This window comes from Ochlerotatus camptorhynchus, unplaced genomic scaffold (assembly GCF_037179485.1).
Source record: "Ochlerotatus camptorhynchus isolate MF236.1 unplaced genomic scaffold, CSIRO-AGI_Acam_v1.1 ptg000197l, whole genome shotgun sequence".
NCBI classification, from domain to species: Eukaryota; Metazoa; Arthropoda; class Insecta; order Diptera; family Culicidae; genus Ochlerotatus; species Ochlerotatus camptorhynchus.
This window is the reverse complement of record NW_027040687.1, coordinates 1,414,757-1,535,432: the sequence shown is the minus strand read 5'-3', so window position 1 is coordinate 1,535,432 and position 120,676 is coordinate 1,414,757. Positions and strand designations below refer to the sequence as shown.

At 41.5% G+C, this 120,676-nt stretch overlaps 1 protein-coding gene across 1 annotated transcript; it reads left to right on the top strand.

Annotated features, from left to right (window-relative positions):
- The first annotated feature begins 25,967 nt into the window (after positions 1 to 25,967).
- On the top strand, positions 25,968 to 119,023 carry LOC135702775 (metabotropic glutamate receptor 1-like). Its single transcript, XM_065223820.1, has 12 exons — positions 25,968 to 26,332; positions 59,719 to 59,991; positions 60,054 to 60,170; positions 60,243 to 60,432; positions 60,643 to 60,722; positions 60,797 to 61,132; positions 81,790 to 81,874; positions 83,584 to 83,753; positions 83,842 to 83,918; positions 100,577 to 100,730; positions 116,997 to 117,129; positions 117,185 to 119,023. Exons 1-12 carry the CDS (start codon positions 26,096 to 26,098, stop codon positions 118,819 to 118,821), a joined length of 3,489 nt encoding a protein of 1,162 aa, XP_065079892.1. The 5' UTR covers positions 25,968 to 26,095; the 3' UTR covers positions 118,822 to 119,023.
- The last annotated feature ends 1,653 nt before the right edge of the window (positions 119,024 to 120,676 follow it).

The window sequence follows — 120,676 nt, the reverse complement described above, 5'->3', positions numbered from 1 at the left end:
TCATAAAGTAAATGAACATTTCAACGGCTGGAAAAAAATAAATGACGCAGTAGTGAAACTTTTATGTGCTAATGTGATATCCAGATCTGCTCTACTAGAATGATTCATCTAATGGAACTAGAGGCTTTAAAGAAACATTTCCATTTTATTCTATCGTGGGCACAACTCACCCGGACACTCGCGTAATTCTCCACATAAAATATGCATCGAACAAATGTTGCAAAACCGTAAGTTCTACCCATAATGCACAGGAAAAAAATAGCGACTGTAGCTATCACTGCCTACTAAACACTGTGGCTAGCCCAACCAGAACAGAACATGCACTTTATGTTCATTGGCGGCTGCTATTGTGCATACATGCAGGATGCAAACAATACATAAACACACACACACACACGCACACACACACATCCACAGCTCGTAAAACTTTACCAACCGTTAACATTAATAACTGCCCTTTACCCAGTGCTCCTGGGGGATTCATTCATATTCACCACAGCCCCACTGTACGTAGATAAAACAGCATTCCGTGCAATGCATATGGTGACGGAGTGCTGCGAGCAGCCAAAAAGCTACAGTCGGTCTTGTGCCGGGGGTGGGCGACAATCGAACACATCATTATAATTTCATGCGTTTGTGAACAATGTATAGTAAACAGATGATTTTTCCCCTTCTGTTGACGGCAAGGTTGCTTCTACTCAGTTCACACATTTGTCTTCTTCTAAGATTTTTACGCTTCTTTTACGAGTGTTTTTCCAGCTCTCAACTCTCGATCAACAATAGAAAAGGGCCCATCAACATTTGTAAACAAACCGTTCCGAAGCCCATTCATCACAAATCGAAGGCCGCCCACACAAACCAACACCATCATCGTGTAGGTGGAAGTTTATCCTATCCGATGATGGTGTTGGTTTGCGTGGGGTGGCCTTCGCTTTGTGAGTAATGGCTTTGGAACGGTTTGTTTGCAAATGCTGATGGGCCCTTTTCTATTGTTGATCCAGAACTGAGTTTTCTAGATGCACTCCCACAGTCGACCGAACTGGGAATCAAACCCGCCGCCTTCGGCTTTGTAATATCGTACGTTAATACTGACTACCCGTGCAAAGCTGGAGATCAAATTGAAAGCAAAATTTTCCTGTTATGATGTATCTTTTATTTTTATTACTCCAGTTGACATAGCAAACATGAGAGCATGACTTTACACGGAAAACTAATCCTGCTTTCAATAAAATAAATTTGATTCCTGATTTTGCATTCTTGATGTTTAACTGCATACTATCTATGCTTGTCACGTCGAAAGACTTGAGTTCAAATCTCAACCGGACAAGTTACGAATGACCTACAATGTGTAAAATAAAACAAATTTTCGATTTACTCAGAGTGAGTGCTCAGGAATCGTAAAACAGCTGACTATGACTCTAAAAGTACAAAATATTAACATATGATTTCACTATTCCGAAAAAATTTTTTTTAGGAAAGTGAGCCGAAGCAACCTTGGTTGACGGTTTGTACGCCAGTGTCACGTCGTTATTTACAACACTCCGATAAGAGAGTTGTGCTTTGTGAGGCGCCCTATGGTTTTTGGGAATGCAAATAACTGTTATTACTGATACTTCTATACAAGAAACACACGCATGGTACATTTTGTACAGAGAGCAGCTGTTTAAAATACGCCTATCCAATTATAACAAGGAGACGTTTGCTTTGATCTTAGAATACACCCAAAACAACACAATCTATTATTTACCCAAGATTATTTGATCTAAAATTTCCAAACCATCAAGCAGATGTGAATGTTTGAATAAAATTGTCCTCTGAAGATATTGCGGATTTTGCACCTGATTAGACTTCTGCGTTACATACAACCATTGTTTTGCTCATGGCTCACTTATAGCTAATTCGTTTATTATCGGTGCGAAACCGAACTTTTTGTCAGTGCGAACCTCAACCTGAGCTAGGTTTTAAAAACAAACGAATAAACTGACGTTTGTCAGAAAACAAGCAGACCCAATTTTGATACCCGATCCAGGTTGGAACTGAATAATAAACGAATTCGCTATTAGTAATGGAACAACACGTGTTTAAAAATGACTAGAGAAAATTAAGCATCGGGAATGCGCTCCCGGATATATTGATTTGGTGAGTACGTTCCAGTTGAAGATTGTTCGCTCTAAATAACCCTTTTTTGAATACATTTAATTAATCAAACATTATTATATGCTGGGTTTAAAGGTTTTGTGGATTTGCCAGTCACGTGTTGATAGACGTACATCTTGTCGTTTGTCTTCCAAAGGTCTTCAATGAAGTTGATTCACCCTGCTGCAACAAACCATCAGGCAGAACTCTACAACCAGTGAAGTATCTGCAGTCATAGGTAATCCTTGCACTGATAGTGGGTTCTATTCACATCACATCACATCAAGTGCATACTATTCCTTATATTTTAAGAAAAAAAAAAATACGAAACGAATTATTTGTCGCGGTTTCGAAGGAATTGTCGAACTTTTTCCTTAATACGACCCATCAAGCGGCGCACAATTGTCTCATCCACTGATTTGGCGATTTTATCCCATCAATTTTTCATCTGAGCTGCCGTTTTGATGACTGTACCTTTTACCTTCAGTTTCCTGAACTGGGCGGATTGAGGGTTTTCGGAACAAACTGGCCTCCGTTGTCCTTGTACCATTGTTGTATTTACCGGCTGTAGTGACAACTTGCAAGAACTGACCAAACTGTCACCGGACCATCATGTGACCTAAGAGGAATACTGGTTTCTTACTCTTTTATCAAAATCTCTATCTCTATCTATATCTATCTCTAGCTCTATCTTACGCACTTCAAATCGGCCAATCACGAGCTGGTTCGCGTTTGACAGAAAAGTGGTTCGTTTTCGCCCCCGTATTGTCTCCTCTTCTCTTGGCTGTAGGGCAGAATCGGCAGAATATGCTTCTGGAGACATTCGGTTTTGTAAACCTCAAAGTTCATCATTTTCTCAGTGACTAAAAAATTTGTCTTCTGGCCGCAACTGCAATTTCCCTGCCAAATCATATATTTGCGTGATAAATTTACTTCCATGGTACGCAGCTGAAAAGTAATGACGTTTTTACGTGCTACGGGATAGGACACGGAATGCTAAAGAAATTTCTTTCAATTAGCATTTCTTGACCCAGTACGCAGTTCAAAAGAAATCGGTAAAAGAAAGATCGATTACATTAGTATCGTGATCGACATGAAGGTGGTGCATTCTGAATGAAATTTCACTTTCCTTGCGGAATAACGGTCTGATCAATTATTCCGTTACGTAATTTTAACGTTTTTTTTTTTTGCAAAACTGATCTTTTGGATGCATTTTGACAACATAAAAACTGATTTATATAATTGATGATTTTAAAATTTGAAGACGCCTCGCTATGATCTCTGAAACTTAGCAAAAGACACATCCCTGTCAAATTTTCTTTTGGGAATAATCCACAATCGTTTCCTCTTCAGCTTAGAACCAGGCTTTATCCACAAAAACAAATTTGGTTATGTTGGTCCTGGAAGCTGTCTGTTTTTGGATGTAAAAAACGTTAGAACAAAACGTTGTTCGGATGTTTTCAATTGTACTTCATGTTTATTGTTCTCTGATGTTTTCAGATGTACAAAACGTTTAAGGTAAACGTTGTTTGAATGTTTTCAAATGTAGATGCTTACTAAGGTTTTTAGATATACAAAACACTAGAATCTTACTTTTCAAATGCTTTCAATTATATTTTCAACATATTAGAATTAGAAACATAATCGTGTAAACACTGCACACCATTGTTGTTAGATAACATCATAAAAATGCGTGCATAATAGTCAATGCTGAAGCTTCCGTTTCCCACCAGTCAGTTAACTGACCTTAGCTTACCTAATATCATTGCAGCAACTCTCTATGCGGCAGGGGAACTATGCCATTGGCGAGCTAAGAGTTATTAGACCACTGACATAGGCGCCAATTTGTAGGTGATGAGGCACTTGGTGACATTACAGCGATCCGTATTCGGTTTCTCCATCGGGATACGTATTCGGTTTCACCATCGGGATCCGTATTCGGTTTCCCCATCAGGATACGTATTCGGTTTCCCCATCGTTATCGGTATTCGGTTTCCCCATCGGGACCCGTATTCGGTTTCCCCATTGGGACCCGTATTCGGTTTCCCCATCGGGATCCGTATTCGGTTTCCCTATCGGGATTCGTATTCGGTTTCCCCATCGAGATCCGTTTACGGAATTCCCATCAAGCCCCGTATTCGGTTTCCCCATCGGGATCCGTAAGCGGTTTCCCTATCGAGATTCGTCTACGGAATCCCCATGGGGATCCGTATTCGGTTTCCTCATCGGGATCCGTATTCGGTTTCCCCATCGGGATCCTTTTACGGAATCCGTCTACGGAACCCGTCATCGGGATCCGTCTACGGAAATCGTCATCGGGATCCGTCTACGGAACCCGTCATCGGGCTCCGTTTACGGAACCCGTAATCGGGACCCGTTTACGGAACCCGTCTATGGAATCCATCATCGGATTTCCATCGGGATCCACTTCCACTTTATTTTAGTAAACACATTCACTAGCCTACAAAGAGATCCGGCTTCAAACTCCCCGCCAGGATCCAGCTTCTGACTCCCTACCGGGATTCGTCTTCGGACCTAAAAAACATAATTACATTACATAACATTAATTCACATTTACTTACCTGAAAAACATCGAATCGCCACCAAAACTCGCGACGGACACATTATCGGCACTTTCCCGGGCTAATTCGTAATAAAACCAAACTTTTCCCACTGCGAAAAAAAAACTGTACACGGCCAATGACATCAACGCAAATTTGAGTACAGTGTACTCAATATCGAAAAAAGTGCAGGATAAGTAAATTTTCCGCATGTTTTCCTGTGGAAAACCTGTGGAGTGAACTAAACTCAAATTTGGATTGTTCTTATTTGCCGTGTAGTGCTGACTCAGGACAAAACAAACCTGGATCAACAATAGAGAAGGGCCCATCAGCATTTGTAAACAAACCGTTCCAAAGCCTATTACTCACAAATCGAAGGCCGCCCACACAAACCAACACCATCATCGTATAGGTAGAAGTTTCCCCTATCCGATGATGGCGTTGGTTTACGTAGGTGGCCTTCGCTTTGTGAGTAAAGGGCTTTCGAACGGTTTGTTTACAAATGCTGATGGACCCTTTTCTATTGTTGATCCAGAAATTTTGCATGCGGCGAGGTTATCATTGGATGTATTGTGATGTTTTATGCGTGCAACAAATTACATCGTGATGACGTTAGCTTCTTATGTAACGTTTGGTTGTTTTGTCATTGGATGTATTCTAATGTTTTATGCGTCCAACAAATTACATCGTGATGAAGTTTGATTCTAATGTAACGTTAGGTTCTGTTGTCATTGGATGTATTCTGATGTCAAATTTTACATCGTCAAGACGTTTGATTCTGATATAACGTTTGAGGCTAATGTATTTTTATGTACTTGGACGTCACACTAAAGTTTGAATACATTAAGGGTACAGCAATACACGTTAAAATTTAATGTATTGAAGATGTCTGCTCATGTTTCCTACATTACAATTTCTATTCGGATACTGGCGCGGTATTCCCCTTAAGCCTTCGCGGTAGCGAATTCACTGCACTGTACTACGGGCAGCATCATACATTTTACTCAAATTGTGATCTGACATACCTGGGTTGCTTCTGATGAACCTGTCCATGGAGCTGACGGCAGTTCCACCATAGAGGTAACTCTAAGACTAGAAGGTCCCGAAATAACGTGCTCAACTTTTTGGCTCAGCTCTGGTACTCTCTTCGGTCCCAAGCTAATCGATTCACCCCTCGAAAATAAGAAAAACCAATAACCCCTATATTTTATCTGTCAAACTTTCATAGCGAATCAAAACAAACATTGCGTAGTACTAGAATTTCGACTAGAATTGGGTACGTTAATCGTTTGCTTGGGACCAATAGGCTAGTCAAGTAGTGAGCCAATTTAAAATCGTTAGTTTCGTATTGATTGTTGGTTCCACTCCGGCGTTTACTTTGAGGCTTCCGATTCGTCGTCAAGGTTTCCCTGTACGTTTTGAGCATGCGCCATACGATGTTTCTAGGAAAATTTAACACTTTAGCCAGCTTGGACGCGGACCACGATGGATTTTCCAGGTGACCGAGCACAATTTTTTTTCAACGCTCCAAAACAAGAGCGCTGTAATGAGCAAAAGAGGTTGTTCAATTACTAAGTGGGCCATGGTTTACGTTGCACTTCTAGGGGACAATTTTGGCAAAATTAAACATCGATTATTTGTTTTCCTGCGTCATCCAATCCCTCTCCAGTAGCTCCTGGATGGTGATCCGAGCTTTTGGATTCTTGTCCAAAAGCGAAAGCAACACGTACTCCAATTCTTCGTTGATTTCAGTTGAATGATCAGTTCGGATTGCAGCATTTCCTAAACGTCCACGAATGGGTTCCCGAAGAACAACAACACGTACAATGTCACACCGACAGTCCGCATTTCTAGTTTCGGGCCGGATTAGCGGTTGCCTGCCAAAACTTCCAGACTGCAGTACTCTGTCGTGCCGTAGAAGGTAAAAAAAAAGTTGCCCTTTCTGTACGAACGCCGCCGATCCGAAGTCAATCAGCTTGATATGTAAATTGTGACCGATGATAACGTTCTCGACTTTGAAGTACCGGTGCAGAATGTTCAATGAGTGCAGGAAAGCAACCACATTAGCAATCTGTCGAAGTTCCAACAACCCAACTCCAGAACAGATCCATCCCGGAGCCTTGGATTTCCATCACAACCTGGAAGAACTTATCGTTCTCGAACCAATTGAATATTTTGAAAATGTTCGGATGCTTCACGTGCGTCAACAGGTACACTTCTATCGGAATCTCTCGCTTCTCCTCGGTCTGAATCATAAACTGCGGCACGGCAGTATGAACTTCGATATTACCAGTAACCTATCCTAGTTCCGGCAGCTCAGTTTTACATACCCGTACGCGCCCTTCCCGATGTTCCTCATGTTTGCTGTACTCTCGGTGGATCAAATCTTCATCGCACAGACGACGGACGGAACTGCGATCCGAGTGCTGCATTCTTGATGCCCTGCCCAAGCGAATTGTCCACCGTACTGGTCACGCTGTTGAACGTCAAATTCAGATTCTGATGGTTATCCTCATCCTTACCCAGGTGCAGTAGGTTTTCTCCCGCAGCGAAGCGTCTGGTTCGAAATGGTGAACAGTATGTCAATCACGTTGCCATCGTAGTGAATCTCTTCCCCGACGTACTTCCCATCCGAATAGATCGACCTGCGTGGTCCACACGGAATCGGAAGCGTTCCAACGGCCGAATGTCGTTTCTGTTGATCTGACTATAGTCGCTATATTCATAGTCTGACGGATAGAATTTCGATCTATCAAAAAGCGGAACCAATTCAATATATTGTAGACCAACAATTGAAAAGGTCCTATCAACTTTCATAAACAAAACATTGATTATTCTTTCCTCGACAATCGAACGCAAATTACCGGCATCATCGGATAGGGGAATCTTTCCCCAACCCAAAGATAACGTTAGTTTGCGTAGGCGAGCCTTGAATCACGAGAAAATGGTTTCCGAAGTTTTGTTCCCAATAGCTGATAAGCTCTTTTCTATTTGTTGGTCGTGATTTGCTCGATTGGTTCTGCTATTTGAGATTCTATCCGCCAGGCTATGAATATAGCGACTATAGATCTGACGTAGACGTGACCACTGTCTTCGACACGGATTGTCAAACATACAATTATTCACAAACAAAGTCAGTCCGATGACTGGCACTCTCGGTACAGCGCGCGGCACACTTGAGGCACACTGAGAAAAATGTTTGCGCAGAATAAGTGTGTAGAGTGTTTGCAAGTTGAAAAATATATTTTTGCACAATATTGTGACTCGCTATCTCTTGAAATAAAAAAGTTATTCTAAACTAATCGATGTTTTTAAGGGTATATTCCAATATGTACGTTATAAACTATGAGCATAAGCCTTATTAGTTTAATAAAACTCATGCTCATCCATGGTCACACTTGTATAGTTTGTGTACAGTTTTTGTATAGTGCTCATAATTATTATACAAATAATGCTCTTGCCGATAGTTTGTCATATAAGTTTATCCGCGACGGGGTGACATTGGGCCAACATTGAATTTTTTTATTGATGCAAATATCTTGAATATACAGAAATGACTAGATTGTGTTCCTTGAATTCCTGGAATAAAGTGTAGATAACATTAACCAGTTGTTTAATTTAAATAGTGGTGTAAAGTTAAGTGTCATAAATAGTAGCAAAAACACGTTTTTAAAAAATTTCACAGGTAAACACAAGTTTGAACTTACTTTTATGTGGTTAGACGAGGGTTACACGCAATCTTAAGCCAAACATACGAAGTGCAGTGTGGCCATTAACAAGTTCCACAGTAGCACATTTTCGTCACAATAAGTTACAGCAACTTGTTTATGACTGATATAAGTTGTATAGAAGTTTCCACAACCAATTTATGACAAGCGTGCTACTAGGGTGTACCAACAATCAATACGAAACTAACGATTTTAAATTGGCTCACTACTTGACTAGCCTATTGGTCCCAAGCAAATCGATTAACGTACCCCATTCTAGTATAAATTCCAGTACTACACTATGTTTGTTTTGATTCGCTATGAAAGTTTGACAGATAAAATGAGGGGTTCGTGGATTTTCCGATGTTTCGAGGAGTGCATTGATTAGCTTGGGACCGAAGAGAGTACCAGAGCTGAGCCAAAAAGTTGAGCTCGTTTCTTCGGGACCTTCTGGTCTTAGAGTTACCTCTATGGGTGTACTACGTTACATTTACATATTTTAAGATGTTTTAACCAAATTTATATATTGGTTCAATGTCACCCTACATAAGGTTTTACATTGTTATTTTTTTTTAATTTAATTAAGTAAAATGAGACGTCACTTTTAATCAACTATTTCCCTGTTATTCGAACATAAATCATTGATGAATATATTCACATGCTTAAAATTGTTGTCCTTGCTAAAATGTGAATGACATTTTTTGAATGAATTGTCTTATATAATAAATGTTATTTGTTAACTGCAGCAGGAGCTTGTGTTTTGTGTAGGAATAGGAATTTGAGCGGGGTTCTCTCTGTTTATACTCATCAGTATTACGTGCTTGGCATAGATGGCCCAAGCGACTCATGAAGAGCTACTGATTCCGATCAATAGTTGTGCGGCTTCCTCCTCCTTCTATGGATGGTCATGTGGGCTGCAGCTTGCTGCTTGCAGGCAGCCTTGCTTTGTGTACTGTAGAACACCACCACTCACCACGCGGTGATTGAATAAACACCGTTTGGTGAGAGCGGAAGGAATTCAACTTTGAAATCTGTGTTAGGGTAATCGCTTTTCGCAGGCAATCGGTGATTATTTCAATTAACATAGCAACAGTTGCACATTCGTGCAATTTTCAATAGTGGCATTTTTAAAAATTACAAAATCTTAACTTTAGCAGATGCGTAGGAATATTTCTGATCGATTGGTGATAACATTATTGAAATTGGTCCAAGGGCAGCTGAGTTATTAACGTTCAAAATCTTTCATAATTTTGTTACATGTTCCATTTTTGGTTTTCACAAAGTGTACCCCCATATAGAAATCACAGACGTAGTCCTACGTCAAAAGTTAAGGGAATATTATTGGATTTCCTAGTGAAAAGCTTCTTAAAATTATTTAAAAGGAACGTTGTAGGATTTAAAAGAACATTTAAAGAAACATCGTAGAATTTTCGAAAACTTTGGAGACATTAATTGATTGATTGAAATTCTGGAAACTTTTTAGAATTACAATAAATTTTATAGCAGTTCATCTTAATCTTTTTGACGTAGAACTACGTCTTTGTCGACTATACTGGGGTGCAAATCAAAAAATATGTATGGTGAAAAAGTGTTAGGTTTTGAACGCTTGTAACTTTGTCATTTATAATTGAAATTAAAATTCAAATACGCCAATCGATAGAATATTACTTTACAAATCTGCTGATGTATAATAATATATATTTCCAATTTTTTATAAACAAAAACTTTTGAAAAAAAGTACAAATGAAATTTTGTTCAATGTTTTCATGAAATAAACGTTTTCCCCAAACCCAGGCTTCATTATCGAGTACCACTTGGTTCGACATCGTTCTGCTTGAACCTGGAATGATATAAACAACGCTGCTGTCGGGTCTCTGCTCATCAATCCCACCAAGGTGGCCATTCTCTTAAACAGGCCTGATAGGACTAGGAACCTTAACTAATAATAATTGAAATTCAAAAGAACTAAAGTTGAAAAGACGCATCTGTGTCACCTGATAAGTAATACTTGTAAACCACACAAATATAAGAAATAAAAATCATTTAAAGTAAGTGTCTCTGCTCATTACTGCTTCAGACGGCATGGCGCTAGCAAATCCGCACTGATGGGTGGTTGGTTGTACTGGTTGGAACGCTGGAGAAATTCAAATTAATGTGTAACAACTTTTGGGAGTTATGAATCTTGGTTTGACCTATCTAAAAATGAATCATGTTGGACCTATTTTTACCAGCGCTAATTTATTCCAAAAAAATCTAAGAAACTTCTTCTAAAAGCTCATTACTATAAAGAAAAATATTTGTTTTAATGATTAACACAAATTTGGTTTTATTATGTTTTCAAAAATAGCTCACTTTTAACTGATTTTCCCATCAACATGGCTTACTTTAGAACGTCCACAAGAGGAATGTTTACATATAATTCAAAGTTTTTGTGCAGTAAAATACTGCTAAAAGATGTAAACTTCATGCTAGCCGAGTATTATTGCATTAATTTTCTTTAAAAAGATTAAATATTTGGCAAAATGCATAATGTATATTTGTATCATGGTTGGACCTAGTTATTTCCTGCATTGGCTGTCAGGTGTGCTTCGGTTTGTTTTAAGTTTCCTTTGCGCGCAGCAACATAACTTTCTGTTTACTTTCCTAGTAACAACTTTCATGGGTTTAATGGGTTTAATGGGTTCCTGTCTTAGAGCTTTTAATGCTGTTTGTGATGACTTCGATTTTAATTTAACTAAATAAATAAATAAATAAATAAAATAAACAGAGCATAGAGAAAGTAGATGAATTCTCATGTGATTTGAAGCATCGCATAATGGATATTGATCTAAGTCTTAAACTGGCTACTTTCCTAGGGGTTTCTGGAAATTTACTGGATCCTGGCCATTCCTAATAACTGTCATTGAACTGGTTGTTCACATTAAAATGATTCAATGGTTTTAGACCATATTCAGAAACTGGTCACTTTTCTGAGGGTATCGAAACTTTGCCAGGTGTGGCCAATCTGGCACAGGACCCTCCCCCAAATGACTACAATTGAACTTTGAGGTGTCACATGATAAGTTTTATTCGTTTGAGGTCGCAATTTGCCTCATGCCTCATACGAGCTTTTGCTCTGACTTTGAAATTCAATAATTGAATCCCCCTACTTTTCAATTAATGTTAATAATGATGATGACTAAGCACCTACTTATTGGAAGCCACAGTATTCTATTTTGCATCATTCTACGAACACGCTGTAAGCTACATAATGATGATACATGATAATTTTATGTTAGGGTTGTCGTCCAAATTGGAGAACAAAGAGGTGCTTAAACCCCGTAGGATCGTTATACCCCTTCCTCTCCTACTTCGCTGACATATGAACCAACATTTTGTTCAATATTGAAAGTACCGTCTTCTGATGAGGAAAACAACTGCCTGTTGCGTTATAATAAAATGCAACCTTCACTCTCGTCTCTGCTTCAGAGACCTAATTTAAAACTAATGCTACTGAAAAAAATTAACGTTTATGTTGGCAATTGTTTTATCCCACAACATGCATGGCGGCTTTGTGGACTATACTGGGGTGCTACTCCAAAATATATAACGGCTTGTTTAGGATTCCACATTTGAATTTTCATAATTTATTACGTTTCAGGAAAAATGCATGAACCAAACAAAATTGAACCATAACCGAAACAATGAAATACTTAAAAAAAATTAAAACAAAGTATAGTAGTCAAAAATGCATGACATACATCAATTTTGCGCTGTTCTACGTCATACTGCGGTCGTGTCTAGGACACAATCCTTTAATTTTTTTTTTAAATTCAGCAAGCTTTGTAGGTTAATGTCTTCACTCTTCAGCAAAGTTTTCTTCATTTTCAGATGCCCAAGTCTTTTCGAATGGCGGTCATAATATATCAGAGCTCTCTCACTTTGCAGCGCTATTGTGCACTACCCCAGTAACCAACAAACCCGCTTATTCGCCTTTTTGAAATATAAGGCTAATATGCAGCTAATTTAAAGCCTAGCATGCCCTATGTTAGCCGTGCATCAGCCTTATATTGCAAAAAGGCGAATTAGTGGGCTTGTTGGTTACTTGGCTATACAGTTATACTTCCTGTATAAACTATATCTCGAAATCCTGGCCCTATAGAAGGTTACTGTCTTGAGCTAAGTTGTTAAGGTGACCAAGTCTTTTCGGATGGTGAACATAATACATCAAAACTCTCTCACTACGTGACGCTAGTGAGCATGCGACCTTGCGAAAATGCTATATCGCGAAGCTTACCCCGTATTGTATGTTGCTGTGCAAAGGGAGTATATTCGGAACAGGGGTGACGTGTAGAGGCTGAAAATCGATGTTGTCGCCATTTTGGCATCCAAGTTGGTTTAAAAAATACTATCAAATACCCAATAATATGTGTATTTTGGGAACGAGATGTCGACGTGTAGATGTCAAAACTCGATGTTCAACGCCATTTAAAAATATAAGATCGTGGCCATCGGTTATTGAAAAAAAAAAACTGCCAAATCCTACAATATGGATATGTTTAGAACGTTGACGACGTGTAGAGGTAAGTTCAAGAAACATCGTAGAAGTTCAGCCAAAATGATAGAAGCTCAATTTTGAACTTGAGTGTTTGATTTGGGATTTTACTGGTAGTTTTGGGATTTTTGTTTCACCCAGATGTTTAGACAATATTGTAGGGAAGGTTGAAGGTCTTTTCTGAAGTTTAGAGAAGGTCATGAATGTTCTGAAATGTTGTTCGAAATGAGATAACTTGGATGTAACTTCGTAGAAGTTGAGACAATTTTCAAGAAATAAAGAAAAGGGACCACGCTGTCTTTTATTAATAACTTTAAAAGAAACAAAAACCGCATTCGCCAGACATTCTCTATTCGAAAGAGGAGGGTTTTTTCGTCATTTTGACATTATTACTTAATACCATCAATAGAATCTAGGAAGAGTTTATGACCAGCCCTTCAGAATATTTTAAAACCATGAGATATAGAAAACATTTGAAATCTTAAAGTTGGAACAATTTAATGGAATTAGGGATTTCCTATATTAGTAACAGTCTACAGGAGTTTACAAAATTACAAAATTTTAAAATTTGTTAAGTTACCAACAGATTTGAAAATTATGAAAATTTGATTTGTTACATAATTTTTGCATTTCAATACCCCGATGAGGAAGCATGAAAGAAGATCCCATACTAATATACTTTTACGTTTTGGATTACCTAAAGGGGTGGTCACTCTACACACTTATTTTGCCCCAACTTTTTTCTCAATGTGCTCCCAAACAAGTTGCAAAAAGAAGATTTTTTCAACACGAGTCGTAGTTATTATAACGAGGCTTTCCGAGTTGGATAATTACGACGAGTGTTGAAAAAATCTAATTTAGCAGCTTGTTGCATAAATAGCTTTCGAACAATGCGAAACAAGCATCCGATACATTTAGAATGCCTGGTACAACTTATAGGAACAAGGAGGAAACCATCTACGTAATTTGGGCAACGGCCATTGTGATGATCCAAAATCTATCATAAATTACTAATTTCCTACCATAAAGCCGAATTAATGCTTTGGCGGTTCATTAGTTACGAACAAAGAGGAAGCCCGTGCTTTGCGTGTTGACTACCTCGTAGGGGCATACCAGTATAGGGGAGAAGTTGTAATCTTTCATTGCTTTATTGCCGTTTGTTTTTATGAGCGTTTTAGTTGAGTTCATCGGTCGGATGTACGTACATAATAGCAGGTGAAAGTGAGGTATGCATGCATGTTATTGATAACTCCGGCTATCTGGAAGCTATCACTTAATGGTTGTTCAATGATGAGGTGATGGATGCTATTAATACTCTTTGTCGAATTGTGGGTGAGTGGGAAAATTGGTATCGTTAATCATATGGAAAAGATCAATGTAGATAAGAGCGATTTAAACGCAATCAGTTCAGTTGCTATGATTGCAGCAAACTCACCGGAAGAATGTATATCAATTGAAGTACCGATGTATTTGCTTGAAAAATGTTATCCGTTCTGACATGTATTAAATTCACCAACTGATATCAAAAGTTGTGATTCATTTTTTATTCAAGACCTGACCTCACTATTCCTAAAAGAAATGAAGGAACGATAATGCACAACATCAACATGAGGCAGAGATAACCACAAAATGACGGAATAGTAAAATAAAACAAAAATTCTTGCTATGCCCCACACTAAAGCATACTCAGGATTGCGTGAGCAAAATTAATGCACCGCAATGGAAGCTGACGGACGGCACACCTTCAGCGAAAATGATACAGAGAATTTAGGGAATACAAAAATGAGTTATTATTTCGTCACAACTTTACGACCGGGTCATGCCTGCCTGCCTTCTACGTTTAGAAGGAGGGCGCATAAAAATCAGTGTAATTTAGAGTGCGGAACACAACACAGGCCAAACGCAGAAGTCAAAGTTTTGCCTTTGAAAGAGCCACACCCGTTTATCCTCAGCGTTGTTTCCAAATAAGGGAATTTCGAGGAAAATAACGTGCTTGCATTGATGTATCTAGAAGATAAGATTTATAACATCCTTCATTTTCACTTCCATGGCTGCTTGAAATCGAAAACTAATGTAATTTGTAATCCTACTCAATAACAATACATACAAGCTGACATTTGTACACACTTTAAAACAAAAATGCTTGAACATATATTTCCTGAAATTCACGAGTTGTTTCAGAATTGTTTGAGGCTATTCTGTATGAACTTCAGCCCATTTGGTTGAGGCACTTTTATGAAGCATCTTTTAGCAAAGACCCGTCATCTTGAATACTCCATTTAATAAATCATCCACCATATTCAATCACAATATTTTGAAGATCAGCCACCATTTTGAAATTAAAATTTTCATTTGAAAATTTCAAAAGCATATAATCATCCCAGTACAACATTTACCTGTCGAATTTACCTTTTTTTTAAAAAGACCCGCTATCTTGAATCCTCCATTTTAAAATTCATCCACCATCTTGAATCCACCGTTTAGAAAATCAATCATAATCTTGGAGTTGAAATTTTCACTGCAATTGCAATATCAAAAGGATCGAACATTTTATCTTGAATCCATCCTTTTTTTCTACTGCCATTTTGAATCATCCATTTTGATAATGATCTGCCATCGTGAAATAGAAATTGTCATGGCGATTACAACAATATTGCATTCACGAAGATCTACCATTTTATAAATGCACGGCCATCTTCTGTGATCAATCACCGTCTTGGAATTGAAATTATCATTGCATTAGTAGATTATCATCACTATACAACAAAATCGCATTGACCTTTTTAACAAAGACCTGCCATCTCGAATCCTCCATTTTGAAATTCATCAACCATCTTGAATCCACCATTTTAAATACATGGAGATCGGACTCTAGTTACCACCAAAACTAATCTTGATCTACTGCGAAGCTACGGATAATCTTGGTCTAGTCACCTGAATCGTGTACCCAAAAACATCTTATTCTGACACCTGCAATTAACACTGACCACGATTCCTGTTCTTACACTGCAACCAATTACAGAATACCCGTTGACCGAACCACTGCAATGAAACAAGACTACGCCCTAGGCAAATAGGAGGGCTGCCCTACTGGAACCCCCAACGTCGAAACTAAGAGGCTCCCTTCTGGAACCTGCACCTTTCAAAATTCTGTAACTACACTGTACCAAACCACCGTCGCGTCCTCTGTTCGAATGAAACCTCAGATCATTCATATCGAAACATCGAAATCGCCTTTCCGAATAATAGCTGCAACCGGATGACGGTTGTTTTGAAATCAGATGATTTTCCTCTCGAATACAGGATGAAAATTGTTATGAAAAGGGATAGGGCCTTCAGTTGGAATGCGTAATGCTCTCTGCAGAATGATAGTCATCTTAAATTGAAATGCATTTGGTATTGGTTGGAGTCATCATATCTTTAAATTTGTATCCTCTCTTACAAGCCCTGCAAGTTTTACAGCCTATTTTCAAATAAATATCATCCTTTATTTGGAGGACAGTCATCAGTTGATGACGAATTCAACCATAAGGAAATCATCCGAAATTCGACAGCATAGCATGTTTTGCGGATGTTTTCGCTCAGTGTAGAGTGCTCCCTTCATGAGCTTCCATCCTCTTTTCCCAAAGAGACAAACCAGCCAGGTGCTGAAAGTATCTAAAATAAAGCAAAACTAACTTACTAAAAATGTCAATGCTATTGCAACAAGGGGTGGTCACTCTACACACGCATTTTGCGCCAACTTTTTTCTCAGTGTGCCTCACGTGTGCCGGCAGTACCGAAAGTGTCATCAGCCTGATTTTTTTGTTTGTATAATGGTATGTTTGGCAACCCAGTTAATTTGACAGTTCACATGTTTTGTTTTGAAGAAACAAAACAACAAGCAGTGGAATCCTATCCCAGATCCTAACTGTCGTGAATTTCGGTTCGTTGCTCCCAAATTCTATCGGAAAAGGACTACACTGAACCTAATAAGCAAAGGCCTTAGCCACCGAATCGAAGCTTGGAGCGATAATGTTCTCCGGGGAAGGAACTTCCAATTTCCGACAGAACAATAACTTCTACTGGATTCGAGTATGATGAGGACTCGGATTAACCACAGGTGACGCTGGTAAGTAGACATAGCGAGCGTGCATCATCCGAGGAAACTGGTCCAGATGCTCTTCAGATTCTGATGAACGCTTCCGGGAGGAGTTTCTCCCGAAAGCCATCGACTCATTCAAAGATGCATCGTCAGCGTTCTAGTGGGAGTTTCAACCGGAATCAGACTTCCCTGATGGAGGTGGGGTTTAATATTTCCATACGGTAAGTCTCTGGTGACAAGCAGTGCCGACAATAGAACACCTGTAAAAGCTGAGGTGCTGGTAGAAAAGCAAACACCGGTGATCATCGAAGGCGAATACATCTACATACCTATGTCAGTTACGATGAGGAACGAATGATGAAACTGAATGTTGGTTGGCTGATCCTCAGGCTGATCAACGAAGTGGTGAACCGTTACGGAATCAAACATGCTAAACAACCACTGATAAAACTACTAAAGCCAGATGATGGCCTTTGTATGGACACCGATACCCTTACGACCTTCTATGATGCTCGGATTCCATAATCAATTCGTACCTCATAGTGTTCGAAAAGCTGCGTTCGGATCAGTTCTACGAGGATGATTGCAAACACCGCTCCAATCGCTGGCACCATGGAAAACACCGGTCTCTTTACACTTCACCGGGACTTCTTCTCGGCCAAGCCAGAGTCGTGTCTAAGAGCTATACCTATTCTTCAACCAACTCACCGATGTCAACTTTCAGGAGCTCACCTTCAAGCCCAACAACTGACCAATCAACATTTTACAATTCCACTTAACCTCTTTCGGCTGTGATTTCAGCTCCGTTACGAATCTCCCCGCCACAAATCGATCTACCACCATCTTCAACGTTCTTTTCACTTCCTCCTTCAGGGTTTCGCTCTCCCCACTAACCAACTCACTAATCACATTCTGAATCGGCATTACGACCAGTAGCAGTTCCTTCATGGTCATCTTTTCAATCTGCTTCCGGAACTTCCCAACTTCGATCAAACTGTTCTGAAGCACAAAAGCCTTCCGCACAAGATCCTCGAACAGTTCGATCGTCTTGAGTGGAGGTTCTCCGATCTCGAAGCCTTCCGGTAGCGACCTCAGCACCATCCGGAAGAATTCCAGTAAACCCCTAGATTACTCTTGTACTTGGCATAAGTCATCCTCATCCTAATGTTTTGGCAATATGTCCGCTGTGAGGAAATTCACGGTTGAAGTTATGAAATCAAAAATCGGATTGTGTCAACAACAATGATTTTCATTTTGACACATGCACCAGTGTGCAAAACAGTCAGGTTCATTGAGTCATTTTGATATGAATATGAACTGCCATCTGCCTCATCATTCACTGCCTCGTGAGAGTCTGAATGATTGAGAGGTAAACGAGTCACTGACAGCCGAGCCTCAGTCAGTAGCTCAGTCAACACGTTTATTCTGCCGTGATGGTACCCAATATTTGTTTTGAATGACTGAGCGTGCATTTTCTGTGGAAAAATGACTCAATTACATGCTGTGTGAGCGAAGACAAGCGGTGTGCGTTGCCTGCTCGTTAGTGACTGAGTGTTTTTGTTGGCTCTTTCATTGACTCGTCCTTTACCGTTTGGTACAAACGGTCTGTACAGAGAAAAGGATTGAATAGTGCAGTGCTTTCACACTCAGCCTAGGCAGTCAATAATTTTACGCTCTGACATGCACAGAGCAGGCGCAGATATAGTACAGTGTTGCCAGTAACTTTAAATATCATGAAAATTTCTAACCATAGGTGCCAATGAAAGTGCCCAGGTGTGTCCGTCTGTATTTTTGGCACACTGTGCGGAGTGACTTGCAATAACATTTCTTTCAAAAAGATCGAACATTTTATCAACCACCCACCTTCTAGCATCCACCATATTAAAAATCTACTGCCATTTTGAATCATCCATTTTGATAATAATCTGTCATTGTGAAATAGAAATTGTCATGGCCATTACAACAATATTGTATATGCAGGAAGATCTACCATTTTATAAAAAAAACCCGCCATTTTGAATCCACCGCAAATTCTTCACCATTTTGAATCCACAATCTTGAAAATCATCCGCCATTTGGCACCGAAATGGTCATTTCCTTAGTGGAATATCATAACTTTACAACAACATTGCATTTAGGAGGATTGGTTCAAATGTCAATACTCCCCTTTTTGGCGAAATTCCAATGCCTAGGTGTACACTTTACCAAAACATCATCCTCTGTTCGAATGAAACCTCAGGTCATTCAAATCGAAACATCGTAGTCGCGTTTTAGAAAGATAGCTGCAACCGGATAACACTTGTTTTGAAATCAGATGAAGCTGCTTTCGAATACAGGATGAACATTGATACGAGAAGCGAACGGACCTTGGTTAAAATACGTAATGCTATCTATAGAATGATTGGTATTGGTTCAACACCATAACACAAATCATCCAAAACGAGGATATTATTAATTCTATCGAACGTCATTTGCTGATCTGAGCTGACGAACGAGGTGGAAACACAGTCATCGCTATCGAAGATGGTACGAACATTGGTAAAGCATGTAAACCGAAGATTTTGTATTTCTACCAACAAACGATTCTTGAATCCATAATGGAATGGCTGTTCATGGCTATTCAATATGGAAATGTGAACAATCGAATTATGAATCTAATTTAAAGCATTTGCAAGTCATCCTATTCTTAAATTGTGTTGTATGTTTTACAGCCAAATTTCAAATAAATATCATCCTTCATGATTTACGGTTTAGCGACTTGCAGTCAATTTAATTGTTGATAAGAAAGTTGAAAGTTTCAAACTTTCTTATAAACTATCATCCTTTATTTTGATGACAGTCATATGGCTGCTCATCAGCTGATGACGAATTCAACCATAAGGCAATCATCCGAAATTCAAAAGCATATTGTTAAAGGGCTCGCGAGCAATGCAATAACCATTCAAGTGTTTCGCAATGTTTTCGTTCAGTGCACTGAACCATAGATTCTGGCAGGGCCCCACAAAGTCACTTTCAATCGAAAATCGTCAAGCGATGATGAAGCTGTCAACCATCACTTTCAATTGAAAGTCATTCTGTCTTCTCTTCGAGCAGATTCCCGTCAACATCAACAGAACCACTTTCGATCAGTTTTCATGCTGTTTGTTTTGGCTTGACTAGTCTTCATTGCTTCTTTCATTGTCAAATGAACTTACTTTTATATTGAAGCGAAGCTGTTCGACCCAAATTCGTGCAGTTTTTTATGACTTTTGTTGATTGTTCACTCGGTTCATTTAAGCGTATGCGCATAGATCTGTGCAGGTGCGACGCCATTTTGAAATAAAAGATGTCGGCTTCCAGTTTAAGAAAAAGTGGGAAATGGCTGTCAAATACTTATCAATAAAGTTATGTTAGGAATCGGGATGATGTCTAGAGGATGAAAATCGATATCCGACGACATTTTGAAATCGGACATGGTGGCTTCCGATTTACGAAAAAGTGGAAATACAGTCAAATATTTACCCATTCCAAAAATACCCATATTGTAGGGTATTTGACACTTTCTGAAGCCTTATGGCCGCCATATTGGTTCCGAAAATACCCATATCTTAGGGTATTTTACACTTAATAAAACCAATGGCAACTATCTTGAATTCCAAAATGTTGTCGGATATCGATTTTCAGCATCTATGCGGCATCCCCGTTCCAAAAATACCCTATTGTAGGGTATTTGACACTTTTTTTGAACCCGATAGCTGCCATCTTGGACTCCATATAATCTAGATGCCATCCCTATCGGCAACCGATATTGTACGGATACTATCCGGATACTATATTTTGATGCCTGCGTCGTCAGGTCGTGACAAGTCGAATGATCCCCGAATTGAAGTGAAAGTGGAAAAAACGAAGGAAGCGGTTTTCGAGTCATTCATTGCGTCAATTGAAACAAGTCTTTGCTTCAAATGAAATGAACTGAAGCACTTGACGAACGATAACAAGAAACACGACGACTCACACGAAAATGATATTGAAACGAAATGAAGCGATTCTGCGGAGAGTTCATTTTCATAAATTTTCTGTACAAAAAGAAACGCCAAAAAGAGCAAATAACCTGAACTCGTAGACACGAAGCCTTCTCCACAAAAATGCACAATCCGTCCAATAAATTATCCTTCATGATTTGTTGTCGCACATGTCGCTTCAAAATTCAATGCCAAGCGGCTTGGCGACAGTAAACTAAATGTTTACACAGATTGAATTACAACTATGCACGTCGATCCATTTGGATGCTTTATAACATCTGCCAAGGTTTCAATGTTTGCGTAGTGAGGCGAGACAACGGCATATAATTATGGGAATGCAAATTGATTCAGTCGATAGTAACAAGGTCGATAATCAGAGAGCTGCAGGATGAACTACTATGGTCTGGAAATATGTCTTAATCCAGAAAACTTTAAAATTTGATGAATTCAAAACTTGCGCAAGTCCCAGAATATAGAAAAATATCCCGTAAGGTTGAACATTTGTGTAGCCGCCTTGCAAGCCCTTTGAATTTGGCTATAAATTATGCGGACTTTACCTAAATGCATTTAAAATATCTCACAGTTACTCACCAAGACCGAATGAAGTTATCCCACATTTTTTGGGTGAAATTGCTCGTCATTTTTGAGTGAAATTGCATAGTCTATTAAGTCTTGTTTCGTAGCACTACAAGTAATGTGGATTTTCGTACATATCGTATGCAGGCCTTTCCCACGTTCTAAGGATTTTTACGAAAATTTATAATTTTTTTGCGATGTGATTTTTTTTTCTGAAAAGGCGATTCAGTGTCCTACAACTTCGTCTCAGATGTCATTTCGATTAGATAAGCCGTTTTCGTGCTAGCATTTATTGAAGAATATCGAATACACCATTTTGAAAAATTATGCGATTGTCAAAATGGCTGAATTCCAACACAAACTTGGTTCATTGCCCCTAGCGAATTCTTAGCGGTAAAATCTTAAATTAGTTGATTTTTTCCACCGGCGAACCGCTTCATTCAATTTCAAACACACGTAAAATTTACATTGACTTGGTTTGCGTCTCGCCCCGTTTGACAGATCTGATCGCCTGTTTGACAAATCGAATTGTGGGCAAACGAAATGCTCCAGTAGTATGTCGGTTCGTTGGTGTTGGAACTGCTCGTCTTACAATTTTTCTATAAGTGCTCCCCACTCAACACACCGTCTAGTCCGCCGACAAAAAAGCGCGAAGCGTGCGATAAGCGCTGTGTAAATCAGAGTAATTAGCACTTTAATACCGCCAGACAAAGAACGCGATGATGACCATCTCATCCCGGCTGGATGGCACTGCAAAAAGCATTCCGCCGGGAAAGAGTTTGACAGAATAGAAGAGCACAAATACTAGAACTTTTGGGGAACTTTCCCCCACTTGGCCATCATCAACCGAAGGACCTGCTCGCCGTACCGGAGCGGAGTGTTGAAGGAAATACATCCTCTATACTATACCTATATGCATAGTAAATTAATTTTTCACTTTTTTGAATGCGATCCAACCGTGCTAGTGGAAGCCTCCTTGAGGATGGTTCAAAACTTGAATGCAAACTTTTCGGACTCCAGAAGGGGGCTATTTAGCAATCTTTTTTTCCCATTCAATTTGCCGAAACGAATCGAAAACTTATTTTTGTTTTTCTGGCGACAGTCAATAGCAGTAGGCCTGGCCCGTTGCTACATATTTAAGCTGAGGCGAGAAGGTTGTTGGGAGGGTCGTTTCGAGATGGGTTAGCGGTTGAATTTTCTGGAATGAGATACAGTCGAATTTCACTTGGGCTCCCGTTAGTTGGGTTGTTAGTCACCTAATTCGAAGCTTTTCAGCTTTGACAGCTCAGCCCAACTAACGAGAGCCTTCCACAAAGTGGGCTATAGGTTTAGCCTAGAGTCGGTGTATAATGAGTCACGCCAAGAGAAAAACAGTTGAACTCGCATCACGGTTTTCGGAAGATTCCCATTCTTTTCACTTGGCAACAGAGGACTTCTACAACAACTTCAAATGACTTCTAGCGAGAGAAAAAATATTGCGGCTGTAGTAAATCATTATATCAGTGATTTTGTCAAATCATCTTAACAAAAAATAGTAGAAATTCTCATTACTAATCATAACCGAGCGTATCCCATGACACTTTAGCGCTCACTGCGTGTATATGCTCATTTCTTCGATTATATTTTATATTTTATTGCAATACCTTTCGTGGACCTTTCATAGCATCGTAATGTTTATTTACTTTGCACGATAGGTAGCCGGTTTGACAGTTCAATAGGTAGACTTGGCTTCACTCTTGGCGTGACTCATTATACACCGACTCTAGTTTAGCCCAACGAGCGAATGTTGACTGTAGTAAGCTGATGACGTGATGTTTTTTTCGGGGTTAGGGTTGAATACTTGAAGACTGAAGAGTTGTTTACTGGGAGCGGAATTGATTCGCCGGTTAGGTGTTGTCATCTTCTTTCACGGCTGGTAGACTCAAGTGTTCTTTTGTTTTATTATTGCGAAATGACCCACCATGATTCAGGTTAACCGGAGCGCTGCGCTGATTTATCTGATAATATAGAAGTGTTTAATATTTCTGCATTTTGGGCCTTATTACGGGTGATAAGGAAGTGATATTCAGAATAATACCCCGTTCACATTACAACGTATATCACGTGATATACGCTGTATTGCAATGAGCACTCATACATCTAGTTTTCACTGGAGATCCTATGTATGAGTGCTCATTGCAAGACATTTATGAGTGCTCATTGCAGAAGTAACATTTCAAAAATAATTATTGAAAATAGTCAAACATTATTGAGTTCGTCGATTTAGGAACCGCTTCGAATAGGGTGCCTCCACGGTAGGTGTTACCCGCATGCATTGTGGCACAGGAGTGGAACTACGGATCGGAAAGTGGCTCCACTTGTTTTTTGCAAACACTAGCGCATCTAGCGGTAGAAGGCATCTTCTGCCTGCAGTTAAGATAGGCAGCAACCTATGATAGTGTGAGTGCACATAGAAAGCCCGTGTGGAACGCTACCACAATACATCGCTTGTTGAGCAGACAAACGAAGCACCTTTTGATTCACCGATTTGTTTGCACTTCCCCTTCTGTTCTGTGATTGTGGGTAGGAATGCTGCAAAGCGGCAGCGGTACAGCGGTTAGCGCAATTTAAGCCGCTGTACCGCTATGCCGCTGTCATTGTGTTCAGCCCTTAGTTGCAACAAACGACACCTGGTGCAATGGAAATGAAGATATCTAATCGAAGAATCAAAGTGACGATTGACTCACAGATGGCGAGTGGGTGAAAATGGTAATGACGTTTTGATATCTGTCAAATTGCATGCCCAGTGTTCACTCGGCTGTCGACAGAAGCAGACCACTCTCAATGTGTGTCACGCGATCGTCTGTTTACTCGGCAGCAACCATTGTATGGTCCTCCTCATTGTTCTTCATCAGCAGTTCTTTCAGTCGATGCGTCGTCGACTTTGGAAAGCAACCATTTCGTGATGAATGTGTGCGTGCTGACCACACGGAAAGAAATCTCCTTATACCTTTTGGTAAATTTCTATTTCTGATTATTCATAAAATGTACAAGTCAACTTATAAGCAGACGCCTTGCAAAAAGTTAATGAAGATAATGTGTCAAATGAAATGTATAAGCGGTCACACATACTTTTTATGCATTCTTATAGAACATATGTGGTTGTTTCTGTATAAGGCTGATGTTTTGGCAAAAGTGTATAAGTGAAACACATGAATAAAATAATTGGTTTTCGTTTCGTGCACGTTTTGCGTCCATTACTGCATTGGAAGCGCTTTGACCCCCGTTGGCGAATCTGCCATACAATGAAACCACTGGAAGCGGCTCCTGTTCTGGTGGAGGAGGCTTATTGAATAGCAGAAGATAAAATGTTAATTGTCTTGTACCTTTTGACTTTAGTTTTAAGATGTATTGTATAGTGAACACAAGAATCCTCGACTCAGTAAAGTTAATTCGGTTGAGCCTTATCAAATAAATAAATAAACAAAAAAAAAAGCATGCGTTTTTTTTTAGTACATCATCATTTTTGTAATTGCGCATCTGAAAAATAGGTGTCGAATGATAAGTTTTGGCTTAGCTATGATTCGCCAATAACTGTCACTTACAAAATTTCACAGCCTACTGTTTCCGAGTAATTTAAAAACATCAATTATTTTTTTTAAACTGGGGCCTCTTTGAGAAAGTCGAAAGGAAGAGCTTTTTCTACGAACGCTTGTGTTAAAAAGTCAATTCGACTTGGTTCTATAATGTGGCCCCTGATTTTTCAGTCTGTTTCGATATTTTTATATTCAATCATGTCGGTTTATATTTTTGTGTGATGTATATGCACAAAACACAGAACTTCTGCCTTGGAATAAAGTTTTTTTTTTTTTTAATTTGAATATTCAAATAGGGGAAAAGTTGGCTTCGGCAATACCTTAACCTATTATCGTCAGGGGGTAAACAAAGTCCTAGAGCACTCAAATTTGGCCAATAGTTGCTCTGAAACACAATGTATCCTCATGCCAAAATTGAGCTCTCAAGGACGTTGTTTACCCCCCTGACGATAATAGGTTAAGGTATTGCCGAAGCCAACTTTTCCCCTATACACATTTGAAACACATAAAATCGATTTTCTAAAATTGGTGCTAGCAGTCAATGTGTCCAAGACAATAATGGAAAACATTTTTTTTAGTCAGTTAACACTTCAAATTATGACAAACACTATGATTTAAAGCGTGCCATCTTCTTCGGAGAGCTGAGTCCTCCAATACTATCATTATTTTAAAGGTGCCCCCCTTTCTCGGAAAGCTGGCTCCGCCTGTGGTTACATGCATTTCATTTGAATACTGAGCCAATGATGTCATTAATTATTATTTAAAAAAAAACTACATATCTAACAGCCAAAATTTAGTGCACAAAATATGCAGATTCGATCAACCTCTCCAAGCTGTTCAGCCAATATCGAGTGATCGCCATTCGGAGCAAACCGGACAACGCTAAGTGGCAAAAATCAAAATTGGAGCAAGCCAGGAAGAATGCACCCGCCATTGCCGGCAGTGTTTGGTGTGCTGCCCCTTTTGGAAATACTTCTACTGGTGACCACCGACAAACCCATGGTGGCTACGGCCCACCAACCAGCACGGGCTGCAGACACATCGAAGCGAGCCTCGGCACACGTCCCCGGTGATTTCATCATCGGTGTCCTGTTTTCGGTACACCACCAGCCCCGGCAGAAACGGTCCGGTCCGAACCATTTCCTGTCCTGCGGAGAGGTGAGTCTCTAGTTTAGTTTTCCATTTGTAACCCATTTGTTAAGATTGGATTGCGGACCGCCGACAAAGCATCGTCACCGATAATTGAAAGACGCTCGTATGCACTTAATGGCATGCTCCAGTTTTCCGCCCACCCGATCAGCCAAGTCACTCAGTCAGTCAGTGGATGGCACTCGGATGATAACGACCGCCGCTCCGCCTGCCCTATGTTGGATTGTTTGAAATGATTCACAGCGTGTGAGTGAGTGAAAATTGCTGCCAGAAGCAAAAACGTCAAAATTCAATCATCCCATTTATAGGGACCATGGTGAGTATAGGATGGTGCTGCAGCTTTGACAGTATATGGGCGAGGAGATCGCGGAGGGGGGGGGGGGGGGGGTGGAGGAAATGCGGTCATAGAGTAAATTCTATACAAACTCATTGGGGAAAATCAAACACCTAGCTATACTCACCTTAATACCTTGATAGGGACAACACTTTGTGTTTTAGATTCGCAGCTTCTGTGTCTGTGAATAGCTTTTGTCTATTCGCGAGGATTCGATATCGGAAAATTGAAGTTTCCACATGCACTCAATTTTATTGGAGACCCACTCAGAGTGGTGGTTGTAACAAAGCTACTCGGAATAGATTAACGACTCACTGTATGCGGTTGAACCTTTTATCGGAGTCGTTCCTAATACCTAGACTGTAACGACTTTAGTTTCTAGTCACTATACCGATCAGCAGTTACTGAAAAGATTTCGCGAATGGGACATTTCCCTTGTTCTAAAGAACTTTTCGCTAGTTTAACCAATTTGCCAAACGATGCAGTCGGGCAGAAATATGTAAACCACAAGAACAAGCAAAAAAAAAGAGCTTTGATATACACTCTTTGTGTCCATTCCCATTCAGTTATGGTCAATCGCTCTGTCGGTTGTCAGTTATAATAAAAGACAAACAGAAACAAATCAACTCATTCGAGTGCGTTCGTCGATTCATGGTGTGTTCATGGTGGATTGCGTCTAAAAATGGGAAAAGGTTAATTTTTATGGAGAATATAAAGAATTGTTGCGATTGCCAAGTTCCCCGCAACGATTGAATTTTTTTTTTTACTGAATGAACTTAAATTCACGAAATTACATGAAATGTTCGTAGTGTGTAGTGGCAAATTGAACTCTGAAATTTGAAAAAATATAATTCCAATCCTGATTTTAGCCTTTATAAATTAAACAGTCTTCAAATCCTACTTGACTGAACACATATTTCTCGGTATAACACAATCTGCTCTTCAAATCCATTATCACCGTTTTACATCACCTGGAGGAACGTTACAACAAGATCAGGGTGAATGCTCATCAATAACGTAACTGATGCGCGAAGATAAGAACGTCCTGTTCATCACATACCTAATCAAAAAAATCGTACAGTGTGAGCCAGAACAATCGAACCAGAAGAATGATGTTATGCAACATATGGGTTCCAGCTCGCACAGCTCAAGAGCTGTGCTCAATGTCATCGATTTCAACTAAATTTTTGTGCTTATTTTAATATTAAAAAAACACGCCTTTTTGTATTTTGCTCTAAAGCTTCCCTCTGGGCTTCAACCCTGCTTTTTAGATTTTTGAAAATTATATCTTTGAATAGAGATTGCTCCACAACCAAAAAAGTTATTTGTGATCTTGACCTGAAGATTTTTTTTTAGATGTATCAACATTTGATTGGTGTTATTTAAACAACAGTATAAAAACAAATTATCGTAGGCAAAATATACAAAAAAATCAAATCTCACCAAAGAACCAGATCACGCTTGATTTTCGAAGCAAAAATCAACAAGCAGACAACTGTAGTTGATATTGCAAGCTGTGATGTCGCTGCTCGGAATATCAAGCTAACAAAACTCACCAACTGCAAATCTCGCTAAACTGTGATGGGATTTTTTTTCCTTTGGTTGTGTTTTTTCCGTCGATCTTGTTTTCCGTGCTGAGCACCAATGCTACCGACGTGCCAGGAAGGCAGCTCCCACACCTTTTTTTTTTTTTTTTTTTTTTTTTTTTATACAGGGGGGAATCTGCTCCCAGACACCTGAGAAGATAACTAAGGGTGTGGGGATGGGAGAAGTAGCTCTCCCGACCCACTAAACCTTACCCTGTGCTCTAGGCCCTTGCCCTCCCCGGAACCGCCCGAAAGCATTACGTCATGGGAGGGGGCCGGTTGCGCTATGGCGCATCACTAGGTGTTGTGTCCGACGTGACACTCGCTACTGCACAGTGAGCAGCTGTGCAGGGCCTTCCTCTTGTTGCTCGCTGTTCGTTGTTCGCCTGAGTTCTAGAGCAGACGTGATAGCCAGCCAACTGTTCAGGGCCCGTACAGGACAGATGTGACCGCTTACCAGCTGCGTGTGCTAAGCACTCTAAGAACCCGGCGTCACTCCTGCCTTTGCACAACGAGGGTTTTGTGCAGGGCTTCTCAACCTCCTCTTGTTGTTCGCTGTTCGTTGTTCGCCTCGGTTCTAAGCAGACGTGATAGCCAGCCAACTGTCCAACAGGGTAGCTTAGGACAGATGTGACCGCTTACCAGCTGCTTGTGCTAAGCACTAAGAACCCGGCGTCACTCCTGCCTTTGCACAACGAGGGTTTGTGCAGGGCTTCTCTGCGGTAGTTCGTTTAGCCGCAATATCTCTCCCTTGGGTTCGATAATTAACGTTTCCAGGGCACACCACGAGGAGGCGAACTACTTCATGCCCCACACCTGGACCCTACCTATCGACCCATCAACTCATGAACCGGGGACCAACGGCTTTACTTCCCATCCGAAAGAAGGCGTGATCAGAGATGTTATGCCTCAGAACATCCCGGCGGCGAAGACTGGTATTGAACCCAGGCCTGCTGGGGTGAGAGGTAATCACGCTTACCACTACACCACCGGCGCCGTTACTGTGATGGGATTGAGATTAATGATTTTTGCTTTACATCCGAACGCTACCAAAACTGCCATGCAGTAGCGGGAGTTAGATTTCATCAGAAGGAAGTACAATGATCTTCTACAGAATGCATAGAATTAAGGTGAGAATATTAGCGTGAAAAGTTATCGAAGCCAACGTGCTACCAACAGAAGTTTATCAATGTTCGACGAATCATCAACAGTTCCGGCAGTCCCCAGCGATTTGAAAAAGTGCTGCTCTTCCGAACATGTTGGGAAGTATTCCGGCGTGCGAAGGTATGTTCAAACGACCCTTAGTTTCCATTCCCTTCGTCTCAAATGCCGCCCGCAGATTTCGGAAATACACGCGTCCATCCCGCTCCCAATGCAATACCCATTGGGTCTGGTTCAGTCCCTCGTCCACCTGTGTCAGGCATCCCAAGTTATTCGAATCCGATTGTAACTCCTTGTGTCTCGCAAGCGCCTGGGTTGATTCCGAATGTCCCGAACAGTCTTGTAAGCGGTCACGGTAGTCGACACATTTTCTGTGATAATTGACTGCCTTTGCCTCCGACACTTGCAAAGCAAGCTATCATAGTACAGTACCAAACTAAAATATCGTATGACAGGCTCTGTCATACGACACTGTCGCTGAAGACCGTCACGAATGTATGTATTTAAGTTTTTCTCATAATAGGAGCTGCTGATGATGTGCTTGTGTGAATTTTGAAAATAGCAAGCAATGATGTCCTAGTAATAATATTTCTGATCAGAAATGGTTTGATTTACACCAAATTGAGGAATTACAACGAAATCACACATGTCATATGATAGCTATTTTGATAATTTTCTTTTAGCTCGAATGTTATTCTACCGCTCCTGTTGTGTGAGAGAGACGACGGTAGAGCATGAGTGTTCGAATACAAACAGACTGTCGCGCACGACAACGAAGCGAGTGTAGTAGAAAACGTCAACTGTTTCAACCCCTGGTTCCGAATTGTAGTCCCACAGGAGCTCCCCATCTTCGATGGCAACCCAGCTGACTGGCCTCCCGCATAAACGCAAACCATAAATTGACCTTACCGGTAATGGTTATAAATTGTTTATAATCCCTCCTTAACTTTAACTGAAATGGTTTTGGAACCTTACATGAACGTTTGTGTGATAAAGTTTTAACCTTATGTATTATGGTTTTTAGGAAGCGGACCTTACAAATAATGGGTTGTTAAGAACCATTACCATTTCAAATTCTTGTTTTCTCCATACATTTTCGGAAAGAGAACTATATAAGAACGTTTTTACTTACGGTTTGAGAACATTAATGGTTATGGTTATGGTAGTCAGTAAGGCCCATGAATGGTTTTGTAACATCGATCAACTTTATGTGGAATATATCGCGAATTGGTTGCCTTTAAATTAATAATTATCAGTTCGCGATATATTCCACGTAAAGTTGAGCGATAATACAAAACAATTAATGGACCTTACTGACTACCATAACCATAATCATTAATGTTCTCAAACCATAAGTAAAAACGTTCTAATATAGTTCTCTTTCCGAAAATGTATGGAGAAAACAAGAATTTGAAATGGTAATGGTTCTTAACGACCCATTATTTGTAAGGTCCGCTTCCTAAAAACCATAATACATAAGGTTAAAACTTTATCACACAAACGTTCATGTAAGGTTCCAAAACCATTTCAGTTAAAGTTTAGGAGGGATTATAAACAATTTATAACCATTATCGGTAAGGTCAAGTGATGGTTTGCGTTTATGCGGGCTTTGTTCTACAGCAGCTACCACACCAACTCTAATTAAATGCGCAGATACTCTGATGCCAAAAATTTGATGCGGTTGCAGCGTTGCTTTAAAGGCGTTAGCTGTCAGTTTCTTCACCATTCTTCCGTACCGCAGATCATTTCAACATTGCAGATGCTGTAGACGGGTGCATGGATGGATTTGAGTCCACTCAATCGACAAAAAGTGACACAACAGCGGGGCCCTGTTTACTAAAAATGAACACATGAATAATACTCGCGTAACATTTGAACGGGCCTATCAACTTTTGTGCACAAAACTTGTTAAGCCCTTTTCGAGCGAACCGAAGACGCCCACGCAAACTAACAACATCATCGGGTAGGGGAAATTCTCTTCTTCCCAATAGTGCTCTTGGTTTGCGTGGGCGTACTTCGGTTCTCGTGAAAAGGATCTAGGAAGCATTTTCAAAAGTTACGCGAGCATTATTCATGTGTTCATTTTTAGTAAACAGGGCCCCGCTGTTGTGTCACTTTTTATGGAGTGAGTGAACTCAAATCCATCCCTTGCACACGTCTATGGACGAGTGCACCGATGGATTTGAGTTCACTTACTCGAGAAAAAGTGACACAAGCTGCGGGCAATGTTTACTAATCATGAACACTGAATGTTCATGAATAATGAATAATGAACATTTAGTGTTCATAATTAGTAAACATTGCCCGCAGCTTGTGTCACTTTTTATCGAGTGAGTGAACTCAAATTCATCGGTGCACTCGTCCATTGTGCGCCAGCCTTTATTCTGAAGCTCGGCACGACTTCCCAGTCGGCTAATGGACGAGTGCACCGATGAAGCTGTGGGCATTTTTTACTAATCATGAACACTAAATGTTCATTATTCATGAACATTTAGTGTTCATGGTTAGTAATCATTGCCCGCTGCTTGTGTCACTTTTTCTCGAGTGAGTAAACTCAAATCCATCGGTGCACTCGTCCATAGTCGGCTTGAGTTGGTGGTGAATAGTCTGGTCAGCAAGGTTCGTTCTACACTTCCCCCAAAAGCGGATCGTTTAGAAAGTGTAATTACCTTCAGTTTAGCGGTTCAAAATTTTTGCAGCCACTATCGTGCGATGGACATGGAGAACCATTTGTCCAACCCTACTCTGCGGCCAGAGTTGGTTGGAAAGCTCCCAACAAGAATTAAGCTATATTGGGCACTTTAGCTGCTAGCAATGTCACGTTCAGTACCGAGGTCATCCAGAAACATGAGAAGCAGAAGAGCAAAGAAAAGGGCTACGTCAACGCACATGCGGAAGACATCCGAAAGAACGCAGATCAGGAGAATTGGAAATCTGGCGAGATTAGCAAGGAGAAACAGCCGTATCAACCCAAACCGTGCTCCGTGTGTCAAAAGTTTGGTCACAATATTAGAGACTCTAATGTCTTCGAGAGTCGCAACATCGAAGAACGTTGGAAGCTGGCCCAACATTTACATATCCTGCAGACGGTGTATTAGCCTTTCTCGACGACGGGTCATCGCTCACTTTGGTGGGGAAGGAAGTAGCGGATCAGCTCGATATGGAAGGGGAAGTGGAGCCACTTTGTCAACAATGAACAGAAAACGTAACGAGAACGGAGTCGGAGTCAAGGGTCATCCAACTCAGCATATCTGGGACGGATAGTATCAATACTCTCGAGTGCGTGCGTACGGTTGCCGTCTGGGTCTTCCTCTGCAGCCTTTGCAATTCAATCAACTGGTTCAACAGTTTCCTTAAACGGCGCCGGTGGTGTAGTGGTAAGCGTGATTACCTCTCACCCCAGCAGGCCTGGGTTCAATCCCTGTCGGCGCCGCCGGGATGTTCTGAGGCATAACATCTCTGATCACGCCTTCCTTCGGATGGGAAGTAAAGCCGTTGGTCCCCGGTTCATGAGTTGATGGGTCGATAGGTAGGGTCCAGGTGTGGGAGCTGCCTTCCTGGCACGTCGGTAGCATTGGTGCTCAGCACGGAAAACAAGATCAACGGAAAAAACAAACCAAAGGAAAAAAAAAAAAAACAGTTTCCTTACCTTCGGGGTCTTGTAATCAGTTGGTTACAACCGGTGGATTTTCGTTTGTATGAGTTGTTGTTGTTTGGAACATTCACGTATTTTAATATCAACGACAGAAGGCAACACACAGCAGCGAGAGGGTTAGTACCGCTGCAAAAACACTCGAACGATACTAAAGGGAGGACAATCGTAGTCTTAAGCTAAAAATGGAGAATGATCGGCAAAAGGCGTGCGAGTGGCCATTTTCTAAAAGAAATAACCTTCTAATTGGCAGAAGTAATCAGGCGTCTGTGTAGACCGGTATCGTGAAGTGTAGTGCATATATAATACAACCCCCCCCCCCCCCTTGTGGGGTTTGGGCTGGAAAGCCTACCTCCGTTCAAGTAATTGATTTTTATTATCCTGACGGAAATTTCCCTGACAGAATTTGATAATTCTCAGGACTTCTTGTGCTTGTACATTTTGTACACCTCGTACCCGAAATAAAACGGTCTTACACGGCTCGGCTCGGAAATCAAGATGGCTTCCAAGCAGTGCTGCAAAATTTCGACAATACACGGTGATAAGGGAGAACAGCCCATAATGCACCCCTGGGGTAAAATGCCCACTTATAGAAAAACAGCGATAACTTTTCCTCAGATGCATTTTCCGGGTAACGGATTGTGTTTGTTTTCAACTAGAGGTTTCACAATTGATTCTTGATCATAAAATCATATTTTGACCTACTGATTCCCTTAGAAAATAGCATTTTGTGCAAAATATGATACAGTTGTTAAAATCGTCGACTTCAAATTAAGCTTTTAACAGCATATATCGCAAAAAATTGAACTAATTCACTTTTCGTATTTTTTTAGATGTTTTACTTAATGAATCACAGCTTAACACTCTATTGCGACCTTATTTCTGATGTAACATAAAGGAATAATCATCAGGCGTCAGATCACCATGAATCAGGCGTTTTGCCCCGCTATCATATTGGAACCAATTTATAAAATACCTTGAAAATCATGAAAATGCATCGTTCTATAGTTCGAAATCACTTGATCTTCGTAGAAAACATGGTAATGAACCAAACACCATTACTTTCTTCTTGATTTTAGCTTCCATACGCCAGCAATTGACGATTTTGCTTAAACGGTGCGTTTTGCACCATCCTACCCTACTCAAAATTCTGCTTTGGTCACTCGTTTGAGCTAACAGTCATCGTCAAGGCAAACCATGTCAATTGTCAGTAGCATTTTTGTCAGTGACGAACATGTGCTGATTTGTTTATTAGCTAAATTTGAAATGAAATTAAATGGCTTGAGCAAAACAATTACTTGGAGCCATTAAAGTGAATAAGCATCTACGTCCTGAACCGCTTGGATAACAATAATATGTCTCAGAATGCAAGAAATTACACTTTCTGTTACCAGGTGAATCTTTGTCATTGACGAAAAAATGAATGAGATTTTGACAAAGATTTTTTTGAGGATCAAGTCTTTCATTGACTATGAGAAAAACAATTTTGTCAATATCGTGTAAAAGACTGTCAATGACAATGACAAATCTCAGCACTGCTTCCAAGCCTAATAGTAAATGATACTCGATCGTCCGTCAGGGACGATTCCCTCAGACCAGTGGCCTTAATTGTCAAGGAGGGTCCCGTCTCGGCTCCACCAAGGTGGCCATGCCACGGTCAGCCGATGCCGTCAACGACGGAAGACGCCTGCCAGCCAAACGAGCCAGCAACGCCTGCTGTGCCGTATGTGGCTGATGAACGCCACCAGATCCGCCATTCTCCCAAAGCGGCAACAACACTGTCTGCAGCCCGCGCCGCAAGTTTCCGGCCACACGGTAGTGCAGGAGCAGCCGTATGGGCCAACGCCAGCGTCGCGACGCCGAAGGAGAATCTGCTGCAACAGTGAGTACCGTATACACGCCACATATATGTGAAAACCCACACCCACACGCCACAGAAAAGGGCAAATAAATGTTTTAGAAAATGTGAATATTCCTGTGTTTCATACTTTGTCCGCGTAGCCCCTCCGAATACCCAGTAACATGCCGGCCCTGCGACATAGTTCAGGGGTCTCATGCTACTGAGCTAGTTACCCGGGAGTGTCTGGTCATGCCATAGTCACAGTCTTCCGGTAAAAAGTTATAAAGGCGCCACCTCTCGCATCCTAATTGGTTTGGAGAACACGGAGCTACTATTCACTTTGAAGAAACGAGCAGGTAGACCTTCTGAACCAACGGTGGAGGGCATGAACGAACCATTTGAACATTGTCTTCTATGCATATGTTCTGGTTCCAATGATCGGGAACTACACGACGTTGTCAAGGAGTTTTCCTCGATCGAAAACACTGGTGTAGTGGCTGCGCCAGCGGTAGAAGCAGAAGATGTTCTACAGGCAACGGACCACGGCTTGCTGTGGCGCTATGATCATATCGTATTTCAGAATAGCAGACCGATGGCAGAGTGGTGTCTTAAGTGTCTAGTGCGAAGACTGGAGAAATCACCTGAACTCTACGGTAAACGTCAGCCAGCAGATTGCTTCTTACGAGTCCAAAGGATACGCTCATCGAGCATCGACGGAAGTCTTGGTCAAAGAACTTGGTATCTTCCCCTCGGAGTGGACAAGCCGGGAAAACCGGATCTGCTTACGTCTGCTAGTCACTATATTCATAGTCTGGCGGATAGAATTTCGAATTATCAAAAAGCGGAACCAATTCAAAATATTGTAGACCAACAATTGAAAAAATACCATCAACTTTTATAAACAAAAGGTTGATTATGCTTTCCTCGCTAATCGAACGCAGCATCATTGGATAAACTTTCCCCAACCCAAAGATGGTATTAATTTGCTTAGGTGAGTCTTGAGTCACAAGAAAAAGGGTTCCGAAGTTTTGTTCGCAATAACTGTACTGAACGGCGAAGAAGCTTCACCTCCTCAGGACATTTGGCGTCTGTTCTCAACCAAGTTTGCGAGTGTATTCTCGGATGAGAACCTACCTGACGAGTACGTTTCTCTAGCAGCCAGTAATGTTCCAATGTCTGGTCAATCTTTAACAGCTATCAACATCGACCTCGTTATGATAACTAGGGTGGCTTCGCAACTGAAGTTTTCATTTAAGCCTGGACCTGACGGAGTTCCTTCCGTCTTTCTAAAGCAACACATCGATAGCCTGGTGGCTCCTCTCTGCCTTCTGTTCGAAAAGTCCCTCTCCAGTCGGGTGTTTCCTTCCTGCTGGAAATCAGCTGAGATGTTTCCAAAAGAAACATCGACAGCTATCGCGGCATCACATCGTTGTGTGCCATATCTTAACTGTTCGAGTTGGTCGTTATGGAACCATTAGTCTCTCACTTCAAGCAGCACTTGAGCAAAGACCAGCATGGCTTCATGGCTGAGCGGTCGACTACTTCCAACCTTCTGTGTCTCACCTCGTACATTACGGAGAGTATGACAGACCACATGCAAACAGATGTCATCTACACTGACCTGTCAGCGATCGCCAAACAGGATAGGCTCCGTAGTCTCCTACGATGGTTTGCATCCTATCTATCTGATCGTCAGTTGGAAGTTGCAATCGACGACTGCCGATCTCCTTCGTTCCCTGCCACTTCGGGTATTCCGCAAGGTAGCCACCTCGGCCCGTTGATATTTCTTGTGTATTTCAACGACGTCAATTTCGTCCTCGACGGTCCACGACTGTCGTTCACAGACGACATGAAAATCTATCTTCGAATCCGAGCCATCGCTGAGTGCCACCTTCTCCAACTCCAACTCAACGCTTTGTTCTCACGGAAGAAACAATCAATTACATTCAGATATATCCTAGAAGGCGTTGACGTACATCGTGTGAATCACATTAAGGATCTGGGAGTTATCTTAGATTGTCAACTCACATACAGCCAGCATATCTCGTACGTGATCGACAAGGCATCCAGAACGCTCGGTTTCATTTTCAGGATAGCTAAAAGTTTCACTGACATCTACTGTTTGAAGTCGCTTTACTGCTCCCTCGTCCGGTCGGTGTTAGAATACTGCTGCCCTGTATGGAATCCCAATTACCAAAACAGTGTACAAAGAGTAGAGTCTATTCAACGACGATTCATCTGGTTTGCCCTTCGACGCTTGCCTTGGAGGGATCCTCATCGCCTTCCAAGCTACGAAAGTCGGTGCCAGTTAATTCACCTGGATCCTTTGTGGAGTCGAAGAGATACGACAAGGGCCCTGTTTGTGGCAGACATTCTACAGGGCAGAATCGATTGTCATTAGGACTAAACCCAGTCTGTTGATGTAGAACCAAATAAACAAATAATAAACTGATAATTCCATCCGCCAGACTATGAATATAGCGAATATAGCGGGTGATATCAGAGAAATGTTTCACCGACTCTTGATTCGCTCCGAAGATCGTCAAAGTCAGCTTTTCCTACGGTACAACAGTTCATCTGGCGAAATCCACATCATGGACGTAGTGAAGTTTGGGTCGACAACTCTCAAACGGTGTCGGTTTGGGAGATGTGTGAGCACGCTAAGGGTTACTGATTAATGTCTAACGAATTGATTGGAAGACCCGACGTAGTGGTTAGCTTCCATGTATCCCACACTAAAAGTCACAAGTTAAAATCTCATCCCATAGAAGTCACGAACGTCACACGAATGACCTAAAATGTGTTAAATTCAAAATGATAAAAAATATGGAAATGTAATTGTTCTTAAATAAAAATTTCTATTCAATGAGCGAATTTGGTGTACATCGAATATTGAGGGGGTAACATTGCACCTGGTTCAGGGGGTGCGACACATCTACATCTCATTCCCAGAGACATGAAAAATTTCAAGCTAGCAAATCAATCTACAAAAAATCTACTTTCATTTTTTGCATCTACTAGCATCGCGGTTCATCTTTTTGCAGGAAATCTTCAAAATATTCATTAATCTCATTTCTACCGACTCAGTGTGCACGCAACTGAGCACAGCAAATCGAAATCTATCCTACATTGAAGATAGAGTCACACCCCTCGACCTGGTTCGATTGTTTTGACACGCACTGTTGGTAGAACAAAGAACAAAAAGGGAAAAAGGGAAACCACAACGCGCTAAACTCGATTGCAATTTTTCATATCTCCGCCGGATCGAGCGTGGAAGTGGAGGCGCGTGGTGCACCAGCACAAAATCGCACGAAAAGTTAACGTGATTTTGCTATCACTCTCGTTTATTTTTATCTCAACGTCCTACAGCGGGGTTTTCTCCGGCTGTAACCGAGTAGGCTGCTGTATGCTGTTTAACTTTGACAGGCGGTGAGCTACATTAGATTCTTGCTTTGCTTTAAGTCTATCCAGTCCATCATCAAAGTTCTCTTCACAAAATACCTACTCAAAGATGCCGACGATGGCGGTGGCTGATGCTTTAGCTGTTAGAGGAACACGAAGGACACGTGAGTAGTCTAGGGAGTCCCAGGTGAATGAGTGTGTCAGTCTGATGCACGCGACGCGAAGAGTGAATTCAATTATAGGCGAAATTATGACAAATTGAATTTGTTTTTGGAATGAAGAAGGCTCATTTTTCGGTTAATATCCTCATTACTGCGTGTATGTGAGTGGGACTGGAAGAGAAACGTAGATCGATTACTGTCTGTGGAAGATCAAAGAAGGAAAATTCTTAAGCGTGTGTCGTTCTTGAAGTTAAGATCTCAAAAACCGTTGAAATTATCTTGATTTAAGATTGGCTTTTTTTTGATAATTTTGGGGGGGGGGGCTCCCATAGCCTACACACTTAGAAAAATTCATGTAAATTTAGGTGCTCTGAGACTGACATATACGAGCGTCAATTTTGACATAAATTTAAGTCATAACAGACGCGAAATCCAGCTCAATCAAACGTACTTTCGAACTTTTCAGTCTCGGAGAACTTAAGTTTACATGACATGTTTGTTTACGTCTCATCTTTTATGTCAAAGATGGATTCCGTCACGTGTAAAATTAGTTATTTCTAAGTGTGTAGGCGTTATCAGTTCCCAAGTCCGGTCGAGGAGATCTTTCAGATTTGAAATTTTCTGGGCATTATGATTGCCACACAATATACACATTCATGCATTGCTTGGCATAGAAAGCTCTCAATTAATAACTGTGAAAGTATATCTAAAGTCTGGAACGCGCAAAAATTGGTCAACTTCTAATTGGTGTATTTCTGTTAAAAATGCATAAAAAACCTGAAATGGTGCATTTGGAACTTGAGTACAATGGTTGCTATGATGAATTTTCACCGTTTGCTCTCCAGTTTTCAAAATGACGTCCAAGTAATAGGAGCAACGTGTCAAAATGTTGCTAGCACAGCAAGAGAATCCGACGTTCTCACACGCCAAGTTGGCAAAATTGCTGGATGTGGCCAAATCGACCGTGAAAAATGTTTTAAAAGTGATCGGGGAGCGTCTGTCGACCGCCAGGAAGCCTGGAAGCGGCGGCAATCGTAATCCGGATGTGGCAGCGACGACGAAGAAGGTGGCGGTGAGCGGAATCCTAGCCTCTCTATCCGGGAAGTCGCTGCAAGCTCAATGTCTCCCATACTACTGTGAAGCGGGCCAAAAAACGAGCCGGGTTGTCGACGTTTAAGAAGGTGAAGGTGGCGAACCGAGATTGCAAGCAAAACACGTCACCAAAGCAGCGGTCTCGAAAGCTGTATACGAATCTGCTCACAAAGTTCGACTGTGTCGTCATGGACGACGAAACTTATGTGAAGGCGGATTTCAAGCAGGTTCCGGGACAGGAGTTTTATACCGCATCAAGAAAAGGGAAGGTGGCAGAAATGTTCAAAACCATCAAACTATCGAAGTTCCCGAAAAAACTCCGCTCTACCGAACGGTATTGGGCCTTGGTCAAACGGAATCACAAAAAACTAATAAATCCTTGGAAAACGCGTAGCAGTTTAAATCTAACTAGCGTTCGGCGGCGAATAAGGTCGATGAGACCACTGTGCAAAATTTAATGGAAGGGGTTAAGCGGAAGGCACGGCAGTTCGGAAGATTTTTGTTATATGAGTTTTGACTGAAAGAAACGATTTTTTTTGTCGGCCAATTTTTGCGTGTTCCAGTCTTTAAAGAGTGTATTCGATAAAACTGGCACACAAAAAACAGCTGTAACTTTTTAAATATTATTCAAAATAGTTCTACATTTTCATAGGAGATGCTATAGAAAGTACTGAACATGTAAAAAATATGACATTATTCAAATACGAATATTGACTTTTTTGAGTTTACCAAATTGTAACATTGTCATATTCATTTGATGAACGATACCGTGATAGGACACTAAAATAGAAAGATGTTTCTTCCGAATGTTTCATATTAGAATTCTTCTTTATTTAGGCGATTCGTTTGCTGCGTTATCCAATGCAAGAATTAGCGCGCGTTGCCGACACCTGGTGGCTGGTGGTAGACTGCATTCAAGCCAAAAAATGATATTGAAGTCTCGCGGTATGAATACATACTCGTGATTAATTGATTCTTTGATTTACTCGATGTTTTAGATGATGCTTGACTATCACCAATTTTCAAAAGTATATTGGTGAAAATCAATAATTGTACCTACGTAGAGAAAATTCCGATTTATGCAAGAATGTTGAAAATGTATAATGAAATAGCCGAGTTATAATCGTTCACAACCTGACCACTTTTCGTTACATGTTCATTTTTCATACTCGCAAAGTGTACCCACATATAGAAATCACAGACGTAGTCCTACGTCAAAACTAATCAAAATATATTAGACAGCGTGTTGTTCTAATGACTATTATTCGAGATAAAGCACTTCTCACAGCTTCATAAGAATTACATATGTACATACCAAGATTCGATTTCGATCCAGTATTTGCTGGAAAACCAGCAATGTGATATCTTGGTTGCTGTAAATCAGTAAGTCTAGAATTTACTGAACTTAACAGCAAAACGCGTTATCTGTCAAAAAGATACTTTCGTTTTGCTCAAGTCCGGAATATTTAAATTTGATGAATTTAAGTTAATTTCACGTTATTTTAATATGCATACCATAGAGGTAACTCTAAGACTAGAAGATTCCGATGAAACGTGCTCAACTTTTTGGCTCAGCTCTGGTACTATCTTCGGTCCCAAGCTAATCGATGCACCCCTCGAAACATAGGTAAATTAACGAACCTCTCATTTCATCTGTCAAACTTTCAAAGCGAATCAAAATAAACATAGTACAGTACTAGAATTTCGAATAGAATGGGGTACACTTATAGATGTACTTGGGACCAATAGGCTATTCAAGTAGTGAGCCAATAACAATATTTGTTTTTTAATCGCTATGAAAGTTTGACAGATAAAAAGTGGGGTTCGTGGAATTTTCTATGTTTCGAGGAGTGCATCGATTAGCTTGGGACCGAAGATAGTACCAGAGTTGAGCCAAAAAGTTGAGCACGTTTCTTCGGGACCTTCTGGTTTTAGAGTTACCTCTATGATTTTATTGTGGATCTCAAGAAAAATTTCGCTCATGGATTTTCCTATGTTTCGAGGGGTGCATCGATTAGCTTGGGACCGAAGAGAGTACCAGAGCTGAACCAAAAAATTGAGCACGTTTATTGGCAACCTTCTGGTCTTAGAGTTACCTCTATGGATCTACCGCAGCTGTCAAAGTTCTACCGACACGCAGTGGGGTGATATTAAAAAAAATGGGACATGGCCATTTGCGACGAAACTATTGAATGTACCTTTTTGATGTTTTACAAGACATGTTTCTTTAATTTTTGAGTATTTTAGTTTTGAGGAGAGGAGGAAAATTGCATAAAAAATCAGTATCGGATGAATCCCAGTAGCGGAGTTACTTCAGGCCTCAGACATGATGGAGAAAAAACACCATAGCACCAATATTTATTGGAATTGTCAATTTTGGTACACTGGAACTATTTTAAATAAGTACGATTACATTAACAAAAATCACCATATTTGCGCCCCTTGGTGGGACTTTGTATGGGAGCGAGCTGTCAACGAATGGATTTAGTTTCAACGATCAAAAATTTAAATCTTGATTAAAGTGTCTACGGGATCGATAAAAATATCGTGTGCTCAGAAAACGAAGCTCTATCAGATGATGTATAAAAATCTGTATATTTTCGAAGATAAACAATCCCATTCCCGGGTTCAGCCCAATAACCCAAATTTGAGTAAATCGCTTATAGTAGTTTCCACAAGGGGTAAGTCACTCAGAACATTGTGCCGAAATTATATTCGGCACAGCTTGGGCACATCCTGGGTCTGGCGAAGTCGAATCGCAGCCAGCTTCAGACACTATCCAAGACGCATTGCAGCCAGGGTTGCTTCCACTCACTTGCTATAAAATTTTGTTTTTATTAATTATGAAATCATTAGATTATATATTGGTAATCAGTACTTGGATGTTACAAGACGAGGTCGTGAAGTATGTATTTGACACATACAATCGGCCAATATTGCTTTCAGTGCATCATAATCAACGATTTTACGATTCGTGAGCGTTCACTCAGAGTAAGTACTCACGAATCATAAGATCGCTGATTGTGACGCTCTAAAAGCAAAATTGACAGGTTTTATAAGTCAAACACACACGTTACACCCTTTTCTTGCTTATTGCGAGTACAATATATCATTTTATCATCTAATGATTTCATAATTCCGAAAAACAATTTTTTTAAGCAAGTGAGTGAAAGCAACCCTGATTGCAGCAAGCTTTACTCTGTTCGAACGGTTGTTAAATTGATAAACAAAGCAAATGTGTGCAAGTGACTCTCTTGAAATATCGATTGGTAGTTGTAGTCTGTTGTAGTTCGTTGTTATTGTCGGTCGCGTTTGACACCGGAAAACCCACCACCCGACTTTCGATTTAACTCTCGTTCTGTACAACAACAAAGCATCGGACTTGGTGTGCATTATGGCGCATCATTGTACAAATACAGCGCACTATGTCCGACGTTATGTTTTATGTACAGATTGAGAGTAAAATCGATTGGCGCGTCTCGAAATATTCAAGCAAAATTGATCCGTTCATTTATAACATATCGTTTGAAAAACATGCAGAAGATGAAAGTGAAGAAGAGACGATTCAGTAGCAAATCTATGATGCTGTAAGATTTTCTTGCTATTTTTTTTTTTGTACTCTATTTGTTTATATTTGTTTTAATAAGTTAAAAAAAAACAAAACTACGTTTGTTCAACAAAACTACGAATATGTTTCCAAAAATAATAACAACTACGTTTTACTCAGATTACAATACTCCCTATCTGTTTCTTCCATATGAGCTCTTATAAGAACAGTAAAAAATGGTTCGATTTTAACAGTTCAAATTGGTTCGAAATCCATTACGAGTCCGCCAGACCCAGGGCACATCCATCGGCACATTTTCATCATACCTTCGGCAAAACGTCGTAGGCATAAGATTGTTGTAAATAAAATGGGAGCACTGGTGGACAACTGTCATTGAAGTTGTTCAGAACATAACGTGCTGTTTGACTGTATGTTCAGGAACATCTTCTAATTGAATATACCAGAGGAACTCAGACCAGCATTTCACTTATAGATCTAAATATGAAATGTAGGTTCTAGAGTGGACTCAAGAGGAAGAGGCAGTTTTTTTTTCAATCTATTTATTTGTAAGGCTCATATGTCTAGAAAGACTCAACGGAGCCAAGTATCATAAATAAAAACAATTCAAACATGTTTGTCTCGTTCATTTTGCTGCGCTAGGTACAAAGCATCCACTTTCTGCTTGTAATCCTCGATCAAAGCACGTTTCTGCTGTTCATCTTCAATCCACTCAAACGACGGGATCTTGTATGGTCGCTGCGTGTAGGGACAAATATAACTCACGGTGGTCAGGCTGCAATCACTATCACTGGAAGTTGGTTCGTTCGTGTTAACTTTTTTCGTATGGTTGATTGTTGTTTCCGATTCGACGGACCTTTGTCGCTTGTTCATCACTGCTCTATCGTTTATGTGTAGATCTGCATCAGTTGCCAGTTAAGGAAAAGAAGGCCACTGCTTATCTTTAGCTGCGCCCGCAAGCTTGCTATTGCCGTTGGTCTTCGTGTTGTTGTTGATGTTACTGTTGCTGTGATTTTTATCGCTGCTGGTGTCATTTTTTCCCATCTCCGATTGAGAATTCTGTTTTTTTGCTGCTGCTACCGCTGTTGCCACTTCGGAGCAACGTTGTTTCGGGTGAGATTTTCGGTCACAGTTACGGCAAGTTTTGACTTGGTTTTTGTATGACACCAAAGTCACTTCGTCGTCCACAGTAACGTAAGAGGGAATCGGATGATTAAGCTTCATCCTGACGACGCGAACTCCATTAATGAAGCCTGGAAAGTAGCTTTTCCAAGCTTCACTTCTGATTGCAATTATCTCACCATACTGGCGCATATGCTCAACAATAACCACATTATCCATATCCGACGGGAGATCGTGAATCCGTAGGTCAACAGCACTGCTCTCGACGTAGATGGGTAATGGAAACTTTTTCCCCTCACTTTCAATACAATGCTTCAAATGATGGGCTGAAGCAATGGTGTCGGCCGCGTCCTTGTCTCGCATACCCAGATACACGACGTTCTTTACGTTGTGAGGCTGGATATTTGTCACAAGCGACATATCGAGCTGCAGCTCATTGTCCAATAATGTTTTTATGACCGAAATACACGGTCGCTTGGGAAGGATCGATGTGTCTAATACGACACAGTTTTCTCGTAACACTTTCATAGTAAAGTAAAAACCACACGCTCGCACGCCGCACAAAATAATCTCGAATATAGTGTCTGGTGATAAAGCGACTGATCGGTTCGAGAGATGGATAGCAACTGAAGAGGCAGTTAATCAGACCAGTTAGTCAGACCTCATTAGTACACTTAATTCAAATAATGCTGCAACTCACACAAAACAAACTAAAGAAGTCTATTCATCACCCTCTATAGTCGGTCTCCAACAATGCTCCCCACCGGTTCCAACTCTTTCCGGCCGAAAGGCTAGGTTTCTGGTCTGCCTTTGAGGGCATTATAAAACACTTAAATACAGGACTTTTATTACCCTATGGATCACAAATCACCGAAATTTCGCACACTCGCCATTTCCCGCGTCATCCTCAAACCGATTTATCCTTGCGATTTCAAACCAAAACATTTAAGGTGTCGAAATACCGGGTTGCAAGGATGAATATTTTACAAACAATCGCAGCTTGCTCTATGACCGGCACAATCGTCATACTTGCGGCACACTGACAAAAAAGATGACCCAAGATTGGTGTGCGGAGTGACCTACTCCTTGAGTTTCCATTTGAAACCAGCAAAACATGTCTAAGTTTAAGTATATTCTACCCAAAATGAAGTTTATTTCACGTACATTTAAGAATGCGAAATTTACTCAAAAGTAACTTATTGGGCTGAACCTGGGGTAAGACAGCTTTTGATCATGAGTAAAATCGGATTTAATTTTGAGTAACTCTGAGGCTGTGTTCCATTAGGTGAATGTTCACTTAAATTTGACACTTCGAAAATAGATTATACTCTTTGAAAATCCCTCGCTTGTTTATCGTCCGATTTTCGAAAAGGTGTTTGTCAAAATTGAGCCCTGATGCGTCAGAAATACGCCTGCTCGAATACCAGGTTTATTTGAAAATTATCCATCTGTCAAATTTAAGTGAAAATTCACCAAATGGAACACAGCCTGAGTAACTCGCGTTGCTCAATATCTTATACACATAGCAACCTGATTGTTATATTGCAAACAATGTTAAAACCAAGGTGACTACATATAGGTGTTCTTATGCGTCAAATTCATGTTTCAGCCATGTTGGATTTTTGTATGGACGAGCGACTGAGTTTGTTTATAATTTGCCGCACTTCCCTCCCTACGATCTCCTCGTCCATACAGTGACAAAGCTGTATCACCATGTATATACCCACCATGGTTAAAAGCGAGTCAACCTGTCAAGCAAAGTAAGTTTCCAGTTTTCAATGATGAACCTCGATGTAAGTATCAATTTAAAAAGGAAACTTATAATCTATTCCAATTTTAAAACTACACAACATAAGAACGGTGTAATTGGTACTATGTTTAAAAATTATGATAAATTGTCGTTCCACTTACGCAGGATTACGTTTGGAAAAAATCCAACGAGACGTTGGAAATGTTCTCCCCCACATAAACAATATTCTGAAGCTGGATGGGGCTAGCAGCAAAAGCAGCGCTAGCATGGTTGGCGATGATCGCCACCATCAATTACAGTTAGCAACATACAAGCACGAGCCACCAACTGATGACGCAGCGACCTGAATTGGGATTTATGTGTAGGGACTTTTAGGGCGGTTCGATAGGTTCAAATTAAGCTAAAATAGGGTAGAGAACTACTTCGGCCTAATCGCCCATTTGGGCCTATCGAGCAGAAAACTTCAAATAAATCCATGATTTCAGAGTTAACAAGTCAATTATGCGTTTGGTACGATACTTTAGTTAATAAGCTACAGACCGAAGTCAATGAGAACGTGTGATATGAAGGTTTGCACCCATTATTCCCAAAAACAAAAGAAGCGCTCCGACCGAATCAATTCTTATCTTCATCCGATTGGCCGAAGTGAATTAAATTGCGTTTCAAAGGCGTTTCAATGGGTTAGGCCGATTTTGGCGTCAAGAAGCAGTGTTAGATTTTTGAAAATATCTCAACGATTGGTTTCTCTTTATCAAATGTTACGGTACGTACGGAGAGGTAAATAAATTTGGAAGCCATCCGTATTAATAACATTCCGTTTGGTTCTAAACTGCGCTAGATTAAGAAAGACTAAGTGCGGGTTGTGCTTAATAAATGAGGTAGTTAACCCTAATTCAATAAATTCATTCTTTGTTTAACCTTAGAGCAATGAAACTTTGGAACATAGTTGTGCTTGTCACGATATAGCTCAATATTTATGTTAGATTTCCTCATATCCGAAATTAGTTCAACAAGATGAGAGGGATATTTTACTGACTGTGCAAGATAAGCTATTTATGTTCACAAGGCAGAAACTTCTCAAATCTTTGGTCGAGTACGAACATGCATAGTTTTGAAATAACACCACCACATCATCAAAAATCACACTTTAACCAATCGATCCCTGGTCTCCCTTGGATCTATAATCGTTAAAAACTGTGTTTATATTGAAAACCAAACATGCTGACAGACGATATTTTGATCAGAAAATCGAGACTACTTTGATAATTTTTGAGTAAATGTGAGCAGCTCAAATTTACTCGCTGCAAATGTATGTGCTTGCTGTCTTACCCCTAGGGCTGAACTATATCGTTGGGTTGAATCTCTCGTTCTTTTTTGACAACAATAACAAGTTCAAGTGAGAGACTCAACTCATAATTAAGTAAAAAGAACTCAAGTTTTGGGTAATATTTATTTCTCCGTGCATGCTATAGCTTAACTGAACGTTAATAAATCTTACTACTGAGCTTTCAGAGATTTTCCATTTTGCGGATCATTTCTAAGAATAAGAAGAAGTGTATAAACACTTTGTTTAGCAGTGTTGAGCTCGTTTTGATTTCTGTAGCAGAAGTTTGATAGCGGTAGTCGACGGATTCTAAGATCCTTAATATCCCATTCCATTTGAAGCAACCAATAGTTACACCGCCATCAATCATTCCTGTTATACGACAATAATAGCCAAAAGATCTTCAAATGCCATCCCTACAGCCTCAACGAAAAACCACTCGACAGCGCACCTGTTGCTGCGCTAAGTGCAAAGTGTCTTATCGTCATCATTACCATCAGTCGGCTTCAAGGAGTCAAAGAGTGTCTCCCTTGTCATGCTTCCCCAATCGAACGGGAGTGTTGGGCATAAATCAACAGCCGACCTGGGACAAGGTACTCAACTATATCTATGCCTACCAAGTCGCCTGGGTTGGCCAGAGAAAAACATCGATTTCCGCACATCCTCATCCGCTTGATTGAACTTTTCCTCTGTCACTCAACCAGCCGTCCGCATACCTTTCGTCGGATGGATACGATAAAAATAAAAATGAATAATAAAAGCTTCATCCGGGTAGAAGGTGCAAATTGAATGGTTATTTAGTTAAGGAGGCTTTGTGTAGCTACTTGTCTCTCCCCGTGGGTGGATCAGCGCTGCTGAGTGGATTATTGGTTCATAACCTTACCGAGAAAGGCAAAAGATCAAGTGGTAGGGGATAACTAGTTGAATCATCGTTAAATAAAACGAAGATTGAATAATGATGATGGTCACCATGTTTCTTGAAGAAGGTCCGATAACGAGAACTAAACACTGTTTACTGAGTTTACATTTGACTTCGGAAAGGTTCCATGTTGAAGACACTATTAATGTGGCAGAGATTCCTGCTTTTATCATTACCGGTTAAGGTTTAGTGGCTTAGGTTTCGTTATTCAAGTGACTTTCGGAATATTTATCACATGATGGTGAGCATTATTAATACCATGAAAGGCATTTTATAGTTCATAATTTCAAAAGACAGTCATTCGATGAAAATGCATTAGGGCGCTGTTTACAAACCACGTGGACAGTTTTTTAAAAGAAATATTAGACTTCCCTGCGTGGACAATGTCTACGTGGTATATGGACACCGGACAGTAGACTGATGCAAAATTTGAAATTTTCAATCCACTGTGATCAAACGGTTCCACATTGGGTTCTGATAAGCCTCCCAAAGTTTAAACACATTCGGTAAGAAACTGACTTGGCACAAACTATTTGAAGTTTATATGGAAATTACTGTGGGAAACCCAAACTTTTTGTTCATTGTCTTTTAGTCTTTTTTCCAAATTGTACTGATAAACATTTCTTTAGCTGTTCTTATGGGAAATTTTGTCAGCTACAACTTTAAAGAAGATCGATTTTCAGCCAAACTAGTGTGAAAGTCAAAATCATAAATTAACAATCGTAATAGCAACGACCGGTGCAAAATCTGGTTGCTAACTAAAATAGCAACGGCTAAAGTTGCAAAACTAGCAGCCTGGATAGCAACGCACTGGTGTGGGTGGTCTTAACAATTGACAACTCTAGATAGAGCTGGAATTAGGGCGAAACAGCTTTTGTAAACAATAACTTCTCTCGATGATTTCTCAAAACTCAAGGCACGCCCACGCCAACCAACATAACCAACGGTAAGGGGAAGTCTTCCCCTACCCGATGGTGACGTTGATTTGAGTGGGCGAGTCTTGGCTTTCTAGAAATCATCATTCCCGCTTTTGAATCCAGGTGTTGCTATTGCGGGTGGTCTAAAGAGATCGATAATCTTACGGCAAGATCAAGCAGTTGTTTTGTTGGCAACACTGTATTCTGCAGTGTAGTCCAAAGGGAATTCTGAAAAGAATTCAATGAACATGTTGAGGATGATTGCATAGGAATTTTATGGAAATTTCCAATAAAGCTTTGAGGTATATTTCAACGAAATACTTAGAAAAGTTTCAATGCTATTGCTGTAATCATTTTAAGAGAAATCAAAGAATAGTTCCTAAGGAATTCTGATGAGCATTTCATTGAGTTTACAGGATTGCTCTTAGATAATTCTGAGTGGAATTTAGAGGGAACTCTGAAGACAATTCCATAGGAATTTCTGAAGATTCTCTCCACTGAGGAGAGTTTATTTCAGGAGAATTCTTTGGGAATTCCTAGGTAATAAATTTTGAGGTGATTGTAAGGAAATTCTTGAGGAACTAATAAAAAATCCTGTGAAAAACTCCAAGATTATCAAGATGATTCAAACTTAGGATTTTTTTTTGAGATCACAGAATAAGTGTAAAGAATTCGAAATTCAAAATTCATCCCTAGAAAAGTTCTCTGATTTGAATTTAGAAAAATCATATCTCTAAGATTAGGGGAGTATGTTTTTGGCATAAAAATTTGAGTCTTGTGACCAATATTCCTTGAGAAAACCATCAAGACTCTGGTTCCATGAGAAACTTTTAAGATTTAAAATTAACAGAAATATTTGAATAGCATATTTTTGAATACTAACTGTTTGAATTACCCTAGACTGAGAAAGCCATAAAAACGAAAGGTCTTCTTAATGTGATATCACCACGGAAGGTCACGAGGGGCATATCTCACGAACTTTCTTTGGATTGCTTCAATCCTAACAATCCACGTTGACTGATACGAGCACCAAACTACAGCATTGGATCCAAAGATCGATCGCACCTGCGGTCGAAGGCAGTGTGGGTCACGGAATTTGTTGAATAATTTGAATATGAATCCAAGCTGACGATTGGCTCTAGAGATAATGTCGTTGTAATGTAAGCGCTGAGTCAAGGATAACACCCAAATCCAGTACTTGATGAACACGCTCAAGAGGCTGGTCGACGATGTTATACCCATGTATAACCGGCTTCAGTTTCCTGTGGAACGATATGACGTTGCACTTATGAATGCACAATGTAAGCATGTTTGAAGTACACCATTGAGCGAAACGATCGATTAACTGTTGTAATGCGAGGCAGCCCTGAAGACTATTCACCACCATGTAAATTTTGACATCATCAGCATAGAACAATCGGCAACCTGTGGGTAGTGTCTTCGATAGTTCATTGATGAACATAGTAAACAACAGAGGACCCAAGTTACTGCCCTGAGGTACGCTTGATAAGTTTCCAATCTTCACAACTAGCTTTCGATCCGTTAGATAAGATTTGAACCAGCAGGTCAATGATGATGAAACACCGAGCCTTTCAAGACATTCAAGCAAGATCACATGATCAACACGATTAAAGGCAGATTTAAGGTCGGTATACACAGCGTCAACCTGTTTGCCATTGTCCAACGAGCGCAAGTAGAAAGAAGTAAACTGAATGAGGTTCGTAGACGCAGATCTATTGGGATAGAAATCGTGTTGATCGGAAAAAAAAATGTAATTCTTACAGGAACCAAACAGGATCTAATCATTGATGATGATCTCAAAAATCTTCGAGCTAGCACAGAATGATGTAATCCCACGATAATTCTCGATGTTGTGCTAATCTACTTTTTTGTGGACTGAGAACCTAACGGATGCCTTCCAGCTGGAGGGAAACCGGCGCTTTCGCATAGAAGCATTGAACAGTACTGTTAAAGATTGAATCAGAGCGTCGCAGCATCTTTTCAAAATGCATGAAGCGATACCATCATGTGGAGTATTTCAGTTTTTCGACGGCAGATTTAACATGCTGGGGAGTAATGCGGAAATTTCCCGTTGAGAAAACATACTAGCGAGACCTTTACCCAGAGACATCTCAATAGGTGATCCTTTATCCTTCCGCTTGGAGTTTACGAAATTCCAAAAACATTTTGGTTTTCTCCGCAATTTACTTTGAATACGCAGGGTGTAGCGTTTCCCCAAGCTGGCTTAGGACAATAATGTCATGCATAATACGTGAGAAACAGTCAACAGCGGAATCAATATCTCCAGTGGTATCCAAGAACGACAACTCCATGTGATAAAGGGTATCTAGCATTCCTTCAATATCTGCTTTAAAGAAGTCATAGCTAGGATCCTCTGGAAAATCTTCATAAGCTAAACCCCTAGACACGTCGCTTTTCACGACTACTAGTGGGGGTGATTGGCATCGAGAATTGATAAAGGTTCCGCAGCCGCAGAATAACGTACATCTTTGCAGTGTCGTGTCATTCCCTAGCGCTAGATCCAAAAAGCGACTATTTCGATTTTCGATTGTATTAATTTGTGTTAGGTTATGCAGACTGAAGCCGTCAAGTAATGCAGCACATGCGAGCGACATATGGGTTTGCAAAACATCTACTGTTGGATGACCGTTTTTTGAAGCGTCCCAAGCTAAGCCTGACTGGTTATAATCACCATAAAGAAGTTTCGTTGTCTGCGAAGGGTCCGCAGGTCACCTTCCACTTGGTCGAGCCATCTTGCCCGCGGCGTGCCTCTTCTTCTTGTTCCTGTTGGGTTGCTTTCGAAAACCATTTTCACTGGATCGCCATGCGGCATTCTTACGGCGTGTCCAGCCCACCATAGTCACCAAATTTTTGCAATGTGGACGATGGATGGTTCTCCCAGCAGCTGGTGCAATTCATGGTTCATTCGGCTCCTCCACGTTCCGTCATCCATCTGCACTCCACCATAGATGGTACGCAACACTTTCCGTTTGAAAACACCAATTTGGTCCTCCAAGAGCATAGTCCACGTCTCGTGGCCATAGAGGACCATCAGTCTAATCAGCGTCTTTTAGGTAGTCAACTTCGTGCGGCGGCGAATTTTATTCGACCGGAGCGTCCTCCGGAGTCCAAAGTAGGCACGATTCCCTGCCATAATGGGTCTTTGAATTTTTCTGCTGGTATCATTTTCGGCGGTCACCAGTGAGCCCAAATGCACGAACTCATCGACCACCTCGTCATTGTCCTCCCTAGAACCTCTTCCTTTCATGTATTTTGTCTTCGATGCGTTGATGGCAAGTCCAATCCGCCTAGCTTCAGCCTTCAGTCTGATGTACGTTTGCGCCATCGTCTCAAAGTTCCGTGCCATGATGTCGATGTCATCGGCGAAGCTAACAAGCTGGATGAACTTCTTGAAGATCGTGGCACTCGTGTCTATCCCAGCTCTTCTGATCACACCTTCTAACGCGATGTTGAATAGCAGACACGAAAGTCCATCACCTTGCCGTAGCCCCCTTCGAGATTCAAAGGGACTCGAGAGTGTCAGTTTATCCGGATGAAGACGGTGTTGCGACGAAAAGATTTGGTCGTTTAGCCACGTTTCAGCGAACACAATTACATCATAATGCGACTCAGAAGCAGCAAGAAAAACGACATCATTTTTCGTCCGTAAACCTCGTACGTTCTGGTAATATAGGTACTTGCAATTTGTCACTGCCAGCTGTTGGTTGAATTGAACCATTAACGTTGCAACCACCACTACTGCTTTTCATTGCTAGGCTGTGTGGGTACTCAGGCGCTCTAGCGTTGATTGACAAACCGTAGCGCTAGAACCAGTGTCAAAATCTGAGGTAGATCTGCTGCAAACGAGATGGTACTTGCCGTAAATAGCGGGTTGGAAGACCCCATCTCTAATCCCACACACAGGGCCAGGACAACTGGTGAACGAAGGCGGGAAAAGCTCGACTGTGGTGGGGGATGTAACCTACTGGCTGCTCAGAAGGGAAAGTTTGGTTGGGGTTATGCAGAGCACGGGGTCGTTTATCTAATAGCACTGTTACGCACACTTCTTTTTTTTACGGTTCCGGATAAATGGCGGACTACAAACCAATTGGTAAGCAAGGAGATGATGATTCAAATATGAGCGTCTTTGAGTGGATTACCAATAGTGAGGCCTGAATGCCCCTTTGTGGGCACGGAGATCGAATGCGGGAATGCTTCTGGAAGAAAGTTCAACTACCAAAATTCGGTTTACATGCGGGGTATTTTATTCAGCCCTGAAGGGTCAGTTGATAGAGATAGAGAGAGAGACATTTTCATTTAAGGTGTACTTGCGCTTTTGGTCTGCAGGTGGTGGTGCTGGTAACGTACAGCGGCATCGGTGGCTAGCATTGGTGAATCCAGTTGAAACGGTGGAAGGGTGGATTTTTTGTAGACGTTATCTGATTATTATATTAAATACATATGCGATGATGTGTGATATGAATGGAACCCACCATCAGTGCAAGGATTACCAATGTCTGCAGGTACTTTACCGGTTGTAAAGTTCTGACTGATGGTTTGTTGCAGCAAGGTGAATCAGCTTCATTGAAGACCTTTGGAAGACAAAACAACCAGATAGCCATCTGTAATCACGTGACAAGGGACTGGAAAATCCACGAACCCTCGTCCAGTTAACAAATCCTTTGATTCCCAAAGACTGCCCCTCCCCAACCCAATATATAATATAATGTTTTAAAATATATGATTTACAGTAATGTCCATTTTGTCAACCCATCTCACCTAATTCTGCACCTGTTTTTGGCTGTTCAACGCTGTTGACGATCATCATCACAAGTGAATTAATAAATAGGAACGAACTCACCAAATGATTCCAAGAGCAATGTCAACCGGATGAAATTGCATGGTGCTGCTGGTTCACCTTTGTTGCTTGAATCAGGATGATATCCACCAAGCCCTTGACCGCTTCCTCCCCCTCGTACTGATGATACTTTTCAACTGAATTAACATGTTGCCTCTCCTTGAATACATCTTGATCCATGTTGATTCTTTTTCATCAGGAAGGATTTCCTGTCTGTAGCTGTGATTAAAGGAGTCTCCAGGATCAGCATTTGTGGGTCGCTTCTCCGTGACGTCGTCGCAAACCAAAGAACGCCGGGGGTTCAGTGGGGGAGTTTGTTTTCGGAGTTCATTATTGACTCTTTGCTTGAATTTTTTTTAGCGGCTTCTGGACCGGTGTGATGGTTGTTTTTTTAAGCTGTTATAAAAATATGGCGTAATAGCGCGACAATACATATGATTATGAATCAAAAATTCGGAATGAGGAGGGACCAACAGGGCACCCAATTGAATTGTTGCTAACATTTCGTGAATAAAGGGCGGGCTCTTCTCCCCATTCATTGGGGCATCTCGTGGCTCGTTTTCTGACCAAGTTGTTGGAAGGAGATTCCTAACTGTCCCAAGGAAATGAATAGGCCAATTGCCTATCCATCCTTCCACTTGTTTTCGACCAAGGGGTGAGACAGGTTTACTCTGAGTTGCTTTTTTGCAGCGAGTAACTCAATGTACCTCAATATTTAATCGACGTTCATCAATTTTTTTATTCTGCTTACTCCGTTTACTCCCTTTAAGAATATGATTCTCATATTAGACGTCAGTTTGTAAACAAAGTAAGCCCAAGTGTGGCGACGAGAACCTCCCCGCGATGAAGATGCCCTAACGTCGACGGCGCCGTGCTCGGTACACTGGGACAGCGAGTGCCAACTGACACCGACAGACAGATGAGCGTGTTGTTTATTATTGATAAGAGTGATAGTGCCGTGATAACACCACGCGTGCATTCATTGAAAGCGCTATTAAAGTCTAGATAAACCTAGTTTATTAGTATATACAAATTAAAATTAGTATTTACAGTTACTACAAGTAAGTAAATCTTGAAATATAAAATGTGAAATTATATGCTAAAGCTTACATCAACCACGCAAAATTTACTATCCTAGTTTCGTAACCTAAAATTGAAAAACCACCTAAAGGGAAGAATCTCGTTGTTAAAGTGAAGATACTGAAAATTTGTAGGTAATATTATATATATTCTAAACATGTATACTTATAATAAAACACTTACAGCTAAAGCATATTCCAACAACAACAACCGTGTATTGGATCGCTTGAAAGAGTTTCAGTGGCTACACCCAAGTGTATCCTGAGGCTTTCGAATAGCCTATGCAAGAACCTGAGTAGAGATGAACCAGCCTAAGGCTGAAAGTCTCGTTAATAAAGAAAAAAAAATGGAAGAACCTGTGCCGGTGTCTGCTTACTACCAGCAAGAACTTACAGTTCCAGCCACCTTTCAGCAGCTGTTCTTCCTCCTCAGCAGCCAGTCCCAGTTGTCACTTCAAAGGGATCATCCAGTAGTCGTAACAGCAGTCCATTGAAAATGGTAATAGCTAACTCCGATCCCCTTCTCGTTAGCACCATGCAAGTTAGCTAAAGCGTGAAGATTCCATCACAGCACATCAAACATAGCGTGATGAGCAATATTCCAACCGTGGCCCGTCCAATAAAGTCCACCGCTACAGTTTCCGATTTAGAAAACATCTCCCCGGTGGGGCAACAATCGATTAACACCCAATTCCAGCTCCGATGGCAACGCTACCATCCATTACCCCCGCGGAATGTTCAGCCAGAGCAGCCGCCGTCATTTCCCATGCCGAAGAGGAGGATGACGTTGAAGAACCGCTACCAATGTTTCCGGTGAGTGCGATCCTCGTTTGGACTTCAGTCGATCAACGATCAACCGGATGAAATTGAAGTAAAAACCGGTCAGGGAGACGAAGAACAAATCAAGCTGACAGATTATCTTCGTCGACTTTCTCTTTGCATTCCCACGGCCATGTTAAGACCAGGATCGTCATGAGACGTGATTAAGTTCACAAGATCGCTACCAATCACTCAATATCGTCAGCGCTGCCGCTATGAACTTAGCCAACGAGAAAGCGAAGAACACAAGTATGTAGTAATGTTCTACTTTATAGGATACTGCCATCACGGTGGTGTATCGCAGAAACGGGATCGGAAGGCACATCAGAAGCACCAAAAGAGGAAGGATGGATGTCCACCGTCACTAGAACGGCACAGTGGTAATTCAGAGCTCAGTTCGCAGTTTCATCCAGCGGCAGTTTACCAAGCCATGGGATCGGGGGTTGCTTCAACGAATATTGTAGTACCGCACGGGTACGTAAATTGCCGGATTTCGAGTATTTGGTCAGGCAGACCGAGTTTTTCCACTATATCAAGCCGGACACAATCATTCGCCCTTGGTAAGTGTAAGGCAGCTAGGCAGCAATAGGTTCCGTTCACGTTCACGTTCACAGATGATGCAGGATAATCAAATCAATCAATTTAATAGCGAATTCGTTTATTATTCAGTTCCAACCTGGATCGGGTATCAAGATTGGGTACGCTTGTTTTCTGACAAATGTCAGTTTGATCGTTTGTTTTTAAAACCCAGCTCAGGTTGAGGTTCGCACTGACAAAAAGTTCGGTTTTGCACTGGGTTGGAACTGGTTCCAACCCCGATAATAAACGAATACACTATAAATGTCTCCGAGTTTCGCTGAGATACTACATGTTTTTTTTTTATTATTATTGTTTTGATTGACAGCAGCTTTTCGACTTCGCATGTAGGTTGCTGTGATGTGAAAAGTGAGAAAGCAAATGACAGTGATCTTTCTCACTGAGCAATGTGAGTTACTCGAGGTGCATCAAAAGCAACTCAAAAATTGCTCATCATTAGGAGCTGTCTTGCCCCTAGTTTTCGACCCTTCATACAGCGATTTGCTGATGACAATCAGAGGTTATTAAGCTTGATCAAGTTCAAAAGTGAGGAGAGCCCACAGCTATCGGACTAGTTTCCGTGCTACAATGAGTGTTTGATCACTATCATCACCACCATCACTATCATCATCATCAACACTGTATTCTGCAGTGTAAAATTCTTCGGTGTACACATCAATTATATTTACTTTTTTGACATGAGTATATGACGATGTTCCCGGTAGTGACCGTCGTAGGTATTTCGCTTCTGTTGAACTTGAGCTCATACGGGTCCACTCCTGTACCGATCCTTTACACCCGGCACACACTGGGGCAGATTAGTGAATTTCTCGGAAAAAATAATAACTTTTGAACGATGCATCCACTCAGATTACTGTATTCAGTAAAGTTGCTTGTATTAGTTAAGCGCTTCTTTTGAATAACTTAATTAGTTCGCAACATGGCCGTAGAGATGGCGCGCGAATCTAACTTTTGAATAAAGCGTCCTAGACGTATGGTGTTTTCTACAAAGTTGTTTATCTATTAAAATGAAGCAGAATTGGTCAATACATGAAACTTCCATAACCTTTAGTTTTGGAGATATTATTCTTGCTGCCAGAGTAGACCCTTTGGTGCGCAAGCTCATTTGAGCTGCAAATGTTAATTCTTGTTAAGAGTGGGTGGATCTCAGCTCCTAGGTTTTGAGCTGTTTAGCATTCCTCGAGCTGTTCAGAGCATTCCTCGAAACTTTTCACTGGCAGGTTTTTTAGGAGAAAAACCAAAATTGTGAAAACTAATTGAAGCATCAAGCCAGTGCTGATTAGCTTTAAGAATTTTGTCATTTCCTCGCTTTGAATCCTTCCATCTTTTCTTGAAATCGGATGCAAAGAAGCTTAATCTTTTATTGACCTCACCTCTCTGATCAGTTTTAGCAATTTGTATGGAGTACTTGTATGCTTGTAGATATAACAATTGACGATCCAAATCTGTGAACCCAGAACTCCTCATTTTTTCGAAAAGAAATCGAAAACTCAAAAAGTAATCCGCGCATCCTGATGCAAAAAAATCATAAATTCACGATCACGTTTGCACGGCAGCACACAGCATGCACGATGATGTCACACACACAACTTTACGTGGGTAATGCAGCTGATTGAGCTGGTTTCTTTGCCTTGGAATAAGCTAAAAACACTGCAATTCCACGAATGAGTTCGTTGACAACTCATAATAAGTAAACAATCCCAAAATTTAGCACAGCATTTAAAAATGGTGACATGTCAAACATTTATATAATGTTATTTTCAATATAAGGGATATTGGGTTTACAAATACCTAAAGAAATTAAAAAAAAATCATCGAATATCATGTCTTCAGTTTTCTGGTATATGTTAGACGATGACAAGAGCTAACAAAAGAAACTAAGTCCAGCTGCCCTTAGCTGCCATTACGAGAATCCCACCCACCTAGAACACAGACAAAATATCATGTTTTTCAAGAATACTTCACTAAAATCAATAAAAATTTCACAAATAGTTTTATTAAAATTCTCACCTAGTTTGTTTTCATTACAATAAAGTCAAAAACTAGAGCAAACATATGAAACTATATAAAAAAGTTGTGAACTAAGAATTTTGAGTTCATATTTTTTAAGACACCCTTTATCTCCGAAACTAAAGGTTATAGAAGTTTCATGTCTTGTGCAACTTTGTTTCATTTTGGTAGATAAACAACTTTGTTGAAAACACCACGCGTCTAGGACTCTTTATTCAAAATTTAGATTCGCGTGCCATCTCTACGGCCATGTTGCGAACTAATTAAGTTATTCAAAGGAAGCGTTTAACTAATACAAGCAACTTTACTGAATACAGTAATCTGATTGGACGCTTCGTTCAAAAGTTATTAATTTTTTCCGAGAAAATCATTGATCTGCCCCAGTGTGCGGCGCTTAAAGGCCCAAGCGCAATGACAGCGGAAACGGAACGGCAGCGGCAGCGGAAAAGCCCGATCTGAGTAAGCCCACTTGTCGGATTGAAAACAAGTTAGAACCAAATCGACATAGGTTAGGCTTCTTGATGTCATTTGTGACAACTGTCAAACTTTCCGTTTCCGTTCCGCTTCCGTCCACATTGCGTTTGGGCCTTAACTGTCAGCATACCGAGACAAATGAATTAAACTCATTCAAATCAAATTGAAATCGGAAATTTCGTTTACAGTAGAACCTGTCACATTAGAACAATGTCTACTTTGATGAAGCGGAAAATGAAAAAAAAAATGCTCGCCACCTTACTGTCATAATAGCCTGAGATTTGTCAAAAAAGTAAATTTTATTGATGTATGTATCGAAGAATAGTAGCCATGAATTTTATGCTCTATTCTAGGCACCAGAAACACTGAGCAGTTGATATCAGTTACATAAACCATTAATAACTTTTGTTTTGATGGAAAAGTGGTCTCCAAGAAAGTTGTAATTGCTATCATTTTTTAAAGCAGAATGAAATGGTGAATATTGAGAGACACGAATAAAAAATCTGGTTTTCCTACAGTAATTTCCATGTAAATTTCAAATGGTTTGTGCCAAGCCAGTTTCTTGTGGGAGGCTAATCAGGAATCAATTTGGAATCAGTTGAGCACTGTGGAGCGACAATTTCAAATGTTGCCTCAGTCTCCTAGACAGCCATAATTAATTTGGTTTAATTGTATTTTAATTGTCGAATTCTCTCTCCAATCTTCCCGCCAGGTTCGCGAGCACTACGGCATCCAACGGTCGGAGGTTACATTCAAAACTATAGATGAAATCAACCAGAACCCTACGCTTCTGCCAAACATCACCCTGGGAGTGGAAATCAGGGATTCCTGCTGGTACGCACCAGTTGCTCTTCAGCAAAGCATCGAACTGATACGGGATTCCATATCACCCCCAACGGGCAGCATTGCTTCCCCGCGGAATGTTAGCGCAGGGGGAAAGCACTCGAATGGCATGTCCAGTCTCACCCATCAGGATGTGTGCTTGGTAAGTTGTCGAAAGTAGCAAATTCAAATTGGAATAATATACTAATTTGCCAATTCGATCAGGCAATAAATCAAAACATATCGCTCGATTACAACGGTCCCATCAACAAGCCTCCCAGTAAGTTCCACCAAACACTGGTTGGCGTAATCGGCCCCGGGTCCAGTTCGGTTGCCCTACAGGTAGGTGTGTTAAAGTAAACATAAACCGTCAGAGCCACCCACAAGCGTCAATCTCCTACTCTACTCCGATAGGTTCAAAATTTGCTTCAACTCTTTTCGATTCCGCAAATCGGCTATTCGACCACATCGAAAGATCTCTCCGATAAGGCACGCTACAGCACCTTCATGCGTGTCGTTCCATCTGACTACTACCAGGCCCAGGTGATGGTCGACGTGGTCCGGCAATTTAACTGGACCTACGTGTCGGCCGTCAACACCGACGGTAAGTGCGAACATTAGGTTGTAAATTTTTTATTTCACGTTTACTGTAATGATAATGCTTCCTGCACATCTCTGAGGGTTACCAGATCCGGAACACCAAACATCTGAGCAGAATATTTATTTGAATGGCAACCCTTGCAACCGGCAAACAATATTGCTTTTAAACAAAGCCTTACATTTCAGTTTCATCTTTCACATTTCTCGTTAACAGAAAACTATGGCCAGTCCGGAATTCAAGCCTTCCGTGAATTGGCAGAGAAATATGGCGTGTGTATTGCCCGAGAGGATTCGGTATGTTGGTGTTGTTTGCGACTGTCACCCTAAATATCTTACCAGTTCATTTTCGCCACCCCCCCTCCCATCAGATCCTGAGCAACGCCGAGGACGAATCGTTTTCCGATGTCCTTCGGAACATTGAACAGGACAAGAATGCCAACGTGGTGGTTTGCTTTTGCGAAGGAATGACCGTCCGCGGTTTGCTCAAAGCGATGAAAAAACTCAACATGACCGACCGGTTCCTGCTGATCGGAAGCGATGGATGGGCTGACCGACCGGATGTCGTCCAGAACTACGAACCTCAAGCGCTGGGATCGATATCGATCCGAATCCACAGTCCGTACGTGAAGTCGTTTGACGATTACTATTTCTCGCTAAATCCGTTCACCAACAAACGCAACCCGTGGTTCCGGGAGTTTTGGGAGGTAAGCTGACATCACCGACCAACCGACCGACCGACCGGAAGAGGGTGTCCTCTTTGGTAGAGCGGCTTATTGTGTTTCGTTAATTGAATATCTGTTTCTTGCTCTTTGCCATAATCGATGTGTTTATGAGTCTGTGCGGGTGGAGGGGATGATGGAGCAAATAGGGGGAAATCTTTTGTTTTCTGTGATCCCGACCGTTTGCCGCCGTCGGGCGCTCTATTGTCTGGCGGTCCGAAATCGAGCGATGCTTTATGAATGGAATGGATGGAAGCGATTATTTTAATCGCCGGGAGATGATACCTTAATCTAGACCCGGGTCGAGACGGGAGTTTTCCATCAGGAAAGATTGCGTCTAATATAACTTTTCCGATTTCCATTTGGTGGAAGGAGAACAAAGATGTTCACGTTTTATTGCTCGAGAGAAGTTGATGGACTTTAAAGAAAAAAAAAAACTAATGGTTATAATGGAAGAGCGATGATGGTAGCACAAATTTGCGAATTTTCAACACCAGAAATGGAAATCTAATTGATGCTCATTTTGGTCAAAGTTTAGATTTTCAAAAGTAGTATTTTCGTTAAGAGCCTAAATTTATAAAGAGGCGACATGTCAAAATTAGAACAATCGATTGTCTGTCAAAGTCATAGGAAAAGTCATTCCAATCGAGCAGAAGATCTGCCAAATTGATAAGATGTCGTCTCTTTATAAATTCAGGCTCTTTATATTTTCGGTGTAGGCCGAACGCCATTAAGCCAAATGCCATTAGGCCGAACGCCATTAGACCGAATGTGTCATAAGGTCAAAAGTCATTAGGCCGAATTTTAAAAAAGTAAAAGATGAATTTTCTAGCTTAAGATTATTCATAACAGTGTAGCAAACATGGAGTCAAAGACAAACAGACATAACACTCGCAAGTAGTTCATCGAACAAGCATTTAACGGTCAATTTAAACGTATCGTGATTGGTAGTACCGCCAATCAAGAAAATTTGAAGTTATAGTGCAGTCATCGGCCATATTTGGGCACCATAACGTATGTCCTAAAATTGGAATTGCCGTATAATGAAAAGTGAGCAACTATACCAATGTTGGCCTAATGACCCATTCGACCTATTGGCATTCAGCCTAATTACCCATCACCGTATTTTAATAGTACAGGATAAACTCGACAATTTTGCTAAGATGTTTGAATCCCACTTGAATCTAAATACGGTTTACAGTCGCAGGACCGTCTTTCCCTTAGCAGCTAGAACATAATGAGAGCATTCCTACATGAAGTATTCAACACCCTCTTTGAACGAACAATGCATTAAATGAAAAAAATAATATGTTTTTGATTATTATGATTGATTAGGTCATAATTAGTCAGAAGGGTAAATGAGTTTTCAATTTCGGCCAAACGAGGCTCTGAACCATTATGTATTATCCTGCAGTAATTGAGCGCTCATGATCCCCTGACTACAATAGGTAAAAGTCATCCCAAAGCCGTAATTTACTCTATATTAATTTTAGATATTTTTTAATTTTTAATTTAAATAAACAAGGAGGATACTAAAAGGAACAAACGATTCAATGAATTTTGACGATAGCTTTTGCCGGTTTTCTGTATGTGAGGGCACCAAATATGGCTATTATTTACTATAATTTACCAGTAACTCCATTTGCGTAACCGATAAAGTTTTGGCATCTTCAGCATAGTTGTGTACAATGGATTCTCGTTTTACACGATTTTGTTTGCGCAATTTTCTCGAATTTACGCGATTCTCTATCTGAAATGCACTAAGTCAATTCAATAAGTTGGATTTCTCCTCCATTCTTTAAAAATTTAGCTTGAATTTTATAAAAAAGGACCTTGTTGAATCCATAAATGATGGATTTGAGCCCTTTTCCACGCCGAGGTTAATTGGGAACGTTATCAACCTCGCAACTGTAACGCTACCCAATACTCATGCTTGAGCACCGGACCAAAATTCGCCACATGGCTCATCGCTGCAACGGTTGTGGCAAACAACTTTCAACCGAAGCATGCGAGAGAATGGAGGGGTGGTGAATAGGAGAACGTCAAAAAGAGTGTTGCGAGCAGGAGTTTTTGCTTTAAGATATAGGAAGCGGAACACTTTTTTTACTTTTCCTGATAAATTGATTCATCTGAGATGCTCCAAAACTTAATCTACAGTTGAAAAATTTAATTCTGTAACGTTTTTGCAGAGGTCCTGCTGGCGTTCAGGAATATTTTTGTTGAGAAAAATGGAAAATTAGAAAAGTGCCTTAGTGGTTATGATAGGTTATGATGTTCCGGATTTCTTGTGTGTGAATAGTTTAGGAGCAAATCAGTTGAGAACTGCGTAAAAGCGTAAAATAAGACAATCACCGATGGAAATTGGCAAGATGTTCAATGAAAAATGCTCTAATTTGGGTTGTGAAAAATTCTGCCGTCAACCAAACCGTTAGTTTACATCAGAAAAACGGTTTGGTTGACGTTTCCTCTCGAACTCGCGTGCGCACTCTACGTTGGTGGTGAATTAAAAAAGCCTATTGTGGTGCAGCTTATCGGGCTACCAGCAAGTCCAAAACGTGCCGAATTCATGGATATCCGCAAAAGGGCCGAAAGAAGGTTCTGGCACGCAACGAGCATAATTTCTCCGCCATTACCCAACGGCGTCCGATTCTGGTTCTTCCGCCGCTTCCACTCAACAACCGTTTAGCAGCTGATGCTGTTTCGATCCCGCCAACAGCTGGGGAGCATAACACTCCGGTAAACTCAAGTCGTGGAAGCATTTTGGTGCTCCCCCTTTACCAGCGATCGGGAATGAAGACATTCTGCTTTCAACGGCGGAACTTGTTACACTCGTGCCACAAGTTCTCATGATCCAGCGCACCTGCAGGATCCGAACAGAACAGTTTCATACTGCCATATCCCTCATCAATAAGTATGGACCGTGAAGCCATCAAAATTGCCAATTAGAACGCTTGCTCGCTCAGGAGCAAGAGCATCGAGTTCGTTGAATTCCTCAACGAACGAAAGATCGATATCGCCATCATCACCGAAACGCACGTGAGACCCGAGATTATCGTCTTCCTTCCCGATTTCCGGCTTGGGAGGCTGGACCGGGGGAGTAGGAGAGGCCATCTCTCTAAGGAGGAATATCAACTGTCGGCTGCTGCCGAGCTTCCAGCTGAAGATGATCGAAGCCGTAGGGGTGGAAGTTTCTACTTCTGTCGGCCCCATTACAATTGTTGCGGCTTACTACCTCAAACCAGTCAACATCAGGGATGTGTTGGCAGCAGACTTGCGAAGAGATTTTGTCAAGCTAACACGACGGCGGGAAAACTTCCGCATCGCTGGTGACCTGAGCAACAGTCGACGCAATCAAAACGGCACCATCCTGAACAACGACCTGCAGGAAGCGCAGTACTCCCACCCGGTTGAGTCAGTACAGTGTTCACGCTACCATCGATATCTTCATCAGCAACATGGGCAACAACATCGCTCAACCTATCACCTACCAGGAACTCAGCTCAGACCACAAACCGGTGGTCGTCGAAGTTGGTTCCTCGGTGAACCGATTCAAAGTTTCCCGGCGCAACTACCATCGTGTCAACTGGGATCAAGATCAACACTGCGTCGACACAACCATAGACTATGATGCCCAACCGGAGACGTTCGAAGACGTTGACCAGTGTCGGCAATCTATCGAGGAGGCAATATCCCAGGCCAGGAAACAACACGTGCCAGTATCCAGACAGGTGAGTAACACTCTGAACCTTGACGTAGACAATACCAGCGTTCTGGTTTGCCTAACTTGAAGACCAATTGTAATCGATCAACAAAGATCATTCAGGCCAGGATGGTGGATCTCAGAATTAACGATTAATAATAATAATAATATCCGCTATTCTCCCAGATTGTGAAGAGCCCTTCAGGAAACTAAGCCAAGGCCCATTCAACCACTTGTACCGTTGAATCAATCCAATGCAATGGTTCAGTCGCCCATCTGATAACGCCTGAAGAGAAGGCTGATGCTATAGATCAACACTTCGTCAGCTCTCATAATCTCGGACTGAACATGGTAAGTCCATACGATACTGCAGTTGTTGAACATGCAGCCAACCTCCATCAAATTCCCAACAATTTTCCTGCGGAATCCGAGATTAAGGCTGACGAACTGTTGGCCTATATACAGTATGCAAAAAAAGTTTATCCACCCCCCTACCAATCTACATTTTTTGTTTGTTTTTCTGGTGAAAATCAGTTTAATTTTATGAGTGTTCTTCCATGATTTATCAATTTATGTTTATTTATCACATTGCCATTGAAAATACGGCGTTTATATCTTTTCTTGAGATTTCATGTGATAAATTATGAAAAATGGTAAAAAATTACGCAAAAAAAGTTTATCCACCGAAAGTAATGCTATTTGGGTCACCATTGATACCATCAGACCATACCATCAGAAACCATAAAATTTTGGTCCATGAAATGTGGTCCTGGGCCCACTTCAATCTTTTTTTAAATTTTTTTTTTTTTGCGGACAACCATGGCTTCTTAAGAGCTACTCTGCCCTTAAGACTTTTCTTATGAAGACGATTTCGTACGGATTGTGATGTCAGTTGAATAGAAAACTCGCTTTCAATCTGTTTCGCAATTTTTCGGAGCTCATAGTCCCCGGTCCAGCTCCGCCTTCTTCACGATAGCTCTGTCAATTCGGTCAGTTGTCATTGAAGGACGCCCCGATCGCTTAGCTGGTGAGATAAAACCACGCTTTTTGTACATCTGCACAATCCTAGCGACCTTTTTTTTGTGAAGCTGGACAATATCGGCAATATCACGGTAGCTTTTGCCAGTTTTGTGATGTTCAATAATCAAATTTCGGATACTGATTGGAATTTGGGGCTTTTTTGGGCATTTTGAAACAAATAACTTCCAATTTTGAACCCCAAAATGAAATTTTGAGCATGAAAACTTCAAGAGCACTAAATGACAGATAGACACAATGTTTACATTCGATAAAGTTGCAGAATACACACTAAAACTCTGTAAAACACACTTAAGTCATAGTATCCGTTTGGGGGTGGATAAACTTTTTTTGCGTAATTTTTTACAATTTTTCATAATTTATCACACGAAATCTCAAGAAAAGATATAAACGCCGTATTTTCAATGGCAATGTGATAAATAAACATAAATTGATAAATCATGGAGGAACACTTATAAAATTAAACTGATTTTCACCAGAAAAACAAAAAAAAATGTAAATTGGTAAGGGGGTGGATAAACTTTTTTTGCATACTGTATTTGAGTTTCAGATTCTTCAACCAACTGGCAATGATTTTTAATCAGTGCCTTAGACTTGGCTACTTCTCCTCATGCTGACAGTCAGCTAAAGTGATCAGCATCCGGAAGCCTGGAAAAGATCCGTCCTCTCCTTCAAGTTACCGTCCCATCAGCCTTCTGTCTAAGCTGTTCGAAAGGACAGTCTACTACCTGCCATGAAAACTACTTGTTGCTCGAAGAACAGTTTGGCTTTCATAAAGGTCGCTCGACTGTTCACCAACTGACTCGGGTGAACAAACACAATGTCTGGCACAATGGCCTGGTCTACAAATTGCAGCGATACGGTCTTTCTTGTGAAGATTACAAAAAAAAAGCTATCTCTCTGACAGGACATTCCCATTCTCTCTGAATGGCATCACATCGGATGCCTTCAACATCGGTGCGGGTGTTCCACAAGGAAGCAAGTTTGGACCCATCTTGTTCAACCTGTTCATCTCCGATGTGCCGGCTCTCCCTGATGTTGGATCGTTGTCCCTGTTCGCAGATGACACATCTATCGTCTATAAGGGCAGAGTCATCGGAGCTCTGACCGCCAAACGTCAGAAAGGACTGGATATCCTGTCTGATTATTTCAACAGCTGGATGATCCCTATCAACGTGGTGAAGACCCAGGTCATCATATTTCCTCATTTCAAATCTCCCAGACTTGTTCCGTCTGATAATAATAAGATCAACTTAAATGGCACAGTGGTGGAATGGCCCAAAGAGGTAGTCCACCTCGGGATTACAATCGACAGCAAGCTGCATTTCAGGGAACACGTTGACAAAACGAAAACAAAATGCAACATCCTGATGAGATCTCTGTATCCGCTCATCAACAGGAGATCCACTCTGTCCCTGAAAAGCAAGCTTGCTGTCTATAATCAAATCATCCTTCCCGTAATCGAGTACGGTATGCTAATCTGGGAGAGATGCGCCAAATGCCATCACCTCAAACTCAAAAGGATCCAGAACAAGATCCTTACGATGATCCTAAACAGTCCTCCACGGACGCGAAATTCCATCGCTTGGCTGGTCTTCCGACTCTAGAAGAGCCAAGAACGGTCTTCTTGGAAAGGTTCAGAGACACCTGTCTGAGATCAGATCATCAGATCATACGTAATCTAGCATGTTAGGTTAAGTTATACTCGTAGTTACGTAGGTTATCACATTTTTCAATTCAAACAAAACATACCGCCAAGCGGTATTCTGTAAACTAGTTGAAAAACACAAATATTAAATTAGAATATTCAATGAAACAAAGATGAAGAGACAGGTAGGCTAAACAATTGAAATGTTAAATCAATTTTTCTGGAAAGAAGCACTGATAGTACAAATAGTTTTAAACTAGGGGCATCCCACTCTAAACTATAGCTCTAGTATCAATTAAGTATTTCGAAGTATCTGATAAGTATTCTTAAGTATTTTTAAGTATTTTAAGATATGGATTTTTTAATCGTAGTGACCGGTTACTAATGTAGTTTTTTATTGTTGTATATCCCGTCAATGTACCTATTACTTTTAATCACGTATTAAAGCATATTAATACTAGTTTCAATATGTTTTAAATTAAATGAAGAAGTGTGATCATGTTTATAAGTAAGTATTTTAATTCTTGTTATGAAATAGTTCATCAAAAACATTTTACTTTCAGCAAACCATTTATGGGATAGCGAATTATTTATGATTTCGAACTGGCTGTTTAGTACCATATCAAACTTTTGAATTATTTAACTAGATTTCAAACTGAACTGCCAAAATAAAAGCATATGTTGAATGTTAATTCGGCTAGGAACTATCCCAAGCTGCATGATTATGAAATTCTTGACTTTAAGCAGGCCAAGGATGCTAAGACTACGCTGGTTATTTGCCAGAGGACAATGAAGCATAACTACCAGCTATTCGTTGTGCTGGTGGGCTCGAAGTTGAACTAATTGCAATTGCCACTGGTGGTCGTATCGTACCGCGTTTTGATAAATTAACATTGGTAAATGTGAGTTATGACGGACTGGTGATGGAGTTGAGTGAGTATCCTGATAGCAACCGAAAGCTTTATGTGAAATCAACGTGAATTTCTCACTTTTACCAGTAAGTAAGGATAAGAAAAATATTAATCTGTTCTGAAATTATTATTTATAACAAACCATTGATATACCAAATAAAACGATTTAGTTCCAAAACGTTACTTATTTGTACCAATTTCATGTAAAATAATCCTAAGTTAAAATGTATGAATTTATTTCAAACCATTCCCCAAAGAGTCCAAATTAAAGTTTTAACACATAGCCGTTCTGATGGATGATGTACAGTCCAAATTCGCTGGTTGGGCTTTTAATACTTGGGCTGCTTTTTAGTTGGGCCTCCGTTGGTTGGGCCATGACCCAATTAAAAATCAACTGGATGTCAAAATCTCATGTCAAATTGGATTTGACAATTGATCATAAATTCTTCCAGGGGGTAAGCATATGCGGGTAGGACTGCGAATCATATGTAATGAAAGTTAACGTTTGGTATTTGCTCGAAACATTTGAGTTTCATTTAAAATTCTAGAAGAAAACAAAAACAAAAATTGTGTTCTTAATGATTTGCTTTTTCCACTCTGCTTCAAGCAACTTGCTTCAATCCGCTTTTTGTAAAATCTTTGCAACAAAGGATGCGCACACCCCTCAACAAATTTTAGCCTTCTGTCAGTTGGCCCATATCAATCAAATCAAATTCGTTAGTTGGGCCGAGGTGGTGGCCCAACCAGCGAATTTCGACTGTAATCAATTGGGTTCTTAAAGGGTATAGAGGTAAATGCATATTCGTAATCTGCATTAAAAATGGAACCCAAACCCAGAATTTCATCGATTTTGGTACACTGGAACTATTTTAAATAAGTACGATTACATTTGCAAAAATCATCTTATTAGTGCCCCTCGGTGTCACTTTGTATGGGAGCGAGCTGTCAGTTTGTTAGTTTAGTGCCAAACAGTGAAGTTGTTATTTTGCTTTAAATCTTGATTTAAAAATCGAGATGAAAGTGTGTGGGTTCGAAAAAAATATGTGCTCCGAAAACAAAGCTCTTTCAGATGATGTATAAAAAACGATGCATTTTTCAAAATTAAAGAAGCCAATTAGAGAACGGTTCCTAGATTAACACGGAGCAAATATGCTGGTTTGATTATGTCCAGCCTTCATACGGCTTAGATCTTATTTTGGGCCTAGTAAGCACAACCCGCCCTTTACCTCTATTTTTAGAACGATTTTTTTTAAATGGAATGTTCTCACTACAGATGCCTTCCAAATTTATTGAACTTTCCGTACGTATCCTAAGATTTGATAAAGAGTAAAACATTGTTGAGATATTTATCCTTATAACGGGTGTCACTACACGGTGATAAGGAAATGATACTCATAATAAGAGCCGTGATTAACGGCGCCGGAGGTGTAGTGGTAAGCGTGATTACCTCTCACCCCAGCAGGTATGGGTTCAATCCCAGTCGTCGCCGCCGGGATGTTCTGAGGCATAACATCTCTGATCACGCCTTCCTTCGGATGGGAAGTAAAGCCGTTGGTCCCCGGTTCATGAGTTAATGGGTTGATAGATAGGGTCCAGGTGTGGGAGCTGCCTTCCTGGCACGTCGGTAGCATTGGTGCTCAGCACGGAAAACAAGATCGACGGAAAAAACAAACCAAAGGAAAAAAAATAAGAGCCGTGATTGCCCTACAAGTCAAATGGGAATCACTTCACCGTGACGACAACTGACAAGTTTTCACCGTGAAGTGACATCCGTAATAAGCCCCATTGTTGAAAATCTAACATTACTTCTTGACCCCCAACTTGGCCTTCGGATTCTAAACTCGGCTTAACGCATTGAAACTCCATTCAAACGCAATTGAATTCATTCTTTTGTTTGTTGAGAATAATGGGTACAAACATTCATATCACACTTTCTTATTGACTTCGTTCGGTAGATTTGGAACAGAAGTATCGTACCAAACGCATAATTGACTTGTTAACGCCGTAATCATGGTTTGATTTGATGTTTTCTGCTAAATAGGCCCAAAATGGGCGATTAGGCCGAATTAGCTCTCTACCCTAATAAGCCTTAAGCAGGAGAGCATCGAATGTTCCAAATCAGAGGAAACGTGATTATCTTCTCATTCGACGGCAATCTAGGCTTTGCGGATGGTGCATAAAGCTTTCAGCTTCAATCAGCGTAAAGGCCTGAAATTATCGTCCAACGGTCAAGAACCTAATGGACGAAAAATCCATCTTTATGGAGACATGGTTTTGGGATACAAACATTTGCTCAGGGAATTTCCTTCCACACACAGTTTCTTCCACAATAACTTTCCAAATAGTTCCTTATTCTTCCTTTGAATGACAGGTGAATCGGTTTGGCAATGTAATATTCCTTGAATCAAAATGGTCTCCTCCTCGATTCCTACAAAGAAGGAATAAATTAAAGAATAATAGTTGATTTTTCTAAATACGCACACACAAATTCCCGGATGACACCGGGTAAACAATCGCACAAAATCTGTCTAGCAACGGAAGTAACAAACTAGCGCTAAATATTTCTTAAGTATTTTTAAGTATTTGCAGGTATCTTAGATATCATTAAGAACTTTCTAAGTATAATGCGAGAAGTACAAAGTTTAGAGTGGGATGCCCCTAGGTTTTAAATATTTTAGGTTTTATTATGTTTTCCGTGCAAATAAAAAATATAACTAATTACTAATTACATACAATTCATTTGACTCATAAATGTCATGTGTACTTTTGAGTGGATTCGGTTTATGTGTGGACACATGACAATTATGTGGAATTTTACAATTAAGCAGCAGCATAAACAAAACACGTCAATTTGAATGCATGGCCTACCTCGTTTAATGTTCCTAAAGCTATGTCCATTTAGATTCCGGAATAATAAAATCATCTGTATCTCGGTAACGGATTAACGTACAAATAAGGTTAATACATCAAAACAAAGGTAATTTACTGTACTTTTAGGAAAAAATATCAATACAAATCATTTCTCTTTGTTTCTAATGAAAATTCACCACAGAATTTTTATTTTGAAATTCTCGGTTTTTTTCCGATTAAAACATTAATATTTTCCCGGTTTGCCTCAAACAAAATAAAATGAAAATAACTAAGCAAGTTTTCGACAATTTTCATCCACAAAAACAGAAAACCAAACTCATAGCTGAATCCAGATGAAGATACAAAAATAATAGGAAAATATGTGTATGTTCCATACAAAATGGTCGAATCAGTTTATATTTAAAAAGAAACCTTAATATTACACTTTACTTTCTCAGCTCTTTTAGTTTAACGTCCAAAGCAGCAGCCTCTTTCTCTGCGTCTGCCAAAAGTTTAGCCTTTTTCATTTCCAGCTCTTTTATTGCTTTGTCCGCTTCCCTCTTTTGGCTAGCTTCTTTATCGCTTGCAATCCCCTCAGCTCGTTTTGCATCCAAAAATTCCTGGTACCGACCTCGGGCGTTTCGACAGTACTGAATAAGCTGCTTGTCCACTTGAATGTTGGTCACACCACCAGCTGCTAAAATCCCATCATGTACAGTGCGTTGTGCTACCAGGCTTTCCTCGGATTGATTTACCACCAGGCACTCCTTGTTGACGGAAAATCCGCGCTCCTGGGCTGCATTTCCGTGAGATATTATCAATATCTTCTTGACAAACGATGCCAAATTCGGAAGCTGTTTTCCAGAATCAGCAATTGCCTTCAACCGGAAATGATCGACCCGTGTCTCCTGTCTGCGATATCCTGAAGCAATTAACTTGAAGAAGGCCATCGTGCAAATTTGCGAATATTCATCCTTCACCTTGTCCGCAACAGCTCCAGCCAAATGATCTTTCTCCACCATATGTTCCAAATAAAACTCAAGTCGTTTCTTGGCTACATCTGGGGAGTTTGAAATGACAGATGGACTTAAACAAGAAATATACCTTGTTAGAGCATATCGAAGTGGCGAACGATCGAGGAGTTTCGTCAAAAATGCAACATAATAGTTTTTGCAGTCGTTGCGAAACACCAAGAGTTGTTGTTCCACGGATTCCTTCCGCTTTGATAGCCGCTTTTACAGCAAATCCAACGTCTACTTCAGCTGATGTAAGAAGGTTCCCGAAAAAAATAACAACAAAAATACATTAAAAAACAATGTAACAATAAGACGTAAATTATTGTCTTAACAATGATTTATATTGTTACGTCTACAATAAATTTACCTTGATTTATATTGTACAAAACAGTAAATTTCATGGTAAATGGAAAATTTACAATAAAAAAGGGGGGTTGTTAAGTATCTTAACAATGAAATTTTCGTGATTTCTCCATACAATTTTTTTTTCAATAACATTATATATTATTGTTATTTTACTGTTGGTTGGCGAATTTATTGATTAAAAAAAATAACAGTGTATTTTAGAGTGTTTGTGTTGGCTTGACAGATCTACTTTATCGACTTTAAAAATAAATCGAAAAAATAAAACATCGACCCGGGAAGGGAAGGGGTGGTATGTCTGTTACGGGTGTTTCCTTTTTTACAGGTTATGGATTGAGATTCGATCCGGAACTTGTGAGAAATGGAGGCCAACTCCTTTGCACTCGATCTCCCTAGGTCACGTCTCCTTTGTGGTTGAGCGTCGTTGATAAGTTAATGCATTCGACTGGAGAGAATCGCCCATGAAATATGCTTCCACCAGAGAGTTCCTTCCTGACATCTTCAAGTGGTGCATTTTTTTATTATTATTGTTTGATTATTGACTGCACGGAAAAGGTCTGCATTATGTGGGATTTAGATGATGCAGGTGGGTTGAATTCAACTCAAACCGATCTGGTCGTAGGCGTTCAACTGACTTGGCAACGAATAGAGCAAGTCCGATATCAGTCAGATTTCTGGACGTTCATTTCGCAGTTCAAGTGAGTTGAACGCTGAATTGAACCATCTTAACCCAGCTTTAGAGAGGGTCTAGGATAAGGAGGATAAGAGATGAGCGGACGCGGACTGGCTGGTTTTGAGCCAAACGAACTGTCAAAGCCAGAGCCATAAGAGCAGCGCCTATCTTGATTACATTGGCAGTGTTGCTGACCCTCTCATAGTCTGCATGCTTCAATCAGATTTATTTTTTATTGTTCGTGAAGTAAACCACAATGAAAACACACCAATATTTAATGTAACATCAATTTTTATTGTAGTAGAGTTGTTCATTATTGTTCATGATCGAATCATGTTAACAATAAAATAAATGAAAAATACGATAAAAATCATTGTACCAACATTTTATTATGTACCTTCATTGTACATCTAGGTAACAGTTTTGCCGTTTTCGGAAGGGTACAACATTATAACAATCATTTTTATTGTCGACAATAAATATTAATGCTAGAGCATTGTTTCCACTGAAAATTTCACTGTAATTTTTTTTCGGGTTGTCCTGATTTAAGTCAATCTCCGTTAGCGCTTTAGGTTTCTTTTTAAGGCGGTCTGGCTTCACCACTCTCTGCATCGCATTTTGAACTAGGCTTGTTAGTTCATCGTACAAAAAGGGAGCAAGTGGTGCATCACCCTGAAATTCTTTCAAAAATGGTTCCACATTTGCCGCTGCAGCTACAAAAAAGCTCAATTTAGGTCCAAAGAGCTGATCCGATACCGCTTGGGACATCACTGAAAACGCGTTGGAGCTGTAAACCGCCTTAAAGCTTCTCCTGAAATCGGGATGACTTTGTTTTCGTTTTGACTCTTGTTGAAATTTTACTGCCTTCACATATGTTCGCAGATGAGGAAGCATATTTAGAGCTCGTTTTGCTACTCGCTGGTTTTCCACCCACCTGACTCCGCAAAATTTGAGCGGCAATATGGTGCTACCAGTAACTGCTATAAAGTCAGCACGTCTTAGGGGAACATCTTTTAGCAGGTAGTACAACCATAGAGGTAACTCTAAGACCACTGGGTCCCGAAGAAAATCATTATTATTTTTGGCTCACTCAGTACCAGAACAACGGTCCCAAGCAGTCCCAAGCTATTTCACTCACCCCTGCATGTTCTGCATGAATCCACACACCCCTGATGTTATCTGTCAAACTTTCATAGCGAATCAAAACAAACATAGTGTAGTAATAGAATTTCAACTAGAATAGGGTACGTTAATCGTTTGCTTGGGACCAATAGGCTACTAAAGTGGTGAGCCAATTTAAAATCGTTAGTTTCGTATTGATTGTTGGTACAACGACATCAGAAACTGATCGATCTTCCAGTCCGTTTTCTGCATACCGCTCTTGAACGAATTATGCACTACATGAAGACCGCTTCTGCCAATGCTGAGTAGACTGAAGGAACTGCTCTCACGCATCTCTTGCAATTCGGAGGACAGATCGTTAAGGAGTCGCCAGTTCACGTTGGGTCCATCCATAGACATCTGAATAACTTTTTTCAACAGTCCGGGATATACTTCGAAACACTTCTTGATCCTACTCATCAAGTCAATCTCTCGTGTCGATGATAGGAAAGCTGAGCCTACATATCTTGTCTGTACTTCCTGCTTGTCTTCATCCCAAAAATGAATGCTTACATCAAGTTGCTGCCGTTGTGCAATTTTGTTCAGTGTTTCGTCGAATCCAAGGACGACCTCGGAGCAACTTTCTACTTTGGTCAGTAAGATCTTCTTGAAGTAAGGTGCCAGACCGTGTGTGATGAAATAACCAACTTTGGTGCGGCTCATCTCCATTTTCGAAGCAATTTGGCTGTCAGGAAACATCTTCTGGAACAGAGCAACACTGGTACCTGCACTACGGTATGAACCATGGGTGGCCACAGTTTCAAGTGCCCATAAAATTTCAGCGGACGTCACCGAATCGTTTAAAAAATACTTTTTCATGACAGCCTGATTGGCGCCTACTGCCACTTCAGATGATGTTAAAGCATTTGTCTGAATTGGATCGACCAAGGTAGTTGTACTCACCTTGGGATCGACAGTCAAACTTGAAGTTGAAGATATGATTTTATCATTTGTTGAACGATCTGAAATTTGAGATAGAAGATCAGTATTCAATTCATAGAATTCTTGTATTAAAGTCTCAGCACATGATGAACTTGATTCAATAGCAACCAAAACAATAATCGAAGCTTCGTTGCAAGTTTCAGTGCATTGTGGTATAATCAAGCGTGTTATTTCGGAGCTTACCATTCGTTCCAAATAAGCTGCTGATCGGCAAATTTGAGCGACGTGCTGCAGCCTGATGCTGATGGCCTTTGCTTTTTTCATGACTCCCAAAGGCCACCCTTCCCATCGTATCAATTTTGAATGATTTATTGCACCAGGTGCATCGAGCAGCAGTCGGTACTTTGGGATCCGGCGCGCTCCATAGATAATCCTTCTCATACCTCGTCGAATATTTTGTAGTCATGGTTATTTGCTCCAACTTTCTCAAATTTCACTACTCTTATTTGATAGTTTTACACTTATAAACACAGATGGAAAACGCGTCTCACTTTTTTCAATGCAAATGCGGTTTTGAACAGGCCACTACTCGCGAAATGAATGAAAAAAACACGAAGGTTGATAGCTCGTCGTCAGGTCGGTAAGTTTCAGAACCAGGCATGGAAAATCATTTGCATTCATTTACATTCATTTGTCCCTAACTTTTTTCATCAACAGAATTCCACAAAATGATGTATCGAGTTTTTGTAGGCTTTGTTATTAACTACAACTTTTGTTAAAAACTCAAATCCGTATTTCTTATGCATGACGAACCAGAGCGAACAGAAGCCACTACTGTTTTTCAGTGAATGTATTTCACATTCACTGAAAAACAGTAACAAGTTGTGCCCGCTCTAGTTCGTGATGCATAAGAGATACATATTTGAGTTATGGGCAAAAGTTGTAGTTAATAACAAAACCTACAAAAGCTCTATACATTATTTTGCGGAATGCTGTTGATGAGAAAAGTTAGAGGCAAATGAATGTCAATGAATGCATTAAATGAATGTAAATGATTTTCCATGCCTGTTCAGAACATACCAATACATGCGAAGAGCCGAACGTGAGGTGAACGAAAAAGGTTTTAAAAGAGAATGTCGAACGAACCCGATCGTCCAACTTTGCTGAATCTTTTTCAGACGCTTGATCGCCGTCGAAGAAAAAAAGCTTTAAGCCGCTTAATGTCGTTCGTTTTTGTTCTGGAGTAACAGCAGATCTTTACTACCGTACATCCAAATTTTTCAGGGTGTAGCTGTTTGGTGCATGTTTGTTTATAAACGAATGATGCTGAGCTGTCAATAGCTCGCACTTGTTGGCGCTCAGTGTTAGGTACACCTCGAAAACGGAATCGGTGTAAGAGAATAAAAGCTGCCATCGCCAGTCAACATCAAGGTGGGACTGATTAGCATTTTCAAATTATATTGAGCAAGTTGGGCTACAAAATGGTGAGTTGACAACCTGGAAGGAGCGGAATACCTAGCCCTGGTCCTCACAAGTTCCTACTTCACGCCTCCTCGAGTCATATGATAACAAAAGACTACCAGCTGAAACCTGCACACAGCTGGTTGGCGTAGCCTGGGCAATGTTGCCAGTCCGGCAATAGCAAAGTGAAGAGGTGCGACGCGAACACTGGCGCGGTAACCATAGTACGGTGATAGAGGAAATGCTTCACCAAACCTGAGTGTCTGCTCACCATGGAGGTGCGGCTCAAAACGGCGTCTGTTCTCCATGTTAGGAGCGGCTGATCACCGTCCTAGTGCCAGCGTGGGACTCTAAACAGAGCTGTGCACGATGGTCCCCCGGCGAGACAGGGGGTTGGGGCAGGCCCAACAAGCCGCCCTGGAAAAAAAAAACAAAGTTGCAAATACCGAAGAAAGAAATACGGATCGGAACAATCGGCACAGACCTACGCGACGAAATAAGGACTACGATTGGAAACTCGGAACATGGAACTGCAAATCGCTCGGCTTCCCGGGTTGCGATAGGTTAATCTATGACGAACTTCAACCACGCAACTTCGAAGTCGTAGCACTGCAGGAACTTTGCTGGACGGGACAAAAGGTATGGAAAAGCGGGCATCGAGCGGCTACTTTCTACCAGAGCTGTGGCACCACCAACGAGCTGGGAACCGGCTTTGTAGTGCTGGGTAAGATGCGCCAACGCGTGATTGGTTGGCAGCCGATCAACGCGAGGATGTGCAAGTTGAGGATTAAGGGCCGTTTCTTCAACTACAGCATCATCAACGTGCACTGCCCACACGAAGGGAGACCCGACGACGAGAAAGAAGCGTTCTATGCACAGCTGGAGCAGGTGTACGACGGCTGTTCGCAACGGGACGTCAAAATCGTCATCGGCGACATGAACGCTCAGGTAGGACGGGAGGCAATGTATAGACCGGCAATCGGGCCAAACAGCCTGCATGCCGTATCGAACGACAACGGCCAACGATGCGTGAACTTTGCAGCCTCCCGGGGTATGGTAGTTCGAAGTACCTTTTTCCCCCGCAAGGATATCCACAAAGCCACCTGGAGATCACCTGACCAACACACAGAAAACCAAATCGATCACGTTCTAATCGACGGGAAATTCTTCTCCGACATTATCAACGTCCGCACGTACCGCAGTGCGAACATAGATTCGGACCACTACCTAGTTGCAGTATGCATGCGCTCAAAACTCTCGACGGTGCATAACACACGTCGAAGTCGAACGCCACGACCCAACATTGAGCAACTACGGGACACCGGAGTTGCCCAGGACTACGCGCAGCAGCTGGAAGTTGCACTACCCACGGAAGAGCAGCTTGGCGCAGCTTCTCTTGAAGATGGCTGGAGGGACATCCGTTCAGCCATAGGTAGTACTGCTGTAGCGGCACTAGGTACTGCAATCCCGGACCGAAGAAATGACTGGTTTGACGGCGAATGCAAACTGTTAGTAGAGGAGAAGAATGCAGCACGGGCGAGAATGCTGCAACACCGCACGAGATTGAATGTGGAGCGATACAGACAAGCGCGGAACAGACAAAACTCGGTTTTCCGAAGGAAGAAGCGTCAGCAGGAAGATCGAGATCGCGAGGCGATGGAAAATCTGTACCGCGTAAACGACACACGGAAGTTCTACGAGAAGCTAAATAGTTCGCGCAAAGGCTACGTGCCGCAAGCCGATATGTGCAAGGACTTGGACGGTAACCTTCTCACGAACGAGTGTGAGGTGATTGAGAGGTGGAAGCAGTACTATGACGAGCACCTCAACGGTGAAGCAGCAGAAAACGAAGGTGGCACGGCAACAGACCTTGGAGCACGCGCAGAAGACGACAGGCTACCGGCCCCTGATCTTCAAGAAGTTTAGGAGGAGATCGGTCGGCTGAAGAACAACAAAGCAACTGGTGTAGATCAACTACCAAGTGAGCTATTGAAATACGGTGGTGAAGCACTGGCTAGAGCGCTGCACTGGGTAATTGCCAAGATTTGGGAGGAGGAGATATTACCGGAGGAGTGGATGGAAGGTGTCGTATGTCCAATCTACAAAAAGGGCGACAAGTTGGATTGCTGCAACTACCGCGCGATCACACTGCTGAGCGCCGCCTACAAGGTACTCTCCCAAATTCTATGCCGCCGTCTGTCACCATATGCAAGAGAGTTCGTGGGGCAATACCAGGCGGGATTCATGGGTGCCCGCGCTACCACGGACCAAATTTTCGCGATTCGGCAGGTTCTGCAGAAATGCCGCGAATACAACGTGCCCACACATCATTTGTTCATCGATTTCAAATCCGCATACGACACAATCGATCGAGATCAGCTATGGCAGATTATGCACGAGTACGGATTTCCGGATAAACTGACGCGATTGGTCAAGGCGACGATGGATCGAGTGACGTGCGTTGTTCGAGTATCGGGGACACTCTCGAGTCCTTTTGAATCTCGAAGGGGGTTACGGCAGGGTGATGGACTTTCGTGTCTGCTGTTCAACATCGCGTTAGAAGGTGTGATCAGAAGAGCTGGGATAGACACGAGTGGCACGATATTCAGGAAGTCCATCCAGCTCCTTGGTTTCGCCGATGACATTGACATCATAGCACGACACTTTGAGACGATGGCGGAAACGTACATCAGACTAAAGACTGAAACTAGTCGGTTTGGATTTGCCATCAACGCATCAAAGGCAAAATACATGCAAGGAAGAGGTTCTAGGGAAGACAATGTTAGCCTCCCACCCCGAGTTCAGATTGACGGTGACGAAATCGAGGTGGTCGATGAGTTCGTGTATTTGGGCTCACTGGTGACCGCCGAAAATGATACCAGCAGAGAAATTCAAAGACGCATTATGGCAGGGAATCGTGCCTACTTTGGACTCCGGAGGACGCTCCGGTCGAATAAAATTCGCCGCCGCACGAAGTTGACTGTCTACAAGACGCTGATTAGACCGGTGGTCCTTTACGGCCACGAGACCTGGACTATGCTCGTGGAGGACCAACGCGCCCTTGGTGTTTTCGAACGGAAGGTGTTGCGTACCATCTACGGTGGAGTGCAGATGGATGACGGAACGTGGAGGAGGCGAATGAACCACGAATTGCACCAGCTGCTGGGAGAACCATCCATCGTCCACATTGCAAAAATTGGGCGACTACGGTGGGCTGGGCACGTCGTAAGAATGCCGCACGACGACCCAGTGAAAATGGTTCTAGAAAGCGACCCAACAGGAACAAGAAGAAGAGGCGCGCAGCGGGCAAGGTGGATCGACCAAGTAGAAGGTGACCTGCGGACCCTTCGCAGACTACGAGGCTGGCGAACTGTGGCCATGGATCGAGTAGAGTGGAGACGACTTCTTCGGACAGCAGAGGACAACAAGGCCTTAGCCTGATTGGTAAGGTAAGTAAGTTGGACTGAGAAAGAGTGTGAACTTGTGTATATGCAATTAAATTAAAATAAAATATATAATTTGATTTTTCCCGGTTTTGTTTCGAAATTCCCGGTTTTTTCCCGGTCCATTTCAAATTCCCGGCTTTTTCCGGTTTTCCCGGTTCTGTGGCCACCCTGAACTAAGTTCTTTAAAGATCAAGTAACTTTGTAGAAGGAATTCTGAGAACTTTGAAAAAGTCATGCGAATTACGTTGCAATTCGAGGAACTTCGCAAAACCTAATGGAAGTGCTAGGATTCTTCGTAAAAGTTCATCCAAAATTGTGGAAGATCAGTGGAATTCATAGAAGTTTTTGGAATTTCATAGTAGCTCAGCATACTTCTTATAACTTCAGGGTTTGGTTTGGGAACTTTGATTGTTTAGCAAAAATCGTAGAAAATATTCAAGACCTTTCCTGATTTTGGTCGAATTGAGAGATCTTGGGAAAAAAAACTGCAAGCCCTATGGGGTTGTACGCAATGGTGGCTACGTGGACTACGTGGTCTTATATAATAAATGTTATTTATTAACTGCAGCAGAAGCTTGTTTTTTTTTGTGTAGGAATAGGAATTTGAGCGGAGTTCTCTCTGTTAATACTCTTTAGTATTACTATGATTGCCCTGAAAAGAACCTTTTGATATGAATTTTAGTTGGGCAGTTGGGGGCAGCTTTGATAGTTAGCTGCTTGACGGGGAGCCTTTCGTTGTGTACTGGAGAACACCACCCCTCACTTCGCGGTGATTGAATAAACATCGTTCGATGAGACCCAATGAAATTCAACTTTGAAATCTGTGTTAGGAAAATCGCTTTTCGCAGGCAATCGGTGATAATTTTAATTATCACAGCAACAGTTGCACATTCGTCCAATTTTCAATAGTGAAATTTAGAAAAATTATTAAGTCCTAATTTCAACAGATGCGTAGAAATGGGGTCTTATTACGGGTGTCACTACACGGTGATAAGGAAGTGATACTCATAATAAGAGCCGTGGTTGCAGTACAAATCAAATGGGAATCACTTCACCGTGACGACAAGTGACAAGTTTTCACCGTGAAGTGACATGCGTAATAAGCCCCATGATAAAATTATTGAAATTGGTCCAGGGGCAGCTGGGTTATTAACGTTCAAAATATTTCATAATTTCGTTACATGTTCTATTTTTGGTTTTCACAAAGTGTACTACCCCCATATAGAAATCACAGACGTCAAAATATGCAACTGGAAGAAGTTGAAAAATATTTCAAGAAGTTAAAATAAGGGAGCTTTGTAGATGTCTATTTTCCAAGGTCTCATGAATTTTTTTGGTGGCACCTGTTGAGGACGGTGATGATAATCGAGAATTCATGACCATAAGTCACACACCCGTTCCAAGTTTGAGCCAGTTTCCAGATTGAGACAAAACCCGTATATAGTTGTACACCGAGATAATTTTCCGCCATTGTATTCCTACCTTGCTTTCAGGTTAAATTCGATTGTCGCTTTCCGTCCAACGATGCGGACCCGGTCGAGGCGAAGCATTCCAACGAGGTAAAACCAATTTGCACAGGTAAGCATTCCAAGGATAAATATTCGGTTCAATTAATGTGAAACGATCCGATTGGATGCTGGTCGTTGATTCGGGCATCTCGTTAATAATTTCGAAGCATTTTGTTCATGAATTGAGTAACTCTAGAAAGCCGGCCCCGAATTTTAAACTAGCCTTCCCATGGATAAGTATGGTGAAGTGAGATTAACTATCATCGTCGTGGTGTATGGTGAAAGTTGTGTGACCCATATAATAGCAACGTACCAACTCGTGCAAACACACATCCGCACAAAGGATCGAGTGACTGGCCACAAACACCCGCAAGGAGGCATCTGAATCCGCATTGGAATGTCGACATTCAGTTTAACCCATTTCCGTATGCATCCATATCGTGGAGAGCAGTTTGTTGTATTCTTGGCGATGGATATATCCTATCTCTATCGCAGTAGTCAGTATCAGTATACAAACTTGTCAAACAACAAACCCACTGCACGAAAAAAGCTAACCCGAACCAGAATGGCTTCCGGTTGCAGGCGCTCACTAGAAGGCAACAAACCAGGATCACCAACCAACAGGAGGCAACTTTTAGCAGTAGGGATTCAAAAAAAAAAAAAAAATGAAATTGTCGGGTGCAGCGTTTCACAAAGTTTAAAGGTTCAGTTTCGAATCAAAACTGAAATCCAGCCCTGAGGCGAATTAGTGATCAAAATGAATCCTTCGTAGGTACTGATACTGCAATGGTATCATTAAAGGAAGCCTCGGTCTCTGTGTCAAACGAGATGAAAAGATGTCAAACAACTCTTTTGAGTATCCCATGCACGCTTCCGAAATCGCATGGAAAGTGAATGGGCTCCGCACGGAAGCACAAGGATGATGATGATGGTGTCGACGTTGGAACCGCATCCGCCGCACCGAGCACCGGGCTATGAATTATTTCAATCTTATAACGCCGACGGCCATTTAATTGATATTTATGTTGATAAAAAGATGAGGACTTTCGTGAGCTGACGGCGGTGGCTGCGAAGGATTCGTTCTTTTCTTGCGTTGTTGCTTTCTGTTGGTGTTCAAGTGTTCATGTTGGTTTTAAAGAGGAACAACTACGAAGAGATGACACGGAAGATTGCACAGCACAAGGAACGCCGCTCATCAGGACGATGCTTGTGGCTATTTTTGCTTCTTTTGAGTAATGAAAAGTGAAAATTATTTGCACAAGTGCAATGATGAAGAGAAATCGTGAATAAAGTTGAGACTAGTTCAAGTATAGCTGATAGAGTAGGATCATCATCATCGTTGAGATTCCTTTTCAGCTCGATGGATGCCTCCAACCCGATTAGAAACAAGTGCAGTTTGCAGTTTGTCAGACCAATGGATCCAATTCATCTCATCAATGACATAAGTTAAGACAGTTCTGGTAAACCAAATAATTGATCAATTGTTCTGATTCAGTACCAGTATCAATTCTTATCGACTTCATACCCACATAACTTTCTCTCATCTCTCTCTCTTCGGTACTGCACTTAAATGACAAACAAACTACCCCTGCCATACATTGGCAACGACCAGAATAGAACCATCGGATCGTTTCAGCTTTTACCAATTAAAACTTTCGATTAGAATCCCATGCACTATCCCCAGCCATACAATCAAATAACATACAATTGACACGCACACACACATTTTCGATCTGCATTCTGCCCATCGGATCCAAACAACGTCCACAACCAATCCAGGGAAGGAGAAACTATCGGACCGGTACAAGCAGGAGCCCAAAATGAGCTTCGTAATCAAGGCAATCTACACGATGGCATATGCTCTGCAGGCCTTGCAGCAGGACTCGTGCGGCCGGAGCGTCACTGGCATCTGTCCGGCCATGTTTCCCTTCAACGGAACGCAGTTTTTCGTAAGAGCCCCCCCGCCCCCAAAGTAACATCGTCCGGCAACTATTTCCTTTCATATAAATTTTTCTTTCTATTTTCACTGTTCTGTAGAACTACCTCATGAATGTATCCTTCTCGCACGACGGCGACCTCGTGGAGTTTGACAATAGGGGCGACCCACCCGGACGGTAAGGTTATAGATTTTTATTATGGTTGATGGCTTGTGGCTTTGTTTCGTGTTTCTATGGGGGCGATAAAGTTTTCTATAAAATGCAATTTCAAGGAAGGTAAGAACAATACCATTTACCTCCAGGAACGCTGACGGTTGTGGCACGTGGTAGAAAAATTCAAATTTCTGTTTTTTATGCAATTTTTTGATTCGTTGAAGCATAACTGCATGCGTGGGAGAAAGTTGAACGGTGTCTAGAGATGGACTACGGATTTTACGAAAATTCAAAAAGAAATGACACAGCTACTCCCGGGGAATTTCAGGCAATTTTAGGAAGTGTCATCTTGAATTCTAGAGGTAATTGATGAGAAATTCCTGAAGAATGCCAAGGAAATCCCATTAAATTTGTTATGGTGGATGCCAGTTCCATGGGAACTCCATGCACAACTCCAGAAAAATTACGTGAGTAATTCTAGGATATTTCCAGTTTGGTTTACGCCAGGATCCAAAATCCTTAAATAGCAATCCGTCAGTTCCGCCCAATGTGGTCTATGACGGCAGGGAGTACAAGAGCGATGCAGAAGCGTGCGATTTCATCGCGACGCTTTTTGCATCCGTCTTTCAATCAGAGTCATCGTTCAACGCCGAGGCCGAACTGGCTGCGTCAAACATGATCTGGATACGTTATATGGATAAATCCATTCCTCCGGTTCTATAATCTGGCTAACCTAGAATCGTAGGAACCTCCGGATATCTCTGACACGTTGGCAACGGGATAGCTTGTGTATCGTGGTTTCTAGTTCTCCCGCACATGATTCACAATAGGGGTTATCTACTACACCTCGTTGAAACAGCAACTCTTTATGTCTTATCTTTTTGTACATCAGTACAAACCAATTTAAGCGCTGCGATGATGTTAGAACTTTGTTGTGGTGATATTTGAAAACAGTTTTCCAGCCGCGTTGTACAGCCGATACTGTGAGCACTGTACTTTAGACGGGAATAACTCAACACGCTGGAGTCTTACGGATGGCGCAGGGCGGACAACAGCATGTCTTACCTCGAGGTCGGTCAGCAATCGAAAGAGGACGATGCAATGGATATTGCTGGCTTCTGGGTCTCGATGACATGTTGCCAGTATTAATGCAATACGTTATTGAGGAGTGTTGCCAACATCCTAATTGAGCTACTCTTGTGACGAGGGGTAAATTGAGCCCACTCACATCTTCCTACTTCCCCATTAAAAAATAAAATGAAAAATATATAATTAAAATATATATATAATGGAAATGGCAGTAGTTGTAGGTTAGTTGTAGTTGTAAATAGTAGTTATAAGTAGCCTCCTTTTTCAAATTTTAAAACAAACCAATCCCACCAAGGTGGTCATTTAATGGAAATGGCTCCAATGTTGGCCTATCGATCTAAGATTGGGCCCATCGCTAAAAATCTACTGTTTATCAATTTTATCTAGATGAACGCGTCATTGGGACGGTACTAATGGATATTTTTGGTCGCTAATGAAAATTTAGTCGATTGCTGAATTTATGTATGGGCCCAAATCAGAAGCATTTAGGCTGACATTACATCCATTTCCCCTTTGTATATTTTTACCGACAAAACAATGCTTTTCCCACATTTGAGTTCTTTAAACTTTTCAGATACGTTGTTTTATTTAAGCGTGTAGACTGAACCCTGATGTTCAAACTCTCGTGCAAGAATCAAATGTCATTCAGCTATTCAGCACCAATGAGCTGGATTACCGAGGTGAAGCAATCGTTTAAGTTGTGTGAGTAAAACCCCTGTACGATACAAGCAATAAGTGACGTCACTACTTGCTTATGTGCGGTATACAGTCATGAGCTTAAGAAAGTGTGAAATGAGCTGTATCGTCACTACTTGCTTGTGCGGTATACAGTCATGAGCTTAAGAAAGTGTGAAATGAGCTGTATTAATGCTTCGGTAGAAATGTATACGGAACTAAAGTCGACGTACACTCTAAGTCGACAAAAACAAAGTAGTCTATGCTTCGTATATTTGACAACCCAGGACTCCTGGCCTTACATTCCCAGGAGCTCCAATAGGTAAGTAATAATTTAGCTGCAAGCTACAGCGTTGGGGGATTCCACTTTGAACCAGGTGGAAATTTGCCAGCAGGGGATAAGTATGCAATTCCGGCAAAACCAAGTAAGGAGGAAAGTTATGAAGGAACAACAAGCAAATGCAAAGAGAAGGTAGTAATCAAACGTTGACAACCGGTATCTAGATCTTAGATACGCATTTGCATGCTGCTGGAAATTATTTGATGGACGATGAGGATGAACGGATTAAAAGTAAATAGTTGAGAGCCATAAATCCCTAACTCTTTCACATTTTTCTACATTTTGATTTCCTAATGCAATTGCAATGTTTGATGTTATTCTTTTCCCGCTAAATGATATTAAGTTGCATTTTTTACATTCAGTTCTAATAAGCTTTTTTACACCAAATGTACACAGTTCGAAAAAGATTCATCATTTGTGTTCATTTTTAGTAAACAGGGCCCCGCTGTTGTGTCACTTTTTGTCGAGTGAGTGAACTCAAATCCATCCGTGCACTCGTCTATATGTGTACTTCATTCTTGAATATACTGATGTCTTCCTCATTTCTTATTTCCAATGTCATTGGCAATTGTCAGATTAGCAATTAGCATGTCGTCGGCATAGATTGGCAATTTTAGTTTTTTTTTGAGAATGAAAGAAATGTCGTTTACATATAGAAAAAAAAAGAAGAGGTCCCCTTGCGGGACGCCTGAAGTGACTTGAACTGGGCTCTATTTCTTTCCGTTGAATTTAATTATTTGTTGGCGGAGATGGATAATAACTAGGTAGGTCATGATCTTTCATACACATTTCCTGACAGTTGGTGAAAGGTCATTTGGATTCAGGCTGCTACACGGGTAAGTTGTTCAGCTCCGCCTCACTCACGGAACCGCTGCTCGTCTGTAGCGCCATGCTGCTGCTGCATTCGTGCACCGATTTCTCGCAACTTTCGGCGTCGGTCATTTTTTTTCTTTACTGGTACAATGGATCTGATAATCCAGCTGCTGACATGGAAAGTTGTTCAGCTCCAGGTTCATTGAGAACTTTGAGATAGCGGCGTCTCTGGGAAACGCTGCAAATCCCGTACAACGTTCAAAGCTACTGTTCCTTTGTTTGGGACAGGAACTCCAAGGCATAGTAAGGGCAGCCCAACTACGATAAAGCCTAGCGGAACCCGATTGTTACACAGTTTTTGTGAAAAACGTGCGGAACTACCTACAATCCATGACGGACACAGCAGCCGAACATGAGGCGTTTGCTGGTATGATGCAAGGGACTGGAGAATCTGCTGTGGCGTTCCATGCCAGGCTCCAGGAGAAGGTCAGGCTATGCGGCTACAGCCCCTCTGATCAAGAGCGTTTCGTCAGGGCTCAATTGTTGAAAGGGCTTAGGAACAGGGAGCTCACAAAAACGGCCAGGATCTACAGCTACCAGACGAACTTCATAATGCAATACGTTATTGAGGAGAGTTGCCAACATCCTAATTGAGCTACTCTTGTGACGAGAGGTAAATTGAGCCCACTCACAGATACCAATTCAGGTTCCGGTTTCAGCGTCAGAAAGTGAAGATATAATCCTTAGGATGATGGAGGTGTTGATCAATTGATCCGGTAAGTAAGTGAGACAGTTCCTCCTTCAGTATAGTTACGTGGTTGAAAATGGCTGGTATTGTAGTGTTTGGATTCTCCAGGAATCTGCTCAACAGTGGGAGTTGCTGTGCAAAGTTCATCAGCTGATTAACAAGCAGAGCTTTCGCTTTTGTTTCTGGACAATGTAGGTTTATACCTGTTTACAAAAGAACGTGGTGTGATGTTGCTACTCTAGCATGTACTGTTTATTGACGATAGTGATAGGGTGGTTGATAAAATACTTAAACTAACAGCGTGGTTCAAATACAACATCTTCCTTTTTCTAAAAGCTAGTAGCTGTCAAGAAATTTAACGAGAAATATTATCTGAGGTTGAGTTGTATAATCTGAAAATCTAGCAGGTTTTCTGATCTCTCTCCTCGGTCGAGTCTCCGATGTTGTTGGCAGCGAGGTTGGCAGTTCCTTCTGTTCTTCGATGCTTTGATGTCGCCCGGATTCTGATATTGTCTGCGATGCTTCTGAGGATGTTGTTTCGACAGCCTTGTCACTAGTTTGCTCATTCTTGGTATAGTCGCGTCTCTCGAACATCAATTGTTTTTGAGTTTCGATTGGAATTCTCTGGTGTTGATCATAACTTTTTTGAATTCCGATTGGTTCCTTCACGGGCTCCTCGCTTTGCATAAATTCAGACTTGTGGTATCTCTCAGGTGTTAACATGTACTGCACTCCGTCTGTATACTCCGCCGTCTTCTGTCTGTACTTCGCAAGACCGTTCCGCACCAACGTAGCTTGTTCCCACTGCTTGTTCAAATCAGGCCTTCGCTGAATGATAACGTTTTCACCAACCTGCAAATCTGGGAGATCTTTTGCACTTTTGTCGTAGCTTGCCTTGACCACTTTTCTCTTGTGTACAATCCGATCCTTGATAAGCGACGCTTGCGGTGGTTGCAACTTGTTTGTGATGACAGATACTGCACTACGTGTGTTTCTGGAATAAAATCGCTGGTTGGGGCTTGTACCGATTACGTTCGGTGTGTTGCGATGCTGCTGTAACGCTTGCCAAAAATCGGATCCGCTTTTAGTGCACTTTTCAAACAGCTGCTTCATGCATTTCACTGCTGATTCAGCTTTGCCGTTCCCTTGAGCATGGTATGAAACTCCACTCCTTAGAAAACCTTGTCCATTCCTCGTTGTCAAACTGGGGTCCATTGTCAGTGACCACGACTTGCGGCGTCCCATGTATGGCGAAGTGACGCTTGCACGTCGTGACGATGGTCTTTGTCTTCGTGTCGTTGAGAAAATTCACTTCAACGAAGTCCGAAAAACTGTCTGCCATAACCATCATGACAATTTTCTTCCCTTCCTGCTTGATCTCACCTAGATCAATATTCACTCTCTGGAACGGGTATTCCGGTATCTGGTGTGTCATTATTATTATTATTATTTAGCTTTATTTAGGAGGCTTTCAGCCTTAGGCTGGTTCGCCTCCAATAATCTGGTGTGTCATCATCGGAGACTTGCACTGACTGGTGCTAAATTCCATACATACCTCGCAGTTTCGCACGTAGTTGCCAATCTGATCAGTCATTCCAGGCCAAAATAATGACTCTCTGGCTGCACGCAACGTATAATCGATTCCCAAATGTGCCACGTGCAACTTTTCAATCAGCTTCTTTCGGAGACACGGTACGACAGCAATTCAGCACTCAACTCTTCCCTCTTTTCCGGCCAGCCTTCGATTAGAACTCTCATCAGTTTGCATAGGGTTTGATCCTTTTTGGTTTTCGCAGCTACTTCTTCAAACCGTTCGTCCAAAACGTTGATTAGCTCCACTACATTCGTGCTCTCTATTTCACTGAAAACAGCATCCACCTTCTCCGTCTGTAGCATATCGGCATCCAGCTTGTTGGTCGGCTTCTCCGTAGCAGTTCTGGACAACAAATCTGCGATGTACATATCGCTTCCCTTCTTGTAACGCACTTCGATGTCATACCTCTGCAAAGCCACATATTGATCGTGTCGTTTGCACGCAAATACAATTGCCAGACACTCACGCTCGATTGATGCATAGTTTCTTTCAGTTTTTGTCAACGTCCTCGACGCGTACGCCACTGGCCTCCCATCTTGCAACAAAACGCAGCCAACTCCGAGCTGACTTGCATCGCACTGAATAGTCAATGGCTCTGCTGGGTCGTAGTACCTGAGTATGGGTGTTTGGGTAACCAAGCGCTTAATCTGCTCAAACGCGTCCGCAGCTTCCTTGTCCCATACGAATTCGACGGATTCTCGTGTCAATCTTCTTAACGGAGCGCTCACATTCGCTAACATAGACAGGAAGCGGCCTAGATACGTGATCAGTCCTAGAAACGTCATGAGCTGCTTCTTATCCAAGGGTTCTGGAATTCCAAACACTGCCGAAATCTTGTTTGGATCTGGTCTCACTCCTTTATCTGTCAGAACATGACCAAAAAACGGCACCGAGGATAGTGTCACTTTTGCTTTTGAGCGATTTAGCTTCAAACGTCGTTCCCGGAACCTCTGCATCGCTGCCTCTAGATTGCGATTGTGATCCAGCATCGCTGCTTCTATGGTGTCACCGCAACCAAACACGATCATGTCATCAGCAATGCAGCGTACTCCACGTAGACCAGAAATCACCTGCTGTTGTGCCTTCTGATATATCTCAGGTGCACATGATACTCCGAACGGCATCCGTTACCAGCTTTTTTTTTTTTTTTTTTTTTCTTTATTATAGAGATTTTTAGCCTGAGGCTAGTTCATCTCTTATCCGTTACCAGCGATACACGCCCATGGGTGTCCAAAATGCCGTTAAATCCGCACTCTGCTCTTCCAGCTCCAAATGCCAGAAGCCATTCTTGGCGTCAAGTACAGTGAAGATTTAAGCCTTCGCAAAATCCGGCAGCATCTCTTCTATAGTAGGAATCTGATGATTTGCATGCTTCATTGCTCGATTCAGTTCTGCTGGATCCAAACACAGACGTAATTTGCTGCCTCTTTTTACCAGCACCAAGTTCCACAACCAATCCATATGTCTGTTTACAGGCTCAACTATTCCTTTCTTCTCCAGTTCGTCGATTTTGGCCTTCAGTTCCGGAAGATATGCGAGAGGAATGCGTCGGGGCTTCTGTTGTACAGCTGTAATAGAATCGTGGATTTCAATTTTGAACTTTCCCTTGAATTTACCATCTCATTCGAACACGTCTTTGTGCTTACTCAAGATCTGATCACACTCCTGCTGAAGTGTGTTGAGGCTGTACATGTCGTGTACCTGGATGATGCCTAAATCTATTGCTGACTTCGATGACAACAGCGGTGGTCTATTCTTCTGGATCACAATAAATGTCAGTCTTTTTGTTCCGTCTGTCAACTTGATCAGCAAATCAATTTGGCCTTTTGGTGCAATAACTTTTCCGGAATAGCACCTTAGTTTGATCCTCGTGTCGGTCAGTTTAGGATCTGGAATCAACCGCTTTAAATCCTTATAGCACATAACGTTGACGCGTGCACGATTGCTTTAAGTTGCACCATGATCTTGCCAGCATCCTTCAGATTGTCGTCATCGATTTTCGCAATGTCCACAAATTCGCATTCCTCTTCCGTATCGGAATCTTCGGAACTTCCCGAGCTGTCTTCTACTCGGCGAACGTACCTCTTGGTCTGCTTCTTTTTGTTTTTCCTCCAACAAACAATCTTGAAATGATTCTTTCGTCCGCATTCCAGACACTTTTTCCCGAACGCAGGATCTTTATTTTTCTCCGGAACATGTTGTCCTCCATAGTATCGACATCGCTTTTCCATCTTCTTCGTGGCCGTCACTTTGAAAGTATCTCCGGGTCCTTCTCTGCTTGGCGCCATCATTTCGTACTTCTTGGCCAGCTCTTCGATCTGTTGATGCTCCTTTACCTTCTTCACCATTTCGGCTACCGCTATATTCCCTGCTTTGAGAAGCTCCTTTCGTATTTGATGGTCTCCAATACCGGCAATCGCCCTGTCTTTTAACACTTCCTCCTGTTGAGCTGCGGTGTATCCACATTTTTTCACTTTTCTTTTCATCCTTTTCACGAAATCTTCGATTTTTTCTCCTTCGTGCTGGCAAATCGTTTTGAATTCCGCTCTTTCTACGCGAACGTCTCTCTCCGGAACCAGGTGTCCCTGTATTGCCTGCAGGATTGCATCAAGCGACGCCTTTTGTTCCTCAGTCAAAGTAAGCTCGTAAATCAGCATCACTGCATCTGCTCCTATGACGGCCATCAGCGTTGCTGCTTGTTTTGCCGCAGACATCGTTGTCAGTTCCGTAGCTACAGCATAGTATTTCCACTGGAGCCGGAATATTTGTATAGCTTCTTCGCTATCTCCATTTAATCTCAGAGGTGCGGGAACCGGAATGTTCGACATTTCGAGGTTATGTCGTCGACGCGAGACAAACAATCAATAATTCTCGCAATTTCGTACCGATCAACACTAATCAGTTGCGAATACTCCACGGATGCACCTTTCTTTCAATTTATACGCGAAAGAACTCCGAATTATACGCGATTTTCTTGAAATTATCCCACTTCTGACACCATGTTTACAAAAGAACGTGGTGTGATGTTGCTACTCTAGCATGTACTGTTTATTGACGATAGTGATAGGGTGGTTCATAAAATACTTAAACTAACAGGGTGGTTCAAATACAACAATACCTCCCCTAGATTTTGGGAGAATTAGATTTGCAAAAAATGGCCGTGCCAAAAGAATCCCTTTGCGAGTGGTATATTTGAGGCCATATACCAGAGTTTCAAGTTTATATACGTGTTCATCAAAATAATTTTCTGTAACTAGTTCAGCTTCCTCGGGTGGTGAAACCAGAGTCAACTGATTCACAAGGAGAGCTTTCGCTTTTGTTTCTGGACAATGTAGGTTTATACCTCCCCTAGATTTTGGGAGAATCAGATTTGCAAATGCTATTCTTTGCAAAGATTAGCCGTGCCAAAGGAATTTCCCGATCTCTGCCTTTATTTTTGTAGCAAATCCCTTTGTGACTGGTATATTTGAGGCCATATACCAGAGTTTTGAGTTTATGTACTTGTTCATCAAAATAATTTTCTGTAACAGGTTCCGCTTCCTCGGGTGGTGAAACCAGAATCGGGTTCGCAGTTTGTTTAGAACGGACTGCCAGTTTAGTTTTTGCGCTTGTTTAACATTTTCTCCGTAGCGTACACCGAGAATGTTAAAGAAAAGTTTTCAACATTTAACCATTCCGTGTCTGAGGTGAGGTTGACGTTTCCAATTATAACTGCTACAGTTTTCCGTTTATTTAAGATTGATCCACATTCCGCATCGAACGATCGACTGTTTCGGTGTAGTTTTGCTTGCACTCCGTTATCGGTTTAGTTGCTGCGACCTTGCCATAAAGTTTATCCTTACTTACTTACTTACTTATCCTGGTCCGACCTCCCTCAGGATTGCACCTGCATCAAAATGTTGCGCCAATTCACTCGGTCCGTGGCTGCTTGTCTCCAATTTCTTGACCGTCCCACACTTCCAAGATCCTGCTCCACTTGGTTTAACCATCTTGCTCGCTGTGCTCCTCTTCGTCTTGTACCGGCCGGATTCGAGGCAAACACCATTTTTGCGGGATTGTTGTCCGGCAAACTTAAAACGTGTCCCGCCCATCGTACCCGTTCAGCTTTCGCAACTTTCTGGATACAGGGTTCGCCATAGAATTGCGCCAGCTCGGGATTCATCCTTCACCTCCATACACCGTTCTCACATACCCCGCCAAAGATGGTCCTAAGCACTCGTCCTTCGAAAACACCCAGTGCTTGCAGGTCCTCCTCAAGCATCGTCCACATCTCGTGCCCATAGAGAACTACCGGTCTTATCAGCGTCTTGTACATGGTACATTTAGTACGGATGTGAAGCTTACCCGACCTCAGGGTCTTGTGGAGTCCGTAGTAAGCACGACTTCCGGCAATAATACGCCGACGAATTTCTCTGCTGCAGTTGTTATCCGACGTCAACAATGATCCGAGGTACATAAATGTATCCACCACCTCGAACTCATCCCCGTCGATTGTCACGCTTCTGCCTATGCGAGCCCTATCCCGCTCGGTTCCTCCAGCTAACAGATACTTTGTCTTCGACGTATTCACCTTTAATCCAACCTTCTCTGCTTCACGTTTCATCCTGGTGTACTGCTCCGCCACGACCTGAAACGTTCTTGCGACAATGTCCACGTCGTCAGTGAAGCAGATAAACTGGCTGGACTTATTGAAGATCGTGCCCCGCATGTTAAAGCCCGCACGTTTCATAACACCTTCTAGCGCAATGTTGAACAGGAAGCAGGAAAGACCATCGCCTTGTCGAAGTCCTTTGCGAGTTTCAAACGAGTCCGATAACACACCGGATAATGCCGCAGCTCTGGTAGATGGTATCACCATCCCTATACGTATGTACTGACGATCCTTTCCAGCAAACCTCCTGCAGCGCTACGATGTCGAACTTGCGGACCCTCAATAAATCGGAAAGAATGCGGGTACTTCCTAAGAAATTGAGAGACTTGCAGTTCCATGTTCCGAGTTTCCATTGCTTGGGTTCGTTTCCGTTGCTTGGGTCTATGCCGATTGTTCCGGTCCGTATTTACATTGCTTGCTTCCTGTACTTTTGTTTTTTTTACGGCTGGCTTGTAGGGCCTGCACCAACCCCCATTGTCTCACCGGGGGACCATCGTGCACAGCACTTTTTAGAGTCCCACGCTGGCACCAGGATGTTGATCAGCCGCTCCTAACATGGAGAACAGACGCCGTTTTGAGCCGCACCTCCATGGTGAACAGACGCTCGAAGACTGCACTCTCCCGAGAGAGGAGTCCCCCCCTTCCCTGTCAGCATACGACCAAGGTCCCACCGGGGTTGGTAACCCGATCTTCCCTATGGATACTCGTACCCCAGCCGGCACCGCGGGGAGGTAGGGATAGGAGTTACTGGACAAGAGGCTAAGGACCGCTAGTGGGGTCTATTTTATACCTGCAGATACGCGAAGTATCAATGGTACGCATTGTCCAGCCGTTTACCAGCCATAAAGCTTACACAGACGGTTCAAAAGGTCCGTAGTTCCGGCCCAAACAAAAACCTTTGAATATTGCTCGGATTTCAAAGGATCTGACAAAACATTTTTCGGCCGTAACCGATATCTTTAGGGTGAGACAATCTGCTTTTTGTTTTTACGTTGGAATATCGAGTCTACATCCTCAGCTGCGACGTAGAAATCGAATGAGTGGTCACCGAAGCGAGTCTAACTTGCGAAGATTTCCTTCATGCCAAATCTTTCGGTATTTTTAAAAACCGTGCCCTTCCGAAAGTGAAGATTCTGGATTGCATCCAAATGCAATCAGTGTCTCTCATTGGCACAACAAAAAAACGTATTATCTGTCAGAGTCCTTCCGTGTGACCATTTCAGGATCGGCGCTACCTGACTACGTCGTAATTGCCTGTACGCTTGCAACTTGGTCATACCGCTGACTTCTGCTCCAACAAACCGAGCAGCGATCAATGCGGCGAGCTGGAGATGGTCCTTGACGGGCTACCCCAAAATGTGTTTACTGCAAGGATACTCTGCATGCAACTGTGTCTTTGCCAGCTCGCTACAGGAGGCATCACTAGAAAATAGTGTAATTTCATGTTTTTTGGTGGTCCTTCGAAAATGTCGAACAGCAGAATTGTAACCAGCAAGTGTAACCCAAGAACTAAAACCGGTGCGATGCTTCCAAGTTTGGTTAAACTCTGGAGAGCATTTTGTGTAGTCGTTGGAGCCGTGTGGTTCTGAATATGGCGATGAGTGTGCAAAATGTTACGCAATTGCAGCCTCCCTATTCGCACACGCTCGAAGATCGGAGGCGAATGACACTTCGACTTTTTTCGTCTACTAACGACTCTCTGATGACAGTGTTGGGGAAGCAGGAATGGTACATCGACATGTTTCGTCTAGAAACGATTCTCTGATGACTGTGTTGGGGAAGCAGCCTATGTATGTACGTAATTGGTGGATTTGTTAGTTATTTCGAGGCCTTTGGACAATGCTTGACATTTACCACTTTTTCAATAGTTTCTTGTTGAAAATCAAAAGCATTGTTAGCGATGCGGGGAAATATTTCTGATCGATTGGTGATACAATTATTGAAATTGGTTCAGGGGAAGCTGAGGTATTAACGTTCTAAATCTTTCATAATTTCGTTACATGTTCCATTTTCGGTTTTCACAAAGTGTACCCCCATATAGAAATCACAGACGTAGTCTTACATCAAAATCGGTTCATTTTGCATTTACTACTCACTCACACGCATACAACATCAGAAACGAACAGCAGCTTGTGCGAGCCGCACTGATTTCGTTTGTATTCGCCTTACTTCTATTTTCTTCGATGAACGCAAACATTGCATTCTGCTGAGTGAGCTGAATGAGAATTTTGCAGATAGAATCACTTTTTATTATCTAGCTTTAAACATACATTGACACATTTCATAGGGCGAAAAATGTTATACTGCAACACATAAGCGTCACGCAAATACCGTAAAACCAACCAGTCGAAACTGACGATTTTAAATTGGCTAACTACTTGACTAGCCTATTGGTCCCAAGCAAATCGATTAACGTACCCCATTCTAGTATAAATTCTAGTACTACACAATGTTTGTTTTGATTCGCTTTGAAAGTTTGACAGATAAAATGAGGGGTTCGTGGATTTTTCTATGTTTCGAGGGGTGCATCGATTAGCTTGGGACCGAAGATAGTACCAGAGCTGAGCCAAAAAATTGGGCACGTTTCTTCGGGACCTACTAGTCTTAGAGTTACCTCTATGGTAAAACTGCTGTGGTCAATTCAACTGATTTAAATCAGTGAGCCAAAAACTAGCAGGGGATGACTCGACTATTTGAATCGTTAGCATTCGGATTTTACGCATTCGATCTGGGAAAATTGTTCGGCTGCCTATCCTTCATTCCTTCTACTGCTGTCAGTTCCGAGTCTATCTGCAGAGTCAATTGGTTGGAAGAATTTACACTCATGCAGCAATCTGTTTGTAGGTGAGGATGGTTATTTTGTTTTTGTGGTGCTCGCTCGAGTGAAAGAATTTTCCCATGCTTGCATAGGAATACCAGATCACCATCGGTCGATGGTTGTTCCATCAATATTTGCAATCAAGTACCACCATGTAAGTAACGATAAAAGTTTTTTTTTACAGATGGGTCACCATATTTTACGCAGTAGAGCGAATTGCCTCACTACCTTCTGACCATTCTTTCATTTTTACGGATAGTCTTAGCTCATTGGAGGCTATTCGTTCAATGAGGCCGATGAAGCACTCCTCGTATTTCCTGCTTGAAATACGATCTAAACTGAGTGCTTTATCTAACTGCTCCTATACCATCACCTTAGCTTGGGTCCCATCTCATTGCTCAATTCCGGGTAATGAGAAAGCGGACTCGTTGGCTAAGGTGGGCGCTATGGAAGGCGATATTTTTGAGCGACAAATCGCTTTCAACGAACAGCAAGTCCTCATTAGTTGGCAACAACAATGGAATAATGGTGATTTGGGAAGATCAGGTGACAGGTGTCGAACAAACCATGGTTCAAAGGGTTGAACATGAGCCGCGACTTTATACGCGTTATGTCAAGACTTATGTCCAATGTTCGTTAGACTCACACTTCTATCGAAATGGGCTCTCAGGCAGCAATTGGTTATCACGATATCGAGCATGTTGTTTGGTCTTACACCGTGTTGCCAGATCTGAGTTATCCACATCCCTCAGGGCCCGAGGAAAACAACCCGCGATACCCGTTAGAGATGTCTTGGCAAGCCGAAATCTCGACTATTTTAATTTAATTTATATGTTTTTAAAACGGATAGATCTGAGGATTTAGTAGTTAGTATCATCTTGTGTTCTCCCAAGTTGTTAGCTCCCCATCGGTCTGTCTTTTTCATCAGTATGTCGCTTAGTTCGAGATCAAGAGCACATTACTCTCCAAACCTTGTGTTCTCAATCCCTACCCTGCCATCCATTTGTTACATTTTGTTACCCCTAGCCTCGAAATAGCCGCGAGTAATTGGCCCCCGCAACGTTAGTTTTAAGTAATTTTGTGATCCAAACAATGAATATCGGCTCCGCAAAGCTACGGCAAATGAACCAGGAAAAATAAACGCATTATATATAAAAAAAGATATGTAAAGATATTTCCTGATGATGAGAAGATCTAAGAAGGGGAGTTTGCCGTCTTTCTATTCTTCGTGAGTATTTTTGATGTCCTTGTGAACGTTGCTTATGGCCTCCAAAGTCGTTGCTTATGGCCTCCAAAGTGTTTAATAAATATTCCCTTTCGACAATGCTAAAAATGTCAGCCACGTACCTAAACCAACACTTAGGCAACAAATTCCTATCCTCCAGAATACCGTATGAGTGATAATGTTTGCATCATTGAGCAAGGTTCTAATGATGTAGTCTGGATCCATTTCTCTCCAGGTACGGGTCAATCTTTGTCTGAGGCTTGCTGTACTCGCGTGGCGTCTAGAACAGGCCTTGGCCTTCATGACGCGCCATATTGAGTAATGCAGCGGATCAAGATCGGGGCTGGCCACATATCCTTCGCCCAGACCGGAAAATGTTCCTGCAACCGCTTCTGAGTACGGTTCGAGGTATGGCACGGAGCCCCATCTTGTTGAAATACAACATTTTGGCTTCGGACCGTACTGTTCTTTGATCCACGGAAGAACATACTTACTTAAAATCCCGATGTAGACCTCCGTGTTGACCTTGTCGCCTTCTGGAATGAACACCGGGTCCATTTTTTTGCTATCGGTTGCCACCAATCCAAACACCATAACGCTAGCAGGATGCTTGGTCAGATACACGTTCTTGTGCTCGTCGGCCACGTCTTTTACCGGAAGAGAACTAATATACCGGTCGGTTCTGGAATTTGATACGGGATCGACGGTAAACATGCTCTCGTCTGTGAACAGGATTACCGGATTTTGTCGCTAAGGAAGTTCAAGATTTTCTTGCATCGTTCGACTCGTAGCTCCCGGATGCGGTTGGTAGTCATGTGAGTTTTTTCCGTGCCCTCGACTTCGCCCCGCAATCTTCCTTTAAGATCTTCCGTGCCGTAAAGTCACTGATTCCGTGTTCCTTTGCCATTTTCCTTATTGAACGCACTGGATTCACCCGAATCTTCCTTTTGATAGCAGCTATAACCCTCGGAACCCGAGCTGACCTCGGACGACCTGTGGCCACCTTCGCGGATAGTTGTCCTTTCTTTTCTCGGTCTAAAACCCTTTTGACGGTCCACCGGGACACTCCCACGGCGATCGAAATGTCAACATTTGCGCGTGGGGCAAATCACGAATACGCTGCCACTTCGTCATGGTGCAACTGTCAAACTAAGTAAATCATTTTCTTTTATACACAGCCTACTGCGGTATGAGCTAAAGGTTACGTGCATGCAAAGAAAACCAAGGCATTGTATGCACAGGTGAAACGGGAACCTTATTTGTACGATGGTGCAAACATTATCACGCATACGGTATTTTCTAGGTTAGCCAACATAATAATGGGGAAAGCACCTTGAGCTTGTTTATCAAAATTATCTCTGAAAATGAAATATTTTTTCTCCATACACACGCCTTTAAAATTTAACGCAAATAAAGGTATAAAAAACATTCATGTACAATCAATGTTTTATAGCTGTACGTACCAACAATGGCTACGTAGAAACTACATCAAATGTCAATTTACTAAGTTTTTGCTGTGTGTGAGGTGAATTCCATTAGTAATTATTTAAGATCTTATGAAGTATTCCCTAGGAATTCAATAAGGAATTCCGGGGAAATAAAATTTACAGCTCTTGTAGAAATCCTCGAGGAATTTCTGGGGAATCCAAGAGGTGTTCCAGGGAAATTCAAGGAAAAAAATCAGGGGCGATCAACGAAGAGGATGTCCAGGAAAAATTCTAGAAGGTCTCCATGAGCAATTTGATAGGGATTCCAGAATGAATTCTATTTCGAGTTCAAGAGGAGTTCATGAAGATTTCCATGTGGAATCTCATAGAATTTAAATTATACGACGAATTACTGGGGAATTTCATGGGCAATTTCAGAGGAGCAGTGTCAGGGAAATTTAAAAAGAACTGTGGAATCTCATAGAGAAAATTCCCGGAGAACAATTTGCCGATTTTCAACGAAACACACCTTCTCCAGTCAGCCAGCTAATGTATATATGGCATCGATGAAAGCAGGAAAAACAAACGATCGGAACAAATCGAATAGAACCGGATTCTTGTGTGTGGCATGAGTGCCTCGTCGTTCGAGCACACACACGTCAGCATCGCTTGGGAGGCATGCCATAACTTCGGTATTCATAAATGCTTCCCCTCCTGCCCCCACAGGAAATTCCTCCTCTGTTTCAACGAGTTTAAAACGAGCACACTTTCGGGACGCAAAAAAGAACTCTTCTAACTGCTGGCTGCTATGACAGAGGCTGTGGATGCTGATAACTGCAATCGTTCATTCGTTATGGTTGTTGTTGTCGATGCTTGTTCCCTCAACCTTAGGAATATGTTGTGAAAAATTTATGCCCCTCTTCTTTTCAATCGTTTCAATCGACTGACGATGGCTTTCGAGCGCAATCACTCACTCACTTTCCAACTTTGTAGCTCCTACGGACGGCACTGAAGCTTGGCGAGACGCAGGAAGATCCAAATCAATTCTGACTGGTTATGAAAGATTTTCCCCTGCTCCCGTCCTTTGCCAAGGTCTACCGATCGTATTTTACTAACAGGACCAAAGTGATTGATTTACTATGATTCGTTCGATAACATTGCGTGATTGCATCACAAGCCCAAGTTCTTGTTGAGGGCTATCTCTGGAATTGTGCTGTCGATGCGTCGTTATTGTTTGAGTGTGGTTTGATTGAAGTAGTTGCATTAAGTGAATATACATTTTGCTTTTGCTCTCCTACACAGATATGACATCATGAACTTCCAACTGATCAATGGCAGCTACGATTACGTTCCAGTTGGAGAGTGGAATAATGGATCGCTAACCTTTACGCAGAATCTGCAGGCATCGCCGGTGGAATCCGTTTGTTCAAAACCGTGTCCACCCGGTTCTTACAAGGTACGTATTCAACCCTATCGTTTGTAAGTGATTAAAATCGCGCAAATGAATCCTTGTCGTCGTCCGATCTCATTATCCACGTTTCCCATTGATACAGTTGCATTGAGTCGGTAGGTATTCAGGTAAAATCGTGTCGCATTCATTCATTCATGGGCAACTTTTCTACCGCCAACCCGTTTTTCAAACGGGAGATAAGCGAATTAAAAGAAACTGCTTACGGTTGCTTAATTACTCGGCACACAGGTGCCGCCGCAATAATGAGAGAATCTTCCCGGAACTGTCACACTTGCAAAGGACATAATATGAAAAATGTTTGGGGGGAAATGTAGATGGTCCATGGCATCATGATGAGGCTTTTAACATCGACTTGGTACTTAATAAGACAATCCCCAAGAACTGGGACTCAGCTAGTTTTCTTCTTGCCTGCGAGGAATCATATAAATTTTTCAATCGTTCATCTTCGTCGTAGATTCACCACTTTAGATTTTCTTTTTATAGATTGTGGAAACGGAAATCGAACAATTTATTCATCTACCGACAAGCGGTTTACACCACCGTTAAAGTTGTTCAAATATCGTTATAGCGCATCAGTGGAAACCTTTTCTTCGCGCTTTGCTTCCAGCAAAGCGTTGACAGTGAATGAAAGGAAATTAGGTTTCTCTATTTATATAAGAAGCACGTTCTTGTTCCTTGACTTGCTCCGGCAGAAACGATCGCTCTTTACAGAATTTCAACATTTATTGATAAAACGGATAATGCTGCCCCCGTGTAAACTATGATGCGTCTCCATTGATAGGAACGGAAATGTGGAACGACGTTAACATGACAATTTAATCACAACCGCCATCAACCTAGAACTAGCTTATCCTTTACTCGGAGAAAACCACCCTCAACCGGGATCCCAAGCGGCACAAACTAATAGTTCCCGGCGTACAATTCTTTGTGCCTTTCCGGATGTCATAATTGGACCGGTTCCGTGTTCACACACAAAAGAAAAAGATCCATGTCGCCACATCAAGCAAACCTACACCCTTCACAGCGCCTATCTACGTGGAGCGAAAAAAAGAAGATAATTAAATCATTTGCATATTTAAAGCAGGCTTTCCACACCCTCCCCGCCCAGCAGGTGGCTGATTCGGATGTCCTCCGGAGCGTGCGTTCAGTTCGTGCGCTCGTTCGTCCGTCACCGTGTCGTCGCCGGTATGTTTTATAATCAAGCTCATCACTTCTTTTCACACCCGGCGCACCTGGAATTTGATGTGACGTGTAAGTATAAAGGACGTAGAATTACTACGCTTTTCTGGTTTTCCACATATGACATGATGATTCTGTCATATCGTAACCACGCACCGATACAGGCTGTGGAACGAACGTCCAAGAAAAAATCTAAAAATTGAGGATAGGTATGTGGTATCTGTTAGGATTTACCAACCGCTGGCAACTAACGATTTTAAATTGGCTCACTACTTTACTAGCCTATTGGTCCCAAGCAAATCGGTTAGCGTACCCCATTCTACTCTAAATTCTAGTACTACACTATGTTTGTTTTAATTCGCTATGAAAGTTTGACAGATAAAATTAGGGGTTCGTGGATTTTCCAATGTTTCGAGGGGTGCATCGATTAGCTTGGGACCGAAGTTGAGCACGTTTCTTCGGGACCTTCTAGTCTTAGAGTTACCTCTATGGATTTACTCTGGGAATCATTCACAGTTTGAAAAAGTAGAGCGATTTTCTGGTAAATATAATGCACATGAATGAAGCGTCATAAAACATACAGCTCTACATTATATATCATGTAAAGTTAGGGCTTGTATTTTACAACCCCCCTTCCCCCATAACAAATCTTAAAATTCTTCACACACCCCCACGCCTAGCCGTAAAGCGTAACAATGCAATTGTTATAAAAGAATAAATAAACAATTTGGTTTTGTACTTCAACCAATCATGTTTTTATTACTTCTGCGTGAAGTTATCGATTTTACATAGTTGAAGATGCTAAGTTTCAAATGTTCGATCGCTCGCCTACTGTGAAGACCTTGGGACTTCTCTGGTTTCCCCAATCGGACACATTCAAATTACAGATACCAGCTCTGCCAACGCTCAACGCCGCAACAAAACGCCTCGTCGTGTCCGAAATGTCACAGCTATTCGATCCTCTTGGCCTTCTGGGACTCATGGTGGTTAAAGCCAAGATGTTTATCCAAGTTCTGTGGGTAGAAAACTTGGAATGGGACGAAGTTCTATCTGAAAAATACGCTGCCTGGTGGGCAGTCTATCGTTCGGAGCTCAGCCAACTACAAACTCTCTCGCAGAGCCTTGCAGAGTCACCAATACAGCTTACACTGCTTCTGCGATGCTTCGAAAACAGCATACGGCTGTTGCATCTACGTCGTTTCTCGTGTCGATTCCGGACAGCTCCACCTACTGACTGCTAAATCACGCGTTGCTCCACTGCGTGGACAGTCCATTCCTCGACTAGAACTCTGCGCTGCACTTCTTGGCAGCCAGCTTGTCGACAATCTACGACGAAACACTGAATTCGTGAAACCTCCAACCCTCTGGGTGGACTCTACAATCGTTCTACATTGGATCAAGTCACAGTCGAATGTCTGGAAGGTTTTTGTCTCGAACCGCATCGCTGAAATACAGCGTCTCTCGAAGGATTGCACGTGGAGGCACGTACCGTCGGAATTGAATTCAGCCGACCGGATTTCTCGAAGGACGATTTGTGGTGGCATGGACCGAGTTTTCTCAAAACCCCCGTTGAAAATTGGCCCGAGTGTGTGGTTTCGACGCCGGACACTTCCGATTTGCAACAAGAAGCCTGCCCAAACATCGTTCTGCATAGCACTACCGTCGATTCATCACTGTTCGAACGTTTCTCGGACCTAGCCAAGCTAGTACGCGTCGTAGCACGATGTTACCGATTCTTCAGCAACGCAAGGCTCCCCCGGAGCGAACGAACTATCGGTTCACCAACCCCAGAGGAAGGTGAACATGCGCTCAAGATTCTAGTACGAGAAATTCAAGTAGCGTCCTTCCCGGCTGAAGTTTGTTACTATCGTCGCCTGCAAGATGCACCATCCGCTGCAGCAATATCATCGTCGAAATCAACACTCAAGCACATGAAGCTGTTCAATAGACTGATGCAAAATTTGACTTTTTCGCTCCACAGTGCTTAAATGGTTTCAAATCGTGTCCTGATTAGCCTCCCAAAGTTACAACTCATTTGGTTAGAAACAGACTTCGCACAAGCCATTTGAAGTTTACATGTAAATTACTATGGGAAATCTCAACTTTTTGTTTATTGCCTTCTAGTGTTTTTCCATATTGAGCAGAGAAACAGTTCGATTGCCATTCTTATAGAAAATTTTCTCAGCTACAACTTTGCTAAAGATTGTTTCTATGTAAAACGAGATAGAAAAAAGTTATTAATTATTTAAGAGATTGGTAAACTTATGACAAGATCAAGCAGCTGCTCTGTAGGCAACACTGTATTTTGCAGTGTAACATAGTAACCATGATTTTTGTGTCCTATTCAACGCCCCAGAAACACCAATGTTGCCTGCTAAGCAGTTGATTGAGCATGATTATAAGACATCAGCGCATTGAACCATTGATAACTTTCGATCCTTGCATTTAATCAAAAAGTGGTCTTCAGCAAAGTTGTAGCTGGGAAATGCTCCTACAAGTACAGTTGAAAGTTTGAAGCAGACCAATATGGTGAATTATTAGATAGACATGAATAAAAATCTTGGTTTTACCACAGACAAACAGACGTAACTCTTCATTGTGTATCTTCGTTCACGCATATAACGGTTGATTTAAATATTATCAGTTCCGCGAACTACTCGCCGCAGCGCTGGCATCGGATCACTTTGACGTTTCTATACATTCTATAGAACTTTTATGCAATATTGTTTGCGAGTTAGCGAGCAAGCTTGTTTTCCGCGAGAAGCCTGAAAGATGTCGCTACTGAGGTCCTATGTTTTGAGATACTATGTATTCAAGAAAAACTTTTTCAAAGAGTTACGTCTGTTTGTCTGTAGTTTTACCATAGTAATTCCCATACAAACTTCAAATGGTTTGTGCCATCTCAGTTTCTCACCAAATGGGTTCAAATTTTGAGAGGTTAGTCAGGATCCGATTCAAAATCGTTTAAGTATTGTGGAGCAAAAATTACAAATTTTGCATCACTCTACTTTTCATGGACCAGTTCGGCTTGCTCAGGCTCGACGGAAGACTACCCGAAAAAAAAATTACAGTGAAATTTTCAGTGGAAACAATGCTCTTACATTAATATTTATTGTCGACAATAAAAATGATTGTTATAATGTTGTACCCTTCCAAAACGGCAAAACTGTTACCTAGCTGTACAATGAATGTACATAATAAAATGTTGTTACAATGATTTTTATTGTATTTTTCATTTATTTTATTGTTAACATGATTCGATCACAGACAAACAGACGTAACTCTTTGAAAAAGTTTTTCTCGAAAACATAGTTTTCAAAACATATTACCTTAGTAACGACATCTCTCGGGCTTCTCGCGGAAAACAAGCTTGCTCGCTAGCTCGCAAACAATATTGCATAAAAGTTCTATAGAATGTATAGAAACGTCAAAGTGATCCGATGCCAGCGCTGCGGCGAGTAGTTCGCGGAACTGATAATATTCAAATCAACCGTTAAATGCATGAACGAAGATAAACAAAGAAGTGTTACGTCTGTTTGTCTGTGATTCGATCACGAACAATAATGAACAATTCTATTACAATAAAAAATGTTGTTACATTAAATATTGGTGTGTTTTCATTGTGGGTTACTTCACGAACAATAAAAATAAATCTGATTGAAGCATGCAGACTATGAGAGGGTCAGCAACACTGCCAATGTAATCAAGATAGGTGCTGCTCGTATGGCTCTTGCTTTGACAGTTCGTTTGGCTCTATTCGTTGCCAAGTCAATTGAACGCCTACGACCAGATCGGTTTGAGTTGAACTCAACTCTCCTGCCTCATCTAAATCCCGCTTAATGTAGACCTTTTCCGTGCAGTCACTAATCATACAATAATAATAAAAAAATCCACCACTTGAAGATGTCAGGAAATCACTCTCAGGTGGAAGCATATTTTCATGGGCGATTCTCTCCAGTTGAATGCATTAACTTATCAACGACGTTCAACCACCAAGGAGTCGTGACCTAGAGAGATCGAGGGCAGGGGAGTTGGCTTCCATTTCTCACAAGTTCCGGATCGAATCTCAATCCATAACCAGTAAAAAAAGGACTCACCCGTAACAGACATTACCACCCCCTTCCCTCCCCGGGGCGATGTTTTATTTTTTCGATTTATTTTTAAAGTCGATAAAGTAGATCTGTCAAGCCAACACATACACTCTAAAGTACACTGTTATTTTTTTTTAATCAATAAATTCGCCAACCAACAGTAACATAACAATAATATATAATGTTATTGAAAAAAAATTATATGGGGAAATCACGAAAATTTCATTGTTAAGATACTTAACAACCCCCCTTTTTTATTGTAAATTTTCCATTTACCATGAAATTTACTGTTTTGTACAACATAAATCAAGGTAAATTTATTGTAGACGTAACAATATAAATCATTGTTAAGACAATAATTTTCGTCTTATTGTTACATTGTTTTTTATTGTATTTTTGTTGTTATTTTTTTCGGGTAGCCAACATAAAAGCACCGTACGACACTCGTTTCCCGATATTAATTCCAGCTGAACATCAGCTCAGTTGGCTCATCGCCAGGTCCAGCTACGTCCGAACAATGCACGGTGGTCGTACACTCACACTCGCTACTGCTCGCCAGCAATTTTGGCCAGTTCTGGGTCGGCGACTAGTACACAAGGTGGTACGCCGATGCGTAACCTGCTTCCGATATCATCCACAGCTAGCACAGCAGATCATGGCTCCGCTGCCGTCCGTCCGCGTATCACCTGCTAGACCGTTCATACACTCTGGGATGGATTACTGTGGTCGGGGAGCGTCGGTTAAAGTGTACGTCGTCGTATTCGTGTGTCTTGTGGTGAAGGCCGTGCATCTCGAAGTCGTCGCAGATCTGTCGTCCATCGCCTGCATAAACGCCGTCAAGCGGTTCGTAGCTCGCCGCGGTCGAGTGCTCGAATTACACTGCGACAACGCGACTGCTTTCGTCGGGCAGACTGAGAACTTCGCTCGATGCGAGAGGAATTCCGTCATCAATTCCGAACCGAGTTCTGGGAGAATTTCTGCGTGGAGAGCGGAATCAAGTTTCGCTTCATCCCGGCCCGTTCACCGCATTTCGGTGGAATCTGGTAAGCCGGAATAAAATCGTTCAAGCACCACTTCCGGCGCATCATGGGCAACCACTCCTTCACCGTAGACCAACTCCAGACCGTCGCACAGTGGTGCCAAGGGTATCAAAACACGTGCTTTTTTATTTACGCTGAAATGGTTGAGTAAAGGTACTAGGTGTCTTGTGAAAAGCTTCTCGGGTTACAACACTCCTTCTTATAGTAAAATAAAATTAAAGATTAATCCACCTAAAAGTGAGATGCAAAATTTATTTTTTTAATATGATCAGATACAAAAAAAATGTGTTTCGCAAAGCTGTAGAGAACATTAATGTAAACAACTTTGTTGAAGACTATAACTTTCTAGCTCTTATAACTGCTGAGATATAAAGGTTATATTGTGGAGACAGTGTTAAAATCAGTTTTGTATCTGTAACTTTTTCTATTATATTTCTACATGTTTGGCATCATTCGGAGGCGAACCAGCCTAAGGCTGAAAGCCTCCTAAATAAAGCTAAATTAATTAATTAATGTTTGGCATGTTCTACAAAGATGTTAGAAATAGCAAATTACATATCTTTTCAGAAGACTGCAAATTGCTATCATTAATATTTGAAAAGTTACTTACATTTTTTGGTTGAAAATTACCCAATTTCCAATACCAATAACTTCTAAACGGGCAAAAACGAGCAGGCCATTCTTTGAGCAATTGAAAGTACAAAAAAATGCAATGAAATGGTGAAGGAACTAGACCGCTCCCACTTGACCCTTAACCGAAATAGTTGCATTGAAACTTGTCACTTTTTAAAATTTGAAATGGCGATTTTGTGAAACCACGGGACTGTTATCGAATAGGTGTGAAAAGAGGCATACAAATGGATAACCAAGCAACCTGAGTTATTTCTAGTGACTAACAAAATGACTCGGGATCAAAACCAGACCACCCCCAAACGACCCTTGACTGAATCGCTTATATACTTCAAATATTTTTTGATTTTGTCAATAAACAATACCAACATCATTCATGTTTAATGTTTATTACGTTCCGATTCAAATTGTACGAATCTCAAAGAGCGCATGCAGTTGCTCAATGGTACATACATTATCACGCATACGGTAGATACAGGGGGCTGGCAACCCTATATCAATCCTATAAGTTTGACAGTAGGCAACATCACGGGCCTTATTTAAATACGGCCCACCTGACGTATACATGGTGGAAAGGGACAGAAAATCGTGTTATAAGCAGAAAGACAAGAGCAGATGATAGCATCAAAAACATGGCCGCTAGCCAGGCCCCTGGGTAGATAGTAGAAAACGAGCAAAGAAGGAAGGCACGAATCGGGTTGATCATTTCCTTTATCAAACTCCCCTACGAGTTGACGATGATAGGAACACATACAGCGGTAGAGGTAACAACAGCTCCAATTTCCAAACCTATCGACTAGATGCTTACGTCACATGACTACTTGTGTATGAAACAATCGATAGAACTATTTCCGCACATCGAAGGTACGTGAGCAAATCGGCGATCATCTTTTTTACAGTGATGGCCGGGAGAGATACCCCTCACAATCCCTCCCCAACAGGGGAGTTTGGTAAAGTAGATGATCAACCCGATTCGTGCCTTCCTTCTTTGCTCGCTTTCTACTTTCTATATACAATTTGCACACGGCCGTACTCTAAGGGAACTATCAGCTCTATACTTTCATTTCCTCATCTATCGTATAAATTTTAGAGATGAACTAGCCTAAGGCTAAAAATCTCTTAAATAAAGAATTTAAAAAAAAAATCTATCGTATAAAATGACCACTTTAAGTGTGTTATTTGATGTTAAGCATCTCCAACTATATAATTTGGTTTTGCAAAAGTGTTTTGAGTAGATCAACTTCTGAACTTTTTAAATAACTTTATTTTCTTCTCTAAGTGGAATATAATACAACACGCAACTGAACCCCCACCCCATAAACTTTGCGTAACAATTTGTAACCAAATGTTTGCAAACTCCAACCCTATTCCACGTTACGTAATATTTGAACGGGCCCTTATGAGACATTTAACGAAATGTGTCAAATAATTTATGTTATCGTCCATTTTTTTTTGCCTACAATTGCCTACTGAACAAACGGATTCTTGAATAATAATTGTACTATTTTCCGTTATGACTTCTGTTCAGGCATTGTTAACATAAATTTGAAGACTTTTTTGCAACCGCAACATTGAACTACTTGGTGCTATTTAAGGAACATCCAAATGCTTTTATTTGCCTATAGATGAGTTGTAACAGAGCTTGTTAGGTGTTTATTAGACTTCATTGCTTCCTTAAACTTCTGATTTTTCAAATGCGCACTGCCGGGCTTTACGTTTCAAACCTTCCATCAGATTTTGCACCGCTGTTGTATCCATCTGATTTGATGCTGAACTAGGGGTAAGACTGCTTCTAATCATGAGTTAGAAAGGAGTTAATTTTTATTTACTCTGACTCAGTAACCATGTTTTGTTGTGCTACTTATCAATATCATCTAACCGCGTATCATCCTCAAATAACGAAATTGTTCGTCCTTCGAAATATAGTAATTGCCTATACTGCCCCTCTTCGCATGTCGGTCCCATGGCAAAAATCAGCAAGCCGAGAAAATCGCATTTTTAGCTTGATTCGTACCATTGCTTCTTATGTGATGAGACAACCAATTTGGCTGTCTTTCCAAGCTTTTTCAGAACAAAGTTATTGAGTTCATCCAGTATTAAGAAAATATGAGTGATCAGTACCCATTTGCATTCTAAAACTAAGTTTTGACAAAAACTGCTATAGGACCGACATGCGAAGAGCGGCAGTATACTGCCGTTATACGCATAAGAGTCCCACGGTGCATAAAGATTGCATAGAACATGGGAAAGTTATGCGTATAACGGCAGTATAGACCAATTCTAATCGCGAATTGTTCCATACCGATTTCATATTAAAAATATGCCTTCTAGTTACGCATCTATGAATATTTACTGGAAGAAATTAAGTGTGCTTGGCCCTCTCCTAAAAACCATGACTTTCAAAATATTCCAATGATTTGTACTGGGACAGTGATGAAATTCAATCCAGCTATGTTGCAGTTTTAGGGCTACAGATTATAGGGGAAATGGCTCTAATGTTATCAATTTTATCTAGATCAACGCGTCATTGGGACGGTACCGCTATAGACAATTTAGTCGATTGCTGAATTTATGTATGGGCCCAAATTAGGGGCATTTAGGCCGACATTACATCCATTTCCCCTATTCATTATTTTTTTTATTATTGCAACTGGACATTTTATAGTATACATTACATAAATTGTATTAAACAAATCCTGTTGTTGACATTTGCAAAATGCAAAGGGTTTAATGAAAACAAGAAACTGGCTTTCTCTATTCATATTAATAATGTTATCACTCGTTTAGCCAAAGAAAAGGTTCCCATCCTTCTTGAATAGGTAACTCATGCTCTCCTTTGTGAAATACTTGTCTCAACTAATGACACATATAGGATGAAAATCTTAGATCTTAGCGAAATGGTGACACGGAGTCGCAGGTTTTGGGTTGAAGAGTTCTGCGATGTTTATTTGACGTCCCTAATCGCTAAAGAGGAATCCATTTATTGGTTCAACAAAGTGCGGCCCTTGTCGCCAACGACCGACATAGACAGTTTCATGCACTTGAGCATCGGAATCAGTTCCACATACCAACGAAACTGCCATACCAGGCCACCACCAAACTGCCATCTCACTACACAGGCAGTCGTAGTTAGTTACAGTACGTACGTACGACGGCCGTTCCACCATCTTGATGATAGGATAGGCACTAGACTTATGCAAAATTTGAAATTTTCGCTCCACAGTGTTCAAACGGTTTCAAATCGGGTCCTGATTAGCCTCCGAAAGTTTAAACTAATTTGATAAGAAACTGACTTGGCACAAACCATTTGAAGTTTATATGGAAATTACTATGAGAAAACAAAACTTTTTGCTCATTGTCTTCTAGCTTTTTTACATATTGTACTGTTAACCAATTCTATTGCTATTCTTATGGGAATTTTTATCAGCTACAACTTTGCAGAAAATCATTTTTCAGCCAAACGTCAAATTAAATAGTTATTAATTGTTTAAGAGACTGATAATCTTATGGCAAGATTAAGCAACTGTATTGTGGGCAACACTGTATTCTGCAGTGTGACATAGTAGCCATAATTGTTGTCCTCTATTCTACGCGCCATAAATAGCATTGTTGCCTGCTGAACAGTTGATTGAGCATAATCATAAGACATCAATGACTTGAATCATTAATAATTTTTGTTCCTTACATTTGATCGAAAAGTGGTCTTCAACAAAGTTGTAGCTGAGAAATTTTCTAAAGTAGAGTGAACTGGTGAATTTTTAGATCGATATGAACCGAAATTATGGTTTCTCCATAGTAATTCCCATATAAACTTCATATGGTTTGTGCCAAGTCAGTTTCTCACTAAATGAGTTCAAATTTTGGGAGGCATTTGGAACCGTTTGAGCACTGTGGAGCGAAAATTTCAAATTTTGCATCAGTCTAATAGGCACAGATCATCCGCCTTCATCGGAATCGGGTCCGGAACATCATCACAAGCGCTCGTTGGATTGCAGTCGATGTTTACTCAAACTGATGACAGATGATGTGTATTCAAACTGTTTTCACTTGTTGACGTAGGACTACTTTGATTAATTTTGAGTAATTATGAGTATCTCAAATTTACTCTATGCATAAATATTAACTAGGAGAACAGCTGGTTTGCCCCTAGATGCTTGAACGCCAATTTGCTTTGAACTGTTTCTCATTTCCAACTGTTTTCTGAGTTTTCTTGAGGTTCCACTTAACGATTGCCCAATGTATTTCAATTGGGTGCAACTTCGGCAAGTTTGGAGGGTTTTTGTCCTTGGATACGACTTGCACTTTGTTTGCGGTATACCGTTCCTGAGCCATTTTCCCTTAAAGACAGAAAGCGAGGTCTGGCAAGAAAGTACGGAACAATTCTGTTTCTTGAAAAAAGGCAACAAGCGTTTTGAAAAACATTCCTTTACATAAATATCTTGCTGGACAATGCCAGTTGTCACGAAAATGTCGCTTTTCAGCCCACAGGTGCAAACCACCTGCTAAGCCAAGTATTTTTTCGTGAACTTTGTCAACTTTTTCTGCTAAAACTGATCTTAAACTCAACTTGAAGACGTTCCCGAACACTTTAATAACGTTTGCCACAGTCGGTTTGGCCACTTTCAGCGATTTAACCAAGTCTGCGTGATTTGACGCCATTTTGGCAACTGAATGAAAAATGAAGAAGTGTTAGTTTGTTTACTAAAATTAACTATGAAAATGCTGGATAATTTTACGAGTGCTGATAGGGAACATTCGATTTTATGTTTTGGTTATGTCGTTTGATGTATAAACGATCAAATTTGGCCGTTTACAGGTCAAACGACACAAGCATAATATCAAATCATATGTTCCCTACCAGAAACTTAACTAGATCGTGGTGGCCATGAGCGCTCGTAATATGTTGGATATAGCAAGTTTTGCTATAATCAATCCTCGTGTTTATTCGCGAAATCCACATCACATCGTTGGAAATCAATTTGGCAAGACATTTGTGACCAGCATAGACCTTCTGGTCGTATGATACAGGTCCAAATCAACAACAACAAAAATTATGTTGGCACCTTTTATGGCAAAATAGTGAACTTTTCATGAACATTTACGGCACATAACTCACCAACACTAGCGGGTCAGCTGACATCTATCCATATTAGGGCATCATTTCATACAACCGGTGGAAACTAACGATTTTAAATTAGCTCACTACTTGACTAGCCTATTGGTCCCAAGCAAATTGATTAACGTATCCCATTCTAGTATAAATTCTAGTACTACACAATGTTTGTTTTGATTCGCTATGAAAGTTTGACAGATAAAATGAGGGGCTAGTGGATTTTCCTATGTATCGAGGGGTGCATCGATTAGCTTGGGACCGAAGATAGTACCAGAGCTGAGCAAAAAGTTGAGCTCGTTTCTTCGGGACCTACGAGTCTTAGAGTTATCTCTATGGTAGTACTTTTTCGACACTGTTATTTTAGTTATGAAAAGTAGGCCATTATGGTACTCAAAACAGTGTCGAAAAGTGACACTTTTCAGCAATGAGTGCCAAAAAGACTTTTTCGCACGCTACTAATAGCGAATTTGTTTATTATTTAGTTCCAACCTGGATCGGGTATCAAGATTGGCTCTGCTTGTTTTCTGAAAAACGTCAGTTTTATCGTTTGTTTTAAAACCTAGGGGAACTAGGGGCAAAAGTGCCACCCTTGAATTTCCCTGTAAAAATATGAAATATAGATTTATGAATGTGCTCTAGGGCTTCTTTAGAATCTATTGATGCACCATTGAAAATCACAAATTCTTTACTAAAACGTTGATTTATGTTATGCTTCTCGGATTTGGTTAAAAAATATAAGCATGGCATGGAATAAAATAAGCATTTTTGAATTGATTTTTTTTCCTAGGTTTTTTATATGAAAGGTTAGTTTATTATATTTGCATAAACCTCCGTCAACAACACCATATTTGTTGTCCCTTATTTGCGATAATGTGTCGCTAAATGAATTTGTGTACAGCTGGGGCAAAAAGGACCCCTCTATATGGGGCACAAGAGCCACTCATTTAGTTGAACATAACCTCATAAGCAACTGTCAAATTACAATGTTGTTGTTATTATTTCGGTCATAATCGGTTGTTATTATGGTGCGTAAATATAAAAGGATTTCAACGCGAAATCGGTGGTCATCCGTGAATATGACCGCGGCAATAAAAGCGGTCATCGAATCCGGCATGGCAGTAAAGCGATCAGCCATCGAATATGGTGTGCCTCGCCGGACATTGAAGAACTATTTGAAGCATCCTGATAGGAACGTTGATGCTCGGCGGTTGGGTCGTTTTGATACGGTTTTTAGTACGGAGCAGGAAGATGAACTTGTGCAACATATCCTGAGCATGGAACAACGATTCTTTGGACTGTCCACTCGTGATATCCGGAGCTTAGCCTTCCAGTTGGTCACGAAAAATTGTATTCAACATCCATTTAATACTGAATCACAATTGGCCGGTGAAGATTGGTTGCAACGGTTTCGTCAACGCCACCCAGAACTTTCACTTCGTACTCCTGAAGCAACGTCCGCGGCCCGACCTGTAGGATTCAATCGTGTGGCTGTCTCACGATTCTACGATATTCTTGAATCCTCCTACGGAGCTGGACATTTTCCAGCGAGTCGCGTGTATAATGTAGACGAAACATCGATAGTAACGGTAAGTTGAGCGGAAGTTATTAAGACCCAAAACTAATTACTTGCAAAACTTTTATAGGTGCAAACCAGGAAATCAAAAGTACTTGCTTTAAGGGGCAGACGGCAAATTGGATGTATGACATCAGCGGAGAGAGGGGTGGTAACGACTGCTTGTGTATGTATGTCAGCTACTGGGCATTACATACCCCCTATGCTGATATTAACACGGGCACGTTTGACGGAGTCACTCACCCCTATTCTGTATTTCGTTTCGAACGAAATTCTCATACAAAAAAATATATTGTATGAGAATTTCGTTCGAAACGAAATACAGAATAGGGGTGACTGGAGACAGGAGCCCCACCAGAAAACCTCTTCAGTTGCAACGGAAGTGGCTGGATGATGATGCTAGGCTTTAACCTGTGGTTCGACCACTTTTTGAAACACTCCAGGCCTACTTCTACAAATCCGGTATTGCTTATCCTTGATGGACACGTTACACATACTAAGAACATAGCATTCCTTGAAAAAGCACAAAAACATCATGTGACAGTGATAAGTTTGCCACCGCATTGCAGTCATCGAATGCAGCCACTCGATGTAAGCTTCATGGCACCTTTGAAAGCAAACTTCTCCAAGGCAATTGAAGCTTTCCTCCGACACAATCCTGGAAAGGTTGTTACCATCAACGACGTTGGCGGTCTCTTCGGACAAGCTTCTGATCCGCTTCTGTTGCAATCAATGGATTCAGGAAAACTGGAATTTTTCCCTTCAACCGATTTGTATTCAGCGAGGCAGATTTTGCGCCGTCTGACGTGACAGACTCCCCGGCGTCAACATCAATTCAGCGTCCGGACCAAGCCTTGCATCAAACCAATGTTGCCTGTTTCACCGAGGACGACAATGAGGACGCCTTCTACGGATTTGATGAATCGACCCTCCACGACAAACCAACCTTCCCAAACCCAGCTTCCCTTCCCTTCCCGAACCCAGCTGCGAATATATCATCCACATGAAGTACGTTTGATGTTACTTCTGAAGCTATTCTACCTTTGCCCAAGGTAAACACTAAGAGAAGCGCTAGGAAAACAAAGCGTGAAAAAGTAGCCGAATTAACATCAAGCCCCTATCAGAGAAATCTGAAAGAAGCTCAGGCTTCCAAGGATATACGACATCTAAGGAAGTTGGAACGCAAATCCAAAGCTACTCCGAAACATTCAAGAAAGCAAAAAGTTGCTGATAAGAGTTCATTGCAAGATGCATTATGCGATAGCTGTGGGATGAGTTTCAGCAAGTCAGAAGACGGAACAGGCTGGAGTAAGTGTGGACACTGTAATTTGTGGTTCCATACATGTTCACGAAACGAGTGTCCTTTATGCGAGGCTTGATTACAACTCACACTGGGTTATATTTCATTCATTAAATTATTTTTTGTTGGTTTTATATGAAATAAGCGACAATAACATTGTTTACCTTCACTAAGAACGTGTATCATTGCTCATATATTCTACCTGAACGTACATTATTTTGCTTATTTTGAACATATTTTTTATGCACCTTTATTTCACTCTTGCACTCTTGCCCCATACCTATATTTTCGATGCATAAGAAACACAAAATATATGATCCTATTTTCAGCACTTTTTTAGTATTCTCCATGCCAAATTCTATTTAATTATATGGATAATACTCTCTATAATGTTATGCATACGATAAACGTTTGATTTGGTGGAGTTTTCACAATCAATTAATTGAAAAAGCTTAGGGTGACCTTCTTGCCCCTAGTTCCCCTACCTAAGGTTGAGATTCGCACAGACAAAAAGTTCGATTTCAACCCGATAATAAACAAATTCGCTATACGTATAGCCTTGTGACGGTCATATTTCATAAACATATGTGAACAAATAGATATAATGATGCGGAATTGCAAAGCCATACTTTTCATCGCTTATTAGGTTAAATTATATGTTATCATGCTTGACTAAATTGATATCGCTCGTTCTGGTATCTACAATAATGTTTTGTGAAATCGATTTAAAGCACGATTTTAATTGTATAATAAAGCATTACAAACAAAACAAAACACGTGCTGGAAATACACAAGGTCAAGAATAGCTACACAGAAGACAGAAGCATCTAGAAGTGCAATCGCTGAGTGCTCTTTATAAAGGTCCGGGAAAAATTTCCTCGAGGACCAACTATTTTGCAACTACCGTTGTGCGGTGCTGACAATTGCCACTAAAAACTAGTTTAAGTAGATACTATTCCCTCTAGGTGGGCAATCCGGCAGCTTGCTGACACGGTCACGACACTCCACCTAGCAGTAAAACAAAGTATATGACACATTTAAGCGCACTCCAAAGTGTTCCCCAGCGTGTAGGCTTTGAATATTCTGTTCTACAACTACCGAGATGCTCATCCCTCAAGAGAAAGACTTTCCCGCTACTTGAAACTATTCAATTTGATCGTTCCACGTGGAATGCAGTTTGGAAGTTGGTGACTTTTTTTTCCCCATCCCTTGTAATGAGCATGCCGTACGTATAATTAATGAGACAAAGACGATGACGACGGCGATGTGCTTCCTTAATTAACTGGCATTTGTACTTGTGAATTAATGAACGATTTTTAACACAGAATCTCCAAACCGGAGGACAGGAGAAGCAGTGCTGCTGGGTGTGTGTTCCCTGCGAGCGGCACCAGATACTCTACAATGAGACCCACTGTCGGAACTGCGATGCCGGACATTGGCCAGATTCTGCGAAAACGGGTAAGTTGCATAGAATGTTGAAAATTCCAGTAAGTAACCAATGTTTGATTTGTAGAATGTCTTCAAACCCCAATCGAGCATATGCAGTGGGACGACACCGAGGCGATTGTAGCCATGTCCTTCTCGGTGCTAGGATTCATCACGACCGGGCTGGTGTTTGTGGTATTTCTGCGGCACAACGACACTCCGGTGGTTAAGTCTTCAACCCGGGAGCTGTGCTATCTGATTCTCGTTGGGATGATCATATCACATAGTTCAATTTTCGCAATCCTAGCTAAGCCATCGTCATTGTCGTGCCTGATGAGTCGAGCTCTACCGGGAATTTCATTTGCAATGATCTATGCTTCATTGCTGGTGAAAACCAACCGCATTGCGAGGATCCTGGCAGGATCGAAGAAACGCTTTCCGACCAAGAAACCCAAGTTTATGTCCGCGGCTGCTCAATTGGTCATAACTGGAATGTTGATCTCAATAGAGATTGCCATAGCCGTATTTATACTTATTATGGAACCTCCCAGTACGGAGCACCAATATCCGACCAGACAACGGACGGTGCTCGCTTGCAATACAACTCGCATGGGAATCCTGGTACCACTGGCGTTCATCTTCTTGCTGATTATACTGTGTACCCTGTACGCCTGGAAGACGAGAAACGTTCCGGAGAACTTCAACGAGGCCAAGTTCATCGGTTTCGCCATGTACACGACTTGCGTCATCTGGGTAGCCTTCGTACCGATTTACTTCGGTTCGGAGTCGAAGATCATAACCATGTGCATCTGTATTTCGCTATCGGCCATGGTTACCCTGGTATTCCTGTTCTTCCCCAAGCTCTACATCATACTTATCCGACCCGAGAGGAATATCCGAGCGCTCTTCACCACTTCCAAAAGCATTCGTTGCCACATTGGCTCCAGAGTCGCTTCCGCCATCTCGCACAAAACATCGTCTTCCTATTCGAGCGGTCCCGGACCACCGGACGACTTTGGAGACTACAGTTTCGATGCACCGAAACCGATCATCCGATCGTCTTCATGTCAAACTTCCTTAGAACTGCTGAACAAACTCCTAGAGGTACAATTATACGAGCTCGGGAAACCGTCCCCTCAAACAACTCCCATTACCCGCCAACGGACCATTTCTTCCGCTCTCAAGCAGGTCCGCTACAGTCTCTCACCGATGAAGTCCTCCGCCAAGAAGACCTCTAATCCAGACAAGCATTTACTCGTCCCAGAAGTTGACCTTCTAAATATAAACAACAACAACAACCTTAGCACTGACCGCCGGACGGTCACCTTCGACTACACCCGCAAGGCTTCAATAAGTGATCCGAGCGATTTCTCCGAAAGCTCCATCAACCGAGACACATGTTACCACTGCGCCCAGCTGGACGCCGTTCGCTACAAGTACGACCTGATCGATGCCACCGATGACCTGCTGCCGGATTCGTCCAGTACGCTGGAACAGCAACCACAGCCCAACGGTGGAGTGTACATGATCAATTCCGGTGCTATCAATGGGACGGCAACGCTCGGCAAAGGATACGGCAAGTACGCCAAGACGATGATCAGCGAGGAAAGCCTCTCGGAGTGCTCGATCAGTACCATGTCGGAGTCGTGCGATTGCAAGTACAAGAGCATTACCATCAAGTTTCCCAAACCGATCGTTGGCCAGCAGCAGGTGATGTACTTTTGATCAGCGGTCATTTAGTGTGATTATGGGGGAAAGATGAATTTATAGCAACTCTGTGGTAGTCGATTGTAATAGTGTTTAGATTTTTTTCTTTCCAATTGAACTTTCGAAGATTTAGGCGCAAGATGTTTCTATTAGTAGCAAAAAAGAGTAGTGAGAACAACGTGATAAATCAAATTTCTTACATATAATAGATGCGATGAAATCTTTCGTCAACTGTCAATGTCAATAAACGGGGATGCACTTTGATTGGGAAGGAGTTTAAGGAAGGAAAGAAAAGACCCAAATGAAGCAGAACGTCTCGTTGCTTCACTGAAAATCGATGATCGATGATCTCTTCTACAGTTTAAATCTAAATGAGATCTTGTAAGTTGTCATGAAACGAGCATGGGTCATTATTCTTCAAGTAACACAGTTCTTCCCACTTAGAAAAAATCATGTAAATTTAGGTGCTTTGAGAGTGACATATACGAGCGTCAATTTTGACATAAATTTGAGTCATAACAGAAATATAGCTCAATCAAACGTACTTTTCATCGAGCAACGAACTTTTCAGTCTCGAAGCACTTAGTATTACATGACATGTTTGTTTACGTCTCATCTTTTACGTCAAAGACGGATTAACTAAACGAAAGAGGTGTAAGTGACTTTACTCGATTCTCTTCATCGACTTTCTCTTTCGTTAATAATTCAACTGCAAACACATTCCTTGATTCGTGTGCCATTCTGGATGCTAGATGAGAACCTCCTTTATCAAACTATGTGGCAGAATTAGCGCAAAAACTGTTTATAAAGCTGTGGCTATCAAAAGAGAAAGTCGATGAAGAGAATCGATCAAAGTCACTTACACCCCTTTCCTTCTAACCCCCTCATTTTACTTAACTTAACATTTTCTTAACTTTTTCTTAGCTTTAACATAACTTTAACTTAACTTCAAAATATTCAAGGGTTGTTCGACTCTACACATCCCAATCTGTGCCGAGAGCTAGGTCAAGCGTTGTGCCGAACGTACCAAAGTGTGGCAATCAAGGTATCAGTCTCAGTAACCCATGAGTATGGCAACCCTGCACTTATGACTGTTGAGATTGTGTGTTTGTATTTTAAAGTCAAGGACGGAAAAAAGTTGAGAAACTTAATTCCAAGATAATATTCAACGAGCTGGTTGGCGGTCATCCGCTTGTAGGAAGTTGCACTCGAAGTGACTGGATGGCAGAAGCTATCCATCCAGGAGAAAACAGTTATCTACCGTGCGTCATTCTGGCAGACGTTTGCCGAAACCAAGTACCCAACCGGCAAGTGGAAGATGAATCTTGTCTGCGATATCATCATGCTACTCGGGCAATGCCCTGAAAAATAGGAAGGACTCGACCTAAAATGCCCACCGGCGGTAGTAGTAAGCAATAGACATGCAGTAGCTTCCCAGTGTCAGCAGTCGTGGTTAGGTACTAAATTCGTCTTACTGACCGCCCCCCCACCCCCCCGCCACCCACACTATTACGAAGAAGAGTGTAAACAGCACGACTGATTGAGTGAAGCGGTGAGTGACCAACTTTCATTGTCAACTGTCAAAAGCAACTGGTACGTTGCTTGAGTGAGCGTCCGATTCGATGGTGATAAAATAAAAAGGGTAACTATGATCAGTCATTTCGTGACTTCTACAGTGACAGTTTTCAAGACTGCTGGCAGCAACTGGAGTATTTTGAATGTTTTCACATGTATGCCTCCAGTCCTTCCTTTTAGATCTTCGTATTTCCTTATTATAACATGTGAGGGATTCCCCGTATTGATCCCATTGTCTTGTCATTTTCGCCCGGTTAAATAGATTCCTGGTTTTCTTCCGAAGTATCTCTAAGGTTTT

What these genes read in the sequence shown, in the direction of transcription:
- LOC135702775 (XM_065223820.1), top strand. Translation starts at nt 26,096, where the DNA reads ATGCACCCGCCATTGCCGGCAGTGTTTGGTGTGCTGCCCCTTTTGGAA. An exon ending in AGGGGCGACCCACCCGGACG is followed by an intron (nt 83,919 to 100,576) that starts GTAAGGTTATAG and finishes TCTCCTACACAG; the next exon opens with ATATGACATCATGAACTTCC. An exon ending in GTCCACCCGGTTCTTACAAG is followed by an intron (nt 100,731 to 116,996) that starts GTACGTATTCAA and finishes TTTTTAACACAG; the next exon opens with AATCTCCAAACCGGAGGACA.